At 40.1% G+C, this 123,388-nt stretch overlaps 22 protein-coding genes and 1 long non-coding RNA gene across 38 annotated transcripts; 10 read left to right on the top strand and 13 right to left on the bottom strand.

Moving 5' to 3' along the window:
• Positions 1–9,632: 9,632 nt before the first annotated feature.
• Positions 9,633–10,760, bottom strand: LOC108071676 (uncharacterized). The gene is made up of 2 exons (XM_017162481.2): positions 10,673–10,760; positions 9,633–10,496 (listed from the first exon to the last, which is right to left on the bottom strand). The coding sequence occupies exons 1-2, from the start codon at positions 10,715–10,717 to the stop codon at positions 9,633–9,635; spliced, it is 909 nt and encodes a 302-aa protein (XP_017017970.1). The 5' UTR covers positions 10,718–10,760.
• A 1,178-nt stretch (positions 10,761–11,938) lies between these two features.
• LOC108071826 (uncharacterized) lies at positions 11,939–12,704 on the top strand. The gene has a single exon (XM_017162733.2). It carries the CDS (start codon positions 11,990–11,992, stop codon positions 12,644–12,646), a length of 657 nt encoding a protein of 218 aa, XP_017018222.2. The 5' UTR covers positions 11,939–11,989; the 3' UTR covers positions 12,647–12,704.
• Positions 12,705–12,844: 140 nt separating this feature from the next.
• LOC108071825 (neuferricin homolog) lies at positions 12,845–13,803 on the top strand. Its single transcript, XM_017162732.3, has one exon. It carries the CDS (start codon positions 12,888–12,890, stop codon positions 13,731–13,733), a length of 846 nt encoding a protein of 281 aa, XP_017018221.1. The 5' UTR covers positions 12,845–12,887; the 3' UTR covers positions 13,734–13,803.
• A 76-nt stretch (positions 13,804–13,879) lies between these two features.
• Positions 13,880–14,714, top strand: LOC108071827 (COMM domain-containing protein 3). The gene is made up of 2 exons (XM_017162734.2): positions 13,880–14,109; positions 14,173–14,714. Exons 1-2 carry the CDS (start codon positions 13,962–13,964, stop codon positions 14,634–14,636), a joined length of 612 nt encoding a protein of 203 aa, XP_017018223.1. The 5' UTR covers positions 13,880–13,961; the 3' UTR covers positions 14,637–14,714.
• Positions 14,646–16,050, bottom strand: LOC108071824 (methylmalonic aciduria and homocystinuria type D homolog, mitochondrial). 2 transcript variants are annotated; one of them, XM_070288100.1, is made up of 3 exons: positions 15,833–16,050; positions 15,206–15,777; positions 14,646–15,150 (listed from the first exon to the last, which is right to left on the bottom strand). In XM_070288100.1, exons 2-3 carry the CDS (start codon positions 15,755–15,757, stop codon positions 14,827–14,829), a joined length of 876 nt encoding a protein of 291 aa, XP_070144201.1. In that variant the 5' UTR covers positions 15,758–15,777; positions 15,833–16,050; the 3' UTR covers positions 14,646–14,826. The 2 variants fall into 2 exon arrangements, with proteins under 2 accessions (XP_070144201.1, XP_017018220.1); XM_017162731.3 differs by having other exon boundaries at positions 15,859–16,048.
• A 438-nt stretch (positions 16,051–16,488) lies between these two features.
• On the bottom strand, positions 16,489–21,727 carry su(r) (dihydropyrimidine dehydrogenase su(r)). Its single transcript, XM_017162736.3, has 6 exons — positions 21,544–21,727; positions 20,043–20,098; positions 19,085–19,837; positions 16,967–19,024; positions 16,738–16,895; positions 16,489–16,667 (listed from the first exon to the last, which is right to left on the bottom strand). Exons 2-6 carry the CDS (start codon positions 20,085–20,087, stop codon positions 16,580–16,582), a joined length of 3,102 nt encoding a protein of 1,033 aa, XP_017018225.1. The 5' UTR covers positions 20,088–20,098; positions 21,544–21,727; the 3' UTR covers positions 16,489–16,579.
• A 5,845-nt stretch (positions 21,728–27,572) lies between these two features.
• On the bottom strand, positions 27,573–38,037 carry SmydA-9 (SET and MYND domain containing, arthropod-specific, member 9). Its single transcript, XM_017162646.3, has 2 exons — positions 36,772–38,037; positions 27,573–28,621 (listed from the first exon to the last, which is right to left on the bottom strand). The coding sequence occupies exons 1-2, from the start codon at positions 37,621–37,623 to the stop codon at positions 27,980–27,982; spliced, it is 1,494 nt and encodes a 497-aa protein (XP_017018135.1). The 5' UTR covers positions 37,624–38,037; the 3' UTR covers positions 27,573–27,979.
• drosha (ribonuclease 3 drosha) lies at positions 28,881–33,201 on the top strand. The gene is made up of 3 exons (XM_017162645.3): positions 28,881–30,520; positions 30,584–32,902; positions 32,964–33,201. Exons 1-3 carry the CDS (start codon positions 28,996–28,998, stop codon positions 33,089–33,091), a joined length of 3,972 nt encoding a protein of 1,323 aa, XP_017018134.1. The 5' UTR covers positions 28,881–28,995; the 3' UTR covers positions 33,092–33,201.
• A 1,579-nt stretch (positions 38,038–39,616) lies between the features above and the next one.
• On the top strand, positions 39,617–40,136 carry LOC108071718 (sarcocystatin-A). Its single transcript, XM_017162541.3, has 2 exons — positions 39,617–39,826; positions 39,938–40,136. Exons 1-2 carry the CDS (start codon positions 39,648–39,650, stop codon positions 40,134–40,136), a joined length of 378 nt encoding a protein of 125 aa, XP_017018030.1. The 5' UTR covers positions 39,617–39,647.
• A 3,805-nt stretch (positions 40,137–43,941) lies between these two features.
• LOC108071694 (AN1-type zinc finger protein 6) lies at positions 43,942–44,834 on the top strand. Its single transcript, XM_017162508.3, has one exon. It carries the CDS (start codon positions 44,056–44,058, stop codon positions 44,566–44,568), a length of 513 nt encoding a protein of 170 aa, XP_017017997.1. The 5' UTR covers positions 43,942–44,055; the 3' UTR covers positions 44,569–44,834.
• A 66-nt stretch (positions 44,835–44,900) lies between these two features.
• On the bottom strand, positions 44,901–50,959 carry t (C45 family peptidase tan). The gene is made up of 8 exons (XM_017162507.3): positions 50,624–50,959; positions 48,898–48,991; positions 48,685–48,788; positions 46,443–46,553; positions 46,129–46,363; positions 45,887–46,007; positions 45,715–45,831; positions 44,901–45,657 (listed from the first exon to the last, which is right to left on the bottom strand). The coding sequence occupies exons 1-8, from the start codon at positions 50,708–50,710 to the stop codon at positions 45,363–45,365; spliced, it is 1,164 nt and encodes a 387-aa protein (XP_017017996.1). The 5' UTR covers positions 50,711–50,959; the 3' UTR covers positions 44,901–45,362.
• A 3,073-nt stretch (positions 50,960–54,032) lies between these two features.
• LOC108071725 (uncharacterized) lies at positions 54,033–55,177 on the top strand. The gene has a single exon (XM_017162549.3). The coding sequence runs from the start codon at positions 54,041–54,043 to the stop codon at positions 55,175–55,177; it is 1,137 nt and encodes a 378-aa protein (XP_017018038.1). The 5' UTR covers positions 54,033–54,040.
• Positions 55,178–56,082: 905 nt separating this feature from the next.
• Positions 56,083–57,469, top strand: Gr8a (Gustatory receptor 8a). Its single transcript, XM_017162482.3, has 4 exons — positions 56,083–56,920; positions 56,988–57,139; positions 57,197–57,286; positions 57,343–57,469. Exons 1-4 carry the CDS (start codon positions 56,083–56,085, stop codon positions 57,415–57,417), a joined length of 1,155 nt encoding a protein of 384 aa, XP_017017971.1. The 3' UTR covers positions 57,418–57,469.
• A 249-nt stretch (positions 57,470–57,718) lies between these two features.
• LOC108071839 (protein GPR107) lies at positions 57,719–61,122 on the bottom strand. Its single transcript, XM_017162751.3, has 7 exons — positions 60,744–61,122; positions 60,564–60,674; positions 60,359–60,504; positions 59,424–60,300; positions 58,936–59,069; positions 58,594–58,861; positions 57,719–58,526 (listed from the first exon to the last, which is right to left on the bottom strand). Exons 1-7 carry the CDS (start codon positions 60,852–60,854, stop codon positions 57,939–57,941), a joined length of 2,235 nt encoding a protein of 744 aa, XP_017018240.1. The 5' UTR covers positions 60,855–61,122; the 3' UTR covers positions 57,719–57,938.
• A 5,091-nt stretch (positions 61,123–66,213) lies between these two features.
• up (Troponin T, skeletal muscle) lies at positions 66,214–75,749 on the top strand. 12 transcript variants are annotated; one of them, XM_041774793.2, is made up of 10 exons: positions 66,214–66,336; positions 68,897–68,944; positions 69,606–69,650; positions 71,653–71,676; positions 72,308–72,677; positions 73,646–73,864; positions 73,925–74,017; positions 74,082–74,162; positions 74,254–74,332; positions 75,050–75,749. In XM_041774793.2, exons 2-10 carry the CDS (start codon positions 68,922–68,924, stop codon positions 75,301–75,303), a joined length of 1,188 nt encoding a protein of 395 aa, XP_041630727.1. In that variant the 5' UTR covers positions 66,214–66,336; positions 68,897–68,921; the 3' UTR covers positions 75,304–75,749. The 12 variants fall into 12 exon arrangements, with proteins under 12 accessions (XP_041630727.1, XP_041630726.1, XP_041630730.1 ...); XM_041774792.2 differs by having other exon boundaries at positions 72,308–72,680; XM_017162663.3 differs by lacking the exon at positions 74,254–74,332 and adding an exon at positions 74,737–74,815 and having other exon boundaries at positions 66,215–66,336; positions 69,609–69,650.
• Positions 75,750–76,144: 395 nt separating this feature from the next.
• On the bottom strand, positions 76,145–89,005 carry Tpst (tyrosylprotein sulfotransferase). Of its 2 annotated transcripts, none has more exons than XM_017162650.3 (7): positions 88,780–89,005; positions 86,863–86,993; positions 83,849–84,089; positions 83,224–83,403; positions 82,915–83,051; positions 82,646–82,844; positions 76,145–78,856 (listed from the first exon to the last, which is right to left on the bottom strand). In XM_017162650.3, the coding sequence occupies exons 1-7, from the start codon at positions 88,936–88,938 to the stop codon at positions 78,428–78,430; spliced, it is 1,476 nt and encodes a 491-aa protein (XP_017018139.1). In that variant the 5' UTR covers positions 88,939–89,005; the 3' UTR covers positions 76,145–78,427. The 2 variants fall into 2 exon arrangements, with proteins under 2 accessions (XP_017018139.1, XP_017018140.1); XM_017162651.3 differs by having other exon boundaries at positions 78,692–78,856; positions 82,684–82,844.
• A 369-nt stretch (positions 89,006–89,374) lies between these two features.
• On the bottom strand, positions 89,375–90,162 carry LOC121502064 (uncharacterized). The gene is made up of 2 exons (XM_041774764.2): positions 89,969–90,162; positions 89,375–89,632 (listed from the first exon to the last, which is right to left on the bottom strand). The coding sequence occupies exon 1, from the start codon at positions 90,158–90,160 to the stop codon at positions 90,038–90,040; it is 123 nt and encodes a 40-aa protein (XP_041630698.1). The 5' UTR covers positions 90,161–90,162; the 3' UTR covers positions 89,375–89,632; positions 89,969–90,037.
• Positions 90,163–91,904: 1,742 nt separating this feature from the next.
• On the bottom strand, positions 91,905–94,047 carry LOC138929141 (uncharacterized). Of its 2 annotated transcripts, none has more exons than XR_011445586.1 (3): positions 94,029–94,047; positions 93,735–93,838; positions 91,905–92,278 (listed from the first exon to the last, which is right to left on the bottom strand). It is a non-coding gene; the product is annotated as an uncharacterized lncRNA (long non-coding RNA). The 2 variants fall into 2 exon arrangements; XR_011445585.1 differs by lacking the exon at positions 94,029–94,047 and adding an exon at positions 93,899–93,983.
• A 6,164-nt stretch (positions 94,048–100,211) lies between these two features.
• LOC108071712 (uncharacterized) lies at positions 100,212–101,256 on the bottom strand. Of its 2 annotated transcripts, none has more exons than XM_017162533.3 (2): positions 101,209–101,256; positions 100,212–101,134 (listed from the first exon to the last, which is right to left on the bottom strand). In XM_017162533.3, exons 1-2 carry the CDS (start codon positions 101,213–101,215, stop codon positions 100,284–100,286), a joined length of 858 nt encoding a protein of 285 aa, XP_017018022.1. In that variant the 5' UTR covers positions 101,216–101,256; the 3' UTR covers positions 100,212–100,283. The 2 variants fall into 2 exon arrangements, with proteins under 2 accessions (XP_017018022.1, XP_017018023.1); XM_017162534.3 differs by having other exon boundaries at positions 100,212–101,145; positions 101,209–101,239.
• A 5,003-nt stretch (positions 101,257–106,259) lies between these two features.
• LOC108071731 (uncharacterized) lies at positions 106,260–107,459 on the bottom strand. Its single transcript, XM_017162556.2, has 2 exons — positions 107,212–107,459; positions 106,260–107,055 (listed from the first exon to the last, which is right to left on the bottom strand). The coding sequence occupies exons 1-2, from the start codon at positions 107,356–107,358 to the stop codon at positions 106,288–106,290; spliced, it is 915 nt and encodes a 304-aa protein (XP_017018045.1). The 5' UTR covers positions 107,359–107,459; the 3' UTR covers positions 106,260–106,287.
• A 2,010-nt stretch (positions 107,460–109,469) lies between these two features.
• LOC108071678 (uncharacterized) lies at positions 109,470–111,006 on the top strand. The gene is made up of 3 exons (XM_017162483.3): positions 109,470–110,547; positions 110,673–110,845; positions 110,924–111,006. The coding sequence occupies exons 1-3, from the start codon at positions 109,682–109,684 to the stop codon at positions 110,998–111,000; spliced, it is 1,116 nt and encodes a 371-aa protein (XP_017017972.3). The 5' UTR covers positions 109,470–109,681; the 3' UTR covers positions 111,001–111,006.
• Positions 111,007–111,100: 94 nt separating this feature from the next.
• Positions 111,101–112,786, bottom strand: LOC108071679 (chromo domain-containing protein rhino-like). The gene is made up of 2 exons (XM_017162484.2): positions 112,327–112,786; positions 111,101–112,206 (listed from the first exon to the last, which is right to left on the bottom strand). Exons 1-2 carry the CDS (start codon positions 112,648–112,650, stop codon positions 111,298–111,300), a joined length of 1,233 nt encoding a protein of 410 aa, XP_017017973.1. The 5' UTR covers positions 112,651–112,786; the 3' UTR covers positions 111,101–111,297.
• An 8,708-nt stretch (positions 112,787–121,494) lies between these two features.
• On the bottom strand, positions 121,495–122,693 carry Cpr12A (Cuticular protein 12A). The gene is made up of 2 exons (XM_017162485.3): positions 122,251–122,693; positions 121,495–121,878 (listed from the first exon to the last, which is right to left on the bottom strand). Exons 1-2 carry the CDS (start codon positions 122,573–122,575, stop codon positions 121,664–121,666), a joined length of 540 nt encoding a protein of 179 aa, XP_017017974.1. The 5' UTR covers positions 122,576–122,693; the 3' UTR covers positions 121,495–121,663.
• Between the last annotated feature and the right edge of the window lie 695 nt (positions 122,694–123,388).

The following is a 123,388-nucleotide window of genomic DNA, read 5'->3' as shown; positions in this document are numbered from 1 at the left end:
TAAGTGGTAAGTGAACTTTGCAAAACATTTTTCGGGGTCGGGTCAAGGTCGCCCTCCCCCCCCCAAGACAAGACAAGACAAGACAGCAACAATATTTTTGGGCACCAAATATACAGTCAACTTATTGTATTGCATTATATGATATTTATACATATAGTACTACCTATGTAGCGAAAAGTAAAGCAGATGCTATAAATCCTACGAGTATGTCCGACAAACAACAACAAAAGCAAAAAAGAAAAATCACTTATGGTCGAAATCAATTGATAAAAACGGTTTTCCCCGCAGAAATCGAAATCGATATAGCAAGTCGATATGAGAAATCGATAAGCAAGTAACAAAAGCATACAAACATATTACAATTAGAATGTTTTATGAATTATATACACCTTATATACATAAAATATACATGTGTAATTTAACTTAAACTATAAGATGTTAAATGAATTTTATGTGAGTTATTTTTGATGTTGTATAGTTCAAAACAAAACAAAAAACGCAAAAAAAAAAATGAAGAAAAAACTAAGAAAGGCGACGAAAACCAATTACCAAAACCAAAACAATCTCTCATTAAAAGAACAATTGTTGGGCATTTTAATTAACTAATAAATAACAAAAAACCGAGTGCAATACAATAAAAAACAAAGTAAATATTAAAAAAAAAAAACACACACAATGTATGAGCAAAGTGAAATCTTTAAGCACAGCAAACTTTTTTCGAGTGTAACGAACCGAATACCCACAAACAAGGATTTTGGAATTTTCTTTGAGAATTAAACAATTTAAAACCAAGAAGGAAAATCTTAAAAAAAGCTGCCTCAACAAAAACAAAATATATTAAATTAAATTTAAATTTATTATGGAAATATGTATATATACACATATATATTTCTTATAGACAGTGGGCGCCAAAAGTCAAGCTCCACTGTGCATACTCCAACCAAAAGGAATTTTACCAAAATAATAATCGAAACGAGGAAAAAAAGAAAGAATTCTAGAAGTAACACCAAAAAAAAAAAAACCAAAACAAATACACAAATATTTTAACAATTTTACATCAAATGTTTTTTCGTTGCCTTTTTCTCCTTATTATATATTATTTTTAATTTTTTTTTTTAGGGCAGCGTTTAGTTCATAGCACAGGGGTTAAGGGCAAATAAAACAACACCAAGAAATTAGAAAAAAAAAATGTATTAAGGATATAAAGCATATGAAAATGTTCCTCTAGAACCAAGCTTACTCTTCTTCTACCTACGTACATTTAACCCTTGTGTGGTTCAGACCCTCACCCTCACTTGACTCTGATTTGTATGTGTACAGTACACACATGCATATATTATTATATATATATACATACATCTATATATCGAACGGAAAACGAACGAAGAACGGAGATTAAAAAAAAAAACTATTTACTATTAACGAAAAAACAAAAAAAGGAAAAACTATGTGAACTGCAGAAACCAACTTATACCATTTTTGCTGACTGTACTCCTTAGGCTTTTTACACCTTTTACCATTTTACTCGCAAATGGCAGACTATTTAACAGAAAGCGATAAGTAAACTCTAGCATGCCACAACACTCAACTCGAAATTCGAGACTCGAAGCTCGTCACTCGAAATTCGAAGCTCGAAACTCGAAACTCGAAACTCGAAACTTGAAACTCTCAGATATTATCAATATATCCAAATGTTTAGTGGGTTCTTTGACAGCACCCTTATATACTTACATTTTTGCTGTCCTCGAGATCGCATCAGGCCCCATTACGATGGCATTATGTTTCTAGGCTTAGACTTGAATGGGAACGAATACTCCTCGATTCGTGGCACCCGAAATTAGACACCCATTTATACCCCGTCTCACTCCCTTCGAACAACCCCTCCCGCCTGTGATAGTGTTAAATCGAACGGTCTCTGTGTGGACCGATTGAATTGTTTTATATATATTTTTTTATTTTTTTTTGTATGTTCTCTCAGTGACTTTTTAGTTTTCCATTGGCGCGCGTCTGTGTGTTAATTAATTAATTTATAAAATTTACAAATTAGCGTTTACAAGTATTATACAAATTTGGAAAACTTAACGAAGCAAAGAGAGAGAGAGGGAGATAGGAAAGAGAAAACCAATCAATGACAATATATTCGTTTGTTGAGCAAGAAACCCGAAAGCCCCCCAAAAACCACACACATATCTTTGTATCCGTTTATAATTATTTTCTTTTATTTTATTTGATTGGAAAATGTGCAGCTAATTAGAGATCGATAAGCATCGATTTATCGGATCGATAAACATTGATAGTCTTATTGATGTTTTTGCAGCTCTAGAAGAAACACACTCGTGCACCCAATACACTGAGCAAAGTTCTGAACCAATTATACATACAATAAAGCGTTATCAAGCATTCCAAAAACACTGTAACGGTAACTGTACCTTTAACGATAACTCATACGATAGATAAACTCTGATGTATTTGATTTGGATTCGTTTTCTCCAGCGATCTTCGTCGTATATCGATTTTCGAAATGACAATATTTTATTGAATATTGTGCAATGCAAACAAACACTGTGAAATATTCAATTGAATTTTTACCCATTGAGCAATCCCCCTAGAGAAATCCTGATTTTGTAACTTTTTTGCAAAAATGGTTTCATTTAACAATTTTATCTACACACCATTTTACGGCAAAAAACAAAAACAAAAAAAAAAAAAAAAACAAAGAAAAAATACAACAAAAAACGAAACTCTACAGATATTTTTATATATTTAACGAATGAAAATGAAAGAACGAGTATATCCCCTTATAAAAAAACAAAAAATGAATTGGTCCGAATTTTTTCAGGCGGCAAAACCAAAACCATGACAAATGAATTGTATTATCAAGGAACGATATATATATATTAGACATATACGCCGCCGCGCCACGCCGCCGCCGCCGCCGATTTTTGCCTTATTTGACGCGCCGCCGCCAAATTATGAAAATAACGGCGCGCCGCGGCGCGCCGCTGGTGCGGCATCGGCGCAGCTTCAGCGCGGCCTTCAGTGTCATTGTTCTTTATAAAACTTTAAAAAAAATAAATAACTCATTAAAATGGCCTTTTTGCCTTATTTGACGCGCCGCCGCCGCCGGTTCTTTCTGACTACTACGCCGCCGCCGCCGAGTCATTTTGACCTCTACGCCGCCGCCGATGCCTTTAACCATCGGCGTAAACCTCTAATATATATATACATAAATAGTGCGTGTAATAACTAGAATCACATAATTCCATCCACTTTTGATATTTAAACAAACCAAAAAAATAAAAAAACCGAGCAAGACGAAAAAAAAAACTATTTATTAACTAGAATTAAGCCATCTTAAGTGTTTGAATGTTGTCTTAACAAAACAAATTATATGAGAATATATATATATATATAATAAATTAAGTGGCGTGCCATTCCTACAACAAACAAATACAACAAAACACACACAATAAAGGAAGTAAAGGAGCTAGCAGAAGGTAGAAAAAAATAAATAAAAACATTTATTTCGTTGTGCTTTTTACACGGAAAATGTTGCGGATCCTTTCCGATTCCGATTCGAATTCCAATTCCAATTGGGGTTCCACTGAGTTTACTAGGGCCAATATGATGCCTCACCTTTAATTATCGAACTTTCTGCCTCCCCCAAGATCGATGATAATGATAATGATGATGATGATCCTTATGATCCTTATCCTGCGACACTCACTCGGATATTTATTTATACGTATAACTATAATATATATAATATAGTGGCACCAAACACACACACAAATATATAAGCATCTATATATGAAAATTGTCTTATTGTAGCAAAACGGTTATTGATATTTACACATCAAGAAAGAAACGAGAAAAAAAAAAATAAAAATATACATACCTATATAAGAATGCTTTAAATTATACTCAGAACAAGATATACAATATATACAATATATACACTCAACAATATATATATATATTTACGGATAGAAAAACGGATATAAAAACTAAATAAAAATATATAAAAATACCGATGTCAGTTAGGAACCTTTTTCTAGAATGTTATGTCTTCCCTTTGAATCAATTAAACCAAAAAAAAACAACAAAAAACAAACAACAATATGATCGAAACAACCGCTTGACCAAAAATAATAATTGAGAGATAAATCAAAGCTTCGAAATAAAAAAAAAAAAGAGTTAACTTTAGCACTGCAGCAGCCAAAACGAAACAAAAACAGCAAGTTAGTTAAAAATTGACAAACTACAATAAGATGTGAATGTTATAAGAACGTTCTTTTGACCTCCAGCCTCCAGAAACTCACACAGAAGATCAGCGCAGCCACAAGCAACCTGTTTCAGTCAGCCACAAATTTACCTACTTGAAAACTAGAAACTGGAACAACTAACTAACAAACTGTACTTAAGAACCTTATACTATATATTTATATAGTTTGCAGCAAGTCGAGACATTACTACCTACTATATAAGTATCATCTGTGTTGATCAAGCTCCTTCATTTCCAATTGCTAATACATATACATATATATATATATATATATATATATATATTATATACATACACCTATATAATACGGACCTTTAACAAATATAATAACAACAACAAGAACAACAAGAAGACAAACAAATGAAAATGAGGAAAAACGCAGACTACTCAGTGCAACAGATAAGACTAGAAATTGATTACCTGAACCTTGAGAACAAAAGCTTGAGTTTTATTTTACTTTACACAAAACGAAACAAAACTAAAATATGGATAAATGCAATAACCGCAATTGACAAACTCTCTAAATCGAAATCGAAAAACGACAAAACATATACATAAAATAATGAATACTGAATAACTTTAACCTATCAGCAAAAGTAAATCCGTATAAAGAACACTCAAGAGAATCCTTGCCAGAAGTCTAGAAAGAAAAAACGCTCAAAACTTCCAATATTTTCCTTTTTATTCAGATTCAGGGATAATATAGGAGGAAGAGTAACATACACTAACTATTGAAAAGGTGCTTATCCGATATTATTGATTGTTTTTAGTCTGCACAACAACAGAGTTTCGAAATATACATATATATTTCTTTTTGTTAACCTAATCTAACTCGGCTTTTTAGGAATATCAGTCCGCTTTCTTCCTCCCTCCATCTTTTTTACATGGTTGTGAATGAAAACAAAAAAGCCATATAAAAATTAGACCAATTTCCCCATAGATATCCCTTTTTTTTTTAACGTATCGGTCGCACTCACCACATACATACATACAACACACACACACACACACAGACACACACACGCTCGCTCGGTGGGAATTCGATTCGTGAACCCTATGGCACTCGCATCGTAATTGTAAATCACATATGAACTATATACCAAACATATATATTGTCTATATATTTACAAGACAACAATAACCGAATTAAATTGAATTGTAGTGTTTAAACAAAAGAAAACAAAAAGAAGGTAGTGTATATGCGATGCAAGGACATTTTCAAGGACACTATACCGATGTTTTACATACTTTGCTCATTGGTTAGCGTAGCAGTCGAAGTAAAAATACAAAATATTCAACATAAAGCTGGACGTAGGCCACAGCATCCGTTTGCACGAACGATCTTGCTAAGTATCCTTGCTGAAACGGTCACACTGGACTGCGGCCAGCTTAAAAACCTTAGCTAATTGTGTGTGTATTTACATATTAAAGTTTACAAGCAGATGAAGGCAAGAGAGCTAGGAGGGTTTTGTGTCCGGTAGAATTTTTGAAAGCGTTTTCACACAAATTAAGGCCTAAATATACATGCATATATAAATATATATAAAATTAGAAGAATATAATTAATGTATTTCAAATAATGTTTAAAGCAAGCAAGCAACAATTACAAGTGTCTGTATTTTTTTTTTTGTAACAAAAAAAAGAAACAAAAACCATTGCAATCAGGTACTGAAATCAAAATTTTTTTGTAAATAATAAAAGGGGAAAGTGAAGTTTTCGTCATACAAAAATAAAGGAAATATATATATATATTATGTGTGTGTGTGTGTGGTCAATAGATACAAGCGGAAGCGGAAGCGGAAGTGAGCTTGGGGATACTCGATCCCAATTCGCGTATACTTTGAGCTCTTCAGTGTATTTCCGTAGCATACTTAGCAGGGCGAGTCATACGAAAACCCTTTGGCTATAAAACAAGAAGAGCAACACTCATATTTAAATACGTACACCTATATATATATATATATATATATATATACACTAATCTAGTTTTAATCTCTATGACACTAAGTAGATGCAAAATCGGAAGTTAAACCGACGACGATCGACGGCGAAATGATAAACAATTGTCCAGACGTTCAACGAAACCAAATGCAATATTAAATTATACAACAAACTAAAGTGCATACAAGCGAGTAACATAAAATGAGAAACAAAACAAAACAAAACAAAACAAAATATATATGAAAATATTATATATACATATATATATATATTTTACAATTGATTTATATACATACACATGTATACATTATATAAGTAAATGCCGCATCATTTTCGCGTAATGTCTATTGAATTGTTTGTTAAACATTTTTTGAAACATTTTCTTTACTAAAATAATAATAACAAGAGAAATGTGGATAAACCAAGCTCACAGAAAAGTTACGCCAAAAACCGAACAAACAAACAAGAAATTTATATACATTTATCGAAAGAAGATATATACAACAAAACAAGAATAACTTTTAGTGATTAATATTGTAAGCAAAGACCAAAATGAAATATTGATTTTTGAAAATAATAAGAAAACAAGCAAAAACGTGGCATCAAACCGAAACACAAAACACGGCAGCAAGGAAAATAGCATTATATAACGGCAAGTTTTTGAACTCGAAACTCGATCTACCTTTTTTTTTTCTCTTTGACTTGATTTCGACTTGCAAATGTAAAACATAAATGAATGAAATAACAGCAACGAGTAACGAGAATATTTTTACAAAACAAGGAAATAAGAAACTAAAAAAATGCATAACGCTTCCGACAATAAGCTTTGGCCACACTATTGTAATGAAACTATTTGAACAATTGGGGGAGTTATCGAAAATCGAAGAGGAGGATGGAATTTCTTGCGCTTAAAAGAATAACGGAATTACCACGCCCAAAAAGCCACAGGATGATATGTAATTGCCCTATTTAGTCTATATACCTACTGCAGATATATACACATATATATATACATATATAGAATATACCCATGTACTTATGTAGTAGCCTTGTTCTACTGTATATTTTTAAACGGAGTTGTATTGCAGAATCAGAGTCAAAATCAGAATCAGAGTCAGAGTCAGAATTAGAATCAGAATCAGAATCAGAATCAGAGACAGAGTCAGCAAAGCAAATGTATTTTCATGACACGCATTTGAAGCGAACATATCAAAACCGAATACCGACGAGAAAAACTCACGAAAAGTACTAAAAATTATTTAGAAATTATCCAAAGCATGTTAATCAGTTACTGACTGTTAAGCCCCTAGAACGAACATAACTACAAACATATTTGGAAGCTGACACCTATGCGATATGTGCAACTGTCCTGTCTTGACTCCTATTTCAAACTTAAAAAAAAATAACAAAAAATTAAAAAAAAAGAAGAAAATACTGGTGTTTCATTATTTATTATTGACAAATATTTACAAACAATTGAAGCCACAACAACAGAGTTAAACAGAATAATACCGAATTGATAGGGAGGCGGTTAATAAAATTAAAGGAAAAAAAAACAAGAAAAACTCACGAAACTGAATCTAAATTAAGCATGAATATTTTTTGCTGTGTCTTAGTCCATGTGTCGTAACGAATTTATTGAACTAAATATTATACATGATTAAAATTAAAAAAAAAAAAAAACTAAAAAAAACAACAAAGCCCAACAACAAAATATCTTAACACTTTTTTGTTTTAACTGAAAAAGCAAAGCAAAAAATGCAGGCGAACAAACCAAAATTTCTACAAAATTAAGCACAAATTTTTTCAAACAAAAACAAAACAAAAAAAGAAAAGAAAAAAAAAACACAAAAAGAAAAACAACCAACATACTAAAAAAAATTGCCTTTTACTTGTATTTTGTTTTTTTTTACTATAAAGAGAATCGAATTAATTATTAATAATAATATACAACACGCTGAATACATTAAAAGAACATTTTGCAAAACGAGAAGGAGGGAAAATTCGCCTAAAAAAACATCTGTGACTAATAAAAGGATATAATTAATGGAAGGATACAAGAGAAAAGCCCGAGAGTAAGCTGCTAATGCTAATGAAAATGCAAATGAAAATGGGAAATGATAAACGATAAACTCCAATATTATAATTACGAATGAAATCGAAGTTAAAGTGTGTGTGTAAGGTACAAGAAACAACATTGTTAGAGAAACAACAAAAAATGGCAAAGAATATATACTAGCTGCAGTTTAACTAATTATTGGTAAAGGGTACATACATTCTACATATGTACAGCTGACAACACACTCACACAACACCAACAACACCCCCACACGCAAACATATACATATACAGAAGCTATACCAATACAAGCGAACCTAGTTATATTTGTATGTGCATCATACTTGAGTAGAAAACAATTTATACATTAGAGTTGATGTAAACCAACAAGCTACTTTTACTTATACATTATACCGACATGCAAGTGCGTAATGTATAGTACGATATATACACCAACCAGATATATATATACATATATATATATATAGAAGATATTTGATGAACGTAAGCCCAAACACAGCAATTTACTTATATAACAAAAACAAACAAAGTTTCTTTCAACCAACCTTAAAAAAAAAGCAACTAATACAAACTTTTGGTATGACGAGAGCCGATTATAGCGATTATAAAATCGAAGCAAATTGACAAGTGAAGATGGGTGGCGTCGAGAAAACGCCCATGAAAAACAATATATATACAATTATTTAAAATATTTAAAAAAAAAAAAAAAAAAAAAAACGATTTATATATATATATATATATATATATATATGTATGCATATATATATACATATATACATACCACTAAATAGTTTAAATGTTTATTTATTGTATTTGAACAAGAGGAACGATAATGAAACCAAATTTAAATAAAAGTAATAACTCGAAAAACTAAATCAAGGTGCCTTTTTTTGGAGGGGGACAAAGAAACTAAGTAAGGTATTGAGTGAATAAGAGAACGATTGAATGAACGGAGTAAACAAGCGAATGAACAAGTGGATAAACAAGTGGATGAACAAGAGGGTGAACAAGTGGGTGAGCAGTGGATTAGAAGTGTATGCACAAGTGTGACCACCCACTAGGTATACAATTGGATGAACAAGTGGGGTGAACAAATAGATGAACAAGTGTATGAACAAATAGATGAACAAGTGGATGAATAAGCGGAACAATTGGAACTCGACAATTGGCTCAAAGTGGGCTGAACAAGATTCAATATGAATATAAACAACTGATTAAGGCAAATCATTAACTTAGTTAAAAAGTAAATAAATATGCTACTGAGCAACTTAGTAAACAACCCAGTGAATATATTTTTTATGCATTTATTTCATTACAATATTATATTTCAGTCCAGCATGGTGGCAATGCACTTGTCGATACTGGCATTAATATCGTCGAGTCCTTGAATTGCATTCTCGGTAGCCTGTGTGGTGCAGCTGGTGGCATCGGTGGCAATGGCCGGAACAGTGCGCCGCAATCCGACCAGTTGACGCACTGACTTTTGAGCACCTGCAGCGTACTTGATGCACATAATATACAGCTCGGCTTTGCACTTCTTCAACAGGAACTGATTGCGTGTGTTTTTGCACTTACGGTGCTTCTTAAAAATCTGATATCCGTTCAGGGTCAACTGGAGAATTGAACGCTTGGTATGCACAATAATTTTGACAGAATTGACGGCGGCATTGCGGCCACAGACCACAAAGTTTAAGGTGGCCCGTTCGAGGACACCGGCCACGTGGACCGTCTCCCTGGACACGCACACCTCGCTCTCCACCGCCCGCTTCTCAATGTCGGTGGCCAACTGTTCCAGCTGTCGGTACGGATACAAGAAGATCTTCAGGAGCTGGCGCTCTGTCACCCTTACAATGTACCAGCCCAGGGCCTTGGACTCCTTAATGAAGAATTTCAGCATTGAGTCCACAAAAGCAAAGTCATCGATATCCATGCTACCATCTTCGGGCAATTCAGGAATTTCAGGCATATTCAGGCCAAACTCCTTGTCCAAATCCACATCGTAGTCCAAGTCCAGGTCCGAGTTCAAGTCCAAGTCGAAGTCCAAGTCCGAGTCCAAGTCCAGGTCCAAGCCAAGATCTAAGTCAAGGTTATAGTCGTCCATGTTCAGATCGATGCCCAATTCCTTGGCCATTTCCTCGATGGATGGAAGTGTTTCCGTTTCCGAGACTTCCGGTTGGGGCACAGCCGAACCCTAAAAAAAATAACAGAATATAATACGAGTAAGTACACAAAAAACGGGTGAATAGAAAATCAATTAAATCACTTTTTAAATACAATAGTGTCAAGCTTTGGTTTTTTAATCTTTATTTGTTTGTTTAATCACTTTTTAAAGACCCTTTTTTTCTATTTTTTATGTATTTTACTCACAGTTGCCAAGCCAAGGGCCAACACCACAAAAATCACACTCCTCATGACTGATTTACTTTTGCTGGGATTCCACTTGGGGGACCTGCCTTTTATATGCCCAAACTCTTTGGTTGTCCGCAAATACTGAGATAGCCATATCTATACACCCAGATACCCGGTTAATTAAAATATATTCAAGAGTCGGTTTTATCGGTCCAATATGTGCCTGCCGCTTGGCCGATTGCAATATTTCCCATTATTATTTGGCTTATGCCTTTGTTTTACTTTACTTTACCTTTAATCGCAATTATTTCCGTCGGCCCGTTGCTTTTTCTTCTTTCAATTTCTCCATTTGTTCGAGATTAGGTCGCAATTTGTATTTGGCTGGCGATAGGAAACATCTATTACTGGATTCCCCACTTGAGATCGCTCCTCCCTATCGGAGAATCTTAATAATGCTTTAATTCTGGCAGATAATGTCATTATATTTATGGCTCCACCAACGGGCTAGTGCCCTCGATTAAAAGTCATTGCTTGAGCACAAGCGAAAATTAAATCTATGAAGTCACTTGAGACTTTTTAGTTTTTTTTTTTTTTGTTTTTTAGCTTAAGCGTTTAGAGCCTACTTAAAAATATATGACAAAATAAGGGAGCAAGCCATGGTTATGATAATCGTGAAATCTCTTTATCCTTTTACCATCTGAAAGCTTGCAGATATTTTATCTTCTTATCAGAGTTCAAAGAGTTCTTTTATTGGGAATCCCCTTTTCAGACTTGCTGGAATATTTGACACACTGGCTTCCTAAGCCCTTAAAAAACTGAAATTAATAGGTGTTCAAAAACATTAAAGCTCGCAGGCATTGATGTTTTTCGATAAATGTCGATATATTTCGATATATTTCGATAGTATCTTCTAAAGTAGCTATAGACTTCCTCAAAACTTCCTTTTCTTTTATTGTTAAAGAACTTTTATTTGATTTTGTGAAACGTTTCGGCTTTTGAGTTAATGACCTTTGCTTCACCTGCACATTTATCCCGCCACAGCGCTTTGTTTATTTTTTATGATATGATTCGCATGATCGGTGTGATTGTGCGACTTAAATAATCTTAATCTAAATCCAAACAGGTGAACTCTATGAATAGCGAGGCAAATGTAAAGTTCACTAATCAATCCAGGCAGCGAATGATTGATTTACAATGCTGGCCATAAATTTATGGCCGTCAATCCAGATTAATTTGTGGCCGTCGTCTGGCTTACCGGGGGCATAAATGGCGATGTTCGGATGGTCCGGGGCAGCAGTAGCCTTCCGAGAATTCCTAAGAGCAACAGCAGTAATCATGAAGTGCACCGTTTTCGTTATCCTGACCCTTTTCGTGGCCAGTGGCTGGGCCCAGCCATTGGATGTGCCCGCCCAGCTGGACGCCCAGGTGCGCAGCGTGGTGGACGAGATGACCGAGCTGGGCAAGTCCACCGGCGAGGCTCTGGTTCATCAGTACGAGGAGATTGTCCTGGAGCCCCAGCATGAGCTGGAGGATGCCCTCGAGGCGGTGGAGGCTCGCCGCCAGGAGAGTCCCGAGTGCGTGGCCGCCGAGGATGAAGAAATCAACCGTATTGTGGATGCCGCTCACGAGGAACTCCACTCCTGCGGCGTGGTGGCTGCCCATACCTCGGCCGAGATCGCCTCCGATGTCAATGCGGCCACCCAGCAGTTGGTTTTCGGCGGCTACAGCCTTGGTAAAACCTACAACAAGTGCCAGAACTACAAGAACTCCGTGCTGAAGCAGTCTTGCATGGCCAAGTTCTATATTCAGGGCACGGTCTACCTGGTCAATGCCCGCTCCTCGATCAAGACCATCCGCAAGTCCACCAACGAGCGCATCCCGGCCGTTTTCGTCGACAGCAATGTGTGCACCCATGGAGCCTCCGCACAGGCGGTGTCCAGCCTCCAGGAGGTCAACAGTCACATCGATGCCTGTGTCTCCCGACGTCGCTAAATCCTTTCGGCTAGCCGTCTGATTTTTTCTGCAAATAAAAACTGCCAAAAGCTAAGAATTATTTAAAAATAATTAGGGGGGAAAAACAGAAATTGAAATTTTTCTACTGTTTTTTTAAATATTTTTATTTACCCAAAGTCGAGTGCCACCTCGGGGTCTTTAACATTTCCCGGGTTGGTCACGCTTGCCAAACCAGTTTGGAGAGGAGAACTAGTTCCCCCGGACAGGTAAATAGCACAAAATGTTTGGGCTATTAGGGCATCTGTTCAAGTTGCAGTTCGTCTTCGTGGTGGCCGCCGTTTTCGCCGGCATTTACCACGTCGAGATTAGGCAATTCCTGCGCCAATACTCGGACTTTTATTTGAACAAAGCCGGCCAGGAGGATGCCATTCCGGTAAAGTACCAAGCCGGGCTCTTTACACCGGCTGAACTCTCACAGTTTGATGGCGAGGAAGGTCGTCCGATTTACCTGGCCCTGCTGGGATCGGTCTTCGATGTCTCCCGGGGCATCAAGCACTATGGAGCCGGCTGCAGCTACAACTTCTTTGTCGGTCGGGATGCCTCCGTGTCGTTTATTTCCGGTGAATTCGAGAATTACAACCCGGAAACGGCGGACGATGTGCTCACCCTGAAGCCGGATGACCTGTTAGGCCTGGCCAACTGGCGTGACTTTTACGAGAAGGATTACGTCTACAAGGGCAAGCTCATAGGTCGTTTTTACGATGACCAAGGACAACCAACCACCTATTACCACAAGTACCTGGAGCTGCTGCAGCTGGCCCAGGTAGCCAAGAAGCAGGTGGAGGAGCTGCGCTCCCGCTACCCGGGCTGCAACATTGAGTGGAGCGAGGCCACGGGTACCCGGGTGTGGTGCACCAATTCCAGCGGTGACGGCAAGGAGCGCTCCTGGGCAGGACATCCGCGAAAACTGTATAGCCGCGGCAACAAGAGCTTCCAGTGCGCCTGTGTGCCGGAGTCGGAGCTGGATGAGATCGATGCGAGCGGCAAGGCAGCCATTGGGGATGCCATGCTCAAGCCCTACGACAATTGTGAGCCGCGGGCAAAGGAGTGCTTCTACAGGGTATGAGCGAAAGGGAGCTGCATATGTGTAAATACCTGTACTTAACTCGTAATAAAGCTAGATTTCTTTGAGTGTATTCCGCTGGTTCCGGCTATGTCAACCTTAACAGCTCTGTGAGTTAACAGTGGGCTGGCTGGCGAGTGCTGTTAGGCGCATTTATTATTTATTTTTGTTTACCTCAGCCTTGGCTCTCTAGTCCTGGTTATTTATTGAGGCAAATCCTTTGGCTGCCAAATGGAGAAGCCACCACCCCCTGAGGACAGCGGCCTGCTCTCCGCCACCGTGGTGGCTGGTCTCAAAAGTCTGGGCAACATTATTACGCCCGCTTTGACCAAGCTGCTCATAGCAAATGCCTTGAAACTAACCCTTCATCCGGATGCAAGTGAGTGGGGATTACCTGATAAGTGGGGATTCTACCTGATGATAACCTAATGCCCTTCTGTAGCCATTGCCCCCGTTCCAGAGCTCTATGCCAGCAATGCGGCCTGCGCCAAGCAAAGTGAATATGCTGTTGTCACCCTGCTCTCCCTGGCCACCAAGCATGGTTGGGATGGCTTCATGCTCCGCCAGCAGCTGGATCATCTGTCCATTAACAGCGCCGCCATCGAGGAGCTGACCCGCGTGTATGAGGATAACCGCAAGGATCTGGTGCTGCGGCAACTGCAGCTGGGCCACAATTTTCCACACATCACGGATATCCAATGGCGCATCGCCTGCGATGTCAAGTCCTCCACTTCCGATTGCAGCACTGGCGTGGCCAGCTTCTACATTAATCTGGGCCACTTCCGGCCGAGCAGCGGCGAGCGAGTCACCATTGTGGAGTTCGTGTGCAATGCCGAGGAGCTGCAGTCGCTGATCAATCGCCTGAAGGAGATAGAGAGGCACTGCAGCCAGATGGCCGTGGCTTAGGAGGGAGCATGACATTCTTAATGTTTATATTTTGCAGCGATATATATAGATATATATATATATGTATGTATAACATTAGCTATCAGGTTTATGTACAGAATCAGGTCGGGGGTGGGGTGGGGGTAACAGAACAATTTGATGAACAGTTAACACAGTTATCATCACTAAAAAGCATCGTCATCCTTGGGCGTCACTTCGGCAGATTGCGGCGAGAATCGTCTTCCTCGGTCTCCTGCCACACCAGCAGCTCCATCAGCTCCTTGTAGTCACTGGGCGCAGTGCAATATATAGTGCCCGAGAAGCGGGTGCGATCGTTCTTCTCGGCGGAAATGATGATGCAGTGGTTCTGCAGCGACAGCGACATGTTCAGGCCACGGAACCGATGGTCCTGCTTGTACAAGTTGGGCCCATCCTTGGGCATAATATAGGGTCTGCCGCTGAACGGGTTGAGGAAGTCTGCCCAATAGCCAAGCGACAACAGGCGATAGCTAATGTCCCGAGCAGCCAGCACAAACTGGGGGCAAAAGATGGTATAGTTACTTCAAATAAGATATGCTTTGCCCACTCACCTTGGCTGCACCCATCTCTATGTCCCCCTCATTGCTCAGAGTGAGCATGGTAATGGGCGAATTTCGCTGTGACCCAATCCGCATGGGGAACAGCTCCGCGAGCGACTCGCGCAACAGCACCGGGCACTGGCAGCAGGTGAACTCAAGACGCGACCCATCCGCGTTCTCCTCCTTCATGAAGTTAACCAACTGGTTGAGCGGTGCCATCAGGCTAACAGTGGTGGTGTCGCCCTGCCAGGCTGGCCCAGTGGCATGGGGCAGGTAGAATCGGTTGTTCTTCGAGGCGGTTAGCTCCCAGTTGGGCTCGCTCTCCAGATTGATTAGCTCGTCGTCGTCGTAATCGTCGACGCGTCGTCGCGACTTGGACACTGTCTTGAATGGCTGCTCAGCGTCCCAGGGCGGTCCGTTGCGCTTGGCGTAACTGGCCCGCTGGGCGGCGGCCATCGGGAGCGCCGAGGTCAGGTCGGGCAGCAGGAATCCGCGCAGGGCAGCCATGGGCATCCAACTGCCAGGGCCGAAGGTGCCCAGGCAGCGAGTGAGGGATCGTGACATTATTATATCATCGGCTTCTTCTGCAAATGCAAATGCGTAAAATCCGTTGGCAGTCTTTGCCCTTCTCCTCCTCACCCCAAGGCACTCCGAGGCCCACTCACCTTCGTCTAGATTCTGGAAGAGCTGATGCTCAGGGGGTTCGGTTCGGCTGGTGCTGCAGGGTATTCCGTGGAGCTATAGAATTTTACTAGCAATTTTGTCTAGACTTGGAGCCACACGAATATTCGAAAACAGAATGCTGATTCCAAACGAACGGCTACTGATTATTTCTACGCAGTGCTAGGGCAGTGCGACCATATCAGTGGGATGCTAGGGCAGTGTGACCATGTCAGTGGGTTGACAGCAGCTGAAATATTTGTTATCGATAACAATCGAAGGAAGTGAGATAACAGGAAGTGGGAGTCCTGTCAGGAATTAACACTTGAATAATTAAAATTAAGGTTTAAATTTAAATTTAAAATTTAAATTAAATAAATATATTTTTAATATAAATCTAAACACTTTAGAAAAATTACAAGATTTTAGGTGCTGTAATTGAAAAACTTCAGATAATAATATAACCGGAAATTGAAAATATTAAAATACAATTTTCATTTCTTAATGTTTATAATATTAAAACATTAATTCCATTAATTCCTTCCAGTTGATAGAAAACTTTCAGGACAAACATACCTGTAGATATAACATATACATAGATATATCCCCAAAAAAGGTTGGTAAATACCTTTACTTTTACTTGCTTTTTGAAATATTTATTACGTGTGCTTGGATTATACAGATTGGATTTAATATCAATTACATAAGTATATAAACTAGGAACATCTACTGGCACTGGCTGAGGGCGTGGGTGTAGTAGGTCTTCTCCTCCAGACCCCGCTTGATCACGTGTGGAATCTTCTTCGGCACCATCCTGGATAAAAAATAAACAAATTATATCAGTAAATATTGAAATGTGAAGCTCCTTTCGATGAATAACCCACGTGATGCAGTCGATAATGGGACAGACAGAGACGCAGAGTGTGCAGCCCGTGCAATCGTCGTTCACGTGCGGAATGTGCGTGTCCTTGTCGAACTCGATGGCCTGGTATCCGGAATCGGCGCAGGTCATATAGCACTTGCCACAGTTGATGCACATGTCCTGGAAAAATATACAAAACAAAAAACCCATGAATTGAAAAATTAAATAGAAAAAGAAATGTCCACACTCACATCGTCGATCAGTGCCACCTTCTGCTGCTTGTTGTCCAGCTTGTTGTACGGCCCGATTCTCTCCAGAGCCGCGCCCACCAAATCCTTGATCCTAGGAGCTGCCCTTGGTGAGTTGCCATTTTCGATTGCCGTTGGATTTTGTGCCGCCTGTTCGGCATCCCACAGGGCGCCCTTCTTGTTGCGCAGATCCGCCATCTTGATGTCCCGCTGCTGCTGATAGGGACCGAAGAAGCCCAGGGTGACGTTGCCCTCGCCGGTTAGACGCACCACCGGCTTGCCCTTCTGGTGGACCGGAGTGGGTGGCGACTGGCCATCCCAGAAGGCGCCGTTCACTGGCGGCGGATTGGCCTTTAGGTAGAGCAGAGCCTTCAGTGCCGTGCAATAGTCCTCGATGACAGTGAAGTCCTGGTTCTGGACAGAGGAGCAGATCTGCAGCACCGTGGCACCGGCCTGGATGAACTGTAGCGCCACCTCCCCAGAGTCAATGCCGCCGATGCCGAGGATGGGGAATCCTGGAACGCGTCTAGCGATGTCCGAGATGGCCTTCAGGGCCATGGGGCGGGTGGCATTGCCAGAGACACCGCCATAGGTGGTCCGCTGCTCCTTACCAATCGCTGGCCAGGCGGTGGCGTCCGCCTTGAGACCCATCAGCCCCTGGACCGTGTTGATGGCCGATCCACCGTCGGCTCCTCCGCGCTGGGCAGCCGCCGCAATGGAGGCGATGTCCGTAATGTTGGGCGTCAGTTTGATGAAGAAGGGCAACTTGACGGCCTTCCTCACCCAGCGAGAGATTTGCTCCACCAGCTCGGGATCCTGGCCGCAGGCCAGACCCATACCGCGCTCGCCCATGCCGTGCGGGCAGGAGAGATTGAGCTCCAGGGCATCGGCACCCGACTGCTCCGCCTTGATGGCTAGCTCCGTCCAGTCGTCCTCGTTGAAGCTGCACATGATGCTGGCAATCACGATCTTCTCGGGAAAGTCGCGCTTCAGTTCCCTAATGGACCTTAGCCAGTATTCGGCGCGCTTCTCCGAGATGAGCTCGATGTTCAGGAAGCAGCCCTGCTGGGGTCCGTACTTGTAGCCGGAGGTGGTGCCGCGCACGATGCGGGGCGAGACATTGGTTACCAGATCCTTGTCCAGGCCGAACGTCTTGGTGACCACATAGCCCCAGCCCTGCTCGAAGGCTCGCCGAATCATGGCCGTGCTGGTGGTGGGCGGGGCCGAGGCCAAGCCAAAGGGATTCTCGAACTTGATGCCGCACATCTCCACGGATATGTCGACGGCATCGATGTCCGTGTAGAACAGCGGCAGGGCAGCCGGTGTATCCAGGGGAAGTCCCTGCAGCTGACAGTGAATGCTCCACGCGGCCACTTTGCCATCGTTGACCGACTCCACCGTGGTATTGGCCACGCCAGCCAGATCACCGCCGAGGAACACCTGACTCAGGCTGCTCTGCATGGTGATCCTGTCGACAATGGGAAGCTCACCGCGGAACTGCAGAGGAGCCAGAGCAGCCTTAACATCCGCATCCTCCAGGCCCGAGCCAAAGGCCGAGATAACAAAGTTGGCCTTCAGCCGCTGTGTCTGCTCCTCATCCTCCACCCATTCGTCTTTGTCGTTCTGCTCCGTGCGGCAGAACTCCATGGCAGTGATAAGGCCATCCTTGACGATCACCTTTCGGGGACTCAGGTAGGGCAGCAGCTCGCACCGTTCGTCCCGGGCCAACTCCACCTCCTCGGGCACCGCCCGGATGCCCGAAGATCCCTTCCGGAACACCACAAACACTCGCCGGGCACCGCATCTCAGCGCCGAGGTGGCACAATCGAAGGCCGTGTCTCCGGCTCCCAGGACGATGACATTGCCGTGGAGCTTGGGCAATCCAGCGGAAGCCTTGCAGGCGCACAGACCCGGCTTGGAGCCATCGGAAACCAGGGGCAGGAAGTTCTTGGACGTATAGAAGCCGTTGCTGGGATCTAGGCCAGCGAAGATCGGGTTCAGCTTGGGTTCCGGCAGGCCAATGCCCACGAAGATGGCATCGTGACCGGAGGAGAGCAGACCCTGAAAACAAGATTTATTTACTTAAATAAATGTTCAGTTTGTTGTATATGATTTTATTACCTGAATGGTCAGGTCCTTGGTGCCCAGGGAGCGCCCGGTTTCGATGCGTACGCCCAGATTCTTGACCAGATCGATCTCAAAGTTGACCGCATCTATGGGCAGGCGGTATTGCGGAATCTCGGCGGCACTCAGTCCGCCCAGATAGCTCCTACGCTCATAAATGGTCACATCCCGATAGCCCAGACGCCCCAGGAAGGTGGCGCAGGACAAGGAGGCCGGACCACCGCCCAGCAGGGCGATCTTTCCGGCCAATGGGTTGGCCTCCGCATGCGGAGTACGGCGCTGGCTTACGCCCATCTGCTTGAACACTTCGGTGGCGAATTGCTGCAGGCCGCCAATGTTGATGGGACCCGCCTCCGAGGCCTGAAGATTGCAGCCGCCCACACAGAGGTCGCTGGTGGGGCACACCATGCCGCAGGTGAGGCCCAAGGGATTATCCGAGAAGATCGCCTTGGCGGCTCCATAGAAATTCTTGTTCGCGATGCTCGTGATGAAGCTCTTGATGTCGAGCTGAGTGGGACAGGACTTCTGGCATGGGGCATCCGCGCACTTCAGGCACCTGGCCGCCTCCTCCAGAGCTCCGCGCTCCGACAGCGTCGTGTGCTTAATGTCCGAGAAGTCGTTCTTCAGCGTGGTGCAGGGCGGTGCCGCATGGTCGGCATTTCGCTTCCAGTGCTTCTTGTTCTCCTTCGTCTGCTTGGTGGGCACCACCGAGCACTGGGTCTTCACGCGCGGATTCAGCGACAGCAGGTCCTGTGAATCAAGTGAATCAAGTGTCCAATAAATCATTACTTTCACTATCGAAGACCGGAGGACTACCTCGGAATCTTATCAGAGTCCGACACTCAGGCAATATCAATTATGAATTAGGAAATCTACAGACGACTATGTGCTCGACTATGAGATACCCGGTAGCCAATTAAATCTATATATATTTTTTGGGCGGAGTTTGACCTACCTCAATATCCGGAGAGTCTTTGCTCAGCAGTTGCGGTGGACTCATCTTGGTTTCTCCTGGAAAAAAAGTAGGTGGATGGATAATCTTGGATTAGGGCCACGTGGAGATTCCCAGTTGCTCAACATCGTCTCTAATCTCGGGTCTGCGACTCTTATCAGGGCCCCCACTCGAGTCCTGAGCCAGCACTGTATCTATGTGCATATATAGCACCATAGTTCTTATCATTTATAAGGGCGCTTATCATTTATCAGTCAAGGTTGCCGCGGACAGGGGAGATTATGGTTTTAATGTGGCACCACCCCGTTTTTTTTATTTGTTTCTTTTTTTTTTTATAGTTTATTTTCTTATAAGTTTGGGTAGTTTTGGCAAAACAAAAACACCAAAAATCGGGCCACCCAGCGGAGATTACGGATGGGTGAAGGAAGGTCGCCGACTTGGGGGGTATGTTTTGGTTTTCTTTTTTATTGCTAAATAGTGTATTGTTATTGCTTATGATTCCCAACTGGTTCTAGCTATAATATACATATATTCAGGCGTTCTACTTTGATTATATAGAAAAGCTAGCCAGGGGGGTTATTGATGAAAAAGATTGTAGTTTATATATATTTGCATTTTTTTAATGGAATTTTTAAAGCAATAATAAAATGTAAATGTTGAAATAACAAAACTAGTTTTAGTGTTTTTCCAAATTTATTTAAGTTAGCAGGAAATGTCCCTATATTTGGAAATTTAACTTACAAAAAAAGTAATAACTCAAAGGCACTAGGCAACAAAATAAGTGTTATTTTTGTTATATTTCAAATACATTTCTCTTTACAGTCTATTTACTGTAACAGTGGGTAGTTTTAACCAACTAAAATTTGTACCATTCAAGGGAATATTTTATTGTATTAAAGTGCTTGTTGAAAAAGAGCAACCTACAATTATTTAATTTAAAATAATTAAATTCAATGCTGGCCTAATGCCTAACGGTACATAAGACTACACCATTTACATAGGTGCTGTTAACTAGTATCTCGCAGATCACATAAGAGCCACTGCTAATTAACAGCGTTGCGAACATGCGCCGTTTACATATGCGTTTTAATCGAATTCAATTCAATTCATATTTTGTAACGACGCTCTCGCCTCTGTCTCTGACTCTCTCTGGTGGGGCTCACGCCCTCTCCCCTTCTCTTTCTCCATCTCTCTATCTCTATCTCTCTCTCGCTGGCTCTAGCTCGTTGTCTGATTAGAATTTTTATTATTTTTGACATAATAGTTCAATGGCAGTCCTCCCCCCAGCAGCCCCCTCATCATCTGGCCCATTATCAGTTGGGTTTTATGGTCCGGCAAGTTTCTGAATATATGTTTTCATTAATAATATGCTAATGTCAAAATGCGAAAAACAAGTTCAGAACTCAAGCTGTTTGTGCTTAATTGGGTTTCCGTTTTTGGGTTTTTTATTTTTTCGAGCCACAAACAATGCGATTATCTCAAGATTATGGGCCGAAATACGTACCGATTAGAAGAAATTTTGTTTAATTAACAAACAAAAAAATTAAAACACTCTTTGGCGGTCACAGAACAAAAAAAAATATATGGAATTGGAACCACAAGCCGAACCGAAACTAAACCACAACGCAACGAGACGCACGGAAAACTTTAATTGGTCTTCACACTGGAAACGCCAAATTGAAAATGACTCTTGGAGAACGATTTCGAAATCAATGTCGCCTCGGCCCGCGTTGCTGTCCACATCGCTGATCGCCGTCGACGCCAGCTTCCCACTATCACCAGCTGATACAATGCCCATGGGCGTAGTATAGTTAATAGTGAGGGGATATACTATATATTCCCAATTCTATTTTAATCTTGAATGATCTTTACACAAGAAATTATAACTGAAAGTTGCAAAGAGAAGGGGTTGATGGGCACAGAACACAAGGAGTCTCTTTAGCAAAGGATACTAGGGAGGAAGATAGGGTTAACTTTTTGAAACATCTACCTGTAACTTCTTGTTTTTAAGAAGATCTTTTTGTGTCTTTGGCATAGGGTAGCAATATACTTATAATAAAACAAATTATATCAGTAAAATAGTATCAATAGTATAAGCTATAAATAAATAATATTAATATTCTGTAGAATAGGAAGACTTCCCTGTATCTTAGAATTTTCTTCAAAAGCACGCCCATGTCAACACAACAACAACCTGTTGATTTTGCAGAAATCTTTAATCTAGTTGTTTACAATGTTAGTACACAGAAAATAACAAGTAATTTTATTTATAAATATTTTTAAAAATGTATTCATTTAAAGGCTAGATATATCTTTATTTAATTATATATTATTTATATTGTAATCACTAAAATATTGCCTAAAATCTTTTCTACTTCCACTATCTGATTTTTATCGGTGCAGATAATATTTTTCTAGGCATGCCACACGATCGCCCCTCTTGTTTATTTAGTCTGCTTCTCTGCTCTCTCAGTTTCGCTCTGCAAACTTTACATAATACAAGCAATACCATTTAACACGGACGGAGAGCCAATTTAAACAATAAATTACAACATATGATGTGTATTATTATAACAAAAACTTAGGATTTAAATAAAGCCAAGAGGAAATTATATATTTTAAGGGGACTCAATCTTAGATCAGTCTCAGATCTTAGATTATTTATTTATATTTTATATATATTATAAAATATAATAATTATAATTTAATATTTTAAAGTACATTTTATATTAAATTTAGATCTTAGATTATTTTATTTATGTTTTTTATTTATTATATAATTTTGTTTTATTATATATATATTTATATGCTTGTTTATTATTTTTGAATTTGAATTTAAATTATCAATTTGCTTAAAATAATTTTATTTAGTTTATAAGAAAAAAAAATCGGTTATTTTCGAGGTACTACTGTATATATGCCTTGCAGATCTTTGATTTTACATCGGGCAACCGGTTCTGCTTTGCTATCTGTTAAGGCAACATTAATTTTGTAACCTGAATTTTAGTTTACCGAACTATAACCAAATCTTAATTAAGAAATACTTTGCCAAGAACTTCTGTTTTGCCTAGTCCAAAACTAGGCAGCCTTGACTCATCTAGCCAGTTTTCATGGCATCCCAAAAGAATGCTATTAAAATAAACAGCTTATAAAGGTACCAAAAAGTACCTTTAAACAGGTTTTTCACCCTATAAAACGCATTCTTTAAATATATAAGAAAAATAAGAACCTAAGATACTTTCGATTTTTATATGAAGTTTTTTTTAATAAACTACATATCTTCTTATGAATTAGCTTTTATTGCAAAAAGAAGCCGAGAAGTATGCACACAAAATGCAAAATAATTTAAGCAAATAGCTTTTCATTTTGGCATCAAGAAATGTCCATTGATCATTTTCATTATTTTGAATATAATATATTTAATTTGTAAAATAATTGCTTAATTTCAATTCGCAAATCTGTTCGAATTAGGTTTTTATTTGCTTTAAAAGAGTTTATACATAATTTTAATATTACAATTTTTGTACATTTTTCTAAATTTTTGATAATTTTAACAATGTAACCCCTTATCAAAACTTAGAAAATATGGTGTCTTTTTTTATATAATTTTTGGGGAAAAATCAAAACTTAAGAAATCCATAACTAAGCCAAAATGTTAGTTTTAATAAGGTCAATAAATCTGCACACTAAAGTTAAGGCTTTGTTTTAATTTTTAATAATTTTAACGATGTAACCCCTTATATTTGTTTTTGAAAAAAATGGGAACACATTTTTTTGGGACAAATGTAAATCTAAAAAAATTATAACTCCCTCAAACTCCCTCATTAATTTTAATTCGGAAATCGGCGTAATGTTAGTTTTTATTAGCTTAACAAATCTGCATACTTAATTTAATGTCTAAATTTTGGTCAATTTTTCACAATTTTAACGATGTAACCCCTTATATTTTTTTGGAAAAATATATAAATTCTTTTTTTCCGCCAGACATGGCTAGATCGACTCGGCTGTTGATGCTGATCAAGAATATATATGATTTATAGGGTCGGAAATGACTCCTTCACAAAGTTGCAAGCTTGTGACTGACACTTAAATACCCTGCAAGGATGTAAAAATCGTGGCAAAAACTCCTTTACTATATTTAAAAAATTGTTTTTTAATTTGTAAAGCTTTATAACCTCAACTAATATAAAAATATGCTATAGGTTATTCTGATCAATATTATTTATATATATTTTTAATATCCGAAATAACCTTATTTACTGCGTTGAAAAATATTGTATATGTTTTTAGACATGACTTTAATTAGTCTGCACTTTCCCCCACATGCTTTGGGCCCATTTCGTAAACGAAAAACTAACGATTTACGATTTGGTAATAACAATTTACGATGCTGTCTTATTTTTTTTGGCCATTAACTTGCAGACATTGTGAGTGCCAAGTGGCACATGACATTGGCAATAAACTTGAACTGGCGTCAAATTATCCCAGAAAAGTGAATGCAGTTGGATTATTTAATATTCTTTTGTAATTTTTGTTTTTGGCCCCGGAAAAGGGGGGCCAATAACGAGTGCAAACCCCCCATGGAGCAACCATTAAAACGGCATAAATTATACGCGCATGGGGGAGGCATCCTCCTGCTAGTAAATCAGAGCTCTTAATTAATATACAATGCAGGCTGGCAGGCAGGCAGGCACACATAAATTACATTCGAAATGCATGCCAAAATACGCATGCCGAGACCTCAACAAATTTGGTCGGAGACCCGCTGAGCCACTTTGTGATTTTTTCCACTTTTCTACTCTTCCACTTTCCACTGGATCTGGCGGATTACCAGAGACAGGGCCCATCAGGGCCCATTGTCACATCGTTCAGTCATTTTCTCGAAGGCGGTGCCATCCATCCTCATAAAGGTTGGTTCCCTCTAAAAAAAAAACAAAAGTGTTGAAAGCCGAAAAGACCTGGCTAATACCGAGCAGTAAGTACAATATACAAATCTGTAAAATTATATACACTTATTTCCTATTAAATTGTGTTCAATATGCGTCATTATACATAGTATATGTTATTTTGTTGCTGTTTTTATTGTCAAAAACCCTAAAAGAAATCGAAGAAAAAGCAATTTTTCAGGCAAATATGTTGACTTATTAAATAAAATGTGGACTCTTTGGCATGTCTAGTCCTAGTTTTATATCCTAGAAATATTATTAATTTATAACATGTGTATGATTATGGAAATAGTTTGGGGCAAGCAGAAGTTTGTATACCCTTAAAAAAATGGAATTCTTTGGATTTTGCTTGAAGATAGTTGCTGAACTTGGCTAGATCGATGCCTCTGGTGATGCTTAAATAGTACAAGTATTAAATTTAGATTCAATTTAAGGTAATACAGGTTCGCTTATGCTTAGTTGTAACCCCTTGACGAGGGTATGTTGGCTAACAAATGTCGTGTATGCGAAGGGGAAATGCGTGCAATTAATCAAAGTTGAACCGAGTGCAGCCCCACCTGCCACCTCCCACCTCCAGATCCCAGAATATGCCATGAGCTAAAAGCAATATGTGATTAGAACATCCACATGCGACAAGCTCCGCAAGTTTGCCGGGTCCCTAGCCTTTCATCTGACGACAAGACTGGACAGATATAGATGGAGAGGCCAGATAGAAATATATTTTCTAGATTCTAGATTCTAGATTCTAGATAGATGTGGATAGATAGCTAAATAGAGAGCTGGATCGACGGATAGATACATATACTATATATACATTTATACATACAGCATAATTTATTGGCATTTTTATTATAAATTTATTTATGATTTCTGAGTTTTCAAATTTGTTTGGCTCTTCTGTCTCCTGGTTGTAGCAGGATTGTTATTGTTATTGTCATTATGCAGATACACTACCATATAGTATATATGTATGTGCGGGCATGTAGATATATCGGCTTACTGTATATATCTTTTCGCACAGCCATCTATTAAGATCACACGATGACATCGGTGAGCAGCAAAGACTCTCGAACAAATTGATGAGACAGGTGGAGCCGATCGGTACACGAATCTATATTCATAGTATGCAGCAGGAAGAGCCTTTTGCTACTGAGAGCGTGTGAGATTTATTTAATTAATGTTTATGTAGACGATTTTCGATTTAATGAGCAAGTTTACTGGGGCAAAAACTGTATCAAATCGAAATATTGAAAACGGCAAATGACAATTTCTCATTAGACATACCAAACGGATACAACTAGCTGGCGATATATACTATATAAATTTATGAATATGTGTATATATTTAAAATCGTAAAACGGCCGTGTGACTTGCCAAACTGTTCTACTTGTTGTTGTTGCTGCCACGAGGGGGTGGTACAAGGAGGCGTTACGAGGAGGCGGTGGCTGTGGTACACACGGCGGAGACGACAACGTTCAAAAATAGATTCGGCCGCCAACTTTAACGGTCGCCCAAAGTCGACTGCAACTTTTAATGGCGAATAAAACAAATGCCAGGCAAGCAAATCGAATTAAATCGCATCGAAATTTATGAATAAGTCGCATAAAGTTGAAAAATCATTTCCTGAATGATTTCTTTATTTGTTTAGAGGGTATAACTTGATTTGGAAAGGAATTTAATGGGTTTAAAGTCTAGGTTTTACTTATTTACTTTACTTTTGTGATTGATTAAATAATAAATTATTTAATTTTTTAGTATTTTATCTTTTATCCCTAATTATTTTTCTTAAAAGTTTTTTTACTTGTAAAAATATCCCTAGGAAAATTTTGGAGAGAAGTATGTTGGGCAGCTGTTTAAAAAATAATATAAATATAAATAAAAATAAAAATAAAAATTTTAAAATTAAAATAAACTAAAAATTCGCTAGTTGCACAACTTTGTGTTTAAATACCGCATAGTTGTGATCATTTGGCTCAGTCTACACTTTAAATCAGTGGTGTCCACAGTTGCAACTCGCCAGTTCAAAGCTTTCTCTGGCCGTAACACATAAGGTTAGTGTATTTCCTGGTCGCATATCCTTGATTTTTTTGTTTCTAAATTACTCTTAGATATATTTCTGGATTATCCAGAAAAGCAACAACATTTTTAGGTGGTTAAAACATAAAATTTCAAGCTATTTTTCTTCCTGTCGTTTGGTTGGCACGCTTTCGGTGTACAAAATATGATAAATATTACAATTAAATTGAAAATAAAATATATAAAATATTTAGAGAAATTTTATTTAAAAATTTAACTCGAATTTTTATATAAAATCTTTCAAATATTGTTAATACTCTCATTAAAATGCTTTACTTTGCACTCATTCTTCAAATTTTCATAAAGAATTCAATGCCAAAGATGTATATATTTTAATTTTAAACTGGATTAACCCCTTTCTTTTTTTTTTTTCTCTGGCATTTGCTGTACAATTTCACAAATATATACCTCTAGTCCGTTGGATTAAAAAACGTTTTGACAAAACGTCGCGTAAAGCCCCCACCAAAGCGTATAGAGCAGACAGCTCTTTGGCAGCCTTTTTGCACACTCGTCGAGTATAATTTTTAATTTATTATAAATAAATAAATACAAATACAGATACAATTATTTAATTTAGTACACACAACACAGAACTAGGTGACCAGGTGTACTGTACGGGGGTAAGGGGACAGCGCCTGTCTGAGTCACATATATGTAGTCAGGACCTGATTCCCCAGCTGTGTTGGCCATGTCTTAGTTAATATTCCATATCCATAAAAGTTGCATACATTTTCGTTGTTTCATTAAAAAAAACAAATAAGAAAAAACTATCAAACAAATTAAGGTAAAAACTAACATAAAAAGAAGATCAATTATATTTTTAATTAACTTTTAAGCCAAGTCTCAATGACGATACTGGACAACTCAGCTGGTTAATTGGGCCTTGAAATATAGGACTCAATACGGCAATTGAAATTCCTAGGCCAGCTCGGTGGCTGCCTGCGGCAATGGAGCAGGATCCGCTGCTGGCAAGGATGCGGCCGCGGCAGCTGCTTCGGCCGCCTGCTCTGCCTCAAAGGCGGCCAGAATCTTGTCCGCCTCGGCGGCCTTGGCCTGCAGCTCTGCCATTTTGCGCTGCTTCTCCGCCTCCTCCGCCAGCCGCTTGGCCCGGCGCTCCTCTTCGCGCTGCAGTGTCTGCACCAGTTGGGTGCGCAGCAGGCTGTCACCCAGTCCCAGCTTGTCCATCACCTGAGTGATGTCACGGCTGTAGCGCAGGCGAGTGTTCGCCGCCAGCTCCTCGGAGCAGTCCTCGCGACCCTGCTGCAGGCGCTGCAGCACCCCAAACTTGGCCTCGATCACCACGTAGTTACTGCTCGGGATGAAGGCGTCACTCTTCTCGTTCAGATACTGCACCAGCGTCCGCAAGGAGTTCGAGTTGGCCTTGGCGTTGATGGCCCCGGAGGCGAAGTCCTGTGACTTCATCATCTGCGCGTGCGTTGACTTTTGCTTGCACTCCAGGCAATTGTAGTTGGGATGCGGGAGGCCGGTAATCTCCGGCACCACCAGGCCGGTGCAGTTCGTGTCCCGGCAGTACAAGCCAGAGATAAAGGCGCCTTTCTCCTGTAAAAAAGAAAAATAATAAATTAAATTAATAATTATAAATATTTAAAATGATTTAAAAAATGAATTAAATATTCTTAAATAACAAAATTTTTTTTTAATGGCCATTTTAATGCAAATTTGTATGCAAAATAGCTTTTCAACTTATAAAGTCACTTTATTCCGTAATCATTTAACTTAATTTGAAAATGTTTCAAAAAACCGTTATTATAAAATCATCGATGTATCGATGTTTCCATCGACCCTTTTCCATCTCTAGCTAGCTAAATGAACAGCCGGTTTACCTGTGTTTCCTCCAGCTCTAAAATAAACAGAATGGAAAATGTGCTGTTGCGGATTGTGAAAGATTTCCGTGTTTAAAAAAATAACGAACCATGTACCAACCGCCATTGCCGCCCACGTCGGTGCCGCCACCACCTCCGCCGCCGCCGCCGCCACCGGAAACGGAAGAAGCCCTTTGTCCGCCCGGTATAACAGCTGCTCCGCCGACCCACAGGCATGAGCCTCCGGTTCAGCCACCAAACACCTCCCACTACACCTATCCGGAGGCACCCAGCTCCAGCTCCAGCTACGATGCCTATGGCCAGCAGGCGGCATACGGCTACGATGGGTATTCCTATCCAGCGGCACCCCCAGACAAGTACTACGGTCAGGAGAGCTCTTACCAGTACCCGGGATCGGTGTCGGGAACGTATCCGTACGAAGGCTACAAGTATCCGGAGCACTATCCGGAGCACCGGCCGCCGGGCGAGAGAATTAGGTACGGTTCCTACGGTTCCTACGGTTCTTATGGCTCCCAGCAGGGTTATAACCACTATTCGGGCTACAACTACGGAAGGCGATACGAGCCCCGCTATGGTCACGGGTCCCGTCAACCCTCCGAGCCCCTGCAGGCACACGGTCACGGCCACTACGCGCATCGAGCACCGATGGGATCCCAGCATGGCTACTACGGATCGTCGGCCAGGAGCACCACCAGTGAGACGTACACATCGCGCAGCAGCTATCGCGAGCGGGACAGGGAGAGGAGGGAGCCGGTGGTGGAGAAGCCGCGACCCAAGCCAAAGGTGGAGACCGAGAGGGATCGGCTTTTGCGCAAGTGGTGCGCCAATTTCTGTGAGAAATCCGAGGACTATGTGAAGAAAATGAACAGCCTGCGGGAAACGGAGGCCCCAGCGGAGTCATGGGTTCGATCTTCGCCGGCGGAACCCTACTACGAGCGCTTCCAGGGCGAGCATGAGGTGAAGGGTCGCGTACGCCTCCAGAAACTGTGTGACCTCTTTGACGAGGAGTTGCTGCAGCGGGCGGATCGGGTGCGCCAGACCCTGCCCGTCTACGTGCCGCCACCGAGGAAGCCACGCCGGCGGGTCTGCAAGCATAAGCACAAGTCGGAGGCCTGCTCCTCCTCCTCCTCCTCCGATGAGGACTCCGACGAGGATGCCTTTAAGATCGAGCAGGACTGCTGCATGGAGGAGCTGTCGCGCAAGGTGCAGCATCCGCAGCGCGTGCACGCCGATCTCTGGCACAACGATGCCGGCGAGATGAACGACGGCCCACTGTGCCGGTGCTCGGCTAAATCCCGGCGGATTGGTATACGACATGGCATCTATCCGGGCGAGACGGGGTACAAGGTGTGCGATCGGAACAGCAACAATGCCGGCAAGCTGTTTCACTACAGGATCAGCATCTCGCCGCCAACGAACTTCCTGACCAAGACACCGACCATCATCAAGCACGACGAGCACGAGTTCCTCTTCGAGGGCTTCTCCCTGCTCTCGCACGTGCAGCTCACGGATCTGCCCGTCTGCAAGGTGATCCGCTTCAACATCGAGTACACCATCGAGTACGAGGAGGAGAAGATGCCGGAGAACTTTACCATCCACGAGCTGGATTTGTTCTGTAAGTGTGACGCAGGCATATTTCCAAGAGTAGCTTTAAATTTTCTGTTTTCTTCTCTTCCAGTCAAGTACCTCTTCCACGAGCTGCTCGAGCTGGTCGACTTCAATCTCATGCCCAATGCCGCCACCGAATCCTGCCCAGCCTTTCACTTTCTGCCGCGCTTCGTGCGCGAACTCCCCGACAACGGCAAGGAGGTGCTGGCCATGTGCGAGGTGCTCCGCTATCTGCTGGACAACTCCGCCCAGCTGGTGGAGCGCCAGCAGCTGCTGCACCTGAACCAGATCAGCCAGAGCGAGTGGCAGAGCTATGTGGACTTTATCAAGGGCATGCTGGTCACCAAGCCGGGCCACAAGCCCTGCTCGCTCCGGGTGGACCAGCTGGACAGGAACAACTCGGATCTGCCCGAGTGCGTGGACCGGGAGACGGGCATATCGCATCCGGCAATTGTCCATTTCGGGATCCGTCCTCCGCAGCTGAGCTATGCGGGCAATCCGGAGTACCAGAAGGCGTGGCGGGAGTACGTCAAGTTCCGCCATTTGATGGCCAACATGTCGAAGCCCTCGTTCAAGGACAAGCGCAAGCTGGAGGAGAAGGAGCAGCGCCTGCAGGAGATGCGCACGCAGGGGCGAATGAAGCGGAATATCACGGTGGCCATCAGCTCGGAGGGATTCTATCGCACGGGCATCATGTGCGATGTGGTGCAGCATGCCATGCTGGTGCCTGTGCTGACTGGCCACCTGCGGTTCCACAAGTCGCTGGACCTGCTGGAGCAGAGCATCGGCTACAGGTTCAAGAATCGTTACCTCCTTCAGCTGGCCCTGACGCATCCGTCGTACAAGGAGAACTACGGCACGAATCCGGATCATGCCCGCAACTCGCTCACGAACTGTGGCATCCGGCAGCCGGAATATGGGGACAGGAAGATTCACTACATGAACACCCGGAAGCGAGGCATCAATACCTTGGTGAGCATCATGTCCCGCTTTGGCAAGGATCACGAAACGGTCTCCAATATCACGCACAACGAGCGGCTCGAGTTCCTGGGCGATGCTGTGGTGGAGTTCCTCAGCTCGATCCATCTGTTCTTCATGTTCCCGGAGCTGGAGGAGGGCGGCTTGGCCACCTATCGGGCGGCCATTGTCCAGAACCAGCACTTGGCCCTGCTGGCCAAGAAGCTGCAGCTGGAGGAGTTCATGCTGTACGCCCATGGATCGGATCTGTGCCACGAGCTGGAGCTGCGCCATGCCATGGCCAACTGCTTTGAGGCTTTGATGGGAGCCCTGCTCCTGGACGGCGGCATCAAGGTGGCGGACGAGGTCTTTACGGATGCTTTGTTCCGGCAGGACGACAAGCTGCTGGGCATCTGGAAGAATCTGCCGGAGCATCCGCTGCAGGAGCAGGAGCCGCTGGGCGATCGCGGCTGCATTGGTAACTATCGGGTGCTCCAGGAGCTGACCAAGTTCGAGGACTCCATTGGCATCAAGTTCAAGCACATTCGGCTCTTGGCGCGTGCCTTCACCGATCGCTCCATTGGGTTCACCCACCTGACCTTGGGCTCCAATCAGCGTCTCGAGTTCCTGGGCGACACCGTGCTGCAGCTCATCTGCTCGGAGTACCTCTATCGCCACTTTCCCGAGCATCATGAGGGCCACTTGTCCCTGCTGCGCTCCTCGCTGGTCAATAACCGCACCCAGGCGGTGGTCTGCGACGATCTCGGCATGCCCAAGTATGCTGTCTATGCCAATCCCAAGGCCGATCTCAAGACCAAGGATCGCGCCGATCTGCTGGAGGCCTTTCTGGGCGCCCTGTACGTGGACAAGGGGCTGCTCTACTGCGAGCAGTTCTGTCACGTGTGCCTGTTCCCGCGCCTGCAGCTGTTCATCATGAACCAGGACTGGAACGATCCCAAGTCCAAGCTGCAGCAGTGCTGCCTCACCCTGCGCACCATGGACGGCGGGGAGCCGGACATACCCTACTACAAGGTGGTCGAGGCCAGCGGACCGACCAACACTCGCGTCTACAAGGTGGCCGTCTACTTTCGATCCAAGCGACTGGCCACCTCCAGCGGCTCCTCCATCCAGCAGGCGGAGATGAACGCTGCCAAGCAGGCGCTGGAGAACTCCAGGGACCTGTTCCCCCAGCTGGATCATCAGAAGCGTGTCATTGCCAAGAGCATCAAGAAGCAGACGGGCAACGAGCTGGAAAACGATGGCGAACGCCAGCAGCAGGAGGAGAAGGCCAGGCGACCCAAGTTTGCGGCACCGCTGCAGGATGAGAGCCACCTGCCCAAGCAGTATCGCATGCACGAGAATATCTCCAGTGACGAGTTGCCGGAAGATGGCGATGAAGAGTTAGAAGGCGCTGCTCCAAAGAGCCCAAAGAGTAAGGCATTCGTAATGGTTTGGAGTCTTAAAGGAAGACTAACGAGTATTCTGGTTTCTAGTTCCTATACAGCGCAAAACCACCAGCAGCAGCGGTAGCAGCAGCAGCAGCGAGAGTGATGACTCCAGCTCGTCTCCCAAGCGACAACGTCGCCTGCGTAAGAGTTCCGCGTCCTCTGTGTCCTCCTAAGGATCGCTTTTGGCCCAGACTTTCACAACGAAAATCATGGAAAATCATGGTTTATAAAATTATATATAGCCCGCAATTATATGATTATTTAAATAAAAACAAAAAAGTAAGTCTCTAGACATAATTACGATGAAAGTGGTAAGAAATAGGTATCTTTAACCTTTCTCTATGTAAAGTGCTTAAGGATATATAAAGTGCTATCAATATTACGCGTTTTCAAAAGGATATTCAGTGTGTTTTTTATGAGTATTCAATAACTTATCGATAAAATTTAATGAAATTGGTATCTATTTCTTAAAGGTCTATGTAAAGTTCGATTATTAGGGATATATAAAGTGATCAGCTTATCGAATCTGTAATTACTTGTTCTAAAAAGGATATTCAGAGTGATTGTTATGAATATTCAAGTTATTATTGATTAGTAGAGCTGGAAATAAAATCGATTCTAAAATCGATTATTTGATTTTTTTAAATTATGATTTATTTCGATTTAAATTTTTTGAATTGATTTAATTGAAAAAATAAGAGTAATCAAATTATGTACTAACAATGCGGCAAAAACCTACATACACATGGCCAAACCCATCGATAATCGGCATAATTATGAGGCACTTGCAATGCCATCGATCACTTGCTGATCCCAAGATCTGAGGCATGAGGAGAGCACTTGAGATTTTCGGTGCGTGAATCATTGGGGCCAGTGTCTCGGCTAATGAAAATCGCGGTGGCATTGTTGGGATTCCGATTCCAGCTAAAAATAATCCGAAAACGGATCGAACAAGTAGTGATGATCGCCGCAGTGTATATCTCGCTGCCATGCGAATATGTTTGATGATATTCCCGTATAGATGTTCTGCGATTTACACATAAATAATGAATATGTCGCGCATCGTGTGCGTGTTTTTTAATATTCGCTCGTGCGATCGATAAATATCCACACTCAGGTTGCTAAGGATGTGTCCCGGCCACGTCATCTCCATAAAATTCTCAATCGGAATCGTCCGGCTATTTGCTCGCTCGTAAATTTCGCCAGATAATTAATGGTTCCGATCCGCAGATTTGCCGAAAGTCGAAACGGATGATGGAAATCTGAGAAAACTTGAGCGGAGGAAGCTCTGCCCAGTCGTAAAATCCCCCTTGGCTGGCGGGGAGTTCACTGAACTATGTACTTGGTGGAAACTATAATTTTATTTATTGACCCATCGCCCACCCACACATAGTCACCCCTGCCACGTGTCGAAGTCAAGGGCACAATTTCCATACCATTTATTTGACATTTAACAAATTGGCGATTGGAGTTGTCTTTTTTTTTAAATTAGAAAACAAACTGAATCCAAAAAATATATATATATATATTTTAAAATATTCTCACCCACACAAGAAATTCCTGTATATTTTTTTAATGATCTACTACAAACGTAGGATCATAAAAAACATATCTTTAAACATATAAATAAGTTATTTTTCGTATTAACAGAATGCAAAATGAAGAACTTGATATATATTTTTGATTTGTTAATATCTCAATTTATAGTGTGAAATGTTAAAGGTAAAAATTTGTATAATTAGTTAAAAAAGTCCGGTTAGTTCTTATAATTTTAATATATTTTAATTCAAAGAATAGCTTAGCAAAGCGTATTCCACTTTATAGCAGAAAATAGCTATTTTTAATACTATTTTTGACAGGTAAAATATAATATATAGGGAATATATGATATATCTTGTAAAAGAAATAATTAATAGTCACAGTTGTGAGTTTTAGAAAAAATAAAAAATGAATTTATTGCAATTGATAAGTAATAAATAATACATAAAAAATGTATTACCCAGATTCAAATTTAAAGTTTTGATGACAAAGATGATTTTTATAATCAGAATTCATTAAGTTTTATAATTTAATTAGTTTTTTTATTTTAGAACTATTCCTTGGCTCATTTGTGAGGCAAATTATATGATCAAATGAAATCAAATCAATAGTTTAATAAACAACTAAAGATAATTAAATTTATATAGAGGCTACCCCTGCTAAAACAGGCTACCATTTATAGAGGTTTTTCTTCTTGGATTATTCAAGACAATTCCGAGGGATTTCTGCTTAATAGTTCGCATGATTTCTTGGCCTCTGCATAGCGCCTCCTCGCATTCTCGGCGAATGTCAAATGGGAAATTACGATCCGAGGCGCTATATGTGGCCATGGCCAAGAAAATATGTTTCTCTATGATATATAAAGAACAAAAAGAACAACAAAGCTGGCGAATCGAATAAAAAATATAAATGAGACCGAGAGACACCGAGCTAAATGGGCATATATCTAGATCTAGATCTAGATCGCGATCACGATCGCTATCGTAGGAAATCAAAATCGAACTGCCCCGAGAGGACAAGAAGACATTATTTGGTATACAAGAGTTTTGGGATCTGGAATTTTTATACGTCTTTCAAATATATATTGTCCAAAGATTAAAAAGCTTTCGAGAAATCATCTATTTATTTGTGATTTAATTGAATTGTTTTCGGTCTGTTAAAAATAAACAAAATTGTTTATAGCTCTGTTTTTGGCTGTTATTAATGTTTATTATTGTTGTTATTATTCTTTCGTCTTGTTTGCCACTTGTTGCGCCTGGAAATCGGAAAAGCCAGAGGAGAGGAAATCAATCGACTGCCAAGAACAACAATAGCCACAATTTGTAATTAATAAAAGGGGGGCTGGGAAGATCGTTCTGGCCGCCAGTTTATAATTGTTTTTGGCTGAATTTTGATGGGCGCAGGAAATCCTTAATGAAAGCAACCCAGAATATAGCTCTTTTTTTTTTTTTTGTTGAAAGCTTAGGAAGTTGTCTGCTTTGATGGATCTTGATCCAAAAAATGTAATGGCATCACTTCTACACCTGAATCTGAATCTTTGGCTGGGAAAAATATCTTTGATTATTATTTTCCTGGTCAAGTGGTGGTTCCAATAGTTTATTCAGCTGCCCCATCGATCATCACTTGGGGCAGCCATGCCTTTTGGGCCAAGAAAATGCGCAAATTAAGAGGCCAAATGATACAAAGTAATGGGTCTTTGATCACCAGGAGGGCATACTGTTATCATTCAATTAAAAATACAAATGAACAATAAACAAAAAAGGAAACTATTCGAATATCAAGTTGGGTTTTGAAGATGTGCAAATTTAATTTATAAATTGATCAACCGAAAAGATCAACTTCTGTCGATCAGAAAATGTTTGTATCTTTTTATTATTATTTTACTGTGAAGTTAGTTTATTCCCTTGAATGAAATCGAGTTTCTCAAGCTTCAAAGATTGATGAAAATAATATGAAGAGTATTCCAAAAGGACAGTCTAGATTCATTTTTGTTTTTAAAATAATTTATAACTAAATCTATATTTATATTCTACTTTCTGCTTAATATTATAATAAACACTCAATACTTAAATTTAAATGATATTTTATCAATAATATTAAAGGGAAACAAGCTATGATATCTAAAAATTAAGAAATGACAATGTTTAGAGCCCGGTATTATATGGTCTGAAGAAAAACTTCAAAGCCTTTGAATAAATTAAGAAATATTCTTTGTAATAGTTAAAATTTTGGTATTAATTAAATTCTTTTTAGCCCTATTATTTTGACCATAGCTGTGCTACCTCATTAAGATTTATATATATCCCCCACTCACCGTTGGATCGGAGCAGCGCGAGCACTTGCAGGTGAAGCCCTTCTTCATTTTTAGGAAGAGATGGCGAGCAATGTTGCCGGTGAAGAGCTTGGTGTAGGTGGTGGTGATCTCGAATCCCTCCGGGATGTCAACGGCGGCGCGGACGATCATGTTGTTGGTCTTCTCCTCGAAGGTGTAGTAGGCGTTGGGAATGCAGTCGTGGTTCACGACTCCGAAGAGCGGATAGAGGGCCCGATAGTTGAACTCCTGGTTGTCGTTGCTCCTGTCGTAGGTCTTGTCGAATCCATTCGTCCGCAGGACAGCCACGGTGCGGTTCATAATCTCGACGATCTTCTTGTCGGTGGGGAAGCGCTTGAAGCACTTGGCCGCATTCCGCACCTCCGTGCGGTGGTTGTTGTCCAGATTGGCCTGCAGGCAGTAGATGAGGTCGCGCTGCTCCTTGGTCAGATTGATGGCCCGGGCGACGCACAGCAGCCGGATGATCACCGAGTTGGCCACATCAGGCTCATTGGGGCCCCACGACTTGAACATATCGCAGTCGACCTTGTGCTGCTTCTTCTTGGAGCAGAGACTGCACACGGGCAGGCCGCATCCCTGGCGGCACATGAACTTGGTGTCCGGCAGGACAACCAGGCACACGCTGCAGCTATTCAAGGCATCCTCCTCGTTGGCAGCCAGACCAATCAGCAGAGGACTGTCCCGGAAGATGATCTCGCCGCGCTTCAGGCTGCGCGTGGCCATAACGCCGCGTCCGGCGATCCTTGAGACGCCGATCTCCCAGGCCGGATCCTTGTCCTTGAACGGGGCCAGGTGGAGGTCCAGCAGCTCCGAGGTGCGTTTCGGGCAAATCATATCGGTCTAACACTCAGTATAAATAGTCACTCAAACAAAAAATTATCCTTGACTTGGAACAGCGATCGATCACACAGCTAACAGGTATCGATGACGGATGACCACTGATCGGATCGAAGAGCAGAGTTTCCTCAACAATCAGGGAGCTTGGCTTGGATTTTACAAATATTTTTGATCTACTCTACTCTCACAAATCTTTAAACCGTATCAACGATTTTCGAATGGGTTGTAAGTTAATCTCTGAATCGATCCTTGAACTCTGTAAATCTGTAAACAAACTCAATCGATTTCTGCGGATTTCTAACTGACTGTTTTTGTATTTTTTGAATATTTTATGTGGTCTTAGAGCGGATTGGTTCGCCTGCAGCGTTTGTTTCGCGACTGCCGTGAGTAAACTGTCGCCGTTTTCCAGCCTTACATGATTTTTATGTGAAAAGTCGAAGGGGGCGGCCAGCGATTCGGTCCGCGAAAAGCTGAAAATTCGAAAAGCTGTCGACGGTTGCCGAAAGCAGAGCGCAAGCACAGCACGAAGATCCCCGATGACGATGGTGGCCATGCCCGAAATTGATCGAGCGTCGATCCCCACCACCCAGAGGGGGTTGAATCGGATTGGGTTGGATTGGGGTGGGATCGCTGAAACAGATAGAGAGAGAGAGAGAGAGAGAGAGGGCGGGCAGGGAGAGAGAGCCGTAGACATCCTGGTGTCATTGTTGACACCAAACAATTGGGTGTCTGATTTGACACTGAAAAAAATTGCATCCGAAATGTGCTAAATATTTCAAGACGTCCCCATGAATTATGTCAGGTTCTTGGTCTCTCTTTTGGGTTATTTATTGAGTTATTAGCACTGACTCATTACAAATGCATGTGAAATAGCTAGAGTATAATTTGACAACAAATTTAAACACTGAAAGAAAATTGCAAGAGCAATGGGTTAAAGGAAAACCAAGGTATTTACTCTTGTTTAGGCTTAAATATTACAACAATGAATTTAAATTAAAAATATATATTTCTATGAAAAGTAGAAAATTAATTTATTTTAATTAATTAAATTTTTTAAAATAACTTTTATGAAATAATTTACTTAAATAATACCTGGCAAAGGTATTACAACATATTTTAGACTTTAGAAAAATGTTGTAATTATTCCAAAACAACTTTTTGAATTTTACAAAACTTTTTAGTGTTATTTAGTGTACATTTTAAGCAAAGTAAAATAAAGTTAAAATTAAAATTAAATTTAAACCAGAAGTGTAACTCGAGTTTGGTCATTAAATATTACTTTTCTGTTTTTCAACGGTTGAATGGACGGACTGGGCGGATGGATGGATTCCCAGACAGGTGGACGGAGGGATGGATGACTTGTCGGCTGGCGGATGTACAGATATCCGTACATACGAAACGAATGTTCGGCGTGCACATTTGTATACGAATCAGCATGGATTTGTGCACTTTTGACAGCGCTCTGGAGTTTCGCCAAGAATGCCACCCCTCAGCCATCAGCGGAATGATGGACGATCTCCGACGACGCGCCGGAGAGGATTAATGAGGAGGAGGAGGAGGCGGGAGGTGTCGGGTAAGGTGAAAGTTGGAAGATGAACGGGTAGGAGGAGATAACCCATTGCTGCCGCCGGCGGCGTCTTAAGCCTCCCGTCGTCAAAGATGTTTTGCCATTGATTAATAACAAGTACTTAGCCGATGGTCCACCACGGAAGTAATGACCCCAAGCAATGATCCCAGTATGTAATTCCGAGCCAAGGCACAGTGGAGATTATTACTTTTCCCATTAATTTATTTGCTGCTCATTTTTGAAAGATATTTTATAGTTACTCTAATGAACCGAAAAACCTTATCAAGGTGATAAGCGAGGTAAACAGATCAGGGACAGTAAACAATACAATTGGTCTTATCACTTTCGCCACTAATTGCGATGAGGTTGCCCCTATAAAAGTCCGGGATGCCACGATCGATCCATCAGTGTTATTTGTTTTGCCAAAACAGAAGCCACAGCCAACTTATTCGGAATGTTTTTCGCCAAGATCCTGCTCCTTTGCACCGTCTGTGCCCTGGCCAGTGCTACGCCCCAAGGATTCGGTGTACTTGGTGGCCCAAAACAACTCGAGGGTCAGGAATTGGTCGAGTCCCAAAAGACTTTGCAGGCTTCCCTGGACAAATTGGCTGCTGGCGAAGGACCCTACTATCGGTGAGAGCTTAGCTTTTATTTTTAAAATAAAATATAAGCTTTTGATTTACATTTTAGAATTTGTTTTGCTTGGAAAGATTTTCCTAATTTATGTTTATTCCCTGTTTTCAGTATTTCAAGGATTCTTTCTGCCTCAACGCAAGTGGTAGCCGGCACAAATGACTCCTACTCCGTGGAACTGATCGATAGGACTGGCGCTACCAAGGTGTGCGATGTGGATATCTGGAGCCGAGGCTGGCTGCCCAATGGCATTCGAGTGACTTTTAGGTGTCCCAACGAACCCGAACTTATCAAGAAACACAATGCCTAAATATAAAAGACATTTTGTGGAACATAATTGGTGATTTTCATAAAGGATTGATGAACTTTAGGATTCAATTTGCAGTTTGTTTGCTTATTAAAATAGGGTTTTTTAAACTTTTGATTATGAAGCTAGATTTTGAAAATATTTCTGGTAATTTTGGCCTATCCTAGTTACCCCTTAGATTGGTTAGTTAATTGATTAAAGGATTTAAGGGCTAAGAACGTCCTTTGTCCTTTCTTATTCATACATGGCGATCGTGAAGCGGGGAAATGGCGCAGCCCAGGAAAAAAGGTGTGAAAAACAAAATATGAAACAAAAACAACAAAAAACCAGAAAAGCGACCTAATGAATTCGAGAAATTGCAAATTGGCCACTGCCGCCACCACCACCCTCTTTGTCACCCAGCGATGACGAAGAGGCCCTCACGTGCACCACTTTTTCAACATATGTACATATTTTCTACGCCTTCCGACAGCAGCAGCAAAAACTTTAATTTAATGAAATGAAAAATAATGCCAAGCAAATCAAGCAGCGCAAGAAAAAACCAACTAAAATATTTGTCAAATAATAGAATTCGATGTATGCAAATGGCTTGCAAAATATGCATTTGCCAAAAGCCAAATCCGCGAAAAAACAGCAACAACATTCAGCACAATTTGTAGTTTTTTTTTTTTTTTTGGCGCTTTGACGCGTTTTTGCCATGCTCCGCTGGCAATAAAGAATTTGGCGCCACCACTGGCCAAATCGACGTCACAAATTTGCCACCACCAGATCCATCCCAGTCGCTCTGATCCCATCCGATTTGATTCGAAAAAAAAACACCAGCAAAAAAATAAAAAATTAAAAACACTAGCCACCAAAAAAAGTAATTTCCAAACTCAAAAAAATTATGTTAAATGTTTCCTTTTAATGAATATTATAGTGAATATCTTAATTTATTATTTATCCATTTTTAAATTTCTCTAAAATATAGAAAATATAAAAACCTGTTTATAGAAGTTTTTGTTAAGCCAAAAAAGTGAATCGAAAAATGTTTAAATTAAATGGGCAATTAGCAAGCAATTACTACCATCATTTAAATTTCTTTATGTCTAGTCTTAGTCTATAATTAATTATTTTTGGGCTCTCACCTGCACTTCCGCCGCCAAAATGTAAAAATAAAAAAATGGAGAAGTAGAAACGTGGAAATGTGAAAATGCGTGGGAATGACCAGGTGACGAGTGAAGTGAGAACTAATTACAAGTTAATCGAGATGAAAACCCATTGGTGCCGCATCAAAATTTTGCAAAAATTTATTTGCTGAATTTTCAACTAAAGAATAAGTAAAAAGCAAACAACAACGCAATACTAATATAATATTTTTTGCAATTTAATACAAAAAAAAAAAGAAAAACAAATTAACCCCGATTGCAGTCGCCCATATGTTACCCTTGATGTGTGCATATACCAATAAATTTATAAACATATATAAATAAGGTTTATAAATAAACAAAAAAAAATATATATATATATATATATATATATATATATATATATATACCTCTGAAATAACCTCTTGTATGTTTTAAGCTAACCCGAAAAAACACAATCCATTAATTTAAGCCTATATTTTACAGGTTTCTTAGAGAAATTTCCTGAATATAATTACCAACTTAAAAAATCCACTCTTAAAAAAAATATTCCTGCTTGCTTTTATAGTTCATCATGCCTCAGTTATATCCTAGACCTCATGCTGCACAAAAATAAAATCTATGAAAATTTTGCTGAAAGCCAAATGTATGCCATTTTCCTTGTCGCGGCTGGCTCTATCTTGCCTATGCCTCTATTTTGGTTTCAGTTTTGCATTTTTATACCCTTGCAGGGTATATTGATTTTGTTAAGAAGTTGGCAATAAAGTGAAGAAGCCAATTAAAATTAGTATGCAGATTTATTACCTGTATAAAAAACAAAGTTAAAACCGCTTTTCGAATTGAATTTAATGAATTTTTGGCTTAGTTATAGATTTTTTAAGTTTTGAGTATGCCAAAAATTTTATAAAATTATGAATGTTAAATTTAATATGCAAATTCATAAAAACTATAAAAACTAACTCAGAACAGCTTGCCGAATTGAATTGAATGCTTTTCTGGCTTAGTTAAGGATTGTTTTTCAATTTTGGAGGCTAACTGCAAGGGTATACAAACTTCGTCTTCCCAAAGTTGACTTCCTTTTTTTTGCTCGTTTTTGTTTTGTATGTTTTTCCTTCTTTAATTTTCAGAGTCAATTAAAAATTGTTAATTTTACTTATAATTTTAAGGTAGGCTAAAATGCAATGCGACGAGACGACGACAACAAAAAAATCTAGCAATTAAAATTTTTGTGCGACTTTTGGCATGGCCAAAACAACGACAACAACGTGCGACAGAGAATGGTGGCAAATTTGGCGTTGAATGAACCTCCTCCGGCTCCGTTGCCTCGTCCATTCCGCTCATCCATGGAAATACTTACTAGAATTTGAGATTTAAGATACCAGAAATAGGGTAATATGTACTTATTATTATAAGCTTCGTTACATGGGGGCATGCTTTGTCTACCTCTCATAACGCACTCGATTTGAATATAATTGGGTTTTATGTAATGAAATATAAAGATAGGGATGTGATAGTTATAGTGCTGATATAAGAGATATAGTGTGGTGTAGATATATGTAAAGTATCCTCTGACTGTGACCAATTCAATGTTTATTTTTAATATTATTTTAATGGTAATTTTAACTTAAAGTTATGCCTTTTATTTAGACATTAAGAAACCGATCCAAAACTCACTTTTTTTTAAATAAAAATCTACAATAACTTGAAAAATCACCTGAAAAATGTTACATTTAACTTAAAAATATTCCAGACACCTTATCTCTTTCTTATTAATTATCAAAACTAAATAACAAATGAGTTCAATTCTAATTTAAGTGTAAACGTTGTGTTTCTTGGCCTTCTGATCCTTTTTGGATATTATTTTTCCCAGACCAGATTGGCAATCTTTCGTCATCTGTTTTATGTTAGCAGATGAGTTGCGAAGCAATCGATAAATGCTAGATGTTATCTGGATCATCCGTGCTTGGTGTGCATATGGCAGCAATAAGCAGCAGCAAGCAGCAGCAGCAGCAGCAGCATCAGCAGCCGCAGCAGGCATTAGCATTTTGTGGCATTCCTCGCTCGCATTCGACTTGTAAACAAGTTTTCCCTCCAATCGGATTTCCCAGGTGATGATGGGGGATTGGAGTGGAGGAGGAACCGTGCCAATGGCGCAAATGGCAGAATCCATGACCAAACCAAAGGCGAACCAGGTCCGCATCCGCATCCCCCAGAAGAAGGCATCTCTCGGATGTTCAAAAGCAAATCAAATTGAATTCGATTCGACAGGCGACCGCAACGAGAGCAATAAAATTGATTGCGTTTAAGTGTATTAAAATCAAATGCGAAATTCCCAAAAACCGAACAGAAATACACATATACGTTTGGGGGCTTTGAAAATGTCCATGCCCCGGGGGTAATTGGCATTGAGGTGAATGAAGTTTGGCATTCCCCTGATGGCCGCCATCTGTCAGAAAATGAAAAAGAGTCAAGAGCAGGCATCTAGATACATATATACGACCTATAATTAAACCAATTTCAAATAGTTATTGTTAAAAAAAAACGTAGAAATAAGTAGGTTTTAAGGTTGGTCTATCCCACATAGGAAACTAACCCACTTTCTGTTCCTTTTTTTCTTGAAATCAAAACCCTAAAACGTGAAGACCATTGGGGTAAATGGCAAATATAACAAAAAGGCTTAGTACAATCTTAGCTGAGCCTGAAAAACATGATCCTAGTAGGTCGTTGCTGCTAAATTCGAAAATAAAACAAACCACACGGAGGGTTTTGATGAAAGATTCGGAAAGGAAGATAGAATGAGAAATCGAAAGGTAAGCGACCTGGCCCAGTCGGAGGAGGACTCGCTCGAAGCTACCCCGAAGAGCAGCGATGGCGCCAAGACTTCAACGTCCAGTTCCTCGTGCCCCAGTCAATTCAGTCTGAGTGGCCAGTCCCAGGCCTCTGCCCTGCAGGACATCAACAAGGTGGACGGTGATGAGAAGAAGGATGAGATGGAAGTGGAGCAGCTGCAGGAGGAGGAGGAGGAGCTGCTGGCCCAACGTAGCTCAATTTATAGGGCGATTGGTGGCGCCGATGCACCTCAGCCGGAGGAGGCAGCACCAGCGCCAACGAATGATAATCGCTGTGCCAAGTGCAAAAAGAAGTTGGGCCTGACCGGGGGATTCCCCTGCCGCTGCGGCGGCGTCTATTGCGCCGTCCATCGGTACAGCGACCGTCACGAGTGCAGCTTCGACTACCGTGAGCTGGGCGCCAGCGAGATTCGTCGAGACAATCCCCTAATTGTCCCCAGCAAGCTGAAGAAGCTCTGATTGCAGCTGGATGGACCTCGGGGGCCTCTATCAATAGTCTATATAAATTTCCGATTCCAGGCCAAGACAGGGCGTCATCAACACCACCACCACCACCACCGAAAACCCGTGACCAGAACCCATCTCCCCCAGAGCGGCAAACAGGAAGGGAATGACAGCAGCCAGTGAGAAGGAAAATCATGAGAGCATATTTAATACATGCAGTATATATGAAATGTAGGAGGAACTATTAAAAAGGACCAAATTTTGTTTTCGTTTTCTATTTATTTTTAGTCTTTGATTTCGAATTACCCAACTAGGTTGCCAAGGATTCCAAATAAAAGACATTTGAGTTGCATACAAAAATATATTCATTAAAATAAAGTACAAATTGAAAGGTTTAGTTGAACGTTATAAACAAATTAAACGGGAAACCGCACTCCAAGCCAAAAAATAACATAAGTACACTTGGGAAAGTGAATTTTGTATTTATTTATACCTGGCAGGGTTTGGAAACACTTTGGAATGATCTGACAACCGTGAAAAGCACGGAAAATACAGTTTAAAATAATGCTTAATTATAATAAAATAAAATTTGAAATTGTTAAAAACTATTTCCTTTTAAATACTGCACATAAGATTAACTAGAAACCAGAGACCAAGTAAACAATTGAAATAGTTAAAGCTCTCAAGGTGCTAATAAATTCAGATGTTCACTCTGGAGTTCCATTTAAAATTTATACAATTTATATGTATATATCCTTTTCAAATTCATTTCGTTTTAAAATCACTGCAGCAGAGTAAATGCGGCAATCCTACTTGAAGAGCAACGGCAGACGGCAGTGGGGCTGCGTCTCGCTGGGATTGTCCGAGTACAGGGACATGGTCCTGGCACTGAGATCAAAGATGCCCACGGCTATGGTCTTCACCGCCTCATCGGGGCTGCCATCCTCTCGCCAGACGCAATAGGTGCCGCCGGACACGTCGCCCAGCATGTGGCGGACATCCTGCTCGCTTGCCGGCGGCTTATAGCAGCCAAAGGTGGTCATCCGGGAGACGCTAGAGTCGATCATCAGATCGTTGGCCTGGTCCTGGCGGATGCGATCGAATCTATAGAAATATGTACATATTAATTATTAATTGCGAAGAGAGAATGCATTTACTTACTGGTTGACGTGGTAATTATGCTCGCCAAGGGGTATCTCCTTGATGCTCAAATGCGATTCGTTTTTGCGCTCCGGCGAGGGAGCCATCTCTACATTGTAGCACATCTGCCGGGGATCTCTGTGGGTTACATTAAATTATTATATTTTATCAATTCAATTTCCATGTAACGCACGCCAGGAAGGTAAAGTTGATGGAGCAGGCATCTGCAGCTCCCACGCCGGCATCCTTGAGCACCCTGAAGGCATCGTCCACATTGCTGGTGGCCAAGAGGGCTCTGGTGATAAAGTGACGAGCTGTTCGAGATCAAAAACCAAACGGAGTTAAGCTATAGAAAGTTTTCCCTAATTGAAAAGTGATTTTTTTGACCAGAAGTTCAAGGAGTAGTTAAAAAAAGGTCAAAAAGATCAAACTCACGGGTCTTTCCGCTACGCAAGAGCTCCGCACTGATGGTGTTGATGCTGAAGACCAGTCCATGGTGGTTCTGGTTCATGGTGTAGCCAGGCAAATGTCCGGCATAGCACAGGGACATAAAGTGCTCCTCCTTCACGTTGTACTTGCCCTGCGGCTTGTCGCTGATAATGTGGGCATCCACAAAGTAGTAATGGTTAAGAGTCTCTGTCAGGGCATCTTCGGTGTGGCCCAGCAGGCGCTGACGATTAAAAAAACAAACATAAAAAAATTAGAATATTATTAATCAGAGTAGATTTGTTTAATTTTATTTAACTCACGCAATTTTTGTGGTTGACAATGATCGTGGAGCAGCCGGTTGGTTGGTTCTTGCTACGCGGTTGGTGCTTCAAGGCTTGCGGCAGAATTTCATCCAGATGCAATAGGAATAACTATAAATAAATATATATAATTTTCTTAATAACAAATATTTTAAAACAAAACAAATAAATCGTTAAAAACCATAAAGCCAGAGAATTTATTTTCGTGCAAACTTAAAAGCAAACTGACATCAAAAGCCACCTGTCGGTTTTATGTGGAAACTTAGCTAACTTGTTGCCCAGTTTCTGCAAAATGCCTCAAGGTGGCGCCCAGACATGATAGGCTGCTACTAAAAACAGAAAATATATATTTGGAAAATGTATTTTGTTGTACAATTGTTGTTGTTGCTTTTTCCAAAAACAAAAGTATAAATTTACATTTGTTTCCACTCAAACACTAAACAAAAATCTAACCAAAAACCTTATTATTTATGCTAATTGTATACCTTGCTAGGGTTAACTAATTAATTACTTTGCTTAAGCATTGCATCTAGTAAATGCTGATTATTTTTATGATTTAAAACAGCTGCAGAGTAGTTAATTAGAATAACCTATTTATCGCTAAATTGTAACTAAAGTGTGATATTAAGATGACCCATAAATCCGGCTGAATTAATGCACTCATAATGCGGCTAATTTGAATTATAAATACCCACCGATGGGTGCCACCTGAAGCACATTAATGATTAATCCAACCAAGACGCAGGCGATGCGATGGCGACGCACCGCACTCATGAATACTCATATAGCCAGATACCCAGATACCCAGATCCACAGTTCGGCAGTGGTGGACGGTGGTGGATTCAGATGCGGCCAAGGTCGGTGCGATTTTTGCGTGCAATTAATTGGCGGCGGGGCCGAGAGAGCGCAGAAATTATAACACATTATCAGGTGGCAGGTGTAGTCAGCGCGATTCCATCTCCCTCTCCAAGCCCGAGCTACTTAGCCATGCTAATGAGAAGCCCGTCTAATTGATGGCTTCATGCGCAGCATACTTAAGCCGATTCCCAATGGAATCGATATTCGAATTTCGAATTTCAGGAATCTAGAATTGCGAAGAAGCCAAGCAAGGGTTTGTCACCTCTGTCTTTTGCCGGCTTCCCTCATTTGTTGGCCATTGACAGCACTATATTTGCATGAATACATTTGTGTGTTTGACAATGACAAATTGGCTTTGTGAGTTATAAAGATTCTTCTGACTGAATTCTGGCATTTAGACCTTTAGATACCCTTTTAAGTAGGCTTCCATCAAAGGTATAGAATTTTTGGTAAATTAGTATAGAAAAGAAGTTGAAGTATAGAGCCTATCCAAGACTCCTAAGATCTCAGGTTCAAAGCTGTTACAGTAAATGGTATATATTCTAGCCGTTGTCATAGCAATAGTACCCCCCCTTAAGCAAGGGTATGGAAAGACAATCACCTGGCCAAAACCGACTGGCTGTCTATCATTTCATTCGAGAGACGCCGGCAGAGGGGGCAGCGACGCGACGCCGGCAAAAACGGAACTAGTTCAATGTCTGCTGTGCTCTGCACGGTCAGCAGCACAGTGGGCACCGGCTAAGGGGAACTCCGGGTCACCAATTACCCAATTACCAGTATTTTGCGCATACATTTGGTTGTGCAATTGCAATTAGGATGAATTAATTATAAATAAATTAAGTGACCCATCTAATTGCAATGCCCTGCGATTAGATCACACTGAATCGATCCCGTTCGACTGTATTACATAATACAGTGAGGGCCCTTTAAATGCAACTACACATTACTATATTTACAAATGAATCTAATCTTATCAAAATCAATCTAAAGTTTAGTTTGGCTATTATGTTGTTGTTTGCACTATCTAAAGCTGGGTCATCGCTGGCAATTACCACTGTACATGGTGCAGTGCACTCGCAAATTGCATTTAATGTTGTCATTGGTATTGGACTGAACAACTGGCAACTGCTGACACGCAACACGCGGCGGCAGCAAGTTGCAACTCGGGCTTTTGGGGGGGTTGCTGCTATACCGTATAACATATACCCACTCCCACGACGGACCTTGCTGGGCGATTATTAGCGTTAAATTACAATATTTAAGTCAACAAGGGGCCAATATATATATTGTATATTTATTTTAATGGCCGTTTAATTATGCCCCGTTCGAGCTACTTAGTTATTAGCCAAAGTGTTTACAGTTGCACGCTAATTAGACGACTCACCTTATGGAATTCCACCTCCGCACCATCGGCCACGCCCTCCAGTTCCCGAATATATTGCGGAAAGCTGTCCTTCACCGATCCCAGGGTCTCGTTATAGATTTGCCCTGAAAAATCACAGTGTAGTGTCATCATCATCATCATCATCATCATCATCATCATCATCATCATCAGCATCTTGAGAACTCTCTCTTCATCTCTCAGCGTTTTACTTACTGCCTTTTGGGGACTGGTACAGAGGTAAGTAGGTCTCGTTGAGGGGCTTGGATAAGATCAGAAAATTCTTGATCATCGAGCCGAATGTGCGACCCTGCAAATATACAATTAACAATTCACCAATTAAGCAATTAACATTTACTTATTTTATTTAAATGATTAAATGCTTTCCAATCCCCCGACACACGATCTGCGCTCGAGGTGTTTGTTTAATGGATAAAAATATATATATATATAAAAAAGAGTCAACACAATGAAATCAAAGACAGAAACAGAAACATAATCGATCACGACCGATCGCAGTGTAAACAAAGCCACCAACTAAGGCACAAAAAATATGAATAATTATCCAATATATTGAATACCGTGATTGTTGTAAGGCGAATACCATTTGACTGACTTGGGTGGGCCTCCGTCCTCCGTCACACGGATACGTATACGGATACGAACGGATCTGGCGGACAACGCCCCCTATACAAGTCCATAAGTCACCACCAAACGAAACAAAAAAACCCTATTAAATATAATTTTCACAATTACAATAAACATTTCCATTTTTTCCCCCACATAAAGGGGTTTTTTGAAGGTTCATTAGAAAGGTTGAAAACCATTTCTGTGGCCAAGTCAGGGAGCAACGATCCTGGTTTTATACTAACAAAAAAACTTGTTAGTGCTAAAAAATATATAATTTTTAAGTTACTATTTAAGAGTATATATTTTTTACTATTTTATTTTAAGCTATGTTCCTTTAAATCCATGTTTCCAATGGTTGTTTGGGTTTATAGATCTTCTATATTTACGACACTTTTGAACAGCTTCAAGTCTAAAGTTTTCTTATTGTCTTTGAATTAAATTGCTTTTAAATTTTGTAATAAATTCCTTAAAAACCTTTGGAGAATTCCAGCTATAAAATAACATCATTTAGATACTAAAACTTGATCTCTTTTTTTTCTAAAAATTTGTTTTAAATTCCACACAAGACCTTAGGTTTTCTGCAAGTGCATGCAATTCTCTTGTTCCATGACATTGACAATACAAAAAAAAAAAGAGTTAGACAAAGCCACGAGAATCACGAATCTGCATTACTTAGCGGCGTCTGGGTCCGGGACATGTCAAACCAAACGAGGGGGTCTATATTTGTACACATATTCACATGTATAAAACCATAAAGATAAACCCCATCTGGAGCTAATTTCCAGATAAAAAATTGCGATTCGCGTGTAGTTTTGTGGGTTATCAGTTGGAAAGTAGGCTAAGATAGGTGTCCCCAGATAGGTATGCCCCAATTAAAATGGGTTTCTTGTCAAGTTAATGTTTTATCATCCTCATATAATAACTCTCTTTTTGACAGGACTGCTCACCTTATATATAGATATATCTATTATTAAACAATTAAAAATCTATTTTAATTCTACTTTGGTTTTATTAGATTTATTTCTAGAAGGATTTAAGCTATAACCAATTATTATTTCATGATAACAATTTCTAGAACCCTTATTAGTTGACCTTGGCTTGTTAAAATAAGCCAGTCCATAGAGTTTACTATATAATGATGGGTTTTATAACAAGACTTCCCCCCAGGTTCCTCTAAAAATAAATGTGAAACAATAAAAGTCACAGAACTACCTTGAAAAGCATTAGAAATTCAGGTATCGTGACCAACTCTCTCAACTCTCAACAGGTGAAGGAAAGGTCGCTGCTTATAGGGAGAGTGGGTGGTACTCACCATGTCGAAGCCCACCTCGTAGTGGGTGCCCCTCGTGTACAGGACGGGCACTGCCTGGCGACGTGGCAGAATCTTTCCAGAGGACATTGTCCTGATTTTATTTTAAGTAAAGCTACTTTTTAAAATGAAATCTACGAGCTGTGTGCGAGTACCGATACTTTCTTATCGCAGGGGAAAGCTACGAAAAGCTCTCTTACAATCGTTGCAAAAAAAAACAAGAAAATAAATAAAAAAAAAAGTACTAAGAAGACAGAGTCGCGGCTGATGATACGATAGGGTTTAAACAAAAACAAATATGTATTTTTAAAAGACCAGCTGATTTGTTCTAGAGCGCTTGAAGGCAGAATTCAAACTGATTTGTTTTGTTTTGACGGCAGCGACGGCGGCGCTTGCTGCTGCTGCCGCTGTCGACGTTAGCCGAGACAGCAGCGGCAGTACCGCAGCAGCAGCAGCAGCAGAGGCGGCTATATCGATTACAGCGTATATTTTTTTAACCCATTAACAACCAAGAATACCTGGGGAACACGTCAGAATCGCTAGTGCCAGCGAATCGAGTTGAAAAACATATTTAATTATGATTTGACGTTCGGAGAGACGTCTATGCTGAACTGTTTTTATGTTTTTTATGCAAAATTTAGTTGGATTAAGTCGACTTGCTGATTGTACTTCTGAGATACTTGGAAAATCTGGTTTATTTGTAATTTTCTTAATATTTTTATTTAGAAAACACTTGCAAAACACTGAAGGAGTCATATATACTCTTGATTAGCATCAACAGCCGACTCAATCTAGTCATGTCTGCAAGAATAAATTAATTTTCAATCTCTTTTTAAAATTTTACATTGTTAAAATTGTGAAAAAAATTAACAAAAAATGTAAAATCTTGAACTTGGTATGCAGATTTATTAACTGTATAAAAACTATGACAAAAACGCTTTCCAAATTGAATTTAATCTATTTTTGGTTTAGTTGTTGATTTTTTTTATATTTTTAATTTTCTTAAAATTTATTTTAAAATTATGGGAAACTTAATTCAGTATGCAGTTTTTAGCTAGCCTTAGAAAAACTAACTTAGAACAGCTTTACGAACTTTAACTTAGAACAGCTCACAAAACCAAAATTGTAAAGAGGATATTCATTTTTATGGAATAATTTATTTTAAGGATTCAAATCTAAATATAATTTTAATATTAATAGATAACTGTTTGTTCTTCTATTACAATGAATTTATTTATAGACAGGTATGCCACCTGTTTTTATAAATTTTTCGAAAGGGACTAACCCTTTTTAATGATGAAAGATCATGGATAATAGCATGGGCTTATCGAATTCTTGCCTCTTGTGTATTGAAACATTTGGATATTAGAATGCTTTCGGCTGCTAAGTCAATTAGTCGCCGTCTAATAGGCTTTGCGACTTAATGCTTTTGTTTTATTTTCTTACCCTCTTCTCCTGCGTATACGTAATATAAGTGCTAGAAATAACCAATATACTCCCCTCCCCTTAGCCGCCGACCAACTGACCATGAATATTTTGTATATCTTTTTATTTTTTTTTATTTTTCGCCTTTGTTTGCGTGTCGATATAAACACGTTTTTGTGGATTGTTTAACCGTTTTCTTTTCTTCGATTTTATTGCCATTTAACTGGGTTGGATTTGGCGGGTTAAGCCCGGTGAGTTAACCCTTTTTTTTCTGGTAAATTTCCACGCCAAATGAAAAGCGTGTGAAACGTTTGATTCATCATTATTTATGAGATTTGAGATCAGTTTTCGGGCTGATGGATTTTTCAGAATTTCCAGACAATCCAATGCGAATAAATTATATTCTCGAAATATATTCAATTGATAATTTAATTACCTTTGTGGCCGCCCGTCTTTTGTATTTTCGGAGAGCTTTCCAAGTCCCCACTATGATGATGATGATGATGATGATGATGATGATGCCACAACTTTCTCAGCGCCTCTTGGCCCATTAGCATCACAATTAAATGCTTTTTTTTTAATTTTAATTTTATTAATTTCGTGGCAAAATAACACAGAACGAGCTGATGTTAGTGCTGCAAAAAATACATAGTTAATATATTTGCCGATATTATATAAGTGAGAATACACATCATTAATGGATGCGTAGCGATAATTTCCCCGGACTGCAATCGGACAGAGAGCGAGAGAGAGAGAGGAGGAGTGATCGCTTCGTAGCTTTCATTATTGAATCTGCATTAACTTTCGTTAGTCTGTGCTTTTGCTTTTCATTGTTGTTGTTTGGCTGGCGGCTAGAAAAATATATGCGACGCATTTCAATAATAATGAAAACAAAAGTTAAAACAAATAAAACGCTGGTCAGGGCCCGAAAACAACCGCTAGCAACTTTGGCCAGAAGAGAGTGAGAGTGAAGGAGAGATGCTGCCTGAGCGCTATCGAACGGTGATTACAAGAAATGGCATTTTACAGTTGCTTCTTCTGCGCTGTGTGTGTGTGTGGAGCATTTGGACTATCGGATACCGTTAGATGCGTTACAGAGGAATGCAGTTATCGAAAATAAAACGATTATTGCGATATATATATATATAGTATCTATCTATTACAGTGATTTGTTGGTATGCAATTTATATGTAAAGTTTTAAATATTATTATTTGTTTTAAAATAAAGTAATAATAATAAAATATTATATTCATAATTTGTAAAATATAAATATGGAGAGCCATATATCCCATAGTTTTCTCATGATATTTAACCATTTTCCCCATCAATTGTATTTCCCTTATCTAAAAATGAGTGTGTTATACTTCTTGTAAATAGAATGGGGGGCAGACATCTCTATAGAGCGGTATCTATCTATATATCTAAAATTTAGGGGCACAACAAAAACCAAAAGATAAGCGGATGTTCCAAAAGAGATGCTCATTTTTCCTTGCCTCTGTAAAAAAAAAAAGTAATTCTTATAAATATAAGTTATGTCTAGGAAGATTCCATTATAAATTATATAAAAAAAAATATATAAGTTTATACATTTTTTAATAGTATAATGTTTTTAATTATTAAATATATTCTTAATAAATTTATCAACATAATCAATGGAAGCATTAATCCTTTGGTAAATAATACAGGTAAAATTATTAGCTTACTTTTTAAATGATTCCGTAAAATTGAAAGCATAGAATCTATTGATGCAAATAAAAAATATATAAATATTGCTTAAGGAATTTTAGTAGGAACACTTCTGTAAATAGTTTTTATTATAAGAAAGAGTATTTAACAATCGACCACGCATCGTCGTGTTACGCATTTCACCCGCGGGCTCGTAGGTCAAGAGCTAGTCGTCGCCGGCACATTGGCTGCTGTATATAAATTTTGACAAAAGAAAGACTTCGGCTTAAACCGATTTCGGCAAGGCGGCGGCCATAAGCCACAAGGTGATGAGCACTCGACGCGGCGACATGGCATGGAATAAACCCGGACGACCCCAGCTGATGCTGCTGCTGCCACTGCTACTTCTGGTTCAGCTGGCATCTGTGCTGGGTTTTGGCAACGAGTATGTCCACATCAAGGTGCACGTGCCCAAGGAGGAGGCGGCGGTGGAGCCGGACCTGGGCTCTCACAAGGTAATCCACCATTACCACCACCATCCGCATCCCCATCAGCTACTGCGGACGCGCCCCAGGCCCCGACCCAAGCCCAGTCCCCTGCTGGAGAGCGTTATCCTCTCGGACCTGGACAAGCCGCTGCACATGAGCGAGCATGCGGATTATTTGAACCACGCCAAAGAACTGGCGGACCATCTCACCGAGACATATGCCAAGAAGGCACCGCCTCCGGCCCCGGCGCCGCCCAAGAAGAAGGTGAATACGTATACCATCATTGAGGAGCAGCACAGGCCGCACGGCTACGACTACGAGGATCATCCGGAGCACAGTGTGGAGACCTATCGGGTGATTGAGTCGCGTCCCAAGCAGCACCAGCAGCAGCAGCAGCATCATCACCACCACACCGACGAGGAGGACGAGGATGTGGGCTATCACTATCCAGTGGCAAAGCCACATCACCATGGATCCCTTCACGGAATCGGCGCCTATGCGGAACCGGCGCCCGTCGAGGAGCCTGTCGAGCAGGAGCCAGATCACGGCTACCACTACTCGCCGCCCAGTCACGCCTACATTCCGCCCAACCATAGCCACGCCCACCGCAGCTCCAAGGCGAACCGAGCTCCAGCCTATACCCTGGAAGCGCCCGAGGAAGCCGCCTCGTTTGGTTACGACTATTCCAGACCGGCAACCGCGGGTGGCAGCAGCAGCAGCGACTTCCGCCCCTCCGTCCAGGTTCCTAGCAGCGATCCGTATGGCGATGAGGAGCAGCCGTTGGACACGTACGGAGCGCCGCCGCCGCCATCTCTCGCCACGCGACGTCGCCGACCATCTCTTGTGGACTGGCCAGAGTCCACGGGATTCGGCAGCAGTGCGACAGCGGATACCTACAGCGGAGTGGATAGCTACAATGTGGGCCATGTCCAGGGCTACGGATCCAGTGGGTATCAGTACCACGGGCCCTATCTGTAGGTGGTGTGCGCCACCTCTCCTAATCTAAGATCTATTTATTTCTTTTTTTTTTTGTACTTTAGCTCTGTAAGTTGATCCAATCAGTCCCAAGACCGAATAGTATAAATAAATAGCAGTGAAGCGATGCACACTGAAAGAAATGCTCTTGAATAAAATATATGTGAAATAAAGAAGAATATATAAAGAAAGACGTGCCTGTGAATGCTGATCAAGAATGTATATAGTACTATATGACTAAAATCATAATACCCCCTCAAGGGTATAAACATAGACTTTTACGACTTTTCTGATCTTGAAATTTCCCATTTAATGGTTTAACTTTCAAAAACTGAATGCTAGCCGTTAAATTATTTGATCTTCAGTTGGTAATTCAAGCTAATCATAAGCTAATAAGTAGTAAGTAAGTATATAAATGGACAAATTAGAGAATGCAGTCTTGTTATGTTCTTGATTCAAACATTAAATTCCGGTTCACTTACAAAAGTAATTAATTAGCTGACATTATTATCCGGCTGCAAAAGCGCTAATTGCAAAAAATGGTAAACAATTTTGACGTAAAAAAGTGCATAAGTAGGTGTATCTAGGAAAAATCAGGTGTATTCTATTTTTTATTTGAAATTTTCACGTTTTTTTTTATATTTTATATATTTTCTAACTCCGATTTATTAACCAAAAGTTAAGCCACGGCACGAAATTATATTTTCTGGTTAAAAGAAAGATGTTAATATATTTATTTAATTTTCTTAATTATTTTGAACCCAGTTTTCACTTGACCAAAGCTATTAAAACCGATTATCGGTCGAGGAAGTCACTTAGTTTAATGGAATTAAGTTGCCTGCCCGGTGGAGATCTGACCCAGGGATAAGGACAAGCTAGCTTCAGCTGTCCACAGCTGGCAGTACACGATGAGCGGCCACCTGGGCCAGGTCCTGCAGTTTCATCTGCGTCTTTACCAGCTGCTGGGCTTTCATGGAATTGCGCTACCAGGCGATAAGAGCCCAGGCCGGATGAGGAGGCGTTTGCGGGCTTGGGCTCTGTTCCTGCTGGTCTCCCTGAGTGCCCTTGTGCTGTGGTGCCTCACCAGCAACGATGATTTCCTCTACCGGGGCGACATGTTTGGTTACGCCAACGATGCCTTAAAGTACGTTTTCGCCGAGTTGGCTGTGGTGGCCATTTACGTGGACACTCTGACCAGTCAACGGCACGTGGCCAACTTCTGGTGGCTCCACGCCAAACTCACCCAGCGAGTGGGAGCGGTTAGTCTGAGGAGCGAACTGCGGCAGTACCGTCGCTACCTGATCTGCCTCTATGGAATGATGATGTTCGAACTGCTGCTGCACTTGGGCCTGTGGCAGATCCAACCGCTGACCCACCACATGGCTCTGTTCTGGATGACCTACGAGCCGTTGGTCTGCCTCACCTACATGAGGAACGTGCAGTTTGTGCTCCACATGGAGCTGCTGCGGGAGCAACTGGCCCACTTGGAGCGGGAGATGGTCTTGCTGGCGCAGTACTCGAAGTTCGCCTGCGAAACTGGCCGTAGCTTTCCCGGCTTTGAGGCCTTCCTCCGACGCAGTCTGCTGCAGAAGCAGCGCATCTATAGCGATGTGTACGACATGTTCCGGTGTTTCCAAGGCGCCTTCAACTTCTCCATCCTGGCCGTTATGCTTACGATTAATATACGCATTGCCGTCGATTGCTACTTTATGTACTACACCATCTACAACAGCATAGCCAATATAGGTTGGTCTCCGTCATCTGTCAAAGCGTAAACTATAATTAACTTGGATTTTGGATTTGTTTTTCTGAGATTACTACCTAATCCTGCCCGCTCTGCTGGAGATTCCCGCCTTCATCTACGCCTCGCAGAGCTGCATGGTGATTGTGCCGAGGATTGCCCACCAGCTGCATAGCATAGTCACCGATTCCGGCTGCTGCAGCTTTCCGGATCTCTCCCAGCAGGTTCGAACTGGACACTTGGTGGTTATTATGCCATACTCACTAGGCTTTCCCATGCAGATCCAGAACTTTTCCCTGCAACTGCTGCACCAGCCAGTGCGCATCGATTGCCTGGGTCTCACCATAATGGACTGCAGTCTGCTTACCAGGGTGAGTATATATAAGGATCAGATAAGAATCTCTGATGGTATATTTTCCTCTTGCAGATTGCCTGCTCGGTGGGCACCTACATGATCTATACGATTCAGTTTATACCAAAATTTAAGGCTCCGTACATGTAGTCTGGCTCTGAGATCTCCCATTCCAAGTTGATTTCAAGTGATTGATGTTTCCCTTTTTCATTAAGAATTAACATAAACATTAATTTTACATATTAAAGCTTTGTTATATTCATAAAATTATAAGTAATTACATAAATGTATTGATTTATATTTATATATCTTAAAACAAGGAGGAGGGGGAGGGGTTTGCATCGTTTATAGCAGCGGGCTTTTTATATTTTCATTTATTTACAAGTGTATTCCTTGGCTGGCGGCTGGACGGGCACAACGAGGAGGAGGAGGGGAATGTGTTGGTATCCAAGTTCACATACTGAGATTTTACCCTCCACTGCCATTGCCTTCGGTTTTGTCTTCTTTTTTTTTGTAAGGATCCTCTAAGAACAAAGGTGTGATTAAGGAAAAGTAAAGTTTAAAGTACTAGCTGAATGGCTCCGCATATATATCCCGACCCCGGGAATTGCTACAGACTACGGACTAATTCGGAAATATGTGTGTGTGTGTGTGTGTGTGTGGTGTAAAGCCTAATCGTACTCGTGACTCGATTCGCGCTTCGCAATCAGATTCTCACGCTCATCGTCGTTGCCCTCGATGATGGTGATGCCGCCGGAACCGCTGCCATGGTGATGATTACGATTCACTGGCTTTACGCGATGCAGCGACTCCGTCAGGCCCGATCCGGTGAGCACCTCCACCTCGTCGTCGTCCTCGTCGGGCACCTCGAAGTACGGATGCTGCGACACCGGCCTGAATTTGTAGCCCGTGAGCACAAAGAACACGTAGGTGGCCATCTCGCGGAACATCTCGTCCAGCCAGGCGTACTGGAACACCACCGTCATCTGGAGCAGGTCGACGATAATGCGCGTAAAGTATATGTAGCACACGATCATGATGTAGAACTGGCGGAAGAGCTTGAGCTTGCGCAGATTGATGGCCGCCTTGCCGTCCGAAGCGGATGCCTCGTGGAGATGCCGTATGGACCAAACAATCGGGAACAGGATGGCGCCGCAGCACAGCAGGTCTACGAAAAAGAAGATGTTGTGCCAGGTGCGGAACTCGGCGTCGCTCTGGTCCGATTCGTCGGTAATGATTTGAGCCACATTAGCCAGCACCTGAAAAATGAGAGATTGTGAATTAAGGTAAGATTAAGGGATATACATCTTGGTAGATAGAACCCACCTGCAGGGGAATGACAATCATAAAGATCTTTTTATCCTTGTCAGAGAGTATATGCTTGATGAACGTCCAGCCGGTGCCAATCAGCACAATGGTGATGAACAGCACAGCGCCCTTGAGCAGGTGAGCAATGTAGTAGAGAATGGCCCAGGTCTCCACATGCTCGCCCCGCTTCTCAATGAAATGGTAGTTGATCGAGTGGAACATCAGGGAGAGGGACTTGAGGAACACCAGCACGGCCATCAGGTAATGGATTTTGTAAACGGTGTGCCTGTGTTGTGGGAGAGAAAATCAAATAAATAGTAAGAGAGACAAAAATGGAGGTGGGAGGAATGCTAAACCCACTTGCTCTTCTTCAGGATAAACACCCAAAAGAGACCGGAGAGGAAAAAGAGCAGGCTCATCATGAAATACAAGGCGGGCAGGGGCATTTCGCCAGCGGACAGGTAATTGCCATTGTTGTTCTCCTCAATGTCCACCTGAAAGAGAGGGTATGCAATGGTATCAGTAAAAGGAAAAGTAGAGTTGCAGCTAAGAAAAAAGGGTTTTTGCCCAATGATGATCAACAGTTTACAAAGAATATATAATCTAAAGGATCATTTTATAGGTTCTTCAAAGTACTGCAAGTTAGCGTCCAACCACCTCTGAATTCAATTTGAATAAAAGCGAGATAGAGAAAGCAAAGAAAGCTGGTGGGCATAAACCCTTCAAATTTTACAAAATAATAACTCAAGGAACTTTTGGAGGTTAAAGTATTTCTTGTATGACCCACCAGATCGTGAAACACTTTAAGCCCTTTTCAAAACCCCCCTCCTTGTGGCCCGTCTACTCACATTAAAGGACATAACCTTGCTGTGGCTATGGTAGTTGGGGCAGGCATGGAAGTACAGATTGTAGAGGCCCTCGTCACGCAGCGTGGCCACCAGCATGGAGAAGTTGAAGCTGTAGTAATTGACCCCATTGGCATCCGTTTCCTTGACCAGCGGCATTGTTGAGTCCTTGCACAGATCCTCCTGCGATTGCTTGAACGAGCTGACTGCGTATAAATCATCTTCTGCATCCGATTCGTGGGGCAAAAAGTTATTCACGGCTTGATCGGGGGCAGCATCAGAGTCCTCCTCCTCGTCTTTCTTGGCGGCAGCGGCGGCGGCGGAAACAGAAACAGGAGCACCAGCAGGTGGCGGTGCTGCCACCTTGGTTGCTTCTATGGCTTCCTCCTTAGTTGGCTTGGCTATTTTTGAGTCCTCCTTTTTGGCCAAAGGCTCTGCCGGTTTACTTTCGGGCGTGACCTTGACGACGGGTTCCGCTGGTTTGGGTGCAACTTCAGCTTTAACGCCAGCATCCTGCTTGACGACATCCGTTTCCTGGCCAGCAGCGGCGGCTTGTGGCGGGCCAGGAACTTCTGAAGGCGGCTTCTTGACAGCAGAATCCTCTTTTTGGGCCACAACCTCCTCCTTGGGCAACTCTATTTTACCAGCCACCGCTGGCGAGGATAGCTTGAGGTCAGCCGGCGGCTCCTGCTCTGGGGGATCCTCCATGGAGTCATCGGGATCTTCGCCCAAGTAGGGCGGCGGCGGCGGAGCCTCACGCGCCTGACGGAACAGCACCGAATCACTGACCTTTTCTAGGCGAGAGTTTCGCTTGGTCCGGGCGGTGATGTCCTTGTAGATGTGCATGTTGGTCCATTCCGGCGAGCATTTCACCAGGACTCTGGAGGAGAGAAGGCGGAAAATGAGCGGGTTTAGGGTTGGAGGCAAGGCTGACATACTTCAACTCCTTGAGATCCAGGACGAAGAAGAGTATGGGTCCACTGGTCTGCAGCTTGGGCGGCTCCTCCAGAATGCACTTGGTCTGGTGCGAGTCCAGATACGGATTCAGCTGGTCAATGGTGGTCTTGTCCAGCGACAGGCCCAACTGGGGAAGAGGGCACACACAGTTAGAGCGGCTTCAGGTTTGAGGCAGGTTTCCCTTACCAAATCCGTGGGCTGCTCCTCATCGATTGTCAGCTTGCTGAGCTGCACGTCCAGGTGACCGTTGGTGTAGAACCCGAAGGTGCTAAGTGCGATGTACGGACGCCTGTCATTCTGCAGTTAGACGTGTGAGTCAGGTGCTCCGGGGCACAAGAGCAGAAGGGAAGGAAGAACTGTACTTACGCGCACTTCCAGGTGGTGCTTCCGCGCCAGCACTGCCAGTGGAGCGGCCAGGAGCGCTACCATCACGGCCACTACCAGTATTGATTTAACATCCCCGCCGGTGGAGCGCATTTCCCCCGATTTGCAGGTTTTTCGCCTAATTTTCCCAATCTCTCTCTCTCACGTCTCACGTCTCCCCGTCTCGTGGCACTTTCCCGGCGTGCGACGGAAGCTAAGTGCTGCGGTTGCTGCGATCCGGACGAGAATGTGTCAATCGATTAGCCCCGTCCACGGCTACAGTTCATATTATTCACACTCGATGGGAGTTATCAATAACTGGGCAAAATTAAAAGAATTCAATTTGTTCTGCGGCCCAACTGGCTGTGTGTGTGCGTGTGTGTGTGTGTGTGGGTTAGGGGTGTGACCAAGTGCCAGGTAGAATAATCCTAAAAACACCAGAAACATACTAGAACAACTCGGCTGAAAGAATAACGGTCTACTTTTTATTTAAATCCATTAATTTTTCTAACAATATTTACAAATTGAGTATTAATTTCGTTTTATTTGTTTAAATAAATATATTTACATTAAAAATAAAATAAACAAACCTTTTTAATATTCTTCATAAATGCCGGTTAGCAGTGTGACCAAAAAACACTGGCACTAAAGTATTTATCAACTATATCTATTCAAAAATTTCTTTTGGAGAACTGGCCAAAGATAGCTTAATAAATTAAATATAATATAAAAACAAAACATTTAAACAATTTGCTTGAAATTTATTGTTAAAATATATTAACAGTTATAGTAGTTATAGGGAATCTCCCGAGTCACCTTCACAAAACGGTTGGTTTATTATCTACATCCTATCTGTCACTAGAATCCTGCGATATCTTAAAAATATAATGCATTAGTTAAAGAAGGTATTTATGTGGCGTTTTTTAAATTTTTTGTTATATATTTTTTTTTTTATCAAAATCAGTGGTCAAAACCCAAATTTTTGACAAAAAATAAGTTACTTTGCTAAAATTAAAATATAAAAAGGATATAAATATGTTATAAATATTTAAAAAAGTACAATATGTATAAAATTCAGTCATTCAGATGTCAAGGGAGTACACGGAACAAAATAAAAAAAATTAAAAAAACCCACTTAATTATCTGTGTGCCAAATTCCAAAACCGATTGAGTCAATAGAGTTTGACTTATCGTTTAGGTAAATAAATAAATAAATAAATATAGAAATAAATAAATAAAAGAATATAATATATATAGAAATATGTATAATAAATAAAATACAAAAAATAAAAACCTCCCACTTTAAATAATATATTTATATTTATAGAAATTTATATTTTATTATTATTTATTATTTTATTTATATTTTTATTTAGATTTATAGACATTATTTTATTAATAATTAATAACGATTTTTGCTTTTTGGCCAAGTTAAGCCTTCAAGAAGTCCAGAAATATAAAAATAAACATTTTTTTATCAAGAATATCAGCATCAAATTAGAATTTTGTCAATTTTATCGTTAACCATTATTAATAATTCAGTATGCCTATGGCTCTTTAGTTAGCTCTTAGTTTATAACTATTTGTTAGCTTTAGATAAATTAATAAATAAATAATTCAGTATGTTTTTTTTTTAAACAATTAAAATGCAGAATGTTTATTTTTATAGTCTATAGAGCCGTAAATGACTACCCTTATAATACCCCAAAAGGGTATTCAGAAACTTGCCAATGTGTAAATATTTACAATTTGGACTTTGCATTTAACAAAAAAGATATATTTTCTATAATATTAACAACCTTAATATTATATTAGTAATATTCCAATATACAAAGATCGAATCACATAAAGATTAACCAATAAAATATACCCACAAATTTCGAAATAAGACTGCAATTAGGAAAATAAATTCAAAAACGTCAACAGGAGAAAAACAACTTCTGAAAATAAACGTGTAACACTATACATAAAGTAGACACAGCATAAATGCTATATAAACAGCCTCTGTATGATGATGATGGCTTTCTTAAACGTTTTCACATTTTCAGATCTTTCCTCCGAGTTTCTTCTATGTGGCTTTTTCTATGGATTTTTCCGTTGTTTCTTTTTTCTTCTGGTTATTATTTTATTTTTTTTTGGTTCGCTTTCATTTCATTTAATTTGGTTTGCTTACTTGCTTATTTTTAAATCGAACATCGAACATATAGAATCTAAAATTGGCACACCCCGAGTTGTTTGTTCTTTACAAAAAATGTTTGCCTGGCTGATTCAACCTTATTCATTAAGATCTTATGGAACAGTCTCGCCTAAATCTATCTATATGAGTATATTTAACAATACTAAATAATTGATTTTAAATGTAAATTTTTTCGAGGTAAATTAAGGCCAAAATGGGGAAATCAAAGCTTAAAAAAATATATAATTAGGATAAGGATAAATTTAATTCTGAAAGCGTTTTTGTGTTTTTTTTTTAAATTTATTTTTTTGCCAATTTTTAAAAATTGTAACGATGTATCCCCTTAAAAAAATTTGGAAAAATTGTAACATTTTTTTTGTATCATTTTTGGGAATAAAACAAAATTTTCAAAATTCATAGCTAAACCAAAAATGCATTAATTTCAATTCTGGGTTAAGTTTTATAAGGTTAATAAAACTCCTTACCCAATTTTATTTAAATATGTACTTACAATTTTAAATAATTTTTTGAAATAAACAAAACTTACAAAATTTATAACTAATCTAAAAATGCATTAAATTCAATTCGGCATAGTTTTTATACGGTTAATAAATAAAAATAAATAAATAAATAAAAAAATAAGCTCAATGGTTTTTTCAATTTCATGTTATGCCAATTTTTTAAAATTTGAACGATCAAAATTTAAAAAAAAATACAACAAATTGTTTCCTCTAAAAATGGCTAAAACCATTCGGCTTTTCATGTTGATCAATAATATTCATATATGATTTATGGGGTTGGAAATGACTGCTTTGCAGGCTTCTGATTGGACTCATAAAAAATATACCAAAAATCTTATTCGACTTCTTTTAAAAAACTTCTTATAATTAGCTAAAAAATTTTTTACAAAGGACACAAAACGATGCATGGTGCACAGACCACCTTAACACAGATGCTATTCAATAAGCCTTTTCTAGTCAGTTTTCGATTATTCATTTCAAGACTGGCATCAAGATGCCAATTCAGATGAAATAAAATATTTCTCCAGATGTCCAGCTCCTCGGGGATATTGTTTATGTTATCCTCCCGGGCTATGAAGATTATTACCGACACCGACAGTTGCCCGTAAACATCGCCGCCCCAGAAAGCTAACCTATAGATAGACACACATAGAAGATATTTAAACAAATACGTACATATATATGCGCATACTTTAATATATATGTATATATTTATATCGGTGGCGGACTTCGTGGATGCGATCGGCACTAAAAACCGAAGGCTACAGACGAAGGCGCCCACACAAATCGCCCAAAAATAGAACAACAAAAATCCGAAACTGTGCTATTTGTTATTCCCTGATTCCGAAGATGATGCGAATTGATATTTAGTTGAAGGAATACCCAGAGATTCTAAATGGATGTACATACACCCACGGCCGGGTCCGATGTGTGCCATTAGTTCAAAGTGGTTGATGTGAACCGGGATCCGGGATCAGCTCCTGCCCACCTGAGCCCCACCGCCCCACCTTTGCTGCAATCTGCTGCAATCTTGGCAAGCAATCCGTAATAGCCAGACCGCACCGGACTACCCGTATCCAACGGATACAGCCGAAGACACACATTTCCCTCGGAATATATATGTATTTGCATCGGTGCAGATACAAAAATGTTCTAAATTTAAGAGCCCAAAACGAAATCAAAACAAATGCGAAACTTTCCAACTAGATGGTAATTTTAAAAGTCTGCTACTATATAATATATGTATGTATAAGAAGTGGCTTAAATAAATGCAAAAAATTAAGAAACCAGAAAAGTATCTACATATATTATCTAATTGAGAAAATTATTTCAAAAGCCCTTCAAGTGAGCAAAACTCTAGAGAACTGTAAAAACTATTTCTAAAAAAGTACAAACAAATTTAAAAACAATGTTTAATAAATAAAAATCTTTTAAGATTCTTAAAAACCGAAACTTTTAAGGGGAATTTTAACATTGATTAGATTTTAATTTTCTGTTACATAAATTTTAATGGAATTTTTACAAATGCTTTAGGTTTTAACTAAACATATCCAGAATAATATAAGAAGTTTAAAGTGGCTTTAATTGAATTAAAATAAAAATAAAATGGTTAATTTTCAGTGACCAGACACTCAGTTTAATTATCAACAGGTTTAAGCTAGATTCTTTTACAAATTTCAACTTCCAAAATGTAATTCACATTAAATAAAAATATATTATTTATCTAGAACCCAGTTCCAACGCCAGTTTCCTTCTTAATTAGCCCAGAAAATATATTTCTAAAAATTTCTTAAACAATATAACTGCTTTTTTTTTGTAATTATATTTGAATACAAATCAAAATCGACAGGCAGAGAAAGGTGACACAGGGTGCCTGCCTGCATATACATATGTATGTACATATATACAATAAAAGTATTTGGCGAAAGTTTTCACTACAATGGAAAATGGGAAAATAACAACAAGAAGAGAAGAGAATAAAAAAAGAAAATCAGACCAGTGACGAATAGATTCAAGTGTTAGACAAATGGCAATGCGATGGGGCACCAAAGGCCGTTCGACGTCAGCACACGAACCTCCGATCTATAGAATGAATACGTATAGTATATATGTATATCCAATATGTATATGTTTATACATATGGTAGAGTTGTGGGGCGTGCACTCTGGGGTTCAAACTACTGCAACTATCCATCCGGTGGGCCGTTATATCGAGAATACCGAGATATATATTTTCTTTTGGCCCCATGTACATGGTCCAGATATATGCAGCTCGATTCTTTAATGGCTGTGAAATTTATGTTCTACGATATTTGATTCCAAAAACAAATGTGCGCCTATTTACTTATGATCTCTGGCCATATACTATGTGCTATATACTGCTGATGTATATGGAGGGGAGGGGTCGCTCCGGCCTGCCTTCTCGCTCTGGCCAGTTGGAGATCCCTGGCCAGGGGATATGGAGCACACGTACAAGAGTGTGTGTGTGTGTGTGTGTGTGGGGAGCACAAGTTTATGTTTCACCTGAGAACGTTTTCCCCAACACCCAGCACACCAGCACACCAGCACACCCACCCACACCCACACCCACACCCACACCCACTTGTTGCCACATCGCCAGCATATGCCTGGCCCGTTCGCACCCGTCCTTATTCGCTGCAAATGCCGTTTTATATAGACAAAGTCGGCGAGATCGGCCAGATCGGCCAGGTCCATTGTAAGTGTGTGTGTGTGTGGAGGGGGATGCGAGGCTTTTCCGCGAACGCCACGAAAAATTCTTTAACATAACGTGTAGCAGCGCCTCAGATCGTCAGTCTGTTTAGTCGAACCGCAGCATTCGCTCCTACGACGTCAGCTGCTCGGACTTTAGTTGAGATTTCAATTTGTTTCTTTCTCCCTAAGTAAGTTTTTTTTTTCTGTTCCTACTCTGCTGCTCTACTGCTGCTTCACCTCCTCCCAAATCTTCTGCATCATCAAGAGAAAAAGAATCGATAAAAGAAACAAATAGTGTGACAACAAAAAAGTCAAAAAGAATAACTCAAAAACCGAAAAAACTTCAACTTGAATGAAAAACCAAACGAATCCTTTCGTCCTCCAAAGAATAAAATCACAAAAAAAGAGAACTAAATCCAACGAGAACGTTTAATCGACAAATATAGAAGACTCTGTCTTATATAACATACCTTTTTTTTCAATATTTTTTTAAAGTGCAAAAACAACAAACAAATCGAGTTTTGATCCAAGTGCCAATATTAACTGAAAAAAAAACTATTCAACTCTCTGAAACTCTGAAAAGATGACAATTTCAAGCATATTTTTTATATACATTTTTTTTTTAATTTTTTTTGTTATCTTGAAATAAATGAAGGCGCAACAACAACAACGAAAGATACAACAGCAACTAAAGGATAAAGGATCAGCAGCAACAATAAAAGCAACAAGAACAAAAGCTACAACGGCCAGACAGGAATATATAAACACACATAACATATACCTAAGCGATTCGAACCGAAAGTGTTATATGATCTGAGAGGAAAATTCTCAAAAAATTGGTTTTTCTTTTCTTTTTTTTTTGTTGTTGTTTTTTCCTTTGAATTGTAAAAATAAATTCGTTTGCGTTTGCGTGTCTGTGTGTGATTTTACCTTGGCAAAATATCCAAGATTCACACAAACACAGAAAGATACAGATACAGATAGAGATACAAATACAACTACAGATACAGATAGAGATACAAATACCCGAAAATACATGGCGCAGGCGCCATGGATTCAGATGCTAGAGATATGTGAATACAACCAGAAAGAGACACCCCCGCAGATCTGGAGACTTTTGGAATAGATATTATCGAACAGATATATGTAAATTGAAAAGCTTTGAACGGGGGGAAAATGGGTATAACCCATAAAGTTTAGACAAATTCAGAAACTCGTAAGGTCATTTACCAAAACCCTTTTCCGTAGAGACTCTTCCAAAAACTATCTCCATGGGACACCAGCCAGATGAACTTGAAAACCTCAAGTTTAAAGGGAAAGAAGAAGGCAAAAGTAAAAGTTAAATAAGGGGAAAGACTTGAAAGAAATCTATATTATATATTTTATACTATAGTATCCCTCAGCGATGTTATTCCAGTTAGTTAGGAGAAAAGTCTAAAAACATTTCCCCTTACCATTTGTTGGTTATAATCTAAGCATTATATTTTCTATAGCTCTATAATTCCATTCCATCAGACTTTGCATTTTCGCTATATATCCCAAAATGACCCAGTTTGTCTAGAGCTAAAAATAAGTCCCAGAAGTTGCAGAAAAATGCACAAAATATGCATCAAAAATATGGAATTCTGCGGATAAGAACACTTTACTGAGTATATAATTGTCATGCCTAATCATTTTCCACACACATATATAAATCATATATAGTATAGGTTGAGGATCTGCATATGGTATTTGACTTTCTGATTTAGTGCCAAGGTAAAAACAACAAAAAAAATACAACAATTTTCAAAAATTTAATCGAAAAGAACCGAAGCTTCTTAAGCTTTTCGGGCGCTTTCGGTGGTAGCTTTCGGCCAAAAGGGAAATTCAATACGTGCCCGTGCCCCAAAGGCTATTTTTAATCCTAAACGCATTCGGAAAAATCGGAGCAAAAAATTTAAACACCGATATACATAGATCAGACCATTACTGTCTCCCTCGCACACACACACACACACAAGTAGCCATAAACGAGCATATATATATATATATATATAGAAAGGCAGAAAAAATTAAATAATTTTAGAGCAAATGGAATTTGTTGTTGATTTTATTGTGGAAGATTATGATGTGAGGACAAGCCAAGACATTGTTGCCGGCTAAAAAAAGACTTTCTCTCTCTCTCTGCGGGATACATATCTTATATGTATGTCTTATGACATGGCCGATACCGAGATGCCGTTGTATATATCTTATTTAGGGGGGACATATTCGTCTAATTATAGAGCACTATCAAGGCAATCAGCGGAAAAAGCACACAACAAATGTTGTTTCTGGCCGGGCAGCCACTGAAAGTACAGTGAAACCGTGAACGATTACCTTGGAAGTCCTTTGAGCGCTGTTGTTGTTGTTGCTGCTAGTGTGTGAGATCCTAAATTAGAATAGGATTAGTTGAATATTTTAAATCAAATCATAATAATTAAAGATTTATATAAATATATTTAATTGGTTTCCTTAAAAGAATATTAAACCTTTTACTGTGATCAACAATAAGTTAAAGACTTAATTTTCACTTAAGTTGTAGTTTTTTTATGGTTTAAGCTTTTATTTTTATTTAAAGCAATCAACAGGGTTTAACAATGGATTTAAATTCATTTAAAAAGTCATCAAAAAGTATAAAATATTCATCCTGCTGGCCCAACTACATGCCAATTACTATAATATACAAATTATATTTAACATTTTCTTTTATCCACTTTATTTTTACAGGTTTTTTCAACCCTAAACCGTAACCATGTCCGACGATGAAGAGTACACGTAAGTATAAGCCATTCAGCAAAAGATATGCAACACAAATATTAAGTATACGACGCGTCTAGGATATTAAGTATACGCCACCGTGGCGGACCGGCTAAAAAAAAAACAAAAAAAATGTATAGAAAATTAATGAAATAACTACAGCTGTGTTAATAAAGTGAACATATTTTAACTTAAAGAGGAATATCCGAAATAGTTTTGAACCTTGAACTCCCATGGATGATTTTTGTAAGACGATTTTTTGCCATCACGTTGAGGCCATCATCCACAGCACACGTACTTGTGGCACCTATTTTGATCTGTACTCCTTCTTCTCTATTTCCATGCATTTCCAATCCCGAAACACGATCCTAACTGTGAAACCCACCACCACCACCCACAACCATGATATCTGTTCGACCGACTGCTAATGTTGTCGTTTCGTTTCTTTTGAAATCAACAACTAATAAACCAATCAACAACAATTCAACAACAACCACACGACAATTCAACAACAACTCAACAATCTCACCCCTGCACTGTGTGCGCGTGCGTCCGTGTTTGCACCCTGCACCCTCACACAAAAAAAAAAAAAATAATAATAAAAAAAAATATTATTGACAAACAAAACCCAATCCACAAATGAAACAAAAACAAATCCGTTTCATTACGAACTCCAAAGCAGCTCCGAGGAGGAGGAGGTTGTCGAGGAGACCCGCGAGGAGACGTAAGTACATTTTTGTTGCCAATTTTTGTCAACATTTTTCGTTGGTTTTGGTGCAGCAGCATAAAGAACTCGATTGGTGTTCACCTATGTCTATATATTTTGTCATTTTTCCCCCCTATAAATATTTTTTTTATTTTTTGACACCCCTCTCACCTCCTATTTATGTTTTGTATTTTGTCTATTCAAAATTTTCTATATGTGTTGTATGTCGTCAATGTTTTGCAAATCAACCAAACTATCGAAACAAAAAAAAGAAGGAAACTTTTAATAATTATGTAGAAATTAATCTTAATCCATTCATTAAACCCGAAACCAAACCGAAAAACAAACTGTTTTGTGTATTCGTCTGTAAATAATCCTATTTTATTTATTTATTTTACCCTTATGATTTTATTATCATTTTTCGTTGTACATTTTTGTTATTTATTTTGGTTTTTGTCTTCAATGTGTTGTTGTGTGTGTCTATAAAAACCGAAAAAAAAATTATATATATGAAAACAAAAACCAGCAAACAAAATCCAAATTAGAATCATAATTGCAAAATCAAGATCATGCGCAATCAGTAACGGATAATTGTACAAAATTTACTAATGGAACCCGAACCCGAACTTCCTAGTAAAACCACCAATTCCTTCACAGCAGCGAGTTCATAGTCCACACACCCCACCCACATTTTATATCCAAGACCCTGAGCAAAAAATTGGCAAAAATGTTGTATATAAAAGCTATGTGTGTACCCCAGCACCACCCGTCCAATCATCAAAAACCCCAAGCCCAAGCCCAAGCCCCAGCCCTACTTCCCGTTTCGGAACCTTTATAGCTTTCCACATTCTATACATCACTGTGTATTTTGTATACGTAACCTGTCTATTGTCTATCTGTCTATCTATCTATATACTCGTGTATTCGTTTATCCCGTATATCCGTATATCCGTATATATCCCCCAGCGAAAATACATTTCCGAAGCAATAAAAATAATTTCCAAATTCTAAACAAAAGACCGTTTACAAAAAACGTTAACTTTCCGCCTATCGCTGGCCTGGCTTAGCAAAATGTTGTTGCCGTTATAAGACTTGGAAACTATTGATACCGATTCTGTTTATCTCTCTCTTTCTCTCTTCCATCTCTCTTTTTGATCTCCGTTCTTGTTGCAGGAAGTAAGTAAATAGTGTGAGAAACCAATGAAAAGAAGAAAGAAAGAACCCAAAATTGTACAAAAGCCGAAAACTAAGTTGAACGTAATTCGTATTTGAATCGTGTTTTGAAACGAAAAACCATATATCCTATCCCAAAAGAAGGACTTTCCAAATTGCTCTTTGCACAAATCTGCACTTCCCAAAAAACTCTATGCTCGTTTGCCAATTTCCGAACAAAAAAAAAAAAAAAAAAAAAAAAAAACAGAAAAACCAAAGCAAGACCATTTTTTTTTTGTGTGTATATTTTTGCTCCATGCATCAGAGAACCAGTTCCAGTACCGTACCAGTACCAGTTCCAGTTCCAGTTCCAGTTCCAGTTCATACTGTACAAAGTCTCGTTGCTTGGAAAATTCGCTGACTTGACATACTTTTTGCGTTTTCGTTAGAACAACAACAAACCAGAAAACAAGAACAAAACAAAACAACAAATACGTACTTACCAATCAGTTACTTATTTAGTTCTCCTTTACGAATATTCTCCATTTATCTTCCTTCTTCATTTCGTTACAAAAAAATAAAAACAACAACCGATCTATTTTGCAAATGAATTTTTTAAACAACCAAATGTTTTCTCTTTCTTTCCAACGTTCTTTTTTGTTTGAAAACTGAAATAACAAACAAATCGCATTTTGTATGAACTTTTCGAACCGAAACCCACAACAAAAAAAAATCAATCAATCAAAAACCATCGTGACTTTGTCAATTTTTGAAACACAAAACCAAAAAACAAATCGATCGATATATATATATATATAAAAATATCACCACCTCCATGTTTGTTGCCACCTCAATGCCTCACGTATAGAAAACCACCTCAGACACCAGCCGAGTAAGTCTATGTACAAAAAACAAATGTGAACAACAAATGAAACCAGAATGCTAACCAAGACTAAACCCTTAGTGTTATGTTAAGATCGTATCGTCCCCCGATTAATCCGCCTGTTCGTATCAGTAATACAAAACGAAAACGAAACCAAAGACAGTATGAAATAAGTAAACAAAATTCTAAAAAAACAAAATAAGCAATCTAGAGTCTAGACTGTACCTATGAATCAAGCGCCTACTCAACTTACTCACCACAACTCACCACTCCAGCCATCTTATTTTGGTGTGTTTCAGTTTCCGTTTCCGTTGTATTTTTTTTTTTTACAACTAGAGTAGAATTGCTATTCGTAGAATGTAGAATCTAATGCTTATTTACATCAGCACTTTGATGGCTACTAATTGTAAAAAACAACTTTTGGAAAACAAACAAAATCAAATCGAACAATAATATGAATAATGATCTCGAAACAGGCCGTAAGAAAGTCCGTCAAAATTCTGTAATTAATTTTAGTGCCTAGACATTACTTGGCGTAGTACTAGAGAGCTATCTAAAACGCTTGCCAGCAGCTCGACATTTGACTAATAGACTTCTTTCTGCATCCCCCGTCTGCGTCCATCCCGTGCCGCCCCATCAGAGGAGAGGGCGACCCAGAGTTCATCAAGCGTCAGGACCAGAAGCGCTCCGACCTCGATGAGCAGCTGAAAGAATACATCAGCGAGTGGCGCAAACAGAGATCCAAGGAGGAGGATGAGCTGAAGAAGCTGAAGGAGAAGCAGGCCAAGCGCAAGATCTCGCGTGCCGAGGAGGAGCAGAAGATGGCTCAGCGCAAGAAGGAGGAGGAGGAGCGCCGCGTCCGCGAGGCTGAGGAGAAGAAGCAGCGCGAGATCGAGGAGAAGCGCATGCGTCTCGAGGAGGCCGAGAAGAAGCGCCAGGCTATGTTGCAGGCCATGAAGGACAAGGACAAGAAGGGACCCAACTTCACCATTGCCAAGAAGGAGGCAGGCGTGGTAATTATATGAGATTCCATCAATGCAGCCTACTGATACGCCTCCGTCTCCCCCACCATCTGTCTCTTTCTCTCTTCCTTTTTTCTTTTTTCCGTTCTTTTTTTTTCGTCTTCATTTTGTTTTTCTGTTGTTCTTTTTGATTTCATTTTTGATTCCATATGAACTCCTCATGTGTCCTCGCCCACGACAACATGCGATCCTCAACCACACCTCATCTTTTGTTTTCATCAATCAATCAATCGCTTGCCATTGATATCGATCATTAATCCATTCCTAATCGTTCAACGTTAATCGTTAATCGTCTGTGTTTGGCATACAACGCTCATACGCAACCGTTAATCGTTTGTGTTCGGCATTAATTGATCATCAACGGTCATCCGAAATCGCTCATCGTCTTCCATCGATCGTTAATCGTTAATCGTCGGTTTTTGAACTTATCACTTATCGCTCACTGGCCATTGTTAATCGTTTGTGCTCGCATAAATCGATCCCCGCCATTACGATTGATTGAATTATAAACACATTTATCGATCGCCTGGAAACGCTTTCAAAAAACACTCTCACACTACAATGTGAAACTGAAACAACAAAACGATTCTCTGTTTTCTTTTTTCTTTTACACAACAAACAAATAAACAAACAAACACGCATGCACACACACACACCAACCAACCAACCAACCAACCAAACAAACAACAAACAAACAAACAAACAAACACCAACAACAATTGCAACTTTCTTTGTCCGCTCATATGCGCTCTTTTCTCTGTGTGTGTCTCTCTCTCTCTCTCACTGTTTGTCTCTCTCACCACTATTGTACCGCACGTACCACAAAAATCTGAAAAAAAAAAACCAAAAACCGAAAAACACAACGCAATGTGTCTGCATCTCAAAAAATCAACAACAAATAAAAAACTAAAAAAAAAATCGATCGAATCGAAAAATGCTAAAAACAAAAAACATAGTTGGGACTCTCGTCCGCCGCCATGGAACGCAACAAGACTAAGGAACAATTGGAGGAGGAGAAGAAGATCTCGCTGTCGTTCCGCATCAAGCCCTTGGCCATCGAAGGCTTCGGCGAGGCCAAGCTGCGCGAGAAGGCCCAGGAGCTGTGGGAGCTCATCGTTAAATTGGAAACTGAGAAGTATGACTTGGAAGAAAGGCAGAAACGTCAGGACTACGATGTGAGTACCATGAAGCGAGCTAGCCTCGAAATCAAAGCTAATCCTCTCTAATTCCTCCAGTTGAAAGAGCTGAAGGAAAGACAGAAGCAACAGCTCAGGCACAAAGCCTTGAAGAAGGGTCTCGACCCGGAAGCTTTGACTGGCAAATACCCGGTGAGTTAGGGAATAGGTGAACCAGCGATACCAGGCACTCATCCACTGATTCCTCCCTTTGCAGCCCAAGATTCAAGTCGCCTCCAAATATGAGCGACGTGTGGATACACGCTCATACGACGACAAGAAGAAGCTCTTCGAGGGTGTAAGTATCGAGTATATCCTAACCATGCGGGGGTTCCTTTTGGCTGCTTAAAATCTCTGTAAAAATCTCTCAATATTATATGCACATATAGGGCTATAATACGGTCTATGCGGAAACCTTAGAAAAGACCTGGCAAGAAAGACAGGAAAGATTCACTCAGCGCACAAAATGTAAGCGTCCGGTGAATAAACGGACTCTCCTCGTCACGTGTCTTTATGCTTTCCCTATTATCACTATTATTTTATGTTTTTTTTTTTTGTGTGTCATAAACTATGTTTTCTAATTAATTTCACTGTACCGAAAGTACCGAGAGTACAGTCATGTCGTCCACCTTTTTCTATAGTCACAGGAAGTGTAGGAGCTTTGGGGTCATGCGATAGGAAACGACAGGATAAATCACCTAACGTCTACTCTTCTCTTGTCTCTTTCTATGTTCATGTAAACTATTTTTCATAATTGTGTCAACCGTACTTGTGTCTTGTGTGCTCTGCGTATCGAATAACAAACACCCATTAAATCACAAAAAAAAAAAAAAAAACACCAACACGTTCGCAAAAACACTGAAAACACACAGGGCTGGGATGAGATCAGCAAGGACTCGAACGAGAAGATCTGGAACGAGAAGAAGGAGCAATACACCGGCCGTCAAAAATGTATGTACTGTAGAGATGAGATCAGAACCGATCGTAGTATAGGGATTTGAGGCCTGGAAACACCAGAACCACATTAATCAAATTTGTTCATTGTCGTACTGTGTTCTTTGATTTAATATTTATTTTTTATTTTAATTTTCCATTTCTCGTTGATTTATGTGTTCCGAGTTTGAAAAAAAAAGCAAAACCCTTTTGGATTGCAAATTAATGGAGTGTTACTTTGTTTCCCAATAGCCAAACTGCCAAAGTGGTTCGGCGAGCGACCAGGCAAGAAGGCCGGTGAGCCCGAGACACCCGAGGGCGAGGAGGACGCCAAGGCCGACGAGGACATCGTTGAGGATGATGAGGAGGTCGAGGAGGAGGTCGCCGAGGAGGAGGAAGAGGAGGCCGAGGAGGATGAGGAGGAAGAGGAGGAGGAAGAGGAGGAGGAAGAGGAAGAGGAGGAGGAAGAGGAGGAGGAGGAAGAGGAGGAGGAGGAGGAGGAATAAACCAGTCCACAATCCACCACAATCCACCGTGTGGGCCCCCCCGGCCAACGGCGGAGCGAGCTCTCTCTTTCCTTCACAACTTTTTCGTAAAAACAAACACTACATTTAAATACCAAAGCCAAAACATTTTAATAAAAGTAAAAGAATGAACTAAATAGTTATGATGATTAGCTTATTCGCCCAACAACAACAACAAGAACAACAACGACAACAACATCAAAAAATACTTGCTATTCAAAAACCAAATTGAACTTCTTTTCTATTGAACTTATCGAATTGAAACCAAGAAATGTACGATTTCTTTCAAATAAAACATCAAATAACAACACCAATTAATAAGTCAAGAAAAACCACCAATCACCAACCAACAACCACCAACAACAACAAAAGCAAAAGAAACAATCAAGATATTAAAGTGTGTTTTATGGCATCTTATCTATGAACAATTCCCGTTGTTTGTGTGCATGTTTGTCTGTTTCGATCGGGTCTCCAAAAGGCTACGTATTCCAAGGGGCACCAAGCTATCCTTCACTTATTTCCTCCACTATTCAGATCTCACTTTGGGAGGGGCATTTTGGTTTTCAGCAGGCGTAAGTATTTTCAGGATTTTCAGATTTTTAAAATCGATTTCTAGGCTGGAATTTAAGGTAAGGAATAGTCTTTTTTTTTTTTAATTTCTGTTTAACTTTTATTGTTTCATCTTTTTGATTTTTATTCTTTATTCTTTGTGTTGTATAGTATATATATATATATAGTTATATAGATTTAGCTGTTGTTACAATATTGTACAATTGGCTTAGCCTACGAAATGCACACAAAAAATGTTGTCTTGCGATTAGAATTAATTCGTTTTCCATATTTTCTGTTTCGGATCTCTGCAGCGTACAGTTTTATGCATTTATTTATATATTATTATATTGTTTTTTTTTGTTTTTGTGGATTACATTTGCCTAAGTCATGGTTCCATTGGTTTGGGGGATAATGGGTGGTGGGTAGGAGGCGGTTTTCATACATTTAAAGTTATAGTTCCTTTGAGCTCTGATTGTCTGTCAGCTGCAAGTAGATCGTTAGTTTGACATTGGTGTTTTGGGTACAAATAAAAACCTTCCTAGCTGCAGCAATTCCACACACAAAAATGTACAATATAGATACATACTACCTATTCGGAGAGTTATACATACATACATACACGTTTCAAAATAAGACGAACAAAAAAACGGCGTCTTAAAAGCTAGCAAAAATAGTTTTCACATTCATATACATATAAATATTTGATGTATATATTTAGTTTACATATTAAAAATGCGTTTCACAATCAGAAAACTATCCATTGAACATGTCGCGCAGCTTCACTTCAGCCAAGTTTTATGGTTGTGACGCGCAGGGCGATTATAAACATTCTCTGTTCTCGGTTAGCGAGCAAGCATGATTTTCCGTTTCTCTCTTATTTATTGTCAGCAATTCTCATTTCTCAATAAATTAAATGTATAAAAGTAAATGGGCAAAGCTAAGGGCAAGTAAGTACATGAAATAGCTTTTTACCCCGGCCCACACCAGTTAGGACGGAGTGTGGGGGAGTCCCCTCGTCTGCCTTCCCTCTGTCTGCTACTAAAAATACGAAACGTAAGACTCGCTTCCAAATTAAATGGTCTACATATTCGGTTCTCTCTTAAAGAAATCACTTGGAATTTTAATTTCCCTACAAGTTTTAGCTGGTAACCATTTAAATCGGAAGTAAGTTTCCTTGAACCAGCAGTCAAAATAATGATTTTAGCTTGGCTAACTTGCTACTCTTCACATCCATACACATATACACTTTAAAATCTAGTATAACCCTGCAGTACCAGGAATTCCCAAGGATTTAAGACATTTCGAAAGGAAATTCCCGAGTATTTTCGGAAGGAAATTGTTCAGAGTGGGGAATTCGAAGTTCCTTTGTAATTTCCTTGGGAATTCCTCCAGAACATTCTCAATTTCAATAAATTCAGTCGGAATTCATTGGGATTTCGCCAGGACTTTGTTCCTTAAGGAATTCTGGTACTGCCAGGGATCTCTCTCATATAACATACATTTAGACATTCAGTTAAATGGTATACATTTATATTTATATTATTTTTTGTGAATTTATTTAGCTTTTAACTTTATTTTTTTTTTACATTCAGTCAATTCATTGCAACACAAAAAAAAAAAAAAAAAAAACACCAACAAAGTTTTTTCTAGTCTAAGTTCACGTCTTTTTTTCTATCATCAGCAGCAAATATTTCATATACATTACGATTATTGTTATTTAAACTAAACACCTTAAAAGCTCTTTCGTTAAAAAGTTTAACACGTTCTCTCAATAATTTGTCATCTTAGTGTTTGCAAACTATAAACAGTGCTTAACTTGGTAATTTTCAAATGTCCAGATATAAACCTACATAAAGAGTCGAGCGAGATTCCTTCCTTCTTTCTTCGTTTTTTTTTTGGTAAAAATTATAACATTTATATATGTATGTACACAATTAGAGATATATTCGTGAAAAGAACAGTGTAAGTTGTACAAAAATATCTAAACTGAGTAAAAGTGTATCGAGGAGGAAGTCTTCTTACACTTTTTTCCCTTCACTTCCCCTCGTGACATTTGAATAGTACAAAAAGAGCCCCGATTTTAGCCTAGAAAATGATAAAAAATTCCATTAAACTATTGAGAAGTCCCATTGGGCGAGCTTAGACCGTGTGATTGGCGTGATTAAGGTAGGTAGTGGGTAGGCATTGCAATTACCATTCGATGGAACAATCAATTTAATAATTAAGAGATATTAATGCGTAAATTAAATGAATATGGAATCGAAGTGGACGATATATATATAGTACATATCCCTGCAACTTGAAGTCGGCACTGTGCTAACATTTACCGTGTAGATGACTTTGGTAACATTTACACGTTGCCTATATACCGGCGGCTAATTCAATTCAAAATTGGTTTTTTCTCGTGTATCGTAATTGTTAGTATTATCGTTTATCCTTATCGTTAGCCAGTGTCCTTATCGGTTGCGGTATCGGTATCGGTCTCTCTCCCTTTTCCCCCCAGCTCGCCTCAGTGCTTGCCACGCGGCGGCAGTCTTATGGGTATGTGCGGATATCATGTATCCGCCATGGGGCCATTCTTGTTCTCGTTATTGTTGCCATTGCCATTGCCATTGCCATTGCTGTTGCTGTTGCTATTGCCATTCTGTAATGGCAGCTGCTTTATCGTAATGACATCCTTTGGCTTTTGATGCAACAATTCTTGTTCTTGTTCCGGTTCCGTTTCCCCTTCCCCCTCAATCTCCTGATGATGTTGATGCTGCTGCTGCTGCTGCTGCAGATGCTGCTGTTGCCGCTGTCTGTGTTGCTGTTGTTGTGGTTGTTGCTGTTGCTGTTGCTGTTCTGGCATAATTTTATTGACATTGTACTGATTATTGTTGGCGTCCTTATTGTTGTTGCTATTGTTGTTGTTGAACTCATCCTCGCTGGACATCTGCAGCACCTGCTTGGCCTTACTCTCCCACAACATGCGATTGGCCTTTAGCTGAAAAAAAATTTGTAAAATTTAAAATTTATAAAAAATGTAAAACGAAACAAATCAAAGCGCATTTTAGCCAGCTTCTCCCAGCTTTTGCTCATTTCGCTGATGGTTGAATAATTATGCCAGGCCCTCATGTATTCCGGATTCAACTAATTGTGCTACCACCACCATCATGGCATATGTCTGTTTGCCAGCACAGCTGCATAATGTGGCAGCTATAAACATTATCAAAAGGCGGCAACTTTGGGCACAACAAATTGTTGTTTAACTTTGTGACGCGGCAAAGCGTGGAAAACAACAAATTCCAGACATTCTTCAACGATCCCAAAGGGGAAAGTCTCTTGCTATGTTTTGTTTTAAATAGTTTTTCATTTTTTAATTAAATTAAATTTATATTAAAACTTAAATATATTTATTCATGCTGCTGTTTTCTCTATTTAGTTTTCATTTCTCTATATTTTTATTATTTTTTGATGCTTCCTTTTCAGAGAGTATACATATTTCGCTATTCCCACACCCAACGCTCGTTTTAAATTGCTGCATAAATATTAAATATGCAAATATGTTTAAAATATTAAATGTTTGCGGACACCTCGCGACCCGACGACCAAGCCGTCAATTAATTAAAATATTTGCCATTAACATAAATTAAGGAATACAATCAAATTGGCGGACTTTCAATTGATATTAATTGCATTGCCATGGAACTGGGGGAGCACGAAGAAGGATGGGCAACGGGGGTATAATGGCAATGGGATAACTGTCCTGTGGGATTAAGGCCGCCCGGTGGGGGTCAGGGTAGGTGTCACAGGAGTGGCCTGTCACGGTGCCGGGGATTGCGAAAAGTTGACTTAACTTTGCCCGGACATTTTCCGCCCCCCCTTGCATGCATGTATAAATTGCCACTTATGACATCAGAGGACCGGTTGGAGGCTAGCACCGGGCAACAGCGCGGAAACATTGCAATTTTAACTGTCAAACAGAAATTGCCCCAGTGACAGGCCAATAAAAACACGCAAAAATCCGGGACATCATCGACAAAAAAAAGTAAAGGAAATAAAAAAATAAACGTTGGGCTACAAAAAAACCGAGCTGCCAAGGTGCCAGCAAATCGAATCGTATGTACATTAATTGTGTATTTCCTTCACTCTCTGCCTAGCAAGTTTAAACTTTATGCCAAATAACACAAAATAATATTATTTAAATGGGAGGAAAGTATGTTCAAATCAAGGGAGGTTCTTGCTTTAGCAAAATTGTTTAAGTTGCAGTTGAAGTTGGGTACAAAAAGCATATATTTGAATACAAATTCTTATTTAATGAGTATATTTTAAGCAAATTAGCATTAAATTTAATAATAATTCTACATACTAAATCTAGTTTAAATATTTATCCATAATTTTATATAGTTTTTGGAAAAATTCTGCATTAAATTCTTTTAGAAAAGCGTTTTTGTCTTAGAGTTTATATGGTTCATAAGTCTGCATACCAAGTTTAAGGATTTTTTCAATTTCATTTTTTATAAATTTTTTTTTTCAATTTTAAAGATTTTAAAATTGCTGCACTTTTTGTTGATAATTTTTGGAGAATAAAACTAAATTATAAAAATGTATAGCTAAGCCAAAAAAGAATTCAATTCAATTTGGAAATTTTATTCTAAATTTAACGTAAATATTTCTATAAAAAAAAACTTTAAATATCTTTAACTCAGCCAAAAATGCATTAAATTCAATTCGAAAAGCGTTTTTTGTGTTAGTTTTTATAAGTTTCCGACCCTATAAAGTATATATATTCTTGATCAGCATCAATGGGGGAATCTTTCTAGATATGTCCGGAAGAAATCGATTTTTTGGCCATTTTTGCGAAATTTGATAAGGGGTTACATCATTAAAATTTTGGATTTTGATAAAAAATTGAATTTTCAAAATTTTTAAATGAAGTATGCAGATTTATTAACTGCAGAAAATCTTGCACAGAACAGTTTTCCGATTTTAAATTAATGCTTTTTTGGCCGAGTTATGATATTTTTAATTTAAAAAAAAATCAAGAAGTTTTTTAATATAAAAAATCATTTCCGACCCTATAAAGTATATATATTCTTGATCAGCATTAACATGCGAATCTTTCTAGACATGTCAGGAAGAAATCGATTTTTTGGCCATTTTTGCAAAATTTTATAAGGGGTTACATCATTAAAATTAGCAAAAATGACCAAAAATTTTGATTTCTTAAAATTTTAAATTTGGTATGCAGTTTTTTTAAATTAATAAAAACTAACACAAAACTGCTTTCCGAATCGAAACCTGCAAGGGTATACAAACTTTGGCTGGCCAAAGTTAGCTTTCTTTCTTGTTAAATATTATTTTAACAATGTAACCCCTTATAAAATTTTCAAAAAAATTGCTAAAATATTGTTTTCCTTGGGACATGGCTAAAACGATTCAGCTGTTGATGCTGATCAAGAATATATATGATTTCTAGGATTGGAAACGCTTCCTTCACTGATTTACAAGCTCCTGACTGAAATCATGATACCCTGCAAAAGGCATAAAAATGATCGAACTCCAGCACATTCTCTATGCATTTAATAAACTTTAAATTTCGCAGCATTCCTTATTCCTTTCCCTTTAAAAGACAACCCAAAGCAAACAGGGGAAAAACAAATATATAATGAAAAGGAAATAATAAAGGAAAATTAAGGCAGGGAGGTGATGAAAAAATCAACGGGGAGATAACTCAACTTGAGTTAACTCAACTCCACTCTACTCCACTCCACTCGAGTCGAGTCGCGCGGAGTAACGAGGAGTGGACTAATTAATTAGCAGCTAATTTAACGCATCGCTGCGCCGGACATAACTCAGCAGGATGCACTCGCAAACAGAGACGGGCGAAAAGGATGCGAAAAGGATGCTGCAGGGGACAAGGACTCTATTGGTCAGTAAAATTGGCCAAGTAAACCGAAAATTTCAATTAAATGTTAGCTGGAAAACTCTGTTGGCCAGCCGCAGGCGACGACACATAATATTTGAGTGGCTTAAATCAACAACAGAATAAACTGGCTCTGCAAATCCCTGGCCTGCACAGGACTATGAATATTAATTCCTTATAATTAATAGTTCATAATAAATGCATTCAAATTGCAAATTCAAGCAAATGCAGGCGCTTAATTGGTTTTTTATGCAAATTTAAGGCAGAAATTCATATTTAAAGCTATGTTTTTGAGGGCAGTTTGTATATTTATTTTAACTTTAGCTTCTGGCTTATTTATATAACTGGAAACTAGGGTTAATCTGCGACTTTGTTTGGCTTTTCAACAGCTTATAATATACTATATCTTCCCATAAATGTTTTTGTCTTTGCTCTGTCTACCTTGTATCTTTCTTTCTTCTTAAATTATATTTTGGGATTTGTTGCCCTCATGCATACATAAGCAGCAGCCCCCCCACATGAATCAAAGTTGCTGAAAAAAATAGCAATAAATAAAAACAAAATGTAAAATAAAAGCAGTAAATACAAAAAAATAAAGAGTTATCGCTGGGTGCAACCGACAAACGTGAAAAAAAACGAAGGCAAAGTGCAAAACACAAAACAAACAAACCAAAAGAAAGCACAAATCATCACACACAGAAAACAAAAAAGGGTGAAAATAAAAAATATATAAAAAAATAAAATAAATGAAGGTGGAATGCAATCCCACATAATATTCATCATTAATTTAGATAGCTTATTTTGAAGGTGTGTGTCGAGCTTGTTTTGCGTTTGACGGCCCATCTGGATGGCCGCGTTGCACCTTACCTTCGACGTGTTGTCCTGCACCCATGCATCTGGCTTACCATAGTCCGGCGGATTCGCGTACGGATCGTAGCCGAGCACGGACAGCATGGGCGCAATGTCGGCCATGTCGCGCACCACATCGCCCGGTATCTGGCCCACCCACTTGGACATGGCCTCCAGGTTCACCGGCTTGATCACTTGGTCCGAGGAGCGTTCCACCCTGAGTTTTTGTTTTTTTTTTTTTAATATGTTAAATTGTATTTTTTCTGTTCGTGCATGACGGGGCTTACTTGGAGAGGGGCACCCCATTGGGCTTGTTGATGAACTCCTCGTGATGCAGCACCGCATCGTTCCATGGCACGTCCAGGTATTTCAATATCTTGCGCATCCACTCCTCCGGATGCAGGACCAGCTGCTCATAGTAGACCTAACACACACAGATATATATATATATATTCCAGCATTAATTCGTTTAGCTGTCGTTTCGTTTAATTTCCTGCGCCAGCGGGCAGGCCATATCCCCCAGGCCAGGTTAATCTCCCATTGGATGGGGAGAGTCGGGTCGGTCAACATGATTTGGGCTGAACCCTAGCACTCACCATCATGCAGCGGTCCTTGCCCATGTCCCGGCACTGCTCGTGCATCACCTCGATGGCGTGGTTCCACTTCTGCATGCACTGGCGGTAGCTGCTCAAATCGAAACCGGTGATTGTCACCTTGCGCGATATAATCGAATGAACGGTCGCCCGACCGTCGCGCACCATGAATAGGAATTTTGCCTGTAACAAACGGGGAGTGGAAAAAAAGCACCAAAGCGGGTTGAGTGAGTGCACCGAGAAAAGTTATTTATATAGAAAATAAAAGAATAAATTATCGAGTGTCAAAAATATACGAATTTTTTGGAAGTGTGCCAGAAATCCAGCATTTAAAAAAAGCCCCGGGAAATCTGTATTAAATATAGTTTTTGCTTATAAATTGTTTTGGTTTTCCCACAAATTTTCTATATATTTTTTTTCTATATTAAATTAAGAAACTCCTCAAACATTTATATCATTTAAAATCAAATTGAATAGGATTTTCTCTGGCATATGGTGATAAATTAAATTTGTAAAGCTTTATTGGTCTCTCTGTATAAAAAAGGGGAGAGAATGTGTGCCAGGATGGGTGCTGATGTGTGCTTGGGGAAACTGCATGTTAGATGGGAGCTGTGCTAGTGGTGCTTACGTTCGGAAATAGCTCGATGACATAGGAACCCATTTTCAGCGTCAGCGGATCCTTGTTGCATAAGCGCGGCGCCGGCTCGCCATGCTTGGCGATGATTTCCAGACAGAACTGTGCAATGGCACTGTTCATGACCTCCTTGGTGATGCCGGCCTCCTGCAGGCGCAGCGATTCCTTCTCCGATTTGAGCCAGTGCGAGCGGAGTTGCAGGATGCGTGGAATGACGCGGGTTTCCTGACCGCAGCTAAATGAAAAAACAAAATTAAATGTATATAAATTAAGCCTCTACAATAGTAAATTTAAAAATACTATTAAAAAGCAAGTAGAGAAAGTAGAAATAAGTGCCTCAAGGCACTTTTTGGGTCCTGAAGGAATAACATATTCTCCTTTAAAATGAAATTAAAACGTTCGTATAGTGGCAGCCCCATCTAATATCCTACTTTGATTTCGCAACACACGACAGGACACACACACAGGAGATTCAGGAGGCACCACATCATCCAACCCAGGCAACCATCCCTCCTGTAGTGCAATCGACAAAATGAAAAAGGCATGCCATCCGGCTGGGGCTCTTTAGCGTTCCCGTTACCGTTACCGTTACCATTCTACATGTACACCATGGAGAAAGAGAGCCCCGCCTGGAGCGCCCCCATCGTGCATAACTCTCATTTGGTTGCGCTCCACTCCGATTTCCCTTTTTCCCTTTTACCATTTTCCACTTTTAACTGCACAACCGAAGCCACTGAACTATGAAGGGCTTCAAACGCCCGCGAAGCAATGCCTGGCGGCGGTACCGCACGGCGTGAGCTTCTATTCCCAAGTACCTGTTCCGTCTTGTCCTAGTTGTAACTTTAAGTGTATTATAGTTGATTAGTATTGTAAGATGGAATAAAAATAATTGGAATACAAAAAAAAAAAACACACAAAAATGACTGCCTGATTGCGTAAATTATCATAAATATCTCACACGGCAATTGAAAAACCAGAGGAGAACCCTAAAGGTAGGGTAATCAAGGTAAATTAAAGCTCTGCTCCAACTATTTCTATCTGGAAATGGAAAATGCCTGGAGGTCAGTGTAATCAGGGGGTGATTTAAGGAGCTAATTTACTCTCGAGAAAATGAGTTCTAGATTAAAAAGTTTCTGGAAAAACTCATTTAAATGCCTTGGCAAATTCCACAAAAAGTGTTTCCTTTTAGTTCTCAGCACCCGGCCACAACTTGTTATCGCTGCTGCTTTTTTAAAAAAATAAAGCTTAAAATACACAAATGTGTATTTATCTAACCTTTAAATTCATTTCCCCTTAGAGGAACACCTTTCCAGTGCTTCCAATTCCCGGATGACGACACCAGTCCAACCCTTCCTGGAGGAGCCCTAATCGGGGGATAACCACTTTATCTAGCCTCAGCCAATTACATTTGTTCGCACCTCGATCCGGATCGCACGCTGTGCGCCCCACACGAATCCCACAAAGCTGTTTCGGGGCTTAACCAGGACTCAATTAGTTGGTGCCAAGTCCAAATGCAAACTGCTACAAATACTAAACCAGATATAATCGGGGCGGGCGGGGCCTGCAAGTGGGTCGAAGCGGGGGTGACGGTGGTGACCTACTCTACTCTACATACATACATACCACCGGGAAACTTTTACGCTTTTCAGAGTCCTGCCATGGCGAACAAAGGGCGGGAGGGTACGGATGCATGGAGGAGGAAGAGGACCCAAAACCTATTCTGTAACTAAAATCAGTGGGGTCCTTGAAGGAAGGGGGGAATGGGGGAATGGGGCGGTTTTTAAACAGCGGAAATTGCGCTGTGCTCAGCCATCAGAAAAAGCGACCCTGACATCCAACATCCAGCAGCAAGCTCCCAGGATACGGGATACGGGATACAGGATACAGGATAGGCCACGCGATTAAAATCGCGAAAGAAAGGCAAATTGTTAATAAAATAAGCGGCAAAAAGAAAGGATTTAAGTTTGCCCATTTCTCATTTTTGAATTGTGCAAAAATTCTCTTGGCTAATTACTCATGCGTAAGGGAAACTAAGCAAATTATAATACACGAGTGTAAAAGAGATAAAAGGGAACACTGGGAACAGGATCACTCACAACAGATACTGGGATACAGCCAAGGCAGACCCCCCCTAAAAATATACATATTAAAATTGCCAAAGGCGAAACGAAATACATATCAAATTCGGGCAGGAGGTTGGGTTGCTGCGAGGCAAAAAATGAATGCATTAAAATTTACAACATTCCATGACCCCATAGAGACGGCGCGGCAAGGAGCAAAGGAAATACACTTTTTGTGGCAGGAACCGAAAACGGAAATCATTTGAAATTGGAATGTTATTGAAAATATGCTTAAATTTATGTATAAGTAGGGAGAGTGTGAAATCAGCTTGGCAGCTTAAAGTTACAGTAAGGCTTTAATCTTTAAAATATTTTTATCGATAAGCTTCTACATGGAAGAGGGTAGGGCTAACGATAAACCGATAGTTATCGGTAGGCAAAAATCGCTCATTTAGTATTCTACAGTAAGTATGAAGTTAACTAACTAAATTGACATATTCTACTTCAAATTATTAAAGTTACATTAATGCTTAAGGCTTAAAATTATTCTTGTCGATAAGCTTTTACATATCGCTTCTACTGCCAACGATAAAGCTACATTTATTGATAGGCAATTGCTCTTTAACTGTTTTACAGTGTTGTTTTAATCCTGCAAATATTTTAAAGCCTATAAATGCTAAGAATGCTTGCTAGGAAACCGATTAAAGTCTTGAGAAGCAGCCCTCAAACCTATGTTCAATGGTCTATGAATTGGTTGTGATATCCCATAGACTTTGTCACAACCCAAGGGAAGTGGTATATTCCATACGCCATGGAGTTTACACCCCCCAAAACCAATCCCAATCCCAAACGCATTGTGGGAGACAATCAAATCGAACAGTAACCGACAGGGATAAGGGTATAGCGGGGTGGGGGCATTATCCTGTTACTGTTCGAAGGAGAACTTACCGCACATCGGGATGGGCATCCAGCATGGCGCGCATCAAAGTCGTCCCAGATCTGGGCACGCCGCCTATGAATATTAATGGCATCTCACGGTTGTATGAATAAACGCGTTGATTGTCATCTGTGAGGTATTTCTGAACGTGTCCGTAGTATCCGTGGCCGTGTCCGTGTTCGTGTCCGGGTTTTCGCATCCGTATCCGAGAGAGCGAGAGCGAAAGATGGGCGAGAGAAAAGAAACGGGGTGGAGACAACAAAATTAAATTAGAAAAAGTTGCATGGCATGGCTCTTGGTGGCGTCGGTGATGATTATGATAATGATGATGGCTACCAGGATGGGCATGGGCGCTTGTGGGTTACACACACACACACACACATATATATAGAGTACAGATATAGGGCAGGTTGGATGGATGGATGGATGGTTGAGTAAGCGCAGGTGTTAACGCCTCCAGGGGCATTAGCGTCAAAACGAATGAAAAGTGAGAGCGCCAGACGACACAGGTGATGGGCATTACTAAAAATAGAACCCAACTATCCATATGGAACCGAACTCACAAGACTAATCCCTCTGATAACTAGACAAACCTTATCTGGGCAACAACTCCTGGCAAGTCGAACGATATTCATAAATCATACACAATTAATGAGGGCAGCGATAAGTTGGCCTTTTATCTAATCAGAAACAACATTTCAACTGATAAATAAAAGTAAACAAATCACGGGCATTTCTTTAGCTTTGAATGTGGCAAAAGCTGCCTGGATTGTGAGCACTTAAAAGCATTCATTACATTCCCCTAGATCGCCCATAATTAGGGTCACAGAATCCTACGGAATTAAAGTCTCCATTCATGGGTAAAACCAAAGATTGCTAATGCTCTGCGAGAATGATTTGGCTACACACATCCGCTCCCATCCACCCCTGTCCCTGGGGTGCATTGTCTTTCGTGTGGAGTCATCTCCTCTGGCCGCAGTTTCGATTTCCTCTACCATCCTAAGCTGCTTATGGCCTTTCGATATTCCCAATGCTAATCAATGGATTCCCCCACTCTATTCGCTCGGGCACGCTGACCCCCCACCCTCCTTCTTCAACTCCAACGAGACCATTTTGGTCTCGACTAATGTTTACAAAATAGTGTTCGGTCATCCGATAACCAGTTAAATTCCCTCAATGACTTTTGCTTTGGGTTTGCGTGCGTGTGCGGTTGGATTTCCATGGGTAGTGGATAGTGGATAGCAAGGACTTTCAGCTGTGCTCAGCCAATATGAAATTAGTTATCCTGCTTTTCGGTTCCACCTTCATGATTTCTTTTCTCTCTTGATTTATCGCCGCAAATGTTTTGTTGTTTGGTTGAGGGGGGGTGGTCACCGGGAAGAACCCAACCGAAATGTTAACTAAATACTTTAGGATGTAAACTTTTTGTAACCATAAACCTAAGGGTATTGCGAGCTATAAACATAATGTTTCTTCTCTATAAAGATGCACTCTTTAACTGCATCTTTTTCCTACTGCTAACGTAGATTCACGAGGAAACACATCAACTTTAACAATTAATGATGAAATTTTTATTGAATAAATACCTAAAAACATCCTATCTATCCCCAAGAAATTTACTAAAAATATGTAAACCACATTAAGTATGCTAAGAAATATTAGGAAATAAATTCAATAAATTTAATATTCTTTAAAAAAGGAAAGCCGAAGAAATCTGTCAAGACTTGATTGCTTCGCGTTTGATTAAATTTAAATATTTTTATCCCTGGACTAGCAATGGCAAGGATCAAGATGAAGATGTCTCGGGGCAATATGTGTGTGTGATTTTTTTTTTTTGGGAGATTTTTCTGGGTACAAGGTACAAGGGGAACGTACACAGGACATAGACGAAACACACAGATTGGGTGTTCGATTTTTGGGGTACATACCTCGACGCGAACCATTTGGGAGCTGAGCTCGCTGGCGGCATCCACCTTGAAGAGGCACTGGGGCCGCAGCTCGGTGAATTTGAATAGGAACATAGTGATGACAATGATGCCGAAGAGCACCCACAGGGTGACCTTCTTGTTCCGATATGGCAGTCGCATTTTGGAAAGTATAAAGGTGTCTCACCGGCGGCTAACTGGTTTTTGATTTTGGCGATATATTCTCTAGCCTGTGGCTGACTCCTCCTGGCTTCCGCCTCCTCTGGTCTCCCTTCTCTCTCTCTATCTGTGGCTCGACGTTTGCCCAAAGCTTAAATATGTAAATTGGTTTTCTTGAGGTCCTCAAAGCAGAGTTGTTTTGGCTTTGGCTTTTGCTGTAGTGGCTTGTCCTGTTTGCGGAGGATGTGGCGTGGGTGTGGGTGTGTGGATGCGGATGCGGGGGTGTCCTTAGAGCTGGTGCTCCTGATTTGTTGGCGGCTTGGTGGTGCCACCACAATAACTCCGTCTACGGCCACCGCTGTGCTCGTCCTGGTGGTCCTGTTCCTGCTGGCCCTGTTCCGGCTTGTGTTCTGCTCTATGTTCCTGGGTCTGGGTCTGGGTCTTGGTCTGATTATGGTTATGGTACTGGTTCTGGTCTTGCTGCTGCTCCTGCTTGTGACGTTGATTGCTTTGCATTGCCTCGCCTTTGTTTGCTCCTTTTCGGCCAGCCAGCAGCAGCAGCAACTCGGCGTGGCCAACACAATGCAACGGAATCCTGGCAGCTGCTGGACCCTTGTTTATCGCGCTACTCTTCGCCTTCCGTTTATTGCATTTTTACAGAGAAATATATATATACAAATATATAGATTCAGGGACCCTGGAACGGAAAAAGCAAAGGCTACGTTAGCCAAAGCATATTTGAAGGCTTTTCCCACGAATTATTGTGGGCAAAGTTTTTAATGTTTTCGTGATTATTTTTATCACTGGGTAAGAAAACTCCTAAGATCATGGGTTATTGATTAATTTAACTGGAAACTAGACTAGTCTGCCAGGTTGCTGTGATACCTGCCTGGGTTTCCTTTCTCCTTTGGAGGAATCTCTTTCGAAAGGTTCGAACGCTCACTGAACTGCAACTTGCAGTGCCCGCCACTCGACATTCGACACTCGACTGACTGACTGACTGACTGACTGGCAAACTCAAGTGACTACGCACCTTTTGTTGCCTGGGGTTTTCCTAGCCGACTTTTCCTTCGGTGTCAGTGCAGTTGCTGAAGATGTTTGCTCAGTTGTTGACGAAGAGCTGCCAGCCCAGCGACTTAATGAGCCGAAATGCACAATAGACGGGTACCAAAGTCAGGGATATAAACACGTAATAGCTCCAATCGCCGGTTATTTCCTCCGTCATACCTGCAAATAAAACGAAACAAGAGACATGAGCACAATATTTATCACTTTACATCACTTACATATACGGAAAATACAAGGGGAAAATGGAAAAAGTGCAAACACTATTCTCCCGGCGTATGATATATTTGATTAGAAATCATCTGCGATACATTTGTTCGTTCGTCGTTCCTTCCTTTTCAATATGACATATGTATGAACGTGACTCTCAAGGGGGTCGGTCTTGGGTTGGAAAGGAGAGCGAGCTGCATAAGCGGCTTACACACACACACATAAGACATTTACCAGCAGTTTTCCCAGAGCCCAAGTGCCATATGTCAAAAGATCTATTTGTATCCATGAAATAACAATGAAAGCAAATGCTTTGCTTGCCAAATACCCAATTGTTTAATGTTCTTTTTACCCTATTTTATATGCATATATATAAAAAAACGTCTTGTATACCACTTTATGCCCTTGTAAAATGGCATCAGACATCCCCAAAATTAATATCAACTCGGCCAAGTTTGACTGTAATTGCCAGGCTTCCTGCTGGTGCCATGAAAATCCTCCAAACTACCAGCGGAGGGGGCCTTGGAGTGCATATGAGTTTCAGGCGACATTCGTCACTGGGTTTTCCCTCCGGAGCAGGAAAATCGGTAGTGGGAAGAGAAGTTGGGGATTGGATGGGATAGTAGTGAGTGGCCGTAGCACTCTTGACAACTGCCAACTGCCAAGTCCCCGGCAACTCTCTCAAGTGCGGCCGACGTGTCAGATGCTCGAGTACTTATAATTCCTTTAAATTCTCAACTTTCCCGGCTCTCCTCCGACATATGAGCGGACAAGTGGAAAAGCTGGGAGGGGGGTTGGGGAGGGGTGATAGACACAGGAGCACTGTACACAGAGCAGATAGCGAGTGAAAGAGTTGGCCAGGTTAGATGCCAGATAGCAAGGTTGCTCAAAAGAAACACTTTCCAGGGGAAGAGGATGGAGCAAACAACTTTAAAGTCATTTCATAAAATTTATTAAAGTATATTTATAATTGGTTATATTAGGGAATAAATATTTGGCTCAAAGTGACAGCTGTTATAGCTAATTACCCAAAGTCAGCTGACTTAAATCGTTTTACTATTTGTGGTTTTTGCTGGCTTAAACTAAAATATAATAACTTTTGACAAGCCACTTGTTGTCGTAAATACAATTTGTTGCCGGACTGCATATGACGTTGAAACTCTTTTTCATATTTTCATTTTCATTTTCATTTACATTAATTCCATTGCATTTGCCAAGGACAATAAACGAGAGTAAACTTTTGCCATTTTCGCAAAAACTTTAATTAATTTAAGATGTCGAATTATTTGTTGAAAAAAGAAACCACACACACACAGACACACACTCGTACAGAGAACTTTCCGCCAATCATTTCCATTTGTGTGTGTGTGTGCCTGTGCGTGACGAGTTTTCGCAGCTTTCGTCACTGGGCTGGAAACCTCAGAAACTATTTTCCTTTTGGCCAAGCGAAAACTTTCAAGAAGCTGGCAATTTGTCGACGTTGTGCCCGGGAGTTTCCTTTTGGTTCTACAATTTTTCATGGCCTTCCTTTTGGCTCCTCTTGTCTTTTCCTAGGAATTTATTACACCTTTGGGCTGGCCTCTCCCGTTTTACTAAATTACACATGCACTTTTTCTTTCCGATATCTGATCTTGGAGACTTGTGCTCCAAATACACAAAAGAACGTCTTAAATAAATAAAAGGAACTAGGGAAAAACAGTGCAAGAATATCTTTATAAGCGCTTTGATCAAATAAGAGTAACTGGGTAATCGACTTTGGGTTTCTTTATATGTACATTCATCATCCCAGTGGGGCTTCAGTTCTTTACTCGATTCTTTTTCTGAGCCGCATACTCGTATTGCTTTTTATTGACCTTCATTTTCTGCCACAATATCATAAGGCCCTTCAAGCTAAAGCCCAGGATAGCCACAAGGGCAGCAATGTTTTTATAATCGAATTGAGTTGATGGTTGGACAGCATCCACATGGGGAGAGACAGCTTCCAGATCAGGAGCAGGCGATCCGGAAAGCTCCGACATTATAGAAGGGAGACTCGACTTGGCTTAGATCACTTCCTTGAATTCAAAACCTAATGAGATTCATCATTATTATAATATTATATCTGGGTGGAATATTTTGTTATAATTTTAAATTGGTGGCTAAACAATTTAAGAAAGAATTTTTGCACCGTGTCGAGGCATGCAAAGTGTATTTGCACATATGACAGGGAGACCCCTCAAGGACCTCTGCTTGGTGCTTGTGCTTCCCGGAATTCCCTGCTTTGCTGCTGCTGCTGCTGCTTTTTGGTATGTCGAAAAGTTGATATTAAAAAAATAAATAAAAAATAGAAATTCCTTTTTGGCCATATTTTGTGCATGCTAAAATTGTGGCTTATATATTTTACCACCCATCCTGGGAGCCCAAATGGCTGCCGAAAAGTTTTCAGAGCAAAGTTGCTAGAGCCGCATTTCTCCTATTTTTCACTAGAGAAAGGGGGGAGGGAAAAAAGCAAGTTGAATTTTTGTTTGAAGAGGTGTTGTTGTTTGCTTTTTTTATTTAACATGTGTGCCTGTTGTTGTTGTTGTTGTTGTTGCTGCTGCTGGCCAACAAGAAACATTCACACTCGGCATCGTCGCTCTAGTTTTTCAGCCTTCGTTGTTTGGTTGTTTTGGCTCAAGTGTCGGTTAAGGTCTTGTAAAAATTAATAAGCGTGTAAATTTTATTGTAATGCCACACACACACACACCTACATACACACACCCACCCAGAACGTATTAAATTGTTTATGGATATGACGAGTCTCTCCTACTTTACTTTATGGGTCTCTGTGCTATTTATTTCCAGCAACTGATGCCTTTGTTCTTCTTATGCTCAACTTGAGCTTAATGGGGTTTTGTTTTCGGAACTTCCACTTCCGCACAGTTGTTTTTAAATGCAAAAAATGCGAAAATAAAATGTACACATTTTTTAAATAAGTTATAATAGTTTCAAAATCCAATTACCAGTGTATAATATAATCTTCTCTTTTACCTAAATTTTATTCAAGTCAAAAACTTTAAATTGGTCCCACTGTGCCGTACAAATAGCCTGGCGCTAGTTCACACGCTTGTTGCGCCCACTGTCTTCTCCGTCTTTTGTTTCAGGCGGAAAAGCGGGCAAAAAAATGGAAAGAAAATCTGCATAAATAATGTTGAGCCACGCTTTCTGCGGGAAGTGTTGATGATTTGATGGAAAATTCCGAAACTAAAGCGCGCAAAGTGCGAAAACAAAACGCTCTAGCTTAAGCACCGTTAGAAAGGCGGATGGAAAAGTGGGGCTGCGGGTGGGTAGAGTGCGCGTTCCACCCACCGAGGCGTGGGCATTCTATTTTTTTTTTTTTTTTTTTTCAGACGAAACGTGGCTCTCCACGGCCGGCGCGAGAGTTTATTATTTAGCAAACTGACTCCGTGGCGACATTTGGCTCATTTATCAGGGGAAAGCACGTCACGTTGTGATATTATAAATTACTTTAGACAATATGCAGCCCCCCCCAGTGTGGGTCTTACTTGGGCTCCAGTGGTACTGCACAGCTCCTCCTGAATACCCTTGAAAGGTCCAATAAACAGCTAAGCTCACAGCTGGAGTTACTTCCAGGATGTTTGGTAGCTAACTAAATATTTAAAACAATGTTAGAAGTTAGTTGAACCGATGACTAGATTCAATTTATCACCTATTTTATGTCAAGCTGAATTTACAGCCTTTTTTCGGAGGCTTGAAAGCTTAATGAAATATTTTTAAAAGCCATTAAATAACAACGTTTGAACTGGTGACTAGATTAAAGTTATTATCATATATTTTACCCAAAGGTTTTCCTGGAAAATCCGATATTTTTCATATTTTTAAACATGACCCCTTTACATAACTCTGCAGAACTCACAGACTCCTTCTGTGTTTGTTTGGAAAATGTGTTAATTAAAACTTAACGTCTGATCGCGTTACACACGAAACATCACCGGAGCACACACGTACACGTACGGAAAAAAGCTGGCTAGAAATGTGCCCGAGAAAGTCGAGATAAAAAATGTTATAATTCAATTTGTGTTATGTCAACTGCTGTATAAATACAGTCAGAAGCAGGCAAAGAAGCTGTTAAAAGGGGGAAGCTGGCTTGGGGCTCCATTCAGCTGTGAAATCATTGATGACAAGTGCATTGACCTTGTCTGCCACAGATTACGAGAAGTCCTGGTTAAAGATTTGCAATGCAATTCCTTTGATTCTGAATTTGAATATATAATTTAAGCATCAGTGCACAGTCGTAGTTTGTTTGTAATTAACAGCAGCCAGGCCAGAGCCTGAGGCTTTCTTTCAACAAAATACAATTAAATTCCGTAGGGAAAAGGAAACCTTTTAAGCCTTGATTAAACTACACTAGGACTCTTCCTTAGGATAGTACATTGTGTGCTGTCCCAACATTCTGGTTGTATTTGTGTGAAAAGTTCGATGCTTCAATAAATTGACAATTAAAACCAAACCTAATTAACACCCCCAGATGGTAAGAAGTCAATGAACCTAAAAACTTTTCTGATGACAACAATAACAGCAATAAAATAGAAAGCAGAAAAAAACCAAAGGGAGGCTCTTATCGATGGATCGATTGAAATGCGAGCCAATCAAGTGACTTTGACATTGTGAAACAATTTAAACAAATGTTACAATGTACACAAAATATGTATAGTGAAAACAAACAAAAGTGAATCCGGGAATTGCATTCAAATTGGCAGCAAGGTTTTTTTTTGCTGAGGAAAGCGCAATAAACTGATAAGCGCTTGAAAAGAGTTTTTATTTTGTTTCAGATTAATTGCACTGGGAAAAAACAAAGTAATTATTTAAGCAGAGAAAAAATAGAATTTAAGCATTTATTTAATTTATTTATGTCTTATGCTAAATTAAAATGCCACCTTTTGTTTATTATTAATTTTGTGTGGAATACTATTAACCCCATTTTGTGGCTTTTACTTTTTCAGTGTGTCTTCTTTTGCTTTTTTAATTTAAATATATTTGTATATTTGATTTAATTCTAAATAAATATGCATTGAATACCAAAACAGAAAATGTAAATATTTAGAGGGAAACTGTTATTATTTAGTCAAAAATAATAAAGGCATAGAGTCTGGTATTTAAAATAATACAAATAATATTTAAGGCAAGATCTTTAAATACATTTTAAAATAAATCAAGTTTAAAAAAATGCTAAAATTAACTTCTCTTCGCTGGCTTTCTTTCTTCGCTGCTCTCTTTTACAGAAGATTTGCAAAAGGGCTTACGTGTCCAGTTGAAGATTTTGGTTAGAGGCCATTAAAGGTTCTTTTTTTTTTATCAAAATGGCCCAACTTTTAATGGAGCCAAGAAGTTTCCTTCTTTCCTTACCGGCTTTCCCCGATTTTTCTCATACTTTGCTGAGGCAATTGTGCAATTGCGAAGGCTCCCTTTCCCAGAAAAAAAGCAGCCGAAAAAACTTGCTTCCTTTTTTGGAGGCCACATCGTCAAGAATTTTTGTTTTTTTTTTGTATTTTTTTTTTTGGCCAGCTCAGAACAAACAGTCAACGTAGCGTGTCGCCCTTTGCATATTTGCCTTAATTTTCAGTTTCATATTCAGTTCGTTTTATTTCTTTCCGGCCTTTAATGGCCAGCGATTTGGGTAAATGAGAAAAAATGCTGATAGGCCAAGTTAATATGAATGAATGATGATAAATGCGCAATGTTTTTTGTTCATAATTAATATTTTGTTACTGTTTTGTTCCGGCTGAAAGTGCCATTAATGAAAACGAACAGAGGGTCACGTTCAACAACAAAAAACGGGAAATTTACAAAAAATGAGTTGGAAAATCAACGAATTGAATACAACTTGACCCAGAAATCAACAGGTTTTTGGGGGTGGATATTTTGAGTTTGGAAAATACAACTTTTAAAACATGAAAATGTATCTCTAAGTTATATAAAAAATAAAGGAAATTTGAAATATCCTTTTACCAACACAGAGGGAAAAAGTGAGTAACATTTAGGGACTTTGCACTGAGAGAATATGGACGGACATCTATGACTTTCGGTTACCTAACTCCCCTCAGATGTTTGGAGCGTATACTAATCAAGGTGACCTTTAGCTTTTTTTACTTTAACCACTTTTACGCATGACATTTATGCCTAATAAATAATATACCCAAGTTAATAAAAACTGCTAGGCAAATGTAAAACCAATTTTTAATATGAAAATCTCTCAATTGCCTGACCCCAACCAATTTCAAAAGAGGATTCACACCTCAATACCCCTCCATCTGCTGTCATACTGTGGTGCCTTTGCTTCTCGAGAACTTCCACATGCAAAAAGGGCCTGCTGAGAGGGCTCAGGCCCAGCCCAGGTGAGTGTGACAGAGTTATAGAGTTCGATGGGAACACGTATACCTGGCCGTTCAGGCATGGCAATCTGAGCGTGACGAATAATGATTTCACATCACTCCCCAAGGGGGAATGGAAATAGGGGGGAAACTTTAAAACGAAGACGGTTTTTCTTTTGAGAAAAAATAAGTGTGTGTTGAATGGATGAATTTGAAATTTGCATTTAGTTGGCTTATTGAGTTTGCATCTGTATCTGTCGTGCTTGTCGCTCTTTTAAAGAAAATCCAAAGACTAATTTCATTTGGCTGCAGTTTTGCCCGAAAGCACAGAGGAGTCGTCATTGAAAGACGAAAAGGGGGGTTGGAAAAATTAAGAGGGGTTTTGCTCACAAGAAGGCAAAGTGAGGAGAAAAGCTGGAATAAACAAGCCAGAAGAATATCCAAATTGTGTGCAAAAGGATTTCCCATTTTGAAATATAGTTTTTAAACATAAAAACTAGGTTATATCTCAAGTGTACTTGGCGTATGTGCCCTGTGATATGGGCACTTGGACAGCAACACTTTTGGGCCACTTGTTTCTCGAAATTGAAAACCATGAGGCGCATTTAAAGAGATGAAGTGACAACTGGCATACTGATGACAACACACACACACACTCACACACACAGCCCAAGAGGGCAGGGTGGGCAGGGAGGGGCACTGTAAGTGTGTGGGGATCCTATAAATATAACAAGTGCCAAGAAATATGTACATAAATAAGCCACCAGAGCGGGTCGTACTGTGTGAGGCAGATGCAGATACAGTGGTGACTCTTAGAATAGCTTTTAGTTAATTAATTTTAGTAGATTTATTAATTTAATTTGTTTTTAAATTATTTAGTTTAAAAAATACTGTGGGAGAAGAGTAGAAATTTAAGGTTTCTCAAAGCTTTGAGTTTCAAATAATTAATTAAAAAAAAATATATATATTCGATAATATAAATTTTATAATATTTTTTAATAGTTTTAATATAGTTAAATATTTTTTATATTATTTTAATATATATATTTCATAATAAATATTTTTAAAACAATAAAAGTTTATCTGGATACTAGCTTGCATGCTTTACATCTATAATTTCAGCTAAGCATAGTTTGAAAATGTATTCCAGTTGTTTTTTGCAGTGTATAAGAGTCTTTTACTTATATTTTGGTGGGCGGTATCATCATTATTATAAAAAAAAACAGCTGATAAGGAGAATTGATGTAGTTTCTCTCTTCTAAACTTTAATTAGGTTTGAAAAAGTTGTAGTTTCATTTAACGGGGTTCCACTGCACCGCTTTTGTTTGCTGTTCGCTGCTTCAGTTTCTGCCGCTGCGTTTCTGTAATTCTGGATTTCTGGTTTTCAGCATTTTGTGCATTTTCTGCACTTCCAGGTGCTGCGACTAATTGTTGCTTTTGCCGGGGACAAAAAAAAAATATATATGGAAACGGAGGCCACGAAGAGGAGCCACAAAGAGTGGGAATAAACAAGACTGGAAAATGGGGTTCAAAGGGGCGAATGGGAGCAGCCAGACAGGATGCGAAGGACTTGTTCGCGGACTGGCTGTGAAAAGTGCAACAAACTTTTACAAAATAAAACGAAAATCTAGCCCAAAGGCAAAAGGGGGGCGTGGCAAATGATGCGCTTCCTTCTGCAACTTCAAATCACATAAAAACCACCGCAGCTGGAGGAGACTCTCATGTGGAAAAGAGCGCGAAAAAAAGGAGGAACTTTATTGAAATTGAAGCACTCTCATTAGGAGGAACAAAAGTTGCAGGACTCGAACGAGCAGGACAAGAACCAATACAGAAAAGCAGAGCTACAAAAAGGAGCAGCAAAAGTAAAGTTCCGATTTTGATTAAGGACAAAAAAAGCATATGGAAGGCATGAGGTTCCTATAAACTTTCCTTTGCTCTGGGTTCTTTTGTAGACCCAGAGCACCCGAGGGTCCTTAAGGGTTTTTTTGGTTACGAAGCTTGTACAGATCATAAACTTTGCCACGCTTACATTTTCTGGGAAATAATTTTAATTACTTTTTGGCCAAAATTATTAACAATTTCTAAGAACACTTAATGAGCCATAAAAACATCAATACCCGGAATTTTACATTATGTAGATTAGACAACTTTCTAAATGAGAAGTTTTTTCAAACAGAAGATTTTCATATCGTTCTCCCAGTGTATATGGGCTCTTCTAATCACAATTACACGTTCTTTAACACATCGAAATGTACACACGTTGCAAGGGACTCCAGTTTTTGGGGGGGGGGGGAGGGAAAAGAAGCCCTAATCAAAGACAGTAATCACTCGGCCCAGCCAGTGTGTTCAGATAACGGAAATTAGGGGTTATACAAATACATTAATTAGGCGGTATATTTACTTGATTTGTTGTTGCCGCTGCGGCAGGTTCATTAATCATTTTCCTATCGGTGGAAAGCAACAACAAGTACCGCTGGGGCGCTCTCCCGATCCCGCTCGCACTCTCGCTTGTTATTGTTGCTGTTTCGTGTCACCAAAAAAAAAAGGAGCTGCTTTGTTGTTATTATGGTGTTTGCACTTGTTGTATTTTATCTTCACGCAAACAAACAAACAAACGGGCACGCACACACCTGCACGGCTTCGCACTGTAAACAAATGCACACACGTCGTTTTGGCTCTTGCAAAATGTTTCGCGGAAAAAACAAATAGCGAAACACACGTCCGATTCGTGAGATGGTTTTTTATGAAATTGATGTTACCAGATTTACCAAACCTAAAAATGCCAATTAAAGTGTTACCAGATTTACCAAACCTAAAAATGCCAATTAAAGTGTTACCAGAGACTAAAATTAAAAAATGTAATTAAAGTGTTACCAGCCTCAAAAGCAATTCACAATAGAGGTGGAAAACCTTACTATTTTCTCGCAGACACAGTAAGGATTGAAACTTCACTGAGAGCTTAAGGTGTCGATTTCAAAGTGCAAAACTTGACTAGGTTACTTTTATAGGAACTTGGTTCGAGTCTTCGTTTCGATCGTCCATCAACAGGCGAGTCGATTTAGCCAAAATCAAAATTTGATAAAAAATTCTTAATAAAATTCTTAAAAATTAAAAGAAAAATTTTAATATCCTAAAATTTGAAATTCAGTATGCATAAGCCATTCTTTACTGATTTCATTCAAATTGTAATACAGCAAAAATAAAAGCTATTGCACAGGAACTTTCTAAAGTTTTAAGTAAAATATAATAACAAAAATAAAACTTACCTATGCGTCGCAGCGCCGAAATACTTCCAAAAGGATCTGAATCGATTCTTCTCAATGGACTAATCAATTAAATACCATAAAATAACACAAAACTTAAACATTACTATGATTTTAAAATGGCTTAAAAGCACCGCTGGCAGGGCTCTTTGAATGAATTCCCTATAGTCGTTATCAAACTTCGATATCTCGGGTTTTACGACTGTTTTGTTAATGAACAGTCACTACGCGAGTGCAAACGCTAGACCTGCTAATTATGCTTAAGTGGCGGGCAATTTATGGCTTCGATTCCCTTGATAACCGAGTGCAAGTACAATATTCCCACATTCTACCAGTTTCCATTAGAAATGATCAATTTATAGCTTAATTTAAATATAAATGATTAGAAAGTGGCACCAGTAAACCAGTATATTTAATTAAAAACAAAAAAAGTTATCAAAAAAGATCAGCAGGCATCTCCTTAAATACGGACCAGCACCTCGTAGTGCTCCAGACGCACCTCCTCGCCGCCAAAGGGGATGTAGATGCAGCCATGCGAGGGATGGATCTTGCCCACGCTCAGGCTGTCGCAATAGGTGGCCCTGCCCACGTACAGGGGCTCTCCGTCCACGTTCGGGCCGGAGGACAGGGCGCCGGGCACCACATTGCCGTGGGAGGCGGGCACCCAGCGGAAGCCGGCTCCGGTTAGGACCTGGACATCGGTCAGCTCGTGCTCCGCTTGGGCGTAGGCGGCATAGGCCTTGCCCTTGGCCGGCACCACCTTGGCGGGCAGCAAGTCGCCGTTGCGGAACACGCGTCCCACATAGATGGTGTCCCCGTTGGAGTCGTGGCCCGCCACCAGAGCTCCATCCGGTATATTCGTGGCCGTGGTGTCAATCCAGCGCTCCGGCTGGCTCAGCACCTCGTAGGAGAAGATCTTAACCTCGTCGGAGTCGTAGGGTATGTACAGGCAGCCATGCGAGGGATGCACCTTGCCCACGGTTAGGCTGCCGGCATGGTAGCCCCGGCCCGCGTACAGGTACTCCCCGTCCACGTTCTGGCCCACCTTGACGGCTCCGGGCGGCACCTGGCCGTTCTCCGCCGGCAGCCACTCGTAGTTGAAGCCGGACAGCACCTCGTAGTTCTCCAGCTCGTGCTCCTCGCGGGCATACGCCACGTAGGCCTTGCCCTTGTTGGGAATCACCTTGGCGGGCAGCATGTCGTTGTTGAAGAAGGCGCGTCCCACGAAGATCGTGTCGCCGTCGGAGTCGTGGCCAGCCACCACGGCATTTGGCGGTACGCTGCCATGGCTAAAGTGCATCCAGCGGTGGTCTGTGAATATCCTTCGAAATGTAATGATGATGGGGCCTTTTATAGTTATTTCCCTGTAAGGCTTTCCATGTTACCTTGCATGTTTCAGTCCGTTCTCCAGCAGCTCCGGCGTTTGACTGACTTGGCGTCTGATTTAATGGCCTTTCCATGTTTCCGCTCCGCCTTGGCACACGTAGATAGGGCTTATCGATGCCCAGGTTCCAGATAAGGGATCCCGGACAGGGCCGAGCCCAACCCTTGGCTGACTCAGATCTTGTAAAGCTCTCCTCGTTCGCATTCTTGCCCGCCGATTGGCCAATTGTGGAGAAATCGGTTTCCACAGGCAAAAACGGGGGTTTCCATTTGGGTACAGTGGCAGACCATGAGTGTAAGGCGCTGGAAAGGTAAATCGTTTTCATTACCATTGATTAGTATTAGCAATACTTGAATTTGTAAGCCTTTATTTTATTCTTTGTGTTTATTTTGTTTGTTTTTTATTTTATAATAATTATAGCATTTAAATGAGTAGCCTTACACTTGCGTTACTTAGTGTTTCGGTTAGCTTTAACTTGCAACAAGGCGTTCTTATGCAACATATCTTCTGACAGGCACTCGCTTGATCCTTTTGCGAAGTTTCCCGTATCCGCTTTTCCAGTTACCCGCTTTTCCCGCTTTTCCCACTGCCCCACTAACCCCCACTCCCACCACTCGCCCACTTTTCCACTCGTCCAAGCACTCCATTTATTTAGTGGTCGCCGGCTTTGCATTTGTTCTTTTGTTTTTCCCGGCATTGTTGCTCTTCAATGATTTTTCCAGATTTTCCATTCTTGTTTTTTCGACAGTGGTCGAGTGGATCTCCGCTGTTTTACTTCTTTTTTTTTTACCCATTTACAAATATTTGAACAAGGAAAACTGAAAAAAAAAACAAACAAACAACTGGGCGGTAAAGTGGGAGATTGTGAAATTGCCGCGCCATGTTTGCACCTGTTTACAGTGGCTCTTCGTGGCTCTGTTTCTCAGGTAAAGGGGAAATTTTTTTACTCGTAAGCTTTGAGCGGATTCCTGTGGGGGCCAGGGTCTCTGTACTCCCTGTACTTCCCCTACCTCTCCCTACCAGAGAGTCAATTAGACTCGGTCCAGGAATAATAGGGGGTTTATCAGGGGTACAATGCACCTGGCAGCAAGTCCTTCTTCTCCAAAATGTGATGTGATCTAGGTTAGCGATAATATCGGAATATCCTTTAATAGATATGTCTGCAGTATATGAAATATAGGGTTATATAATCTGGAGAACATACACACAATCTAGTTGGAAGTCAGAACGAGTTGGGAATTATAGGGTACAAGTGGAGCACAAAAAGCGCCACAAGAAAGGAACTAAACTAAAAAAACGCCTATAATTTGAGAGCAATTGAAATATTGAGACTAAAAACTGGTATTTATGGTGGCTTGTCTTAGGTTAATTTTTCTTAAATATACAAAATATTTTAATGAGCCCATAGTAATATCTTCAGCCACCCTTTTTTAATAACAAAAAATCCAATAACAAGTATTAGCACATAATTAAGCGTTGGAGCCTAATAATGTTCTAACCTTTAACTTTCCATCTTTTCCGCTTTCCCCATCTCTTTGCTCATTTTCCCTTTATTTTAAACCCCTTTCCTTTAATCATTTCCACAGTAGCTCGAACTAAATTCCCGCTTTTGTGAAACCCCTTAACCCCTCGTTGCCCCAGCCGTCTATCTGACACGCTTTCCGCTCTCGATTCGCATCCGCTTTCCATGGGTCCACCTTTCAGTTATCGTCGTGCTTCTGTTCTGCCTAAAGGTAGTCCTTTGTACACTGGGGAAAAAATTGATAAATGAAATTTGCATAAAAAAAATGTGCAAAACAAGTTGGACTCCTAGCTTAGCTTTTGTCTTATTTATTGATTTCAACGGTAGAAATCCCCTGTTTTTTGTTATTATTTTATAGCCAGCAAGTCACTATTTTTGTTCTCAGTGTCTGGGCAGTTGGTGGGCCAGTTGCAGCAGCGGTTTCGCTTTTTGGCCACACAATGCGGCAGTTTTTCGAGGGTAGCCCCTGGGCTACAGAAGCCCGTAGGCCTTAAACAGGGAAGCTACACACATCTCCTTCAGTTGGAGAGATCGACGCGTCGTTCGCCGCCGCCGCCGCCACTGTCGGTCACTCACGTAACGTCTGCGGTTGCGACGAGTCTGGCGTTTGGGACTGCCCACCAACACCAGCCGCTTCCCCCGGCTAATGGAACTCCCCTTTAGACCCCACCAACCCACTGAAAACAACAGCAACAACAACAACCGACCAAAGCCAAAGCCAACCGAAAAAGTGGGGCATTCAGGGGACTTAATGTTGCGTAGTGCAGCGAGCAGCGTGAGCACCATGCACCACTTAAAGATGCCACAGCTTTAAAGTCATCATTCCAATTGCAAAAATAAATAAAAACAGGGTATGGAGGGAGCCCCTTAATGACCGTCATTTGGTAATACGCAACCAGGGACCAACTGCAGGGAGAGCTTAAAGTCTCATCAACGAGTCTGGCAATTTCAATTGTTGCCCCCCGGACAGGACACTTTGCAATTGGCATAACCAATGAAGCGTCTGAAATGGGGTTAAGCAAGGGGTCACACATATACGGGGAACAGGATACTGGCCACAAAGGATGTGGAGAAATAAAATTTATATTCTTCACATTTTGACTCAAAAGGAAATGGTAAAGAAAAAGCATTTACTCTTTAACTTTTTGTTAATGGTTTAAATTTTATAATTTCTTTTTTATTTATTTTATTTTTCAGTGTTTCAATGTGTGAGTGTGTCCCGTGCGACCATTTTATAATTTCTGAAAAAGTTGGCTTTGCTGCGGTTTCATTGTAACCACGCCCCTGTCCCCCCGCCTGTTTTAAAATCATCATTCCCCCCCGAACACAAATGTTATCCACCATTCGGCATCCGAATTAGTTGCAGGAAGCGGTAAAGGATTTCGGTGAGTGGCCAGCATCCAAATCGAAGCCAGGAGCCAGAAGTCGGCACATCCATGCCATGGCCTGCCATAGTCACAAATCGGGAGCATTAGTGAACGGTTGACAGAAGTTCTGGGTTGTGCCGATCACGACTGAGTGGGCTTAGCATGTTGGTTTCAATTTTAATTTTCTCTTATTTTTATAAACCACTTTAAAAGCTTAATTTACTCATATTAAACATATTTAGGTAAAATTTATGCCAATTCTTATTTAGGTATTTCAAAGCAAATAAGATTGAATATACTTTAATGAAGGGGTTTTCAAGGGGCTGCTTATTACTCAATTTAAACGGTTTTCATTTAGCGTAAATTTGTATTTAAAATGTAAAAGAATATTATGAGTATATTTTATGATATTTTCACCCAACAAACCTTCCTTTAAAATACATTTTTATGTCTTTACCTAGTAAAAAAAGCTTTATTTCCTACTTTTAAATTTTTAGGAAATTATTTTTCCTTTGGAAAACCTTAAGAAAGAGTCAGGAAAATGTCCAGAAATGTGCATATGAGGGCGTATACTTTACTTATATTAATGTAAAATAAATATTTATGTATACTATATTACATCTATGATATTTCCAACCAACAAACCTTCATTTAAAGCTTTTCTTCCTGTTTATAAATTCTTATAAAATATTTTTCTTATAAGAAATCTGTAAGCCAGAGTCAGGAATATGTGCACAAGTCAAATCTTTCTTTTTTATTAATGTTAAATAAATATTTATATAGACTACGTTATATCTATGATATTTCCAACCAACAAACCTTCATTTCAAATATATTTATATATGGATTTACCGAGTACTTAAAACTTACCTTCCTATTTTTAAATTTTTAAATTCTCAAACAATATTTTTCTTTTAAGAAAACCATAAACCAGAAGCCAGAATATAAACAAAAGTCAAATCTCTCGGCGTCTCTACATTCTGACTAATCGTTGCCCCGTTGCCTTTTTCGAGGATCTGCAGTCCAATCTCGGCACAAAAGGGAACTTTTAATTATACATCGGCCCCGCTGGCTTTTGTGAGGTTGCACTGCACTAACTGGGGCTTTTCCGGGCATATCCTGCTATATCCTGGCAGCTACCATTTTCCGGCTCATTTCGAAACTTCTGCGCTCTCTCAACTTGAAAAGGAAGTTGCGGAAAGTGGAGTACAAAGCGGGGTGGGGTGGGGTGGTGGCCGGGCGAGGATATGGCATTTTACAGCTTGATTTCCATTTGGCCATTGAGCTAACTGTTTGTTTTCCAGCTCTCTCTCTCTCTCTCTCTCTCTCTCTCTCTCTCTCTCTCTCTCTCTCTCTCTCTCTCTCTCTCTCTCTCTCTCTTTCTCTTTTGGCCCTTTTCACGGCGAAACTCAACTGGTGGCAATACACTGACAGAAAGTCTACACAAAGAGGTCTCTTCATTTAGACTTGCTTAATTTTTCTGCTAAATTGTAAAATTTAAACAAAATGTTGAAAGTACAAAAACGTATCTTTAAGATACTTTGGGAAAGTTTTGACTTGCTTTTCTTAGTGTGCGCAACAAGAACTAATTTCACGCTCTCCTTGGAAGCTTGTAGCCATTATTATGTATATCTTGGCGGATCTTTTGCCCGGGAAGAAGTCTTCAATTTGGCTGTCGATTGGCTGGGCACCAGTTGAATAGTTGGACTCCGCCTCCACCTCCGCACCATAACCCGCTTGTTAACCCTTTAACAACATCTGTGGCAATAAAAGACAAGTTTATTGCCGGTCCGCATGAATATTTGTCTTTGGCAGCACAACTTTCCCTCCCCAAGGAGCAATCGCAGGAATGTGTTTCATTGTTGTTTATTTCCCCTTCAGCTTAGCTAGTTTGTAGTTGTTATTCAAAAGGGGAAAGTTACACACATAACACAAAAAATAAACATCAGATTAATACAGTTTATGGGAAGAGGTTCTCGTGGAATGGGTGAAACACATGTGACCCTAATGATGGCCTTTTGATGACTCGAATCAGCGTTAATCTAACTTTAAGGGGCCAGTTTCTCCCCCCAAAAAAGTCATAAAAATCGAAGGATTATAATCAGGGGGAGATCTATCTATCTATCGGTTCATTCTCTTTATTAATATTATAAAAAAAAATATATATATAAGAAAAAAGATACATAAATCCTTAAAACTGTCCACTCAGCTCCTCATCAAAATCCGAGGTGGGCGGCGCATCCTTAACGTCCGCCCGCACCGAGTACTCCTCCCTGTTGACGCTGTAGTAGATGGTTAGGTATTTGCCCGACTGAATCTTCATGGCTATGTAGCCGCTCTGGCCCATGTCCTTGGCCATTCGCCGGTAGATCACATGTCCGCTGCTCAAAATCACTCGCACCTCCTGCGATCCATCCTCGTTTACACGGGCATTCTGCCGCTGGATCTGCACCAGCTGGGATCTCAGAGGACCTGCGCCGCCGCTACCGATGGGCTTCAGTCCCGGCAGCTGGATCAATGGCTCGCAGCGGCAACTCAGCTTCTGGGTTAGCGGGCAGCTGCCCTGAGAGCTGGGTGCGGGCTGCACTGGAGCCGCCACCACCGGCGTGACGGTGCCCAGGCCCAGATTGCCAAGATTCAGACCGCCCAGGGTGCCGAAGCCCCCGTTCATGGAGCCCAGTCCCAGGCCACTGATCAGGCTGGGCAGTCCTCCAACGAGAGTGCCGATGACGGGCAGATTCTGGCCAAAACCGGAGAACCAACCGTTCTGAGGCTGCTGGCTCTGGGCATTCGAGTTGGAGGCCACCGGGGTTACCACAGTGATGGGCTGCAGGGGCTGCAGCTGTTGAAGGGGGGGAAGTGGCTGTAGGGGCTGCAGAGGCTGGGGATTCACATTGACACCGTCAAAGAAGATGGGAAAGTTGCCATTGGCTCCAGCCAAGCTTGTTTGGGCTTTATTCTGGGGGAAAAAACAGATGGGGGATCGTAAAAATATGTGTAGAAATTTAATTAAATTTTAAATTTAATGATTAAAATGTAAAAAAAAGTATCCGAAAGTGATCTTTGTATTTTCTATATTTTTTGTTATATATTTTATTATTTTTAAACCCCTTACCAACTGACGTTTGTCACGTCTATCTAGGGGTTCCTTTGGTTTTATATTATTGGGCTTGGTGGTCGTTGTTGTTGCTTTTGTTGTAGTTAAAGCCATTCCCACAGCTATTAAAGCCAAAAAAGTAATCAAACTCAGTTTAAAGGCCATGATTTTTCGCTATTTAATGTCGTAATCTAAGACTTGTATTCAGCTTTTGATTATTTCGAGTTCCTTTGGTTAGTTCTTAGGCTGTCTTGGCTCTGTCTGATTCGCTTTGATCTGCTGAAGATATCAGCCGCTTCTTATATATGATTTCCAACCAAAAATTTGATGATATTCCTCAGGGTTCTGGTTTCTTGTTTTCGTTCTTATTAGGGTTTTAAGTACTCAAAGGAAACTGGAAACAAAGTGGGTCAGCATTTAAAAACGGGCATTTCCTTAATTATTTATTGTTTTTATATCGAACTGGGTTGCAGTTTAATACAAGGCTTAATCTGACTGCTAAAGAACATATTATAAATATTGCAATAAACATGTTTCGTTTCGTTTCGAGGCAAGGCATTAAATTAAGGCATACTCAGAGGCACATAGCCCCGTAAATATATATATAGTAATGTATACAGTTTCTTGACAAATTGCCTGGGGCTTGCCATGTCCAGTGGCAAAAATCAAATCAAATTAAATTTGTGCCAAAAAAATAATAAAAAAATCAAAGACACAAACAAAGGCAGCGGGGAGGGTGAACGCCAGGCGACAAAAAATGTTTCGTTTGCATGGAAATTTCTGTGTGTGTGTGTGTGTGTGTGTGTGTGAGAGATTTTCAATTTTCCCCAAAAGAAAATGAAAGGAGAAATGAGAGGGAAAGATGGGAAAAACAGGAGCTGAAGCTGTTTGACAGCCGCTTGCTGTTGCGGACTCATAAATCAAAAAAGTTTTTGACAAATTGCACATTGAAGACGACGAGGCCCTCGGTTCGGTTAAATAGAAATTGAATTAAATTAAGAATCTGGCTGGCCCTGAAAATACTATACAGCTACCTACTTGGACTTTAAAAATCGAAGAAGCGGTCTCCAAATGATTCAAGCTGTGCACCGACCGGTTTCAGCTTTAAAAATAATACTTTACAGCGGCAAATATTTTTTATGACACACACAAAAACCGAAATGCAATAAAGGAGGTCCACCAGCCAGGCGAAGAAAGTCAAGGGGAGAGGCGGGAGGGGACTTGGGGATAACAAAAAGCTGCGTCATCAACAGCAGATGCACCATCCACCACCCAACATCAGCCTTGACCCCCGTGGAAAATCTCATTATAAATGACGTTGTTAAAATTACCCAAAAAGCTGTAGAAAAAAGCTGTAGACTTGACAGGCTAGAGAGATCTATGTAGCAGCGCATCCGTCAGGACATCCCAGCTCAATTAATATTATTTTGATTGTCGAGAAATTCCCAAGAAGAATATCCGTATTCCCCCGTAACTGAGCCAATGAACTTCGATTACCCCTGGAAACACTTTTAATTAGCACCCAGGGAATGCCGAAACATATTAGCACGCAAATACCCTCAAAGACATTTACGAGCGGCCAGGGAACACGCTCTGGATTATAAAGTCAATCCTCGCCACTTACCCGTGCACACATTTGCCGATTTTCATCATCTTTTGGCATTATAAAATGCAGTTTAACCCTTAAAGGGTGCGGGAGGTATCGAAATCTACAACTAAGGAGGAAATTTTGTAACAAGAAAAGTATATATATTTGTGAAAGCTTATATTTAAATTTAAATTTTGGATATATTCTAAGCTTTAAAAATGCTTAAAGATAAGATAAGATCTTTCATTTTCAACTTACATTTATTTGTTAATATTTATTTATTTCTCTATGATTTATTTTATTTCTAGAAATGCTAACACACAGTGCTTTAAAATGGAATTTATATATTTTTTATTTATATTTATAAAATATATTATACTAATACAATTTTTACATATTTTTGAATTACAGTTTCCTCTGAAAACTCAAGGGTTAAATGCCATAAGCAGCCTGGTTGGATTATTATTGGCCCTTCCACAACGCCCACAAGTTCTCCCCGGTGTGGCTCTTGTGGGTCTTATTTGTAAAACGGTATTATACCAATGTGAATATAGCATTACACTGCACAAATTTGGCAGCTTAAAAGGTAAATTCGAAAACTTAAGGTTTGTAAATGAAATAAAATGGAAATTGAATATCTTTTGACCAAAAAACCTCCAGGGATAACATATATTCTTGGCCAGGTATCCGTAAATATTTCAGAAGAAAGAATATCAAGGTGGTTTACACTTCATTTTCCTCTGTGCATGCTTCTCCCGACGCCCAAAGTGCATCTTATTAAATCGATGATGACGATGATGGTGATGCTGGCTGAATTCGAGCGCCTTTGAAGCGTATAAATACAAGTCTGGCCTTTTGGCAGCGAGCAAAAGCAAAAGGCAAGGAAAAGCGCCCGCAGTCATGTCAAAATCAAACAAGACCCCAATCCGTAGCATGAGCAGGAGCCGGAGCCGGAGCCGGAGCCTGAGCTGGAACCGAAGCCGATGCCGACTCTGGGCGGAACTTGTTTTGCTCTTGCTGGCGGCACTAATCCCGCTCCTGCAAGCCGGGATTGTTACGGATCCGGACACCAGCACCGCCAGCACCATGGACCCGCATTCGGAGGAGTCCTTGGCCAAGGCAGACGGGGTACGGAGTAGCGTCGACTGCAAATTGACTTTCGATGCGGCGACAATGGACTCGTTAGGCTGCCACAATGAGGAGCCTGTCGTCGTTGAGAAGCCGGGGGCGTGGCCGAGTGCGGGTGCAGGCATGGGTAATAAGCCGGAGGAGGAGAAGGAGGAGGAGGGCTTGGGCGAACAGGAGTTGCAGGCTGGCTCGCAGCTGCAACGCCACTTGAAGGCTCCGGACAGTCAGCCCATCTATGAATTACAATTGGTTGTTTGGCCGTCGGACATTGAGGATGGTGACGACTTTAGTCCGCCGCTGGCCACCACCACCGGAAGAACAACGACCACAAGTAGCACTCCCAAAGCCCCCGAAGCCACTAGCAGCGCCTCACCTATTGAGCAAATATGGCCATTGTACGAGGATCAATTGGTCGTATTTCCGCAAATGGACTTTGAAGAGGAGAATCTTGATTATTTCTTCGATGATTCGGGGAGTCCACCTAGCCCGGCACCAGCACCAGCGCCATCACCATCACCAACCCCATCTCCTGGTCCTGCTTCCACCAGTGTTCATCCCACCGGCACGCCCACACCCACCCCCATTTATGTTGTGCAAAATTATCACGTCATACATCCCAATGGCACCGAGGAGTACAAGTAAGTGCTAGGCTATTTATATATATTAAAAACTAATTTAAAAACATAATAAATAATCCGTTAAATTCTACAACAAAATATTAAAAATTCTGTAAATTAAACCCTTATTTTCCCTTAAACTTCAGGCTAGTTATGAGCAACGGTTTGGTGAACTACAAGAAGATCTACACGAAAACCGTCAAGGATCAGGTGATCAATGTCCAGGAGGGCTACAACTCAGTGCCCATTCCAGGGCCAAAAAATCAAATTCAGACACAGTACTACATAGCCGATGAGCGGGGCTATAATGTCTATCGAAGTGAGTGTATGCAGAGCCTTTAATAATTAATAAATTAATTAGATAATTAATAAAACTAACACACTTTCTCCTGCACAGTCGAGGTACACTACCAGCAGCCAGGACAGCCCAAGCAGGAAAGGCGGAATAAGGGTATAACAAGGGTTCATATGTGAAAGAAGATGAAAGAAAATTCAAATAATAAATATATATATATTTTTTTTCTTTTTTTTTTTGAACCTATAATTTATTTATCAATAAAGAAAAAACCCAAAGTAAGCGAAAAAGTAGCCTTTTAATGATTCTGAAATTCATGTTTGTATAATTTATAATTTATCTATCTATAAATCAGACACAATTAGGTTTAGTATGAATTTCTGAAGGAGATCAACTGTTTCCTGATGGATTTTCGATGCCTTGAACGAATCCCCATTATGTTGGGTTTTTCGTTAATGTTTGTAGTATAAAAATGTTTATTTGTAACGCCGCTCCATGTTCTCAAAATACTCGATAATCTTTTCCGGATAGGCTGCCTTCACTTCGTCAAAGGGCACCGCATCGTTGCCGTCGTATCCCTTCCAGGTCACAAACAGAATGCGTTTCTCACCCACATGGAAGCTGTGCACCACTTTATCCATCTCCAGTCCGCGAGCAAACCCATAGACTTTCGGGTACGGCGGCATCTTCCAGTGGGATGAACTTGAATCAGACGAGTCGTCGTCTTCCTCAAAGTGGGAGTTCTTCATTACCTTTTTTGGATTTTGTTCCACCTTCTGGAACGGTTTCGATTGGATCTTCCAGTTGGATTCGGAGTTCGAACCTTTGCTAGCATGTAACTTCCTAGCTTCATCAACTGTTAGATTCCTCTTGCGGTTCCCTGGGCTTTCATTAGGCTTTCCAAGCAGCTCTTTGTGTGGTTTTATCCCGAATTGCCCATTAGATTCGGCTGGAGTTGATGAATCCATACCTTTGCTAGAACTGCCACTGCAGCTAGGCGTGTCATCGTTGTTAAACTTTAGGTTCTTCTTGGCTTTCACTGAATATTTTCCAGCCTTTTCTGTTGGCTTTCCGGGCAGTTTCGATTGAATCTTCCACTCTTTATAAGGACTTGAATCCAAACCTTCGGGAGAACCGCCACTGGAGTCAGACGTGTTGTAGGCATCATCTTTCAGATTCTTGGGGGCCTTCAATGGGCTCTTACCAATCAGCTCTTTCAGTGGACTTAAAGAATCCATGCCCTTGCGAGAACTGCCACTGGAGTCCGGCGTGTTGCCGGGGTCATCGTCGTTCTGGTTCTCCGCGGTCTCCAATGGACTTATTCCAGCCTCTGCCAGCCTTTCGGTCGGATCCGATTGGATTGTCAACGGGCCAAGGCTAGGAAACTATACAACGTTGTAAGTATAAATTCATTGGGCAAGGAAATCGGTACAACCTTCGCTACAGATATGCATGTAAAAAGGTTCTACTTGGATTTCCTTGTGGCAAAGGAGGAAATTTCTTACACTCATCGAATCCTGATCGTTGGATAGCATCTCTTGGTGGATTCCACGTAGCTGCAACTGCTCGGTTTCATAATCCTCGAGCATCGACAAGCAGGTGCCAAAATTGACCAATGGCACCCAAGTGGAAGGATGGCCTATCCACTTAACTAGCATCTCGACGCGCCCGTTCCTTAACCTTTTCCCAATGACCTTGTCTATGAAGCCTTTAGAATCGGGAACATCGCTCTCCTGGCCGCTTGATGGGGCTATAGGGTTATAGGGCTTGGACTTGGACTTGGAGTCCCAAGGGCGACACGATTTCTTAGAGTGTTTGCGGTTGCTCATGATTTTCTTTTTTTTTTCTGAAAATGAAAGCAGGTCGTCACGCCACCGGAGATGAAAACGAAAAAGGAAGGAGCTTGCCAAGTTGCTAGGAATGTGAGAAAACTATTACAACATCGATATATCGATATGTTTTCAAGTTCATGTCTGTAAAAGCGACAAAAATCACGAGGCAATTTACAATAATAATAATTAATATGCATTTATGAACCCACTTAGAGGCTGGAAAAAGAGTGACAAAATAAAATATGATTTGTGGCATTTATCGTTCGGTTTGCTTGTCGCCCTTGGTGTTGTGTTTTCCTTCTTTGTGTTGGCTTCTGGCAGGTCTGATTATTGTTTTTGTTTTTCTTAGGGGTTTTCCCAGTTTTCCCCCAACATTCAATGTTGTTGTCCTGCTGATTTCTATTCCATTGGCTGTTGTCTTCTCAATCGCAGTGTCGCTGATTGCCATCATTGTTGTTGTCCCTCTAGCTGCTGCACAGGGAGAAATTTTTTAAGTAATACATATCATACATTTCTGACATGAACATTGATTTTGAAATTGTAAAAATTAATAAAAAGATATTCTTTGCCAGCCACTTGACTATCGTAAGTGCAACGTTGCATTTTTTGGCAAAACGCAGCCAAGTTCACATTGTTATTTCAATTTGTTTAAAGTAGTTGTTTCTTTCAGTGCTCTGGCTGTCATCGCACATGAAAACCCTTTGGCAGTCGGGGGTTAAGCGCACGAATGATGCTGATGATGCCATTTAGATGCATATCAAAGTATTTCACTTTTGTCCAATCCTTGTGGCATTTTTGCATTTGTATTTATTTATTATTGTTTTTCTTTGCCTTCCTCGACTGCTGTTGCTTCCTTGCCTTGTTGTTTCTTTCAATTGTAGTTTATGGCCTTTGCTGTCCCGAATTCAGACCGATTTTCCCTTGATTTTCCTCGATTTTCCATCCCCTGCCAGTCCTGTATTGTTGTTTATGCCGCAAAGTTTTCTTGGTCCTCGGGCGTCAGCCTGTTGGCAGCTGTGCAAAGTTTTTCGGGTCTTGGCTTATGATTATTTAAAGTCTTGTTTCGACCCCATTTTATGTGTTTTGCCCCGATCACAAATTCGACCTGAATCCCAATGCCAATGATATTTACTGGAGATGTATTTAAGAACAGTTGCTCTCTTTTTTTCCTTCACAAAGTTCGGGGTCTGCGTAGGGGCTGCATTCTAGGTCCCACAATTAAATCAAACACTAAATTTCCAGTCTTATCGAGTGTAACTGCTTTGCCTCATTTGCTGGAAATTGGGGAACTATCTGTACTATGGAGTGGTAAAGGTTTCCCTCCTCTACCTTTAACCCTTTAATTTTTAATTCGAATTTAAAGATTACAAATAAAACAAATAGTTATTAGGAATAATAATAGTAATTAAATAAAATTTAAATAAAATATGCAAATATTTCAGAAAAAAACTTAAAAATATCTACTCATTTATTGTAAACATTTTAATAAGAAAAAGGACCAGTATTCTGATTTATTAACCTAGAAAAAACTAACAAGGAAAGGCTGTCTTAGTGCTTTTTCGACTTGGTTGTGGTTCTTTTACAATTTTATTTGTCAAAATATTTAATTTAATATTTATCATATAAAAATATAGCTCTAAATAATTCCAAAAAGTGTAGAAACATCAACTAAAATATTGAATAAAATTATAATTATCTATAGATATTGCAATAAATTAGATAAATTCTTTTAGTAATTTTCCATCAAATATAAACCACAATTTTCCACGGCATCAAAGGGTTAAGCTTAAGGATTTTCAGTTTGCTTCTGCAGCTGCAGCTTCTTTATTTTCAGGTCCTTCTTAGCTGGCGTTCAGTTTCCAAGTTGTATATCCGTTCCGTGTCGTCCTGGTCGTCCATCGTTAGCTTTACGGCCTTTGTAATTATCACTTTAATGAACTTTGCCAGTTTGATAGCGAGCCACGGTACAGGTAGCAGCATCCCGGCCCACAATGGAGCCAATGAGGAGCAAGGAGACGTGCCGTGCCCTGCCCCGGCTGTGCGATGGCCAAGGACGTTACGTGCAGAACTGCCTTCGTCGGCGCATTGTGTGCCTTTGGTTTTTATTAAGGAATAAAATTAGTGAGCGCGTGCCGGGAACGCCAAAAATGCCAGTTGCAGTGGCTCCTTGTCCTTGCGCACCATCCGCCCCTACAAGACCCTACCACCTTTACGTCCCTCTTCTCAGGGCCCCAAGGAGAGAGAGCATTAAGGGAAACGGAAGAGGAGGCAAAGGCCTTGGCTATAAAGGCACCGAAAGAAATGATTTAAGGGAAGCATTAATTTGGGATCATGTCAGGGAGTGAATAAAGCAGGAACAAGTAACATTGGAAATGATATTATATTTAAAGTATATATATTATTTTTTATACAATTTATTATTATCGACCTGTATTTGTTTAGCATTTGTAATTGCAGGACTTGAGGTCCAAAAAGAACTATTGCCGATTCTCGAGGTTTGCTTTTACCTTCGCATTGACGCTTAGGATTCCCAACGGACTCTAGCTTAAATGTAATGTAAAGTAACAGCAAATTAAAAATAGTTAGCTAGTGGTCTGATGATTTGGGTAGCGCCAATGAAACCAATGAAAATAAAATATTTAAATATCTTAAAAATTAATAATAATAATTTAAATATATTTATCTTATATATATGCGACTAAAAAGATTATCATTGTTAATCGAATTTCTATTTTAAATTGTTTCAATTTTAAATATCCAATTTTTTCCAGAGTAAAATTCTCCCAATAAGTATGGCAAATACTTGTTTAAAAACAAAAACCCCTGAACAACACTACTAGAAATTATATAAATTATTTATGTAAAAGCATTGCAATTAAAGGGCATATGGTTTAAAGGAACGAAATGTGCATTCCCTTTCTGAACGCTGAAAGTAAACAAAAGTTTTAATTAACGCCCGATTACACAGAGATCAAATTTAAATCGGCCAAATGCAACATTACATCATGGCAGCAGCCAAATAAAACCCCAAAGCTGCGAATGTGTGAACTGAAAAATATTGGTTGGGAAATGGGAAAAAATTGTGGAAAAGTGGTCGGGAGGCATCAAGTTGAAATGACTGCGAAAATGTAAACTGAAAATGCAGCTTCTTCTTTTCGCCGCCTTCCTTGTGGTGGCTTTTACTTTTTTTAACCCACCAGCAGCAGCAGCAATTAATCATAAAAACAGATTTTAACTCGGGCTGACTTGACTTCCCCCGCCACAAACATGAATATAGTATATGGGAGGGGCTCTCCCCACCGCGAGCCATAAAATATGCAAAATATCTTGTAATGTGTTTATCAATGTGTTCGAATGCCTGTCCGTGAGTGCGGAGTGTGAGTGTCTGTGTGTGTGCATGAAACATGGTACGGGCAATGTTCCGGATCCTGGAACTCAGTTACAGGCGGCAACTCCTTGCCTCCGCCAGCAAAATAAATTCATTGAATTAACAAATAGCTTCATGTTCATTTCATACCCAAAGAGCGCGAGGAACAAAAGCAACAAACAAAAATATATAGACGTGTATATATGTATATACATATATATATATATAAATATATATATATATATATAAAGCAACGCGGGATTACATACGTTACACGGCTTAAAAAATTGAATTTCTTTGTACAAGTGGGCCAACAGCCTGGGTTAACTTCATAGGAATTTCCCAATTTTAAAAGGAGAACAAATTTGAAATTTGCTAAAGTTTCATTACAATTTATACTAATTAGTAAATGTTTAAACAATAACTAAATCATAAATCATACTTAGTCTTTAGGAAAAGTTAGTTTTTCTACGCCTAACAAAACTGCATACTACGTTTAGGGTTCTTTTCAATTTCATTTTTTCTTAATTTTTTAGAATTTTAATGATACATATTTACATATTTTTGCAAAAATGGTGCGATTTATTTTGTGAAAAATAATTCAGAATGCTGTTCTGAGTTCGTTTTTTAAGCCTAACAAAACTACATACCACGCCTGCAATCTCTACTTCTGGTCTGCGTTTTTGGTACAAGAAGAGTTGGCAAAACATTGGTGTCTAAAAAATAAAGTTAATATTAAAATATAAAAGGCCTATAATATATTGTTATATATAAAAAATATATATTTTTTCTTAAATATATATTTTAAATATGGGCATTTCCATGGTGTCGCACGCGACATTCGTACGCATTCAAAGCAAACAAGAAAGGAAGCTAACTTCGGCACGCCGAATACCTTTGTATACACTTGCAGATTGGTTTTGATGTTTATATGTATTATAGATTTAAATGCTGAAAACACTCACAAAACGGGGTTTCATTACATTTTACCTATACTTATTATGTTTACAGTTTGACAGTTTCAGTTTTACATTCCCAGCTTTACATATTTTATACATTTACCGATCGCTTCTATGGCAGCTATATGATATAGTTGTCCGATTTTTATAAAATTAGAAGAGCATATATCCATTTTATTTCGACTTTTTGCATTCTTCTTGTGATGTTAGTAAACAACAGTCAAAGCATAATGCCTCGGTTTGGATGTAATTATCAAAAGAAAACAGGCCCATTTTTATGATGTTTTTCATCAAAATATTGAAAAATCGTGTTTGCGCGAATATGGATTCGAATATTTCGAAATTTTTTTTAGAATATGATAAAACCCTTCAAATTTAATCAATTGACCTTAACCTAATGTTACTATCTTGGAAAAAAAACATTTTAGAAAAGTTTTAGTTTTTTGGCCGCGGTTGAAATTTCTGTGGAAATGCCCATATATATATTTTTCGTTTATCATTTTATTTTTCAGCGACATGTTACTATTATTTTGACCCCATTTGTGCATATTTGTGGGTCGCACCTAACCTTGATTTTCCCCGGAAGTTAAGCGGGGGGTTTGCGGGCAATGCTCTGAGTGGATTTTCGTTAAAAATTTAAATAAATTTCACAGTTGTTTTGCGGCTGGCAATTCCCTGGTTTTTCGTCAACCGTTATTATTATTTTTTTGGCTAAAGTAAAAATAATTGGAGTACTTAATAAATACTTTAAATAACAAATTCGAGTTCGTTATCCCTTAATTATTTTTTTTGGGAAGTCTAAAGCCCACTAGGTGACTATATTAATATTTATTATATTAAAACAAGATATTACAATTATTTATTAAGGGTTTAAACACACATTTGTAAACCTTAAAAAACAAAACATATTAAGAAAAACACTTTTCTTACTAAAATTAAATGTTAAAGTTTATATTGAGGCATTGAAATCCTTTAGTTTACTTTAAAAAAAAACTTTAATTATTTAATAGTAATTTATTTTTCTAACATAATTAGAAGTCAATAGAGCCCTTAATCCTATATTAAATTATTTTAAAAAATTCTAAAATAAAACCCCCAATAAAAACACCTATTTTGTGCTGCATTTCACGACTCACCATAGCCTAAGCTACCCGAAAATCCTGCGCATACCCTGACCCTGATCACCGAAATAAGCGCAACCAATTTGGAATGTTAATTCCCTGCATGAAATACGTACGCAGCGCCAGATGAATTTAATCCAAGCCAATAGGTTTGTAATCCGCCTGTAATTCTTGCCGCAAAAAATGCACATGGATGTGCTTCATACATGGGAAATGAAAGGAATTACAAATTCAAGGAGCTGGAGCAAAAAAGTTCATTGCATAATTTGCGGCATGCACGCTAAAATAATGAACTTTCGCTTGCATAAACAAAGGAGTGTGGCAAAGGCTTTTAAAAGAGAAAAAAAAGAGAAGTAAGTTAGTTAGTTAGTTGGACGGAATCTTGGGGACAACTTCAGCCTGGCAATTTCATTAAGGAGAAAAAATGGGAGGTGGCAAAAAAATAATAAAATTTTGCTTGCACTTTGTAATTTGTTGAGGGCTGCAGGCCGTTCCGGAAATTGTTTTCTTGCTGAAAAAATACTTGGCTTATTTTTACCGACTTGCCAAATATTTCTGATTATGTTCCTGGCTCGTCTGCCGCCCTATTTTCATCTTTAATGAACCTTTTTCCTGGTTCATTTGAAGCCGCCAAGCCCCAGCCCTATGATAATTTCGTTTTCCATTTTCCATTGCCCCTTCCTGTTTTCTGTTTTTTTTTTTAGCTTTTTGTGTTGCCAGGATCTCTCTCTCTCGGCCGTTTGCTGCGGTCGCTGATGAACTGCACACATCACCCACCGGCAAACAACAGCGATGTCCTTTTAGCACATCCTGCCCACACACCTGCCGTGTGTCCTGCGTCCTGCGTCCTTTGGGTACACCTCCTTGCTCTCTGGCGCCCGCGGTCGCAAAGCTAAACGCGACTGTCGCTGCTTAAAAGCCATTTTTGCATTTTATATTTAATTTTTTTGCCGCCCCCTCCACGCGGACTCCCAGAAATGCCATTCCTTTCGCCACCCACTCAGTGACGTTTATCCTTTCCCATACCCTCCCAAAGGGTATCTTCTTTCTTGTAAGTAAAATCTAGGAATAAGTAGTTATTTACACGTTTTTTCAAATATTATTAAGTTAATTAATTTATTTTATAAATCAAAAAAATTATATTATTCTATATTTTAGAAAAAATGTGAAATTGTCGCCAGGACAAATGCTTTTATAGGGCATTTTCCCAATTTGTTTGGGTCAAGTTAATCTTTCGTACTTGCTCATTTTTTGGTGTCCTCTGCACCTCTGTTTATTCTTTATCCTTTCTCCTTTCTCCTTTTTTTTTTTAGAATTTTTTTGTGCCGCCGTTTTGCGCTGTTTGTTGCTGTTACCGCAGCATGCAAACATTTTGTAGCTGTGTCCTGGGAAAGGGCCGATGTCCTAGTTAAACTTTGCCTGCTTTGTCACATTTGCAATATTTATTGCCTTTTGATTATATTTCAGCCGAGGCAAAAACAAAATAACAACAAAGCACAAAAACAAAAATAATATAAAAAGGAAAAGCTAAAAAGCTTGTGTGTAATTTTTTTTTGAGGCATTTAAGAATTTTCCTTCATTTTTTGTATTTTCTTTTTATTTTTCGTGTGATGCGAATTTAATGGAAAACCCCAAAGGGGAAGTGGCATTGACATTGACTTGACGGATCCTGGGAAATTTTTAAGGTTTTCGCCAAGTCTTTAATCGAGTCAAAGTTTGTTTGTTTGAGCATTTTTCCAAGTGGACGGAGATTGTTCACCGACTTACTTACTTACTTACTTAGTTGCTGGATTTTTCCACTCTTTAATAAGCGTCAAAGTTAACAAAGTTGCAGCCGGGAGAACTTTGGCTCAACTCGACTTTTTCCACTTGTATTTGGTTTTATTTTATACCAACCATCCACCGCCCGTTTTCCCAGCTTTTCAGGAAGCAGATCCAACTGTGATTGTAAAGTTTCATTGATAATTTTAACGAGTCCTTGTTTTTAGGGAGGATTTTTGAACAGAATGGGGATTGCGAGTTCTTTTTGTTGGGCTGCAAAGGCGCTTTAAGCACTCCTGAAAAGTTGGTTTTTGGACAATAATTCATGGAATAAATAGGGGGAGTTTTTTCTTTTATTTTTAATTGTTTTTAGTTGCACTTTAAACTTATATATATTTATTTAGTTGTTCTTTATTTTATATATTTTTTCTTTAATCAAATCAAGTGTCCACGGTGGAGAGTCAACCTACATCTTCCCCCAGTTTTCCCCTACTTTTTCCCTTGTATTGCTTTCATTTCAATCAGCTTTACCTCTGCAATTTCACACACATTTCCTAATTTTAGTCTGCAGTTTTTTTTTTAAATATATATTATTTTTAAAACTCGTCTTCCTTGGCTTCGGATTTGGTGTGTGCCTTCTGGTCTTATGCAACCACTTGGCTTAATCTGATTTGAAATCAATTTCAATTTAATATCCACACAAATCATCCTTTATTCTTTTTTGGCGGCCTGCAATTAAGCCAGGCCAGGCCAGGCCGGCAATGCAATCCGATCTCAAGATGATTTTTTATGGCCCTTTATGTTTTATGACTTAATAGTCGGGCCCACCACCGAAAAAGGTGCAAAAATTGAATTAATTCTGCAAGTCAGCCGACGGAACATTGAACTCGTTTCCCGGGGCACATCCCTCCTGTCGGCACTTAATAAATTTATGATGAACCTTCACACACTCTTGGCTACGGAATGCGGGACTGTTTTTCGTTCCATTTTCACTTCAGTTCTATTCCCGGCACTGAGAACAGCTGGAAAATGTATGAGAATATTGTAAAATATTAGAGGAAAATGATTAACTTAATAAAATTTACCAAAGAACTTGTATTTTTATTTTAAAAAACTTAACAGGTCTTCTATTTATATTCTGGATTTTGTTTTTAGAGTACAAACAACACCATATTTTTTCTGTCTGTGCTGGACAACATCTCGGAACATTGCGATTCATTTCGTTTGGTTTGGTTTCGTTTTCGTTTCTTAATTGCCTTTGGCTCCAGAAGCTCGCCAAAAATGTGTTAAAAATGCAAAAATATGGCCAAATATTCCCAGTACATATATCGTATATATAAAAACATATACAAACATATATATGTGTGTATCTGAATGTCAGGGCAAACGGGGGATGCCCTGCACTTTTATGTTTTATTGCCCCGAAACGCTTTGCGGTAAATTTATTGCCAAATTGTCGGCGACTTTCGAAAATTCACGAAATCTTCTTAGCCAAAAGAAAAAAATAATACAAAAAAATACAAAAACAGGGGCGGCGACCATAAAAACGGAGCCCCAACAGCTACAAACAAGCTGAAACATCTTTAATAATAAATTCATAATTATCGCATCCTTTGCCTTAAGACAATTTTTTATTATTTTTTAATCTCATTTCATTGAACACAACAACACAAAAAAAAAAGAGGGAAAAAAATGTGAAAAACATAAAATTCATAATAATATAATACGAGTAGTCGTCGGGGCCCAGCGAAACGAGAGGCAGCGCAATAATAATAATGAGGATGGTGTGCAATTACAGTTCCTCAGTAGCGGCCCCCTCTGCGATTCGGAGTCGCGTTCCCCGCTCCTGCTCCCGTTCCCGTTCCCCGGGGCGTCGACGTGGACAATTGGGAGGGGGTTACCGGAGCAGAGGGAGACTCCGACCGGGAACTGGAAGTGGCATCCAAGGGGAAGGTCTCCCCGGCCAGGGGCACTTCAATGGAACGCGGCAGGTTGGGATACACTTGCGGTGTGATCGCTGTGGGCGGAAAAATAATAATAAATAATAAGAACAATATTGGAAAATTTATAAAAAAAAGAGAGAAAGAAAGAAATTCATATCAGTTACTAATCAGGGACTTAAAGTTGGAATTACTCGAACTTAACCATTAATTATTGAAATTGAAATTAGTTCTTTATCGAATTAAATGTTTTAATTACTAAACACAACTCACTTTTTTTAAATAATAAAATATTTATGATATAGTTAAGTTATATGCTCAAGTTCATCTAGATTATAGATCAAATTTAGACTGAGTAAAGACTGCTTAGACTGCTTTACACACTTTAAATCTCACTTCCCTTGATTAAACACCGATTAATAATTAAACCGATCAATAATTATACTCACATTGATTCTGCCGATAACCAAATTGATCGGCATTGTAGAACACGGTGATGAACCGTCCATCGGTCATTCGATACGAATAATAGCCAACGACCATCAGGGTCTTGATCTCGTTGATTTTGCCAAAGTATCCGCGCTCATAGCGCGATGTTCCATCGTCCAATTCGAATCGATACTCGTAACTGCCATCGGGATATCGGTTATCGAAACGATCCAATAAGCGCACCTTGGCCTCCGATCCACTCCTCTCGCTCTCCACGATCTGCTGGGCGGCGGAGAGAGAGAGCAGCAGGAAAATAGAGAGCAGGAATGCACCGGAAGCTGCCATCTTGTGTGAACTGATGTCTGTGTGTGTGTGTGTGAGGGAGGGGAAATGGGAAGTGATTTGTGTGCGTGTGTGCGGATTTGTGGGTGTTGCGGTGTGTTGGCGTGTGCTGTCGCGTGTGAATTTCTTAACAGTTTAATTCGGAAACAGTGTTACTTTGGCTTTTTATAGTCGTCCACATCGCAGGCAGCGGCTGCGGCTGCGGCAGAAACGCGGCAGCGACTGAGACGCGCAAGATCTTCGACCTGGAGCAGGCTATTTCAAAAAAGTCGTGGGGATGGGGATGAGGCGGCGGCCAAATACACTGGGAAATGTCATTTAAACGGAAGAAAAATATTTTATATTCAAAATTAAAATCACCAAATTTTGGTTAACTCTGCCATTTACAGGGATTCAAGAAAGGATCCAAAAAAGTTCTCTTTCCTGCTCTTTCTTTGGCCTGATCCTTGTGGGTTTTTAAAAGTATTTATTTACAGATTTCCGAGTCTGCAAATAGCTTGCTTTTGCTGTAAATTACATTTGTAAAAACCCACTAATTTCGCCCAGTGCAGGCACATTTCCTACTCTCTCTCTCTCGCCCTCTCTGTTCTCAGTGCTAATCGTACAAAAAAAATCTTAATTTCATCTACTTACACACATGCTTATCGCTGTGGCCTGCTCAGCGGGTAAAGGGGGGCTAGGGGGGCTAGGGCTGGACGAGGGGCGGGGCCGGGGCTGGACAGGTTGCTAACTGGCCAATTTGGTTGCGCCTCTTTTGTGTGTTTGCTTTTGGCGCTGCTTCGCTGTTCGCACGGCCGCCAAATTGGGCTCATTGGG

Source organism: Drosophila kikkawai, chromosome X, assembly GCF_030179895.1.
Source record: "Drosophila kikkawai strain 14028-0561.14 chromosome X, DkikHiC1v2, whole genome shotgun sequence".
NCBI lineage: Eukaryota > Metazoa > Arthropoda > Insecta > Diptera > Drosophilidae > Drosophila > Drosophila kikkawai.
Note: the sequence above shows the minus strand (reverse complement) of the source record. Positions and strands in the feature narration are given on the sequence as shown.

Excerpts from the sequence above, each read along its gene's own strand:
- LOC108071676 (XM_017162481.2), bottom strand. The coding sequence starts at position 10,717 with ATGAGGAGTGTGATTTTTGTGGTGTTGGCCCTTGGCTTGGCAACT. Across the intron at positions 10,497-10,672 it reads TGGCCCTTGGCTTGGCAACT|GGTTCGGCTGTGCCCCAACC; the intron begins GTGAGTAAAATA and ends TATTTTTTTTAG.
- LOC108071826 (XM_017162733.2), top strand. The coding sequence starts at position 11,990 with ATGAAGTGCACCGTTTTCGTTATCCTGACCCTTTTCGTGGCCAGTGGC.
- LOC108071825 (XM_017162732.3), top strand. The coding sequence starts at position 12,888 with ATGTTTGGGCTATTAGGGCATCTGTTCAAGTTGCAGTTCGTCTTCGTG.
- LOC108071827 (XM_017162734.2), top strand. The coding sequence starts at position 13,962 with ATGGAGAAGCCACCACCCCCTGAGGACAGCGGCCTGCTCTCCGCCACC. Across the intron at positions 14,110-14,172 it reads AACCCTTCATCCGGATGCAA|CCATTGCCCCCGTTCCAGAG; the intron begins GTGAGTGGGGAT and ends GCCCTTCTGTAG.
- LOC108071824 (XM_070288100.1), bottom strand. The coding sequence starts at position 15,757 with ATGTCACGATCCCTCACTCGCTGCCTGGGCACCTTCGGCCCTGGCAGT. Across the intron at positions 15,151-15,205 it reads TAGAGATGGGTGCAGCCAAG|TTTGTGCTGGCTGCTCGGGA; the intron begins GTGAGTGGGCAA and ends TTTTGCCCCCAG.
- drosha (XM_017162645.3), top strand. The coding sequence starts at position 28,996 with ATGTACCAACCGCCATTGCCGCCCACGTCGGTGCCGCCACCACCTCCG. Across the intron at positions 30,521-30,583 it reads CCACGAGCTGGATTTGTTCT|TCAAGTACCTCTTCCACGAG; the intron begins GTAAGTGTGACG and ends CTTCTCTTCCAG. Across the intron at positions 32,903-32,963 it reads TGCTCCAAAGAGCCCAAAGA|TTCCTATACAGCGCAAAACC; the intron begins GTAAGGCATTCG and ends TCTGGTTTCTAG.
- SmydA-9 (XM_017162646.3), bottom strand. The coding sequence starts at position 37,623 with ATGATTTGCCCGAAACGCACCTCGGAGCTGCTGGACCTCCACCTGGCC. Across the intron at positions 28,622-36,771 it reads CGCGCTGCTCCGATCCAACG|GAGAAAGGCGCCTTTATCTC; the intron begins GTGAGTGGGGGA and ends TCTTTTTTACAG.
- LOC108071718 (XM_017162541.3), top strand. The coding sequence starts at position 39,648 with ATGTTTTTCGCCAAGATCCTGCTCCTTTGCACCGTCTGTGCCCTGGCC. Across the intron at positions 39,827-39,937 it reads GGCGAAGGACCCTACTATCG|TATTTCAAGGATTCTTTCTG; the intron begins GTGAGAGCTTAG and ends CCCTGTTTTCAG.
- LOC108071694 (XM_017162508.3), top strand. The coding sequence starts at position 44,056 with ATGAGAAATCGAAAGGTAAGCGACCTGGCCCAGTCGGAGGAGGACTCG.
- t (XM_017162507.3), bottom strand. The coding sequence starts at position 50,710 with ATGTCCTCTGGAAAGATTCTGCCACGTCGCCAGGCAGTGCCCGTCCTG. Across the intron at positions 46,554-48,684 it reads CGGAGGTGGAATTCCATAAG|TTATTCCTATTGCATCTGGA; the intron begins GTGAGTCGTCTA and ends ATTTATTTATAG. Across the intron at positions 45,658-45,714 it reads CATAATTACCACGTCAACCA|ATTCGATCGCATCCGCCAGG; the intron begins GTAAGTAAATGC and ends ATATTTCTATAG.
- LOC108071725 (XM_017162549.3), top strand. The coding sequence starts at position 54,041 with ATGAGCACTCGACGCGGCGACATGGCATGGAATAAACCCGGACGACCC.
- Gr8a (XM_017162482.3), top strand. The coding sequence starts at position 56,083 with ATGAGCGGCCACCTGGGCCAGGTCCTGCAGTTTCATCTGCGTCTTTAC. Across the intron at positions 56,921-56,987 it reads CAACAGCATAGCCAATATAG|ATTACTACCTAATCCTGCCC; the intron begins GTTGGTCTCCGT and ends TGTTTTTCTGAG. Across the intron at positions 57,140-57,196 it reads TTCCGGATCTCTCCCAGCAG|ATCCAGAACTTTTCCCTGCA; the intron begins GTTCGAACTGGA and ends TTTCCCATGCAG.
- LOC108071839 (XM_017162751.3), bottom strand. The coding sequence starts at position 60,854 with ATGCGCTCCACCGGCGGGGATGTTAAATCAATACTGGTAGTGGCCGTG. Across the intron at positions 60,675-60,743 it reads AGCACCACCTGGAAGTGCGC|AATGACAGGCGTCCGTACAT; the intron begins GTAAGTACAGTT and ends GTCTAACTGCAG. Across the intron at positions 58,527-58,593 it reads TGATTGTCATTCCCCTGCAG|GTGCTGGCTAATGTGGCTCA; the intron begins GTGGGTTCTATC and ends CTCATTTTTCAG.
- up (XM_041774792.2), top strand. The coding sequence starts at position 68,922 with ATGTCCGACGATGAAGAGTACAC. Across the intron at positions 74,018-74,081 it reads CTTTGACTGGCAAATACCCG|CCCAAGATTCAAGTCGCCTC; the intron begins GTGAGTTAGGGA and ends CTCCCTTTGCAG. Across the intron at positions 74,163-74,253 it reads AGAAGAAGCTCTTCGAGGGT|GGCTATAATACGGTCTATGC; the intron begins GTAAGTATCGAG and ends ATGCACATATAG.
- Tpst (XM_017162650.3), bottom strand. The coding sequence starts at position 88,938 with ATGCGACTGCCATATCGGAACAAGAAGGTCACCCTGTGGGTGCTCTTC. Across the intron at positions 84,090-86,862 it reads GATGCCCATCCCGATGTGCG|CTGCGGTCAGGAAACCCGCG; the intron begins GTAAGTTCTCCT and ends TTTTTCATTTAG. Across the intron at positions 82,845-82,914 it reads AATGGGGTGCCCCTCTCCAA|GGTGGAACGCTCCTCGGACC; the intron begins GTAAGCCCCGTC and ends ACAAAAACTCAG.
- LOC121502064 (XM_041774764.2), bottom strand. The coding sequence starts at position 90,160 with ATGACGGAGGAAATAACCGGCGATTGGAGCTATTACGTGTTTATATCC.
- LOC108071731 (XM_017162556.2), bottom strand. The coding sequence starts at position 107,358 with ATGGCCTTTAAACTGAGTTTGATTACTTTTTTGGCTTTAATAGCTGTG. Across the intron at positions 107,056-107,211 it reads GACGTGACAAACGTCAGTTG|AATAAAGCCCAAACAAGCTT; the intron begins GTAAGGGGTTTA and ends TTTTTCCCCCAG.
- LOC108071678 (XM_017162483.3), top strand. The coding sequence starts at position 109,682 with ATGTCAAAATCAAACAAGACCCCAATCCGTAGCATGAGCAGGAGCCGG. Across the intron at positions 110,548-110,672 it reads AATGGCACCGAGGAGTACAA|GCTAGTTATGAGCAACGGTT; the intron begins GTAAGTGCTAGG and ends CTTAAACTTCAG. Across the intron at positions 110,846-110,923 it reads GGGCTATAATGTCTATCGAA|TCGAGGTACACTACCAGCAG; the intron begins GTGAGTGTATGC and ends TCTCCTGCACAG.
- LOC108071679 (XM_017162484.2), bottom strand. The coding sequence starts at position 112,650 with ATGAGCAACCGCAAACACTCTAAGAAATCGTGTCGCCCTTGGGACTCC. Across the intron at positions 112,207-112,326 it reads ACGATCAGGATTCGATGAGT|TTTCCTAGCCTTGGCCCGTT; the intron begins GTAAGAAATTTC and ends AACGTTGTATAG.
- Cpr12A (XM_017162485.3), bottom strand. The coding sequence starts at position 122,575 with ATGGCAGCTTCCGGTGCATTCCTGCTCTCTATTTTCCTGCTGCTCTCT. Across the intron at positions 121,879-122,250 it reads TGGTTATCGGCAGAATCAAT|CGATCACACCGCAAGTGTAT; the intron begins GTGAGTATAATT and ends TTCCGCCCACAG.